This window comes from Drosophila innubila (assembly GCF_004354385.1).
Source record: "Drosophila innubila isolate TH190305 chromosome 3L unlocalized genomic scaffold, UK_Dinn_1.0 0_D_3L, whole genome shotgun sequence".
Lineage (NCBI taxonomy): Eukaryota > Metazoa > Arthropoda > Insecta > Diptera > Drosophilidae > Drosophila > Drosophila innubila.
The window spans coordinates 12307307-12447463 of NW_022995376.1; the positions used below are offsets into that span (position 1 = coordinate 12307307).

The 140157-nt window shown below is 38.6% G+C and overlaps 21 protein-coding genes across 22 annotated transcripts; 7 read left to right on the top strand and 14 right to left on the bottom strand.

The window, feature by feature from the left end:
• Positions 1-388: 388 nt before the first annotated feature.
• LOC117788342 lies at positions 389-3772 on the bottom strand. The gene is made up of 5 exons (XM_034627080.1): positions 3374-3772; positions 1135-1195; positions 995-1069; positions 665-919; positions 389-601 (listed from the first exon to the last, which is right to left on the bottom strand). Exons 1-5 carry the CDS (start codon positions 3495-3497, stop codon positions 502-504), a joined length of 615 nt encoding a protein of 204 aa, XP_034482971.1. The 5' UTR covers positions 3498-3772; the 3' UTR covers positions 389-501.
• Positions 3773-5536: 1764 nt separating this feature from the next.
• On the bottom strand, positions 5537-8806 carry LOC117788420. Its single transcript, XM_034627183.1, has 7 exons — positions 8732-8806; positions 8494-8597; positions 8353-8434; positions 7526-8287; positions 6955-7366; positions 6434-6898; positions 5537-6370 (listed from the first exon to the last, which is right to left on the bottom strand). Exons 1-7 carry the CDS (start codon positions 8804-8806, stop codon positions 5655-5657), a joined length of 2616 nt encoding a protein of 871 aa, XP_034483074.1. The 3' UTR covers positions 5537-5654.
• An 840-nt stretch (positions 8807-9646) lies between these two features.
• On the top strand, positions 9647-11644 carry LOC117786971 (putative aldehyde dehydrogenase family 7 member A1 homolog). Its single transcript, XM_034625404.1, has 2 exons — positions 9647-9732; positions 9934-11644. The coding sequence occupies exon 2, from the start codon at positions 9936-9938 to the stop codon at positions 11544-11546; it is 1611 nt and encodes a 536-aa protein (XP_034481295.1). The 5' UTR covers positions 9647-9732; positions 9934-9935; the 3' UTR covers positions 11547-11644.
• On the bottom strand, positions 11579-14424 carry LOC117786972 (rRNA N6-adenosine-methyltransferase METTL5). Its single transcript, XM_034625405.1, has 2 exons — positions 13909-14424; positions 11579-11821 (listed from the first exon to the last, which is right to left on the bottom strand). Exons 1-2 carry the CDS (start codon positions 14394-14396, stop codon positions 11668-11670), a joined length of 642 nt encoding a protein of 213 aa, XP_034481296.1. The 5' UTR covers positions 14397-14424; the 3' UTR covers positions 11579-11667.
• LOC117786973 (SOSS complex subunit C homolog) lies at positions 14408-14868 on the bottom strand. The gene is made up of 2 exons (XM_034625406.1): positions 14724-14868; positions 14408-14663 (listed from the first exon to the last, which is right to left on the bottom strand). The coding sequence occupies exons 1-2, from the start codon at positions 14832-14834 to the stop codon at positions 14427-14429; spliced, it is 348 nt and encodes a 115-aa protein (XP_034481297.1). The 5' UTR covers positions 14835-14868; the 3' UTR covers positions 14408-14426.
• A 632-nt stretch (positions 14869-15500) lies between these two features.
• LOC117787955 (protein max) lies at positions 15501-16853 on the top strand. Its single transcript, XM_034626593.1, has 5 exons — positions 15501-15707; positions 15767-15832; positions 16005-16112; positions 16284-16407; positions 16466-16853. Exons 1-5 carry the CDS (start codon positions 15663-15665, stop codon positions 16600-16602), a joined length of 480 nt encoding a protein of 159 aa, XP_034482484.1. The 5' UTR covers positions 15501-15662; the 3' UTR covers positions 16603-16853.
• Positions 16854-16972: 119 nt separating this feature from the next.
• LOC117787956 (BET1 homolog) lies at positions 16973-17661 on the bottom strand. The gene is made up of 2 exons (XM_034626595.1): positions 17496-17661; positions 16973-17428 (listed from the first exon to the last, which is right to left on the bottom strand). The coding sequence occupies exon 2, from the start codon at positions 17366-17368 to the stop codon at positions 17024-17026; it is 345 nt and encodes a 114-aa protein (XP_034482486.1). The 5' UTR covers positions 17369-17428; positions 17496-17661; the 3' UTR covers positions 16973-17023.
• Positions 17662-21187: 3526 nt separating this feature from the next.
• Positions 21188-23788, top strand: LOC117787000 (lysophospholipid acyltransferase 5). Its single transcript, XM_034625434.1, has 4 exons — positions 21188-21390; positions 21833-21921; positions 21993-23020; positions 23082-23788. Exons 2-4 carry the CDS (start codon positions 21843-21845, stop codon positions 23385-23387), a joined length of 1413 nt encoding a protein of 470 aa, XP_034481325.1. The 5' UTR covers positions 21188-21390; positions 21833-21842; the 3' UTR covers positions 23388-23788.
• Positions 23789-23917: 129 nt separating this feature from the next.
• LOC117786999 (ruvB-like helicase 2) lies at positions 23918-25617 on the bottom strand. The gene has a single exon (XM_034625433.1). It carries the CDS (start codon positions 25447-25449, stop codon positions 24001-24003), a length of 1449 nt encoding a protein of 482 aa, XP_034481324.1. The 5' UTR covers positions 25450-25617; the 3' UTR covers positions 23918-24000.
• A 352-nt stretch (positions 25618-25969) lies between these two features.
• On the bottom strand, positions 25970-33325 carry LOC117788716 (collagen alpha-1(IV) chain-like). The gene is made up of 9 exons (XM_034627557.1): positions 33264-33325; positions 32358-32490; positions 32047-32117; positions 31881-31984; positions 27941-31813; positions 27821-27886; positions 27224-27767; positions 27041-27166; positions 25970-26972 (listed from the first exon to the last, which is right to left on the bottom strand). Exons 2-9 carry the CDS (start codon positions 32427-32429, stop codon positions 26174-26176), a joined length of 5655 nt encoding a protein of 1884 aa, XP_034483448.1. The 5' UTR covers positions 32430-32490; positions 33264-33325; the 3' UTR covers positions 25970-26173.
• A 1766-nt stretch (positions 33326-35091) lies between these two features.
• LOC117788770 (transmembrane protein 19) lies at positions 35092-36732 on the top strand. 2 transcript variants are annotated; one of them, XM_034627633.1, is made up of 2 exons: positions 35092-35285; positions 35337-36732. In XM_034627633.1, exons 1-2 carry the CDS (start codon positions 35171-35173, stop codon positions 36230-36232), a joined length of 1011 nt encoding a protein of 336 aa, XP_034483524.1. In that variant the 5' UTR covers positions 35092-35170; the 3' UTR covers positions 36233-36732. The 2 variants fall into 2 exon arrangements, with proteins under 2 accessions (XP_034483524.1, XP_034483525.1); XM_034627634.1 differs by having other exon boundaries at positions 35093-35285; positions 35349-36732.
• An 86-nt stretch (positions 36733-36818) lies between these two features.
• On the bottom strand, positions 36819-37832 carry LOC117787063. Its single transcript, XM_034625510.1, has 2 exons — positions 37368-37832; positions 36819-37313 (listed from the first exon to the last, which is right to left on the bottom strand). The coding sequence occupies exons 1-2, from the start codon at positions 37830-37832 to the stop codon at positions 36819-36821; spliced, it is 960 nt and encodes a 319-aa protein (XP_034481401.1).
• Positions 37833-39042: 1210 nt separating this feature from the next.
• On the bottom strand, positions 39043-40187 carry LOC117787825. The gene is made up of 2 exons (XM_034626445.1): positions 40110-40187; positions 39043-40047 (listed from the first exon to the last, which is right to left on the bottom strand). The coding sequence occupies exons 1-2, from the start codon at positions 40138-40140 to the stop codon at positions 39125-39127; spliced, it is 954 nt and encodes a 317-aa protein (XP_034482336.1). The 5' UTR covers positions 40141-40187; the 3' UTR covers positions 39043-39124.
• Positions 40188-42316: 2129 nt separating this feature from the next.
• Positions 42317-43286, top strand: LOC117787889 (FK506-binding protein 4). Its single transcript, XM_034626514.1, has 2 exons — positions 42317-42415; positions 42479-43286. The coding sequence occupies exons 1-2, from the start codon at positions 42388-42390 to the stop codon at positions 43201-43203; spliced, it is 753 nt and encodes a 250-aa protein (XP_034482405.1). The 5' UTR covers positions 42317-42387; the 3' UTR covers positions 43204-43286.
• On the bottom strand, positions 43274-45623 carry LOC117787067. Its single transcript, XM_034625512.1, has 3 exons — positions 45593-45623; positions 43754-44070; positions 43274-43630 (listed from the first exon to the last, which is right to left on the bottom strand). The coding sequence occupies exons 1-3, from the start codon at positions 45621-45623 to the stop codon at positions 43304-43306; spliced, it is 675 nt and encodes a 224-aa protein (XP_034481403.1). The 3' UTR covers positions 43274-43303.
• LOC117786621 lies at positions 44117-44628 on the bottom strand. Its single transcript, XM_034624958.1, has one exon. It carries the CDS (start codon positions 44626-44628, stop codon positions 44209-44211), a length of 420 nt encoding a protein of 139 aa, XP_034480849.1. The 3' UTR covers positions 44117-44208.
• A 22486-nt stretch (positions 45624-68109) lies between the features above and the next one.
• Positions 68110-69444, top strand: LOC117788312 (cysteine and histidine-rich protein 1 homolog). The gene is made up of 2 exons (XM_034627042.1): positions 68110-68232; positions 68330-69444. Exon 2 carries the CDS (start codon positions 68331-68333, stop codon positions 69426-69428), a length of 1098 nt encoding a protein of 365 aa, XP_034482933.1. The 5' UTR covers positions 68110-68232; position 68330; the 3' UTR covers positions 69429-69444.
• A 12-nt stretch (positions 69445-69456) lies between these two features.
• On the bottom strand, positions 69457-70046 carry LOC117788313. Its single transcript, XM_034627043.1, has 3 exons — positions 69912-70046; positions 69730-69840; positions 69457-69648 (listed from the first exon to the last, which is right to left on the bottom strand). Exons 1-3 carry the CDS (start codon positions 69954-69956, stop codon positions 69502-69504), a joined length of 303 nt encoding a protein of 100 aa, XP_034482934.1. The 5' UTR covers positions 69957-70046; the 3' UTR covers positions 69457-69501.
• Positions 70047-71667: 1621 nt separating this feature from the next.
• Positions 71668-77538, bottom strand: LOC117787201. The gene is made up of 8 exons (XM_034625663.1): positions 77516-77538; positions 77188-77453; positions 75535-77125; positions 73100-75179; positions 72599-72742; positions 72248-72528; positions 72031-72192; positions 71668-71963 (listed from the first exon to the last, which is right to left on the bottom strand). Exons 1-8 carry the CDS (start codon positions 77536-77538, stop codon positions 71783-71785), a joined length of 4728 nt encoding a protein of 1575 aa, XP_034481554.1. The 3' UTR covers positions 71668-71782.
• Positions 77539-95944: 18406 nt separating this feature from the next.
• On the bottom strand, positions 95945-96370 carry LOC117787068 (cofilin/actin-depolymerizing factor homolog). The gene has a single exon (XM_034625513.1). It carries the CDS (start codon positions 96368-96370, stop codon positions 95945-95947), a length of 426 nt encoding a protein of 141 aa, XP_034481404.1.
• A 3674-nt stretch (positions 96371-100044) lies between these two features.
• LOC117788104 lies at positions 100045-100493 on the top strand. The gene is made up of 2 exons (XM_034626769.1): positions 100045-100138; positions 100197-100493. The coding sequence occupies exons 1-2, from the start codon at positions 100094-100096 to the stop codon at positions 100392-100394; spliced, it is 243 nt and encodes an 80-aa protein (XP_034482660.1). The 5' UTR covers positions 100045-100093; the 3' UTR covers positions 100395-100493.
• The last annotated feature ends 39664 nt before the right edge of the window (positions 100494-140157 follow it).

Below are 140157 nucleotides of genomic sequence, written 5' to 3' on the forward strand. Positions count from 1 at the left end.
TAGCTTTTTATGTACGCATCTTTTGAATTAAAAACGGAAAATTGAATTCAAACTATAATGAAAATTTTTAAGGTAAACAATTTAAATTAAAACAGTTGAAATGATTTGTATATATATATTTTTTAATAGACGTTTTATTTAAAAATACTTAAAGAATATCAGCATCTCTTTTGAAACCCAACAAATTTTCCTTGTTTGCTTAAATCATTTAACTATATAAATAGTACAATATTGTATATATAAACATTTAGTTAAAGAACGTTAAATAATTGTAATAATATTAAAATAGTATAGTCTGATTTTACAAATTGAAACTGCATCTTTCGGACTTACATAGCTTACAAACACAAGACCAAAAAAACTTGTTTAACTTTAGATAATACTGCAATATTAACCCTGCTCAGTATATTGGGACTTTAGTGAACATATATGTAATTAATTAATATTTATAATTGAAGCCTTAAGCATTCCTGATTGCCTTGGAAATAATAACTTTAACTCTTAGCAAACATCATCGTCAATGGCAGCTTCCTCGTCGTCCGGATGCGTTACGCTGACCTCAGCAATATCATCTTCCACGCTGTCCACAAAACTGGAGACCCTGCAAGCAATCAGAAAAGTATTTTTAATAGAAGGCAAATTAGTTGCATGTGGTATACTTCACTTTTCAAAATCGCATTGTGGCAACAGACCCTCGTCCTTGAAGTGACTGGCTCCTTCACTGAATCGGAGTAGTGTGCAAAGACGCAGCAATGCCAGGAGCAGGAGCAACATGCCAGCGACATAGCTGAGCCAAAGATTGTGGGGGAGTATTATCAGAGCCACGCCCATGGCGACATATATGGGCGCCGGTCGCCAACCGCCCAACAACATTGACAAACGCCAGCAGTCCAGGCAGGAGGAGTTGTGGTAATTATCGCTACAAATTAAAAATAAATAAATATACATTGCGTGAGTATTAAATTTATGGGCTTCTTCTGGCTGAGCAACTTACTCGCCACATTGGAGATGCAGAAATATGGTTATCAGCCATTTTATCTCAATGAACAGTACCAGCAGAGCTGAAAAACTGGCCAAGCATTAAAATTTTATGTTCCCCAGCAAGGAGAAAATGTGAAATGTATCACTGCTTACAGTATATAAAGTCCCGCCTGATAGCCATGCATATAAACATCCACGCCCACTCCACAGATAACTGAAATGAGAAATGACCACAAATTGGCTGTTGGCTGCTTAAGAAAGTCGATTGGATGGAATTTAAGCTGTAATGGGTTTCTCGTGTCCTTGAATCGGCGTATAAAACAATATGATTGTGTCTACTCCAATAACATTTCATTGGAATTTGCTTGAGGCAATAAAATATGCTAAATCGCAATCTGTAATATGAATGTCGTTGATGAGACAGAGTCAAATTGTACGAGGGCAGGCTGAAATTTTCCAAGAGTCCAAGAGTGTCTATCTACGTTTAGGATTTGATATTAATATGATGATTTCAAATTTTCTATGGTAGTTTTAATCTTAAAATTAAAAATAATAGATAGAAAATAATTAGAAAATACTATTTCTTTATTATAAACAAACCAATTGGAGGGTTACCATAAATATAATTTAAAATATCATTTGTAATCCATATAAAAATTAAGGTATATATATAAGTTCGATCAGTTTTAGGCACTTGGAACTTTTTGAACTGCCCACTTGATATAGAATATTCTTACCACATTTTGATTATCAGCCCAGATTCGATGTGTAAAATATGACTAAGAGAAGCACAACAAAAGGAATCTACTTAAAATTCAATCTAATTAAGTTGTTATTGTATGCGGCGCAAAAACAAATCCGATTAAATAGCTGATAAAAGCCAGATGAGAGTTGACCGAAATCGTGAACAAAGAGCAATGCCAAAGCCAAAGCCAAACCAATTACATTAAACGCTTTGACTATGTCGAAAAAGTCGATGAAATGTGCGTACAAGAGGAAACCAAATGAAAGTCATGCAAAAATTATGCGCTGCTCTCTACACAATTAGGGGGAGTTGATGAAGAAGGGGGAATTCCCGGCTGATAGATTTTTTTTTTGCGCACTGTCGCCATGTTTAGGGGACTTTCAGGATAAACGACTGGCGTCAGCAAGCTAACAACAGAAATCAGCGAAGAGCAGGGACACAACGGGCACAAAGGGTTGCACTTGGCAAGGATGTGAAAGCGCACGGAATGCATGCTGCTGCAAAAAAAGAAAAAAAAAAGAAAGCCAATGCCTCGTTAATGGCCCTGAGAGTATCTTCTTGTTTTTTTATTATTTTTTACTCTTATCCCCTCTCGCAATTTTCAGAATCACGCAGCGTCGAGGTTTATGAACTGTAAGTTTTTTGCGGCTTGCATGCATAATGCAGATCCAGACAGTAGCTAAACAACAACAATATTGTTGGGAAATTAGTTTGAACTTGACCCAAGTTTTTGCTCTCAACTGCAGACCCAAACGATGCTCATTTATCATATGTCCCAGAGCACGTTGGAGCTGGTCAGGAACTGATGCGGACTGTTGCACTATTGAAAGCTGCCATTACAAGTGCATTATACGGGGGATGAAAGTCGGAAAAAGGGGCAGGCAGGAAGTCTTTTATACAGATGATGCCCATGGGAGTGATGGCTTGATAAGCGGCAAGTGGTAAATTGAAGTTTGATAACTGCAGCTTGTGCAAAATTCGATAAATATATTACAAATTGTCTTTTAAATGGTTAAAAAAAATGTATTTAAAATTAAATATTTATTTATTTACATACATATTTATTAAATTTTCAAATAAAACATTATCTTCTTAAGCTCGGTTCTTATTTTTTTCGTTTATAATACTTGCAAAAATCAAAATATTTTTTATGTATCACATAAATGAATAGAAAAATCAAGAAATAATTAAATGTTAAAATGTTTTTATTTTGGGTACCATTTGAAACATTTAACGGCCCTCTTTTCTTTTAGTTAAGCTCTTCAGATCGCTAACAAATATCACATTTTAAAATAAATATCTCTCAAGCAAAATTTTACTAGACTATGCAAAAATGGATTATACTGAGTTAAATATATTTGATATCTTTATTTCTTTGCTTTTCTATCCTCATAAAATAATGTTATTGTTGATTAATAACTAAATAAAGTGCATTTAAATCTTCATAAATCAATTTTTTATAAACATTTGCTTAATTTTGATAAATAGTCATAAAATAGCACAGTCATGGCGCATATGATGACTGCCCTTTGATATCATTTTCCCCTTATGCTTATCATATGCTATGCGCCACCTGCGTAACTTGCAGCTCATATTCTTCCACTTGAATCATTTTCAATTTGTGTGTAAGTGTGTGTGTGTGCTTACCGAATGAAGTCAGCAGACCAAAAACTCTTATCACAGGACGTAAACACTCGCAAGGCTCGACCGGCTGGCGGCAACGTCGACGACGTCGTTGCAATTGCTCATGTTGTTGATGCGGTTGGCTCATGACTGACTCTGTTCTCCCTCTCCCTCTCTCTCTCTATTTTTATTTTTGTACGAGTATTTCAATACAATTGCAGTTGTTGAAGCGTTTCAGTAGCACAGCGTCTAAACAACAGTCAGCAGAAGATTCACAAGATTGTCCAGTGGCCACGTTAATACATCAGCTAATATAACAGCAACAGAGCTTAGCTCAGCTTAACTCCGCTCAACTCCGAAGACACTTTGTGCTATGCATTGAATATAAATCAAGTGAACTTTTACGGCAACGGCAACGTATCCAATTTCTTGGCAAGCAACTGACCGACGATTGCCAAGGATGGCGACACAAACACAGTAACAGTAACACTTACAGTAGCAGCAACAATAATAAGAAACAATAAGCAGCTCGTTGTACGTTTAAATTTCAACGTTTACTTTGTGCCAACATACGCTGCGTATGCGTAATGCGAGCGACACCTTTAGCGTTTTTTACTTATAATTCGTTCACCATTTTACAGTGGCATTTAATCACAGTGCCATTTTGTGTGGCTGTGTGTGTGTGACAACTAATGGCTGCAAATTACCGTTAACGTGCAGCAATTCAGTTGCCGCACCGCGCGCGCTTCGTACACAAAACACGTCAACAACTGAGTTTTCGAAATGTCCGCCAAGTTTGTGCAGGTGCCACTTGCCACTTGCCACTTGACTCCTAAGCCAAAAGCCGAGCCCGAAAGTCAGACTCTGAGTGCCCTAAACCACGTCCGCACGCTTCTAGCAGCGCCAACTGAATGAATGGAGCAATCGTCCTCAGTCGCCTCGCAGGCTGCCTGACTTTGTAGCCAGACAGCAGCCAGAGAGACAAACGAATGCCCTACAAATCAAACAAGAAAGTTGTACGATTTCTTTAGTCAAAAACCATATGGTAATAGTTATAAGAGAAAAAACCAAAGCGAAATAAAATATTTTTACTTTACGTGTAGAACACAAAACGAAACTTCGTAAAAAAAGAAATGGAAATTCTTTAAATAAAAAATTCCTTAACTATTGAATCTAATTTGTTATTTGAGAAAAATTTTTAATCTGTTAAGAAAATTAATATATAGAGCAAATTTTTTTCGAATTCTCTTTGTGACTGAATTAAATAAGCTTTATTTATTTTTACTTTACAAAACAACCACCTCAAATCTCAAACTACTCAATATAATTAAGTTTTCTGTCTTGTGCTTCAGATAAAATTTCCAACAAGTCATTCAAGTGAATTATGATATTGAATAATTTTATATTAAAGTTCGCTTTCTATTAGAAACTTCGTAAAAAAAAGAATGGAAATTCTTTAAACAAAAAATTGCTAACTATTGAATGTAATTTGTTATTTTTCAAAAATTTTTAAACTGTTAAGAAAATTAATATATATAGCGAATTTTTTTCGAATTCTCTTTGAGACTGAATTAAATAAACTTTATATTTTTTACATTTACAAACCAACCCTCTCAAATCTAAAACTACTCAATATAATTAAATTTTCTGTCTTGTGCTTCAGATAAAAATACCCTCAAGTCATTCAAGTGAATTATGATATTGAATATTTTAAACGATAGTAAAGTTCGCTTTCTTTTAATTGAAAAACTCTTTTTAAACGTAGGGAATGTGGCAAGTCTTTAGTGCCGACACTCAATGTCATTGAAAGTTTGCTTTTATTTGTCACGTTGTCCTGTGTGTTGTTGCTGCTGGTATGTTTTCTATGCTTCAGCTGCCTGCCCCTATCCCGATCCCTCTCTCTCGGTCACAGTCCCACTCCCTGTTCATCACTTTGTATGTTTGTTGGCGTCGTTTCAGTAATTTTCATAACTGGCACACTGTGTGGCCACTGTGAGGGGAGTTGCTCCGCGGAGCAGTCGACAATTGCGCCATCTACGCAGAGTGTGAACAAAAACATTTTCGGCAAAGTGACAATGCCACCATCTCTTGGACTTCACCCACCTCCCCTTTGGAAACATTAAACACAGGAGCAGCTGAGGAGTAAATATTTTTTTAGCCTGCTTCAGGTTTGTCTACATCTTTGTCCAAGAAGAAGCTATGGCTTCGTTTGCCTTATGCGCCATTAATGACATCTTTACTGGGGGGTGGACAACGCGGCGTATACGCAATGCTAATGATGCTACTTGCTGGCAGGAAGAGCGCCTTATTTGGAAAACTCCTTTCGCCGTTTCATTATCTTACTAATGCCAGCCACCATGGCGACCTCTGGCAGCGCCAGCTTAGCATCCTCCTGGAAGTCACAGCGACGTGTTAAATGTAACCAGGTCCTTTCCGGATTGAGGGAAAGTGGCATTTGCAGCCAGCTGACATAGTCGATCTTTAGGGAACCGGTTAGCAGCTGATCGAACGGCGTGTTTCCTATGAAGAACATGGACCTGAGCACCGATGTCTTCGCCTCCCTTATGTTCTGACCCAGCACACCCTGGAAAGGACTCGGCTCGTTGTCGCCCGTGCCCAGCTGCTCCAGCAGCCAATCCTTGTTGAATTTCATATAATTATAGAGCACTTTCAGTGCCTGTTTGCCAATGTTGGTGGTTAGCACATCACTGGCCAGCACCTCGGCTATATAATCCGCAATGCCCACATCCAATTCCATGGCATAGTTGGCCGGTGGACTGTGACTCAAGCGCTCCGACTCCGCATTGGTCAATGCCAGGTCATCGATTTTGACAGTGCTCACAGCACTCATGCCACCGGCACCACGACTGCAGCTGCCACCAAAATCGGTGTCCAGATTGATGCTCTCCTTGGCCTGCTTGAGGAACAGCTCGATCTGATCCGTGTGCTTGTCATCCTCGTCTATGGAGCAAATGGCCTCCGAGAGGGAGTAGCAAACGGCAGCCTTGTCCTGATTTTTAGCTGCCAGAAACGTACAGTTGTCAGTTATAAATTTTAGATGCACTCACTCATTCCAAGACTTACCCTGCTCCTGCAGCTCGGCAGTCTTGATGAGCTCCGTGTAGAGCGCGGCAAAGACCACTTGGAGCAGCACTGAATCCCCCAGGGGACGGGTAGAAACTGGTATTATATCCTGCAGCAGCGCTGTAATCTTATACAATCCCTCGGGCATGCAATCCCAAATCTCGGAGACACAGGTCAGAGCCAAGGACATGGCCTGATACATGCTAGCGCCATTCTCAACAGCATTGATGAGCATCTCGACCACACAGTCGAGTACAGGGTATACAAAGTGCATGATTGCCTCCAGCCAAGGAGTGCGCTTCTGATTCCACACCTGACGTTTGTCCAGGCAATCGCTCCAGCCACTCACTGCATGCTCTTCCAGGGTCTTGATCAGACAGGACTTGATATCGACGGCCTTACCCACGGCCACAATTAAATAGGTCAAGGATAGAACAATCTGATAGTTCGATTGTCCCACGGGATCTATTAAGGATTGAGGATTATTAGTGTGTAATCTTAGCAACAATGAATAATCCAACCTATGTCCGCCGCTATGGAATCGGTGACATTGAAGCACTCGCCACGGCACAGGAACGCCTCGCACTTCAGTGGAGCTCCCTCGGCGCTGGTAAATGAATGTTTCGCCACATTCTTAAAGTTCTCCGATGATGGCAAGTGTCGTAACAGATGTCGCATGATAATCCCCGTTAGATAAGCATCCCTCATTAGCAGAATCTTTAGCAAGTAGGACCAGTGAGCCTCGGGAAAAGCCAGCAATACACGTAGATCCAATGAGATGGCCGTATTCGTGGTGAGATCCGCAAATTCCGTCACCCATTGACAGGATTGCTCCTTCGGAAAGTAGCGAGGCAAAGCGAAAATAATCCAAGCACTCGGCAGTCCATGTCGCGAGCTAAACATTTCCATATTGTCCAGACCCTTGCGAAAGACCTGCAGAGTAAAAGAAAGTTATGATGGAATACGGTCAAATCTGGTCTAGAAGGTCAGCTAGGTTATTTTAAAAATTAAATTTTAAATTAGACTGTTTTTCCATGAATATTTCGTTATCTGAAGAAAAATTCTTAGTTTATAGTGCAATATTTTAGTCACCTTGGAGAGAACACCCAAGGGAGCACCACGGAGCAATAGGCAGTAGAAGAGCTCCCTACATTTGGCATGAATGTCCCGAACAATGACACTCTGGTTACTCAGCTGGAGGCCAACGTAGGCCTCTCCGCTCTCACAGACATGGGGAAGTAACTCTGCAATGCAGAGGAGCATGTTGCAGATGTCCACCAGATGAAGCTGGGCTCTGGCCACGCTGGTGACAATCTGGGTGTAACGCACAGTCAACACACTAAGCGTCTCATTCAGCATGCCGGCAAAGATCTTCTGGGCCATCTTTGGGGGCACAGAGTTCCAGAGATCGGCCTTGGTGCCACGCATATAGTGCCACCACATTTGCACCGTGTACGAGCCGCGCTCCGATTCGAAAAAGGGCTCCGTGTCCTCCCAGTGCAGGCAGTCGGCATCCTGAATGATATACAAGAGCAGCAGACGACAATGAAGATCCAAGAGGCGTTCAGCCAATGCCTCCGACATCTGGGAATACTGCTTGAAGCTTAGCTTGAGAGCTCCGCCCTTCTCGTCCCCCTTGGGCGGACAAATGGTGGTGGTGGCTGCCTGCATATAGACACTCAAGGAGTTCTTGACCAAGGCGGCAGCTCCGATGGTAGCCGTCAGCACTGAGAGATCTGCATGATCCAAAGACTCCTGAGACAGGCGATGTATGTGCTCCAGCAGCAGATCCGCGGATTTGGTTACCAAACTCACAAACTTATCCGGATCCGAGGTTTTCACCGTAACACTGCTCTATGAATATTAATCAGAAATGGAAATTGGATTGGAATTACAAGAATCTTAACGGGTTTTCTTACAAAATCTCCCTCATTGAGCTCCTTCTCCGTATGCAGTAGACCCGAGTGCTTGCGATAGGATGCAAAGTATTCGTCCTCCCACCTAAATGAAAGTCAACAGTGTCAACCAAAAGAAATTGCCATTTCGAGGGCATTGCCTACCAGCGTATCAATTTAATCGAGGCAAACGACGCATAGCGAGGAAAGTCCAGCTTACCACCCACAACTCCTGGACAAATGGGTTCCTGCAGGACGCGCTGATGCGTCTATGCATCCATTGGCAATGGATGGTAGTCGAAGTGGCAGTAAAGAGAAATAGAAAACAATGTGTTAACGAGTTTTTCCCTCAAAGTACTTTTTCTCGCATTGCGGTTGTTCTCTTTTTCGGGGTTGCTGGCACCTGATAAAACTCCAAATCGCGCTGCAGCAAAATGGGAACGCGGTCCATTAAATTGCCTTCCTCAAGCACCTCCATTTTTGTCTTCAGCTAATTCTTTCGCTTGCAACTGTAAAACTGATTAGCCTCAAATTTTATATCGAGCAAACAGCTAAAGACTTTGATGAGTTGTCAGGACGACAAGTCCAACAAAATAATTTTTGGGTAACAAATAATGGAGATTGCTCGACTACGACACTATAATAAATTTTTAGTCCACCTGCAATTTTTACAGGGTATATATTCACAAAAAAAAAACACTTAAAAGCTGCGGTCTTTGCTGCTTTCTCTGTTCCTCTCCAAGACAACTTTTTCTAGAATCTGGATCTTTATGAACATTTGTGTGAATCAATGAATATTAATACCATATATGAGAATTTTTCTATTCACTCTTAGCTCAAATTTTAATCATCGTTAATCTCATGAGAAATTTTGTCATTGATTCGCATTGAGTCTTAATTAAACAATTTTTAAAGTTGAATTTGTAATCTTGAATGTTGTAACAATATTTTTATTAAGTGTAGTCACATCATGCGGTCAAAAACATTCGTCTAACACAGACCGAAATAGTTTATCCGTTTAAATCCGCTAAATATAAATAAAAATTGTTGTGCTCCCAGCAATAAAAGCCATTTAATAAATATAATATTATATTTATTTTCTAAAGATAAGACTATGAATGCGTTGCAATTTGTCCAAAATGTTTGTCATAGAAGCAATTAGGTTTACTAACGATCATATACTACACAAAGAGCGAGAGATAGAGAGTGAGTTCTGTTGTTAATCTCCCACTTTTGTGCTCTCTTTCTCCCACTCTCGTTTAGCTAAACATGCGATAAGAAGTCGCTGCTGTTGCTGCTTCTGCTGGCTGACATTGGGTCTGGATTGAGAGTGGATTCAGTTGATAACCGAGCGGTGTGGAGAGCAGAACATCGTTGAGCAGCGGACTTAAGTGGACAACAAAAGTGAGTGGCAACTATTGAAACTGAGATCTGGAATGCACTGATAATCAAGGGGACGAGTAGCTTAAATAATTTTCCAGTACAAATCTAACGCCTATCAAATAACAACAAGTCAACGCTTATCGGGGCGATATGGTGTGCTTATCAGGCGTATCAGTAATCCATAAATCTCATTGCCTCTCCCTCGGTCTTTCTTCGACACAGCAATGATCGCACATCTAAGGCACTTGACGAGGCGTGGCGTGTTCCCAGGCCAATTGCAGCAGCTGCGCAGTGTGTCCTATCTGATTGATCAGCCCGAGTACAGCTTCCTCAAGGATCTGGGTCTGGAGCGTGACAATCCCGGCGTCTATTCGGGTCAGTGGCAGGGTCGTGGTCAAAGCATCACTAGCTATGATCCTGGCACCGGTCAAGCCATTGCCACAGTGCGTCAGGGCAATGTGCAAGAGCTGCATAACGCCGTTGGTCTGACCGTGGAGGCGTACAAGCATTGGCGACAGGTTCCCGCTCCCGTGCGTGGCGAGATTGTGCGTCAGATTGGCGATGAGCTGCGCAAGTACAAGGAGCCACTGGGCAAGCTGGTCTCCCTGGAGGTGGGCAAGATCTACAGCGAGGGTCAGGGCGAGGTGCAAGAGTTCATTGACATTTGTGACTATGCCGTCGGCTTGTCCCGCATCTATGCTGGCCAACTCATCAATTCGGAGCGTGCTCAGCACACCATTCTCGAGGCCTGGCGTCCACTTGGCCTGGTTGGCGTCATATCCGCCTACAACTTTCCCAACGCGGTGTTCGGCTGGAATGCAGCCATCGCACTGACAACCGGCAACACTGTGCTCTGGAAGGGAGCGCCCAGCACACCACTTGTCTCCGTGGCCACCACCAAGATTGTGGCCGATGTGCTGCAACGCAACAACTTGCCACCTGTGGTCAGTCTCTGCCAGGGCGGCACAGATGTCGGAGCTGCTCTCGTTGCCGACAAACGTGTCAATCTGGTGAGCTTCACGGGCAGCTGTCAAACCGGCCGCGATGTGGGCGTGGAGGTGCAGCGTCGCTTTGGCAAGGTCATCCTGGAGCTGGGCGGCAATAATGCGCTGATCATTGATGAAACGGCCAATGTGAAAATGGCCTTGGATGCGGCACTCTTTGGCTGCATTGGCACCACCGGACAGCGTTGCACCACCACCAGACGCATCATTGTGCACGAGAAACTGCACGACAACTTCGTGGAGGCCCTGACCGCCAAGTATGCGCAGCTATTGCCCCGAATTGGCCACCAACTGGAGGCGGAAACACTTGTCGGACCTGTGCACACACAACAGAATGTGGACAACTATAAGGCGACCATTGATGAGGCCAAGCTGCTGGGTGGCACTGTCGCCTTCGGTGGACGTGTGGTGCAGCGTCCCGGACACTATGTGGAGCCCACCATCATCACTGGACTGTCCCACGACGCGAGTGTCGTCCATCGCGAAACCTTTGCTCCTATCGTGTATGTGCTGAAAACACGCAGTGTGGACGAGGCCATCGCCTGGAACAATGAGGTGGAGCAGGGACTGTCGTCAGCCATCTTCACCGAGAACATGACTCAAGCCTTCAAGTGGATCGGTGCCCAGGGCTCTGACTGTGGCATTGTCAACATTAACACCACCACAAACGGTGCTGAAATCGGAGGCGCCTTTGGTGGCGAGAAGGCAACTGGAGGTGGTCGGGAATCGGGCTCGGATGCCTGGAAGCAATACTGCAAACGTGCCACCATCACATTGAATCACTCAGGCGAACTTGCCTGCGCCCAGGGCGTCGTCTTCAATGTGGAGTAAACAAACTATTGGAATACAATCAATATACATGCTTTATAAATCATTTAGTCACTTTAATTATATTATTAAAATGTTTCAAAAAATGCATCAAATTTAAATCTTAACTAATCCATCAACTAAGTTACAGTTCACTAACATCAAAGCGCCAAAAGTCCACCTCAATATCTTTAGATTTCTGCTTGTGGAATTTGTAGCTGGACTCAATATTATAGCGCAGTTCGGCAACAACGCTGCCCTGAGCGCCCCACTCCTTGCACTTCTTCAGAATGTATGCACTGCAAGGGAATATAAACAGAAAATTAGATTAGATATAGAATACAACGTGAGGAGAGAACAGAGTCGGGAGACCTACACATTTAATAATCAAAAGATTTGCGATAACAATAAATGGCAAACAAAAGTACAAACATAATATTCTGATTCCCACTAAGTCCAATACTTATACATTTCTTTAAATTATCGTATGATCTTGTTTATCGCACCGCTTTTTGATTACGTATTTTTCCCTTGATACTTTTTCAAAAACTTCAAACTATCATAGCTTTGTCAAAACTTAACCGAATTCCTTGCGGAGTGTCTATTTTATGATAATTTGGTCTATATTCTGCATAAAAATTGGAAAACTTAAGTTTTCTTCCATTACTGTCCGTTTTTTCCATACTCTTCCCTTGACACATTTCCAAAAACTTCAAAATGTCATAACTTTGTCAAATTTTTGCCGATTTTCTTCCGGATTGTCAATTTTATCATTATTTGGCCTGTATTTTCATTCTGCATCAAAATTGGAAAACCTAATTTTTCTTCATTTACTGTCCATTTTTTCCATACTCTTCCCTTGACACATTTCCAAAAACTTTAAATTGTCATAACTTTGTCAAAACTTGACCGATTTCCTTACGGATTGTCAATTTTATCATTATTTGGCCTGTATTTTCATTCTGCATCAAAATTTGAAAACTCAATTTTTCTTCCCTTACTGTCAATTTTTTCCATACTTTCGTTCACTGCCCATTTTCCCCATACTCTTCCCTTGACACATTTCCAAAAACTTTAAATTGTCATAACTTTGTCAAATTTTTGCCGATTTTCTTCCGGATTGTCAATTTTATCATTATTTGGCCTGTATTTTCATTCTGCATCAAAATTGGAAAACCTAATTTTTCTTCATTTACTGTCCATTTTTTCCATACTCTTCCATTGACACATTTCCAAAAACTTCAAAATGTCATAACTTTGTCAAAACTTGACCGATTTCCTTGCGGAATGTAGCTTTTATCATTATTTGCCTGTATTTTCATTCTGCATCAAAATCGGAAAACCTAATTTTTCTTCATTTACTGTCCAATTTTTCCATACTCTTCCCTTGACACATTTCCAAAAACTTCAAAATGTCATAACTTTGTCAAAACTTGACCGATTTCCTTGCGGAATGTAACTTTTATCATTATTTGGCCTGTATTTTCATATTTTCCATACTCTTCCCTTGACACATTTCCAAAAACTTCAAAATGTCATAACTTTGTCAAAACTTGACCGATTTTCTTCCGGATTGTCAATTTTATCATTATTTTGCCTGTATTTTCATTCTGCATCAAAATTGGAAAACCTAATTTTTCTTCCTTTACTGTCCATTTTTTCCATACTCTTCCCTTGACACATTTCCAAAAACTTTAAGTTGTCATAACTTTGTCAAATTTTTGCCGATTTTCTTCGAGATTGTCAATTTTATCATTATTTGGCCTGTATTTTCATCCTGCATCAAAATTTGAAAACTCAATTTTTTTTCCCTTACTGTCAATTTTTTCCATACTTTCGTTCACTGCCCATTTTCCCCATACTCTTCCCTTGACACATTTCCAAAAACTTCAAAATTTCATAACTTTGTCAATTTTTATCCGATTTTCTTCCGGATTGTCAAGTTTATCATTATTTAATCTCTATTTTCATTCTGCATCAAAATTGGAAAACCTAATTTTTCTTCCTTTACTGTTCATTTTTTCCATACTCTTGCCTTGACACATTTCCAAAAACTTTAAATTGTCATAAATTTGTCAAATTTTAGCCGATTTTCTCCCGGATGGTCAATTTCATCATTATTTGGCCTGTATTTTCATTCTGTATCAAAACTGGAAAACCTAATTTTTCTTCCTTTACTGTCCATTTTTTCCGTACTCTTCCATTGACACATTTCCAAAAACTTTAAACTGTCATAACTTTGTCAAAACTTAACCGATTTCCTTGCGGAATGTCAATTAAATCATTATTTGGACTCTACTTTGATTCTACATCAAAATTGGAAAACCCAATTATTTTCTGTCAATGTCCCTTGTTTCTAGTTTCTTTAGTTTTAACTGATGCTCACCGTGTAGATGTTTTGTGGAGAGAGTAGACAGCTGCCGTGGCTAGACGTGTGCCCACCTCCAAGAAACGCATATCCATACCGGCATTGTGCTTGGTACCAAAGGGAGGATTCATAACAACCGTATCGAAGACATTGTCCCATTTACTGCCCGGCAGCTGTAGTACATTCGAGCGCACACAGTCCACATTGGGTAGCTCCATATCCATGACATTCTGCCGGAACGTGTCGACAGCAGCATCGTCCAGCTCAAAGCCAACAGTGAGCTGAGCTCCGAGCAGTGTTGCACCAATGCTGAGCATGCCACAGCCACAGCCGAGATCAGCTACCAGCTTGCCCTCGATGTCGTCGTGTTGGGCTTGGATGTGGTGCGTCATGCAGGCGGCTATATGCGGTGGAGTGGGGTATTGTTCCAGTAGAATCTTTGGCTTCTCAAAGCCATCGACACACTGCAGATACTCCTCGAGTTTCTTTAGCTTTAGACGCGCCATACTGAGAGATGTGTGAACTGATTTTGTGTATTACTTGGCACTGGGCGTCGGCGTCGTCGGCAGTGGCTCAAGACGCGGCAGCACAGGTATGAAGCTATTTCCAAAATATGAATCTTGTGATATAAAGAATCCCAAAGTTGTAGAACTCGTTGGATTAAATGCAGATCGCGGCGCGGCGAGAGCGCCTCCGGCATTGGGCGTAACGCTTACGCTTAGGGGAAACTCGGCTGTCACTGTCGGCTGGCCAAGCAGCTGTGGTGCGGGCATCTGCAAAACAACAACAATTCATTCACTGACTACGGATTCTCAAGTCCTTCATATTCTCACCTGATTCGTTGTATTTCCCAGACCGATGAGCAACTGCTTTTTCGTTTGTATTTCCTCCAGTATTTTACGATTGGTCTCGGCTTGCTGGGCACTAGATGTGGGAAAAGCCATCAAAAACAGGCTAAATTTTGATATAAAAACTAAACAAAAACGAAAATCAAAGGAAGAAAACAATGCAACACGCGCTTTTGTTTTTATTTCTCTGCATTGTCGTATCTTCCAAATAAGTTCATTTGAACAAGCTCCTAAAGTGAACGACCGTTGGTTCATTGACGTCCAGTTCGTGTCATTCAATTTTAATTTTTGTTGATTTGATTTTATTTAATTTATATTTTTTGTTGATTTTCGAATTGCTAACTGTTTTATACAAAAATCATAAAGACAATTATTATAAAAAATTCCGTACCGTTGCTTATTTAGAATGGAAAACGTTGAATACATCTTGAAATTATATTGAATGTTCGCTTACGGAAACAATGTCAGCACTGCTTTAATAATGAGAGCAAGTATGTTGTTAAGATTCATCAAAGCAATTGACATTTAAATTTTAATGATTTGAAGTAATAGGGTAGGCAAGTGCTAGAAAAATAATATCAAATAGAGTTGTATTGAATCGTTCAGATTAAGTTTAATTTAACTATTCACTAAAGTGAACAAACGAACTAGTCTCTAATTATAGTTCAGTTGATTCGAATTTCAAGTCTGGCAGTCTTGAAAAACTTACCGATAGTTTAACGTCTGGCAGCCTTTCTGTTTAATAAAAGTGCGATTAACACAAGTTGGCAGCACTACCAATACCAAAACGTGCGCTGGCAGCAAAATAAATAAGACGCAAACCGTGAGACGCTTGGATGGAAAATATCTACAAACATTTGCAACGCCCACAATCAAGTTATTCTTCACATTAAATCGGAAAAGTAATTAAAAACAACTGCCGACATGAGTATGAGCGATGACGACAGGGATATCGATATAGAGAGTGACGTAAGCAAAGTCCCGATATGCATTTGACGTCACAAATAATATCGTAAATTCGCTTGCAGGATGACGCGGACTCTGATAATGGTCTTGGCTCCTCTCGGCACACAAGCACAGCAAACTTTACGCAGGTATTTGGACATCAAAAAGTATACGAATGAGATGAAGATAATAAGAGCAACAACAACAAACGCGCGCATTGCCTTTGTTTATCAACACACGCACGTTTTATTGTTGTTGTAACTGAGTCGACTCACAAACAAGTCTGTTAATTTTTGTTTGTTTTCTTTTGAATTGTTCAAGGCCGAAAAACGAGCGCATCACAATGCTTTAGAGCGACGTCGACGAGATCACATCAAGGAGAGTTTCACCAATCTGCGCGAAGCGGTGCCCACGTTAAAGGGTGAAAAGGTGAGCGAAAACGGTTTCAAAGTTTGGCAAGTGATAAGGCTACAATCGAGTGTGCTCGACTGTGAGAGACCCGTTCTAAAATGATTAATTTAAAGTTATATTGAAAGACTTTATCATTAAATCTCTCTTTATCTACTTTTACTTTACTGATAACAACTATATATATTACAGGCCAGTCGCGCTCAGATCCTTAAGAAGACCACCGAATGCATACAAACGTTACGCCGTAAGATAAGTGAGAATCAAAAGGATATCGAGGACATTAAGAAACAGAACAGTATCTTAGATGAACAGAGTAAGTTTAAATCAAATAACCCTCTCGTAATTGTTTAAACTAATTGACTTCACTGCAGTACGTCGGTTAGAAGGCAACACATCGAATGGATCGGATTTCCTAAGTGGTGACGAACTAAGCAGCGACGTTGAGGATGCTCTGGAACAGTCGGACTTCAGCAGGCGCAGTAAAAAGATGAAAACATTTCATACATAGCCCCCGATTGGCATCTATATAAGACTTACGCAGGTGTCGTAAAGGAATCAATCAAAACAAAGAGAAACGAAACGTCAATGCCATTGTGGCATTATCATAATCATTACAACCTAAGTCCAAAGCATAGCCCAATCCCCACCAAACTTTATCCTCTCGTCTACCTTAATGTGTGTGTGTGTTATTTTGTACTCTCACTATACTAAAACCAATTTGTAAGTATCTCTAAATACATTAGTTATGTATCTAAAAAATTAGACTCTTGAATTTGTGTATGAAAGTTCGAATGCAAGCTATACAAAAATTATGTATATTTTTTTCGATTTAAGAACGTCTTATGATGGACCATTTTACTAATAAAAATTTGTAGGTATTCGTATCTAAAAAATATATATTTTAATCACACACTGACACACTGCACAGACTATTTGAACTTTAGCGTCAACCAGAGAATAACAAAAACAAAGAGCACAAAGAGGAACATGTAACACATTTGTTTGGAGCCGCCGCCTTGTTTGGCCAGACGCACAACTCTCGTCATTGTGTTGCCCAGGAATCCCCCAGTCCTGTCCATGTCGTCATCAATGCCGCGCAACAGTTTGTCCTGGTATCGCACCTCATTGCCAATATCGATGGTCAGCGATTTAAGGGCGCCAATCTTCTGTTGCAGCTCCTCCGCAGCTCGTTCGTTTTCCGCCTCCAGAGCATCGTGTCCACTGGGCGGTGGTTGCTGGTTCAGCGGTTGGTAGGGATAGTTATTACGCCGCATGCTGCTGCCACTACTTCTGCTGCCTGTGTGTGCCAGTTTTGCATTAATTTCGCTGCAATTCTAGGAGAAAGCCAATTAATAAACCAACTGCAAGTGACACGTAAACCAAAGGGAAATTTGCTCATACTCGAAGGCAATGCAGCTGCTGTTTTTATTGTTCGTTTTCGTCACTTGTTCGTTTGATTCGCCCTCTGATTCATCCAATATCTAAATGACTGTCTGCTATGGATTTAATTAAATAATAAATGAAGCTTGCAATAACAATTGTTTTTAATGCAATGTTTATCAGAGTTAAATTGCTCCGCTAAGAACTAGTTCATTTGCACTGCTCTTTGGACTGCAGTACTAATGACGGAATGACACCTTTAATTTTCAGACACAGAACTAAATATAAAAAAGTTTTATTTAAAACGTCGATTTGATTCCTACTTTTGTTAACTAAATAGTGAATACCAAGAGAACTGAATAAAAAATATTATCTAGTTTACACAACAGGTATTTAAAAATCCAGTCTTATATCTCGTAACGATTATATGTGCGTCAAGTTAGCAACGGTTCGCCAGCAACGAAAAACGGAACTTGGTTCACGAGTCGGAACCAGTTATGAATTTCCTCATTTTTTAATGTTTTTCGACGTTAAAACAATAAAGTAATGATGCAGAATTGTAGATAATTGTTTTATTTATAGTCTTAAGCAATATTTTGGCAGTTTCAGCCTTGATTTGGGTGAAACAAGTAAACATAAAAGTGAAAAGTTTACATTTCCACCATTTCTTAAATATCTAAGCTCAGGGCGAACGAAAACCGCTAATGCACGATTAAAGCCCAAAGTTTCACCTTTCTAATGGGACCATATTTAGAAAAAGTTATCAGAACGTTTTGAGATATTTTGGAAAGAACGAAGCTACCTCAGAAAAAGCCCCATACAAAATGACCGCCAAAATCAATGCCTGGTTCTCAAACCTTAATATCCTTTCTCAGGAGGAACGGCCCAAAAAGCGGCATATATCAAATTAAAGCTACAAGTTTGGAGAAGCTATTTTAATTTAATTTAAAGAAAGTTATCAGACAGTTTTGAGAAAATTAATTAATTGTAAATTAACCCCAAAAAGTTCATGAGCAAGTCCTATCGAACTAGTAGCTCCAACGTGAACCGAACTACTACGCGACAGAAAGCTGATTGATATGGGTCGGATATATATGCGCTTCAAAAAATCGTTGCTAACTATTTAAAGGTCGCGGCCCCAGATGCACGGTATGTGGGAGTATAGGCATTAATTTTACTAACATTTTGCTGCAACTTTCATCAATTTCTATCAGACAGTTTTTGAGAAATTTGCATTTTAGTGAACTTGGCATTTTAGCTTAGATCAAAACAAAAAAAGATTGGCAGCTCTTGGCGCCGCTTAAAAAATCGTTGCTAACTATTTAAAGGTCGCGGGATGCACGGTATGGAGTATAGGCATTAATTTTACGAACATTTGCTGCAACTTTCATCAATTTCTATCAGACAGTTTTTGAAATTTGCATTTTAGTAAATTTGCCATTTTAGCTGAAATCAAAACAAAAAACGTGGCAGCTCTTGTACATAAATATTAAAGTGGCACCGCTTAAAATCGTTGCTAACTATTTAAAGGTGGCAGTATGTGGATATAGGCATTAATTTTGAACATTTTGCTGCAACTTTCATCAATTTCTATCAGACAGTTTTGAAATTTGCATTTTAGTGAATTTGGCATTTTAGCTGAGATTAAATACATAAAAAACGTGGCAGCTTGTACATAAATATTAAAGTGGCACCGCTTCAAAATCGTTGCTAACTATTTGTCGGCAGATGCACGCTATGTGGAGTATAGGCATTAATTTTACGAACATTTTGCTGCAACTTTCATCAATTTCTATCAGACAGTTTTGAGAAATTTGCATTTTAGTGAATTTGGCATTTTAGCTGAGATTAAATACAAAACGTGGCAGCTTTGTACATAAATATTAAAGAGTGGCACCGTCAAAATCGTTGCTAACTATTTGTCAGATGCATGTAGTATAGGCATTACTGCTTAACATTTTCTATCAGACAGTTTTGAGAAATTTGCATTTTAGTAAATTTGCCATTTTAGCTGAGATTAAATACAAAAAGATTGGCAGCTCTTGTACATAACATAAAGAGTGGCACTGCTCAAAAAATCGTTGCCACCTTAATATTTATGTACAAGAGCTGCCACGTTTTTATGTATTTAATCTCAGCTAAAATGCCAAATTCACTAAAATGCAAATTTCTCAAAACTGTCTGATAGAAATTGATGAAAGTTGCAGCAAAATGTTAGTAAAATTAAGGCCTATAATTCCACATAGCGTGCATCTGGGGCCGCGACCTTAAATAGTTAGCAACGATTTTTGAAGCGGTGCCACTTTAATATTTATGTACAAGAGCTGCCACGTTTTTTATGTATTTGATTTCAGCAAAATGGCAAATTCACTAAAATGCAAATTCTCAAAACTGTCTGATAGAAATTGATGAAAGTTGCAGCAAAATGTTAGTAAAATTAAGGCCTATACTCCCACATAGCGTGCATCTGGGGTCATGACCTTTAAATAGTTAGCAACGATTTTTGAAGCGGTGCCACTCTTTAATATTTATGTACAAGAGCTGCCACGTTTTTATGTATTTAATCTCAGCTAAAATGCCAATTCACTAAAATGCAAATTTCAAAACTGTCTGATAGAAATTGATGAAAGTTGCAGCAAAATGTTCGTAAAATTAATGCCTATACTCCCACATACCGTGCATCTGGGGCCGCGACCTTTAAATAGTTAGCAACGATTTTTTGAAGCGGCGCCAAGAGCTGCCAATCTTTTTTTGTTTTTGATCTAAGCTAAAATGCCAAGTTCACTAAAATGCAAATTTCTCAAAAACTGTCTGATAGAAATTGATGAAAGTTGCAGCAAAATGTTAGTAAAATTAATGCCTATACTCCCACATACCGTGCATCTGGGGCCGCGACCTTTAAATAGTTAGCAACGATTTTTTGAAGCGCATATATATCCGACCCATATCAATCAGCTTTCTGTCGCGTAGTAGTTCGGTTCACGTTGGAGCTACTAGTTCGATAGGACTTGCTCATGAACTTTTGGGGTTAATTTACAATTAATTAATTTTCTCAAAACTGTCTGATAACTTTCTTTAAATTAAATTAAAATAGCTTCTCCAAACTTGTAGCTTTAATTTGATATATGCCGCTTTTGGGCCGTTCCTCCTGAGAAAGGATATTAAGGTTTGAGAACCAGGCATTGATTTTGGCGGTCATTTTGTATGGGGCTTTTTCTGAGGTAGCTTCGTTCTTTCCAAAATATCTCAAAACGTTCTGATAACTTTTTCTAAATATGGTCCCATTAGAAAGGTGAAACTTTGGGCTTTAATCGTGCATTAGCGGTTTTCGGGGCCGTTCGCCCTGAGCTTAGATATTTAAGAAATGGTGGAAATGTAAACTTTTTCACTTTTTATGTTTACTTGTTTCACCCAAATCAAGGGCTGAAACTGCCAAAATATTGCTTAAGACTATAAATAAAACAATTATCTACAATTCTGCATCATTACTTTATTGTTTTAACGTCGAAAAACATTAAAAAATGAGGAAATTCATAACTGGTTCCGACTCCGTGAACCAAGTTCCGTTTTTCGTTGCTGGCGAACCGTTGCTAACTTGACGCACATCGATTATTGCTTCAATCAGATTCAACTGGCAACTTTAAATTGAACTAGATCATTCATTTAAACTAGTGTCGTACAGGGTTGACTAATATCGACAAAACAGCTGTGCAGGCATAACGTAACGGCGTGTGTTTGCTTTTATTCAATCTACTTGCCATAGCAACTTTTAATCTATAATATAAAATTATGTGAAGTGTAAGCATTCGGTTGAAATTCAGTCAATAGATTGGTTGTTTTTTTAATCAAATTTAATGCATTAGGCCTGCCAATCTACAACTTACAGAGATACTCAAATTCAACATATTCTAATTAGGTAACGCTGACATTTCATGTTGAAATTAATACCATTAACTGGCTGTACTTCTGTGCCCTACTCAATCAATACGCCTTAAATATTAAGCTTCCCGCGTACACAGTGTAATTACTCAGGTACACTCAACCTGTGATATCTCAGTCTCAGCAGTGACGAATTTCGTCATGACCTTTTGAGACCTACATGCGATTTGTGATGTGCGTTGAATCTGTGTGATGAATTTGGCCCTGACTTGCTTTCAAGTTAATTCATACTGGTCATCACAAATGCGTAGTAAACTTAAGGTTAATATTTTAGAGCAAGTGATTAATTTTATGCTTGCATCACCCTTTTTTATTTCTAATGAAGCAACATTAAATCGGAATTGATAAGCGCGCGTAAAATCAGCGAACATTGAACCATAGCCAAATTGTTGATAACATTTCTTTCTATCTCTTATCAGTGGCAACATAATGGATCTGCCTGGATATGTGGCCAACAAAATTGGGGTGCCTGTGGAAGCATTCCGGCTACTTTTGACGCTGCTCGCCGGTAAGAATATTCAAAAAAAAATCAATCAATTGATTTGAAATTTTAGATTATCACACTATCTCTTATCTTAGGTTATCCAATTGCGTCAATTTACCATAAATACATTGTCAATAGACAAAAGACACTGCATCACTTGTACTTTGCATTATGCGGCTTAAGCTTATGCTATTACAATTATGGCTCGGACACATATCATTCCCTTTTGGCCACAGGCACCACATTTGTACTGGTGACATTTTTAAGGAGCTCACCACTTTTGCTGTTGATCATCAATTTCATCTTTCACATGGGCTATTTGTTGCTGGGCTACTACTACACGGCCAGCAATGAGTATGACATCTTGTGGACCATGCCGCACTGCATCCTGACGCTGCGCATGATTGGCTTTGGCTTTGATGTTACCGATGGATTGAAGATGGAGGAAGAGCTATCCAAGGATCAGAAAGAGACGGCACTGAGACAACCGCCCAATCTACTTGAGCTGTTGGCATTCGCGTACTTTCCCAGCAGTTTCCTGGTTGGTCCTCAATTTCCCTATCGCCGATATCAGAGCTTCACCAATGGAGAATTTCGCCAGTACGATGGCTATTGGGATGCGGGTCTTAAGCGTCTGGCCACTGGTGTCCTCTATCTGGCAATCTGTCAAGTTGGTTTGTCCTATTTGCCGGATGGATATTTCCTGTCGTCTGAGTTTGCGCAGGAGTCTTTCATCAAGCGCATCTACTTCTTGGGCTTTTGGGCCAAGTTCTCACTGTACAAGTACATTTCATGCTGGCTGTTCGCAGAAGGCTCGTTAATGTGCATTGGCGTTACCTACAAAGGCAAGGATGCCCTCGGGAATCCGGACTGGTCCGGCTGTAGTAATGTTAAGCTGAAGCTACTGGAGACTGGGAATACCATGCAGCACTACGTCCAGAGCTTTAATGTGAACACAAATCAGTGGGTGGCTCATTACGTTTTCAAGCGTCTCAAGTTCCTCAACAATCGCAATATCAGCTATGGAGCTGCCTTGGGCTTTCTGGCCGTCTGGCATGGCTTCCACAGTGGCTACTACATGGCATTCCTCATGGAATACATGATTGTCAGCACGGAGAAGCAGGTAAGTTTTGATTTGAATAAATAATATGAATTATTTTAAAGCCATTTCCTTTCCTTTACAGATTGAAAGCGTTTATACCAGACACGTTTTACCAACCTACGGCGAGATGCTTAACAACTCAAAGATCTATGCAATTATCTACTTCCTTTGCTTAAAGTCATACAATATCGTCTACATGGGCTGGTGCCTCACCTCGTTTGTTTTCCTCAAGTACGAACGCTGGATTACAGTCTTTAGTGCAGTCAACTATTTTGGCTTTATATACATGCTAATCTGGGCCTGTCTGTTTAACGGATATCGTTACTTTGTGAAATCCCAGACTAGGGAGCATCGAACAGTGCCACCCGTAAAACAAGCCACAGATTAATGAACCCGCACCAAAGTTTAATTGAACAATAATGAAATAGTTTTGAATATTTGAATATCTTTTGTCTTGAATTGTCAAACAAAGCAAAACGTTACCAAAATGCATAACAACTTAATAATCCTATCTAATTATACATATAATTTAACGTACACAAATTAACTAACTTCTTTGAAATCACTTGTCGATGCGTTTATCAAAAAAGCAATGCCTAGTCAATGAAATAATTTCGTTGCTCTTTGAACACGGCGATCAGACTTATCTAATTATAAAGACAATTTTATACCATACATAAGTAAATATAATATAAATAATATATTTTGATATGCTCACGAAATGTCTAACAGAACTTCATACGTAAAGTGCAAATTTAATTAAAAAATAAAGCAATGAAATTAGAATTACTTAAAGTATCTCAATTGCCGGAAACAGATTCCAATTATGAATAAATTATAATAAAAGAAATAAAAGAAGTAATCCTTTGTGAACTGGGAGGAATCAAAGCTGGAAGATTCAAATATGAACAATTTGCATAATATTAGGTACATTGCTCTGTAATCATTTATTGGGGCTCAGTGAATGGTGATGAGAAGAATGTATAAGTGTCAGTTAAAATCTAATGCTCCATGGGCAGAGCATCGCCATCGCCGGCTTCTATGCGACGCTTGGCGCCTCCGCCGGTAGCAGCAGCGACGTCCTCGTCATGCTCGACAATCTCGCTGAACATGTAGTCATCCTGATACTCCTTGAGTATTTTGCTGGAGCGATTCTCATCCAGGAATAGAGAATAGACCTTCTTGACATCCTCGGTGTTCACTTCGGTTGCCTTGCGACGACGACAGACCAGATTAGCTGTGGTAATCAGTTGAATGGCATAGCGGAGGCTGGTGTCCGTGGCGATGCGTGTGAGAATGGTCAAGGCGTCGGGGTGCATGATGCAATCCTCCTCCTCGCAGCGTATCTTTAGGATCTCCTTGACCTCCTTATCAGTGTATGGAACAGTGCGTATTATAATCATGCGATCAAGCAGATCAATGGGTATTCCATGGGGACTGCGATAATTGGTGCCACGAATGCGTGTAATGCCTCGATTGGTGGCCATTACCACCACAGGTGCCATATCCGACTCCAGAGCGCGATTCAAATACGAGAAGCACTCAATGTCCAGCATGTGCACCTCGTCAATGAACAAGACACCGGGATTGATTTCAGCTTTGCCCTCTTCGCGCCATTCCAGCACCTTATTGTTGATCTGATCGCGAACCTCCTGCTTGATCTCACCAGTATCGCCGGAGAACAGAGCCAGAAAGCCATGGGTGCGACTGTTGATCACATCAATCTCGTGCAGGGTGACTGTATGAACCACCTCCTTGCGCTTCTGCAGCTCTCCCTCCGGGCACTGGACGAAACGTGTCTGGGCGCCAGTGGCATCATAGTCGCGAGCACGTGTAAAGCTGCGTCCCAGTTTGTTGACCTTGCCAGAAGCCTTGTCGATGGTGATGACATCGCCAGCTTGAATCTTCTCCTTCATGAAACATTCGATGATCTTGTTGCCCAAATCGTAATTGGTCTCCATTTCAGTGGTCTTCAGTGTCACCTTGCCAACCTTCTGGCCAGTGCCAGTTGCTGGACGCTCTATTTGTATTTCCACCACCTCGCCCTCAATGATCTCCGTCTCCTCCTTGATGCGCACTCCGATGCTCTTGCGCAGCGCCTGTGACAGTGCCTCAGTTTTGCTCATCTCCAGCGAGTAAATCTCTGAGCCCGACATACTGGTAAATGGTGTCTCAGTGCCCAATGCCTGGGCCATGCCGACGGCAATTGCCGTTTTGCCGGTACTCGGCTCGCCAGCAAGCAGAATGCAGCGTCCAGCTATCTTTCCCTCTCGCACCATTTGCACCACAACTCCGGCAGCGCGACGGGCGTCCTTCTGGCCCACCATGCCCTGCGAGACAGCCCGAGCCTCCAGCACATCGTCCAGCCCGAGTCCGCGAATGTGCGAATGGGCGCCAATGCGCTCAATGCGTGTGATATCGCGAACTTCGATTTTCTCTGTTTCGGCCATATTTGTTGATGATTCGAATTATTTTCACTGTTAATATGAAACTGCCCTCGTTGCTTGTTAACAACTTATTCGATTTGTTTGGAAAGATTCAACAAATTAAATGAATATTACTATTTTCTGTTTGTTGCTCAGCAACGAATAACAAAAGCCGGTTCGATTAGTTTCACATGTGTTTTAGAGATTTATCGAAATCGATTAGACAATCTGGCAGCCTTGAATCCCAGAAAAAATAACGATAGTTTCAGCATTCAATAAAAGTGCGGTATATAAATAATTCAATCCATGTCCAAAATGAATTGGTTAACTTTAAATTAATCTTGTGTAATTTATTAAATACCCATTGCCAAATTTATTCTATTATTAAAATAACACATTTTGTATTTAAATTGTGCGCCCTGACCATATTTAGCTCCGAGAGGTCAACAGATTGTGGAGGTCGGTCGATAGACTGAAGTTGATAACATATTTTCATTAAAATAGCCGTTATAATTCATTTCCATATTTTATCAAACAAAAGTACTTGTGACAAAAGTTTCACGACAATGTGTGTTCTTTATTCCGTATTAAATATTAATTACAAATTCAGTTTGTGCACGAGTAGTAAAATGGCAGTAAAACTCTTAAATTAGCAAAAACTTAAATGCTTAATGAAAGTGCGGAAAATACAAGTATAGGTTAGTAGTAAACTGTTTATGTTCTGATCTATATTCTGTTGGGAATGCCACTAGCACTTGCCATTTGATGGCGCCTTGGGGCGGCAGATTTTACTGCGTCCATTGGCGCCATAGACAATGTTGCAGGAGAAGGTAAAGTAGCCGCATGTCGACGACTTTGTGTAGTATGTGGACTGGAAGTTTTTGTTCTCCTGTGGTGGGTTCTTTGAATTGTCCATGCTACCAGTCACGGACTTGGTGACTGTCACATAGCTATCTGGTGCACGAGGCTTGGGCGCGTCAGCTTTAGATGATTTGGTATCATCATCCTCGGCACTGATGTGTACTTTCTTGTCTTCAGTGTTGTGCAGCTCCAATGCTTTCGTGTGGAACTTCTTTTCCACATTTACTGTGCCGCGGAAACCGCTGGGCACAGTTTCGGTGGTACCGGTGCGCACCGGATAGGTATTGACGCGACCGTTCTGGTTCTGAACCACTTTGTATTGGTCTGCGATGGGATTGACCACTACCGCCTGCTGTTTTTGAGTGGTTGATGACTGTGTATAAGTCTGTGCTGGTGCTACTGCACTTGTCTCTTGTACTTTGATTTGACTAGCTGATGCAGGACTGTCTTCTAGTTTGACGGGCTTCTCATTGTAGTACTCATCTTCGTCGTATTCATCATAGGGTTCCTCATCCTCCTCCACTTCTCCGTCTTCTTCTCTTGGGGTTTCAGGCTGATTGAGCTTATCGCTGTCGGCCTTGTTCTCCTTGCTAGTCGATGTGGATTTTAGCTGAAGTTCCGGTATTTTATCTGATTCCGAAGCGAGAGATGGACCGCTATAGACGGTGTCAACGCGATCGGTAACTCTGCAAAAGCAAGAAATGTCTGTTAGCTTCATCTGCGTAAAAAGACCTATGAACTGACTGATACTAACGCATTTCCAGTGCTGCCAAATTGACTGATTGTGTTAAATAGCTCTCTGTTCTGTTCTCGATATGTGGCCACCTGCTCCTTCGTACCAGACGCAGATTGTGCAGCGCCGTGATAGGATACACCAAAGCTGTGGATAAACATAAATTCATTACACTTTGATTTTTATAAAGTCGGCTCTACTAACCTGGATGTGCCGTGTATTTGCGACTGACTCTGGCCAGAGTGGCTGCCCGATTGGGCCGAGGCTTGTCCACCTCCTGACGTAGCTGCAGAATTGTTATCCTGACCAGGTCGGAAGCCGATCTGAGCTTGAGATGATGTCTGACCGGGCCCGCTAGATTGTGCATCGGCTAAGCCACCCTTATCATTTGCTTGGACTTCGCTCTGGCTTTGGTGTATGATACCACCACTTTGTGATGAGGCCTTGGTACCGCCGTCCTTTCCGTTAAGTTGGACTTGAGCTTGAGATTGGGAAGGACCACCAGAGCCTTGAGACTGACTCATGGCACCATCAGCGTTGCCTGTTACTTGTGCACTTGCTGCACGATCCGCATCAGAGGTCATCGCGCTTGCACTGAAAGAACTGCCCGTACTATAGGTGCCAGAGACTTGCGTCTTTGCTGTACCTCCATTCTTCTTGCCTTGGGCACTAGCCGATGCTTGGCCGTCACCAATGGCAGACTCAGCCTGCGAGAAAGCATCATCAACTCCACCAGTGCTAGGGACGCCTGTTATAAAAATATATAAGAACTCTGTATTTTCGGGATCAGTGGTTACTTACCAATACCTCCACCAGGAAGAAGAGCTGTTCCTCCAACAGTGCCAGTACCAGTACCGACTGGGACACCTGTAAAAAGCACAAGCTATAATAATGTCCAGATTTTCCTGATCTATTGCTTACCAACAACACTGCCAGTATTAAGGCCGATTCCAGGGCCAGTTGTATAGCGACCAGGTGCAGCAAGTTGACTACCGCCGATAACAGGCTGTCCTCCGCTAATTCCAGTTTGAGTGTAATGCTGTCCCGGTTGACTTCCATAGCCAGGCTGTCCTCCAATTCCTGTTTGAGCTCCATAGCCCGGCTGACCCACAGAACTTCCGGGTTGGCCTCCGATAATTCCAGGCTGTCCACCAACTCCTGGTTGAGATCCGTACCCAGGCTGACCTGCACCAGCTCCTGGCTGGCCTCCGCCAATTCCAGGCTGTCCGCCAACACCTGGCTGAGTTCCATAGCCTGGCTGTCCACCTATTCCGGGTTGACTTCCGTAGCCAGGCTGACCTGCAGCAGTTCCAGGTTGACCTCCGCCAATTCCAGGCTGTCCGCCAACACCTGGCTGAGTTCCATAGCCTGGCTGTCCACCTATTCCGGGTTGACTTCCGTAGCCAGGCTGACCTGCAGCAGTTCCAGGTTGACCTCCGCCAATTCCAGGCTGTCCGCCAACACCTGGCTGAGTTCCATAGCCTGGCCGTCCACCTATTCCAGTTTGACTTCCGTAGCCAGGCTGACCTGCAGCAGTTCCAGGTTGACCTCCGCCAATTCCAGGCTGTCCACCAACACCTGGCTGAGTTCCATAGCCAGGCTGTCCACCTATTCCGGGTTGAGTTCCGTACGCAGCACCTGGCTGGCCTCCGCCAACACCAGGTTGTCCACCAACACCAGGCTGAGTTCCATAGCCAGGCTGTCCACCTATTCCGGGTTGAGTTCCGTACGCAGCTCCTGGCTGGCCTCCGCCAACACCAGGTTGTCCACCAACACCTGGCTGAGTTCCATAGCCTGGCTGTCCACCTATTCCGGGTTGACTTCCGTAGCCAGGCTGACCTGCAGCAGTTCCAGGTTGACCTCCGCCAATTCCAGGCTGTCCGCCAACACCTGGCTGAGTTCCATAGCCTGGCCGTCCACCTATTCCAGTTTGACTTCCGTAGCCAGGCTGACCTGCAGCAGTTCCAGGTTGACCTCCGCCAATTCCAGGCTGTCCACCAACACCTGGCTGAGTTCCATAGCCAGGCTGTCCACCTATTCCGGGTTGAGTTCCGTACGCAGCACCTGGCTGGCCTCCGCCAACACCAGGTTGTCCACCAACACCAGGCTGAGTTCCATAGCCAGGCTGTCCACCTATTCCGGTTTGACTTCCGTAGCCAGGCTGACCTGCACCTGCTCCTGGCTGGACTCCGCCAATTCCAGGCTGTCCGCCAACACCTGGCTGAGATCCATAGCTAGGCCGTCCACCTATTCCGGTTTGACTTCCGTAGCCAGGCTGACCAGCAGCAGTTCCAGGTTGACCTCCGCCAACACCAGGTTGTCCATCAACACCAGGCTGAGTTCCATAGCCAGGCTGTCCACCTATTCCGGGTTGAGTTCCGTACGCAGCTCCTGGCTGGCCTCCGCCAACACCAGGTTGTCCACCAACACCAGGCTGAGTTCCATATCCAGGCTGTCCACCTATTCCGGTTTGACTTCCGTAGCCAGGCTGACCTGCACCTGCTCCTGGCTGGACTCCGCCAATTCCAGGCTGTCCGCCAACACCTGGCTGAGATCCATAGCCAGGCTGTCCACCTATTCCGGTTTGACTTCCGTAGCCAGGCTGACCAGCAGAAGTTCCAGGTTGACCTCCACCAACACTAGGTTGTCCACCAACACCTGGCTGAGTTCCATAGCCAGGCTGTCCACCTATTCCGGGTTGAGTTCCGTACGCAGCTCCTGGCTGGCCTCCGCCAACACCAGGTTGTCCACCAACACCAGGCTGAGTTCCATATCTAGGCTGTCCACCTATTCCGGTTTGACTTCCGTAGCCAGGCTGACCTGCACCTGCTCCTGGCTGGACTCCGCCAATTCCAGGCTGTCCACCAACACCAGGCTGAGTTCCATATCCAGGCTGTCCACCTATTCCGGTTTGACTTCCGTAGCCAGGCTGGCCTGCACCTGCTCCTGGCTGAACTCCACCAATTCCAGGTTGTCCGCCAACACCTGGCTGAGTTCCATAGACAGGTTGTCCTCCTGTTCCGGCTTGAGTTCCATAGACAGGCTGACCAGCACCAGTTCCAGGTTGAATTCCATAGCCAGGTTGTCCGCCTCTTCCGGTTTGAGTTCCGTACGAAGGCTGACCTGCACCTATTCCAGGTTGACCTCCGCCAATTCCAGGTTGTCCGCCAAAACCTGGCTGAGCTCCATAGCCAGGCTGTCCACCTATTCCGGTTTGACTTCCGTAACCAGGCTGACCTGCACCTGCTCCTGGCTGGCCTCCACCAATTCCAGGTTGTCCGACAACACCTGGCTGAGCTCCATAGCCAGGCTGTCCACCTATTCCGGTGTGAGTTCCGTAGCCAGGCTGACCTGCACCAGATCCAGGTTGACCTCCGCCAACTCCAGGTTGCGATATATAGCCAGGCTGTCCACCTGTTCCGGTTTGAGTTCCATAGCCAGGCAAACCTGCACCTGCTCCAGGTTGGCCTCCGCCAATTCCAGGTTGTCCGCCAACACCTGGCTGAGTTCCATAGCCAGGCTGTCCACCTGTTCCGGTTTGAGTTCCATAGCCAGGCAAACCTGCACCTGCTCCAGGTTGACCTCCGCCAATTCCAGGCTGTCCGCCACCAGGCTGAGTTCCATATCCAGGTTGAGTGGTGTATCCAGACTGACCAGGCTGAGTTCCGTATCCAAGTTGGCTGCCGCCAACGCCATAGCCTGGCGGATTTCCTCCAAATCCGGGCTGTCCTGTAATTCCTTGATGAGTTCCGTAGCTGGGCTGAGTTCCATACCCTTGTTGCGTACCATAGCCAGGTTGAGCCACACCAGATCCAGGTTGACCCACGACAGATCCAGGTTGACCTACGCCAGATCCAGGTTGAGATCCATAGCCGGGCTGACTACCGGGTGCTCCAATTCCAGACTGTCCTCCTACTCCCGACTGAGTTCCGTAACCTGGCTGACTACCTCCGCTTCCTGGTTGACCACCCTGAGCTCCATAACCAGGCTGTCCTCCAACTCCTTGTTGAGTACCGTAGCCAGGCTGACCAACGAGAGAACCAGTCTGAGTTCCATAACCGGGTTGACTGCCGGTAACACCAACTCCCGACTGAGTTCCTGGCTGACCACCTCCACTTCCTGGTTGTCCACCCTGAGTTCCATAACCAGGCTGTCCAACAACTCCTTGTTGGGTGCCGTAGCCGGGCTGACTGCCGGTTCCTTCAGCTCCAGGCTGTCCTCCTACCCCTGGCTGACCACCTGCACTTCCTGGTTGTGTATGAATTCCTTCTTGAGTTCCATGGCTAGGCTGTCCTCCGCGTCCTGTTCCAGACGGCCCACCAACTCCTGGTTGGCTTCCATAGCCAGGCTGGCCTCCTGGTTGTCCCCCAATCCCTCCTTGAGTTCCATATCCAGGCTGCCCTCCAACTCGTTGTTGAGTTCCGGGTTGGCCTTCAGATCCGTGTCCGGGCTGGGTACCACTAGTTCCTGGATGACCACCAATCTGTCCGTCGGAAACTTGTTGAGTTCCGTACCCTGGCTGACCGCCGATAAATCCTCCACTTGGTTGAGTTCCAGCACCTGGCTGACGATTATTAAATCCGGGTTGACCACCGACACCGGGTTGCCCGCCAATTCCTCCTTGACTTCCATATCCGGGCTGACTACCTCCGCCTTGTTGTGTTGCAGGAAGGCTTATTATAGCATCGGGTCTACCGATGAGGCCGGGCTGACCACCTAGCCCGGCACCAGCACAGTCTCTGCAATCTCCTGACGAAAATTGACTCTGTGCTTGACCCATGCCATGAGTACCAGCTGAATAAGTAATACAAAAATTTAGCCACTAAGTCTGAGTTGTATTTATTTAAATTTCAAGACTTACAAACGTGAGATCGTGAGCCATTTTCATTTGCCTCCGCCTCTGCCTTGCCATCCTGTTCGGGTTTGCCGAAATTTAAGTACTGAGACTGTGTTTGTCCTCGGTTACTGCAAGTGTGTCATAATGTTAAAGGTTCCTTGGTTCTGTATGAATCGATAAGTCTACTTACAAGCTTCTTTTAGTTCTCTCTAAATCAGTCAGGGGAGTCAGCTCAGCATCATCGTCAACAGATGATTGATCCTGCAGTTGATAGATACGAGTTAAGTTCAATGCTAATGTCAGCTACATCTTAATCAATCACGTTTTATTTCGAAAACTGACCTTGGCCACAAGTCTAACCAATAAATGTTTCTTATCGCAACTTATTAGGGCTGAGTTCATTACATTGAACTACTCTACATTCCCGAATATGTAACAGCCACAAACACACGCACACTTAAACAGAATTCATCAAGTTTCATTAACAATTTGGACACTTACTATTGCCGCTCCATTTGTGTATGCTATGAGAAGCACCACGCCAATCAGTAAGCCCCATCGAAAGGGCAACATTTCAGTAAATCTAATTTAAATCCAATGGAAACGCGTGCTCGAAGTGGACAGTACCAGTAAACTGTGAAATGAAATTGAATTGTATTATCAACAACACATTTTCTTGTATATATTATATATTTATTTTATTAGTTCTCGATTTCTCCTTCAAGTGCTCGTTGTCTCTCTACTCTTCTCAGTGTCTGTCACAAGGGGTTATCACCAAAGGCACTTTATTGAAATGAGCACACAGATGCCAAAAAAAAAAAAAAACTAATAAACTATGCTCGATCTTGGCTTCGATTTTAGCTTGAGACATGACGTAATTCCATGTGTTGGCTATTTTAAAATATGTTCTTTATTTAAACATACATATAATAATTGTATTTCTACAGTTCATATGTGTTTTTTACATATGGAATATTATTGAAGTGTTGTCAACTATTTTTAATTAAACTTTTTCTCAAATTGGTTCATCAAGATTTATAAATTTTTTTAAGGACTATTGTCCTGTCATGTATCTTTAATAAAAATTTAAGTGTATGATAGTTAGAATAATGTAGATTCACAGATTGTTTCACACTTTCACTTTTCCTTATCACATAACCTCGAAATCGATACGAATTCGAACACAGTCTTTTTATGTTTTATAAAACACTTTTAAAAATATCACTATAAATTCCATTTTAGTTTCTGATAAATATCTCTTTTGGCACTAATAGTACTCTTCTAAACTCAGCCACTTGATCTTCATTTATCAGAAGATATATAAAGTGTGAATATCACTTTGATATGAATATATCCTTTATTATAATTATGTAATCATTCCACAATCTGTTTCACTTTGCAACATACTTCTTCGCCTTGCGTATAGGATCCAAATAATAGTTCCGATCTGCTGCCGAACGCGACAACTGTCGGATTGCGAATAACGTAAAGTATTCAAAAGATGGAAACGTAAAGTTCTCAAACCGAAGCTCAATTCATTGAAAGCAAGCAATTTCAATACATTTGCATGTGGCAGCATGAATATTTATGTAGGATTCACACTCAGACACTGACACACTCGTCTTTCGCCTGGCTCTGACTCTATCTAATCGCATATAAAATAATACATATGAATACTTACAGAGACGAAGCACTTAGAGCTGTACTCAGCTATGGCGCGTCGCCCAGTGCCATTCATTTGATTCTATCTCATATGTCTATGTCTATGTCTATGCCTATTCCATTACATATCAACACTTTGATCGTGTCAATCGATCACTTGGCTTGGGGCGCTTCATTGAATGGCAGTGTGTTACAACATCGTGGCAGATGGGGGAGACTTTTGACCCATTTTAGGGAAATGTGCGGCCATTTATTAGCATATAAAGATACGCAATTGTGTATCTCTTAGATACTTACACTTCATCCACTTCGTCTTCCTCATACTCCTGCATTTTCAAGTGTGTTCCCGCGTCCGGCTCATTTAATATGCATGTGGTTTTGTTCCCAGCATGTTGCAATTGTTCGTCCAATGACTTGTGTTGTTGCCACTTAGATTGAGAGCTTCGTATGTTTTGTTTTGGATCCCTTAATCGAATTTTAACGGAAGTAATTCGCGTTTGATAACCTCTGTACCTCCTTGTCAGAATCGTCATATCTATTTATAGTATAATCATTTTTGTCTAAGCTTTAAAAGTACAATGTTAAGCACGGGTTTGTCTTATCTTTCGCCCAAAATGTTAGAATATTTTGTTGTCTTATTATTCTAATCGAGCGTTCAATACAAAACTAAAGGCTGGAGATTGTTTCAAGGCTACAAATGTTTTCAATTAAAACGCACTACGAGAGATCCAACACCAACCTAGTTTGATATGATCAGCAAGAAGCAAAGTTTTCATTAATAACAAATTGCCTAGGCCTATTGAAATAAATTTGCATGCACCCGAAAATCTATTTAGAGCATCTATGAATGAAAATTGAATATTTCTTTTCAGCTTAGAATGTTGACTGAAAATCGACAGTAATTTAGTGTTATTATGACCATGATTTTAATGAGGGCAACTAACTTGATCATCAGCTTTTCATCATTAAATATCTTTTAAATTATTATAAATTTTTATTTATGTATATTAATATTTGTCAATTTTGAAGTATATTAAATATTTAAAATATTAAATTTTATTTGTTTTTTTTAATACCAATGCATCGTGCTTTAACTATTAGGAAATATTCTAATGTTAATGCTTTAATATCATACCACCAATTTTCTAAGCAATTAAGGACTTTAAATTGGCTTTAATATTATTTTGTAAATACTTAAATAATGTACAGGCTATAATATGAAAACATGTTAAAGCATATTAATAATTATTTCTATTAAAGAAAAAAAGCTTCTTGCTATTTCCATTTGAGTTTCGGGCTTGGGTTTTTTCTTGGTAATATAATTTTCAAATCTCAAAAAAGAGTGAAACCAATATTATTTTTAAATATAAATTTTTAGAGACACTCTGACAATGAAATAGATTTTTATTAAAGAAATTGATTTTCAAAATAAATGTTGGATTTAATTGCGCTCAAATTTAAATTTGTGTCTGTATTTGCTTGGATCACCCTGTGCTGAGTCAATAAAATACCAAATTGAAATGCTGTGTTCTAGTATTTTTACGCTCTTCACCTAACCAAAGTTGGTCACACTTCTGACAAACTTGTCACTTTTTTGTTTACATTTTTGAACAGAAATTCATTTTTATTTGGAAAATAAATAAAAATAAGCAATGGCTAGCGGCGACTGGATGCCCTTGTTGTTCTGTGGCCTCTCGATTCCCATCTCACTCTTCATGTGGCTGGGCAATGTGGCATTCTCGAAATTCTGGAGCAGCGACTATGAAGGTAAAAATTCATTGGTTCACTTTCACCGATAATCTCATAAGTGAATTTGAGTTACATTTATAGAACCTGCTGTCATTCCTCCCACCCGTTGGCTGTTCTCGACGCTGGCGCCGCTGACGCTGATGACGGTGGCATTGAGTCGCCGGTCCGTCAGCAAATCTGGAGCCGCCTTGGGCGTACTTGTGGCCTTCACGTTGTCCATAGCAAGTCATCCGTTCTTTGGCAGTCTGGTGGTGTTCTTCTTCAGTTCATCGCGTGCAACCAAGTTCCGAGCGCAATTGAAGCGCAAGTTCGAGCACGACTTCAAGGAGGGTGAAGGACAGCGCAATTGGGTGCAGGTGCTCTGCAATGGTGGCATGGCGACACAGCTGGCGCTGCTCTACCTGATCGACTGTGGCAGCGGGGAGCGGGCCATTGACTTTGCCAAGGAGTATCGTTCCAGCTGGCTGGGAATTGCGGTAATGAGCTCGTTTGCCTGCTGCAATGGAGACACCTGGAGCAGTGAATTGGGCAGTGTGCTTTCCAAAAGCGATCCCATCTCCATCATCAGCTGGCGACGAGTGCCACGTGGCACGAATGGCGGTATCTCACTGGTTGGCACTGTTGTCAGCCTGTTGGGAGGATTGCTGGTTGGCTTTGGTTACTTTGTAACCGTGCGTTATACTGTGGATGCCAAAATGCTGCTGGTCAGTCCGCCACAGTGGCCCATCATATTGTTTGGTGGCTTAGCCGGACTCTTTGGCTCTCTGCTGGACTCGGTGCTGGGCGGACTGCTGCAGTTCTCGGGCATCAATGCACAGGGAAAGATAGTCGATGCACCTGGCAAGGGAATACGTCATGTTAGTGGACTGCGCATCCTGGACAACCACAGCGTTAACCTCATCTCCAGCATTGTCATGGGTGTCACCATGCCACTGTTGGCTCTCAAGTTTTGGCCAGTGCGCTAAGAGCGTCACAGCCATCCAGTTATCAACCGATCAACCGATTGTAAAGCTCTCCTAAATCCTTTTGGTTATACACGTACATAAGAGCACATATTTTTGTAATGCTTTCCAGCTCTAAGCGAACAGATGGACTTTTATGTATCCAATGCAACCGATAGACTCGCAACACAACGATTTAGATAATTGCACCGATTATACTAATTACTCATACTAGATTAAGTGACGTCACATTCTAAGCAATTATATTTTGTGTAACTAACTTTTTACACTTCTTTACTACTTAGAATCAAATAAGTTGAGCTGATGTCCATATCTGTCTCTATCTCCACTAATTCCTTATATTTGTGGCAATTTTAAAAAACGAATACGAGTAACTTTCCTATTTCATGTTATACTTCATGTTATACTTCCTATTTCATGTTATACTTCAAGTACATACATGCGCTCGAAAATGTAGGATAAATATTTTGAATAAATGTTTCATTTTAGCAAGTTTCTATTAATTTGAATGCTTAGATCTTTCGAGACAATTAAGATCTTTAGAGACTATTAAGAGATTGTTGTATATAAATATTTTAACACATTTTTATTAATCCTTCTGTATTTTAGTTCTTTTCAACTTTTGCAGTTCAATGTTACGCAATAAGTTATTGGAAAATGCACGTAAGGCTTCGCTTGAGGGCGTGGTTACGCCCCCGGCTGGCTTTGCGAAGCCAATGGAGAACTTAATCATAAGATCTCCAATGGGAGAATTGACGAATTGCGAACCTGTTGAGATCGTCTTGAATATGATGCGACGCTTGTGCTGATAGATTTGTGGATCGTGAGGCAGACTGTTGCTGGAATTGGAACTGGGATTGGATTTGGGGTTGTTATTGGGTCGTTGCTTGTGGCTGGAGGAGACTGGAGAAGCAGTGCTCGTTGTTAGCTCGGTGTGATTTATTGAGCTGGGTGTTGAGGCTACAACTTTTGATTGTGCAGTGATTTTGGAGCGAGTGGTTCTGGGAATTGTTGTTGTTGTTGTAGTGTTGCGTCTGCGCTGAGGACGATTACGTGTGGGATTCGTGCTGGAACTGCTGGGTGGCTTCGTAGTCGTGATATCCGTTGGCTTGACGCTGCTGCTGCTCAGATGCGGCACCTGATAGCCTCCACCAGGCAGCTGCTCCTCCACAGCTGCTGCATCTGGTTTCTCTGCATCCACATAGCCCTGTTCCAGCTCTGGCGCCGTCTCATCCACATAATCCTCATCTGTTTCGGCTTCGTTGTTGTTGGTGAAAAGTGGTTTATGGGGCAGTAGCTGGTCGCGTGGACGCTTCGACTTGTCCTCCTCATAGATGGGCACATCTGGTCCAGTTGCCGCCAGCACTTGTTCCATTTGCTTTTGCAGTATTTCATAGAGCGGTGCATTCTGTTCGTCATCGATCAGTTCAACGGGATCATTTGGCACAAATTGATTATTCACGTAGGCGCTGCGTCCATCCAAATCTTCATCCGCATCCAAGGCATCCAGATCCTGTTTCTGAGCGCGTGCTTCGACAATTAAATCTTCAGACGGTGCTTGGTGGTTTACCAAATCACTGGGCAATCCTTCAATGCTGAGCATGGCTGGAGAAGATGCTAATCCTGAATTGTTGCTTCCTCTTTTTTAATAAGCTTAACTCACCTCCACATAGCAGCAGGAGCAGCCCAAAGCTTCTAATCTTTCCAGCTCCGTTTGTCATTGCAGTCGTTGGGCTTCTGGTTGCAGTTGCCACATTAGTGGCATCTTTTATACAACCTGTTGCATCCACTCTTGCCACATCCCACACTCAATCAACAGTGTTTACTGCTTCAGTTTTTAATGATTTGTGCCCTATTGAAATGTTGATCCGATCTCTTGTTGTCCATCAAGCCATAGAACTTGAGTATATAGAACTTGTTTGTCAGTTCAATGAACTGCATTTCTATATGCAGATCATGTTCTTAAATTCTGTTAGATGACCAAACCCTATGCAGTCTCAAGACGTAAACTTCAAGGGACTTATTGAACCGCCCACATTTGATCTGCAGACGTCAGATACGAGATTTGGTAAGAATATTTCTCTTTGTTGTAACACGTTTAAGTATTTCTTAACAACATTTTGATTAAAGAGAATAAAATATAATGGTATTTTTTTATTTTATATATTTTTAATCTGTTGACTCAATTCAAATATTTAATTGCAAATGTCGAATGCTTATTTATAACGCTCTTATTGCTGTTTGCTTGATTTACCTAAAAAACTGTATACTATCTAACAAAATGACAAATGCTGTCCCTTTCAATTGCTTATATGTAAGTTGTCAAAAAATGTCTAGAAAATGATTAACTAGTTTTTTCTATTTACAAATCCTAATAAATACCGCAAAACCATTACTTTCTTGATGTACTCGTATAATGTATATATTCACTAGCTGTTAAAACTGTACAATTTTGTACAATTAGTTGTAAAATTCTCGAGAGCTGAGATGAGAAAGTTAATTTTTGCAAGTAGTATGCTAAGTTTTCACCAGCTTCAGGAAATACACTTATAAAATGGCTATAAATTTTAATTTTTTCATAAAACTACAAGTTTTGATCTAAAAAATGCGTTGATATAAAAAATGCTGATAAATGAGGAAATCATCTTGATTGTATGGCTAATTATTTTTGAATTATAGTTTTCTTTAAACTTATTTTATTTAAAAAACCAAGTATATTTGGACTTAAGAAATCGTCCTTTTTATCAGTGTATCATTGTAACCATTCATAATAGGCTATTTTATTGCGATTTTAAAATATACACGAATGCTACTTCAATTTTAAATGATTTTATTTTTATTTTTGCTTTTTTTTTTTTAATAAATAATTACAGATAAAACTTAAGTATAAGTTATTTAAGATACCACATATTTGAGTTTGTCCTTATCGGATTTCGGTGCTTCAGTGACCTTAACGGATTCCAAATTAGATTGGGAGAGTGTTGGCTTGGCAGCAGACAGAGGCTGAGCTGCTGCTGTCTTAACGGGAATTGGGGGCAGGGCAATGGTCTCAACGGGAACTGTCACGGGGACTGGACCTGTGGCTGTAACTGGAACTATGATCTCTGCGGGTTTCTCCTGAAGAGGTAGAGCAATGGGCTTGACCTGTTCAATCTTGTTCTTCTTGTCCTTCTTGTCCTTCTTGTCGTTGTCCTGTTGCTCCTCGCTGCTTTCATTGCTGTCCTTATCCTTATCGCTCTCAGCCACTGGCTTAACAATTGTAGATGCATCCCGGAAATAGGGCGAACATCTGAACTTCTTGTCGGTATAAGCGGTTTCCTTGGGATATGTCTGCTGGCACTGCTCATAGGGTAGCTCTGTCCACAGTCCGTGAGTGCGACACTTGGCCACATTTAGCTTACATTTGTTGTAGAAGACAGCCACCTCGTTGGGTGTCTGACCACAGATGGGTTCATAGCCATCCGTGCAGTCATCATCGCACAGGTAACCCTCGCTCAAGGCATGCGTTGGGCTGTTGATCATGCCCGAATTGCTGACCTGCTGGCATCCAGTTTTGCCCGACTCACAGCTGAACCAGGCAATCGGTATGGCCAGGTAAGGTGGACTCTTGCGCTTACCATCGGCACCCGTTAGGGGGGAATAGGTGCGCTTAACATAATAGCCATGTTCTTCGGTTGAGACCTGTGAGTTGGCACCGTGATCCGTGGAACTGGACCACTTTGTCTTCGTCTTGGATCTGTGTGAGTCGTGGTCGTTGCCCTTGTGCTTGCGACGCTTTGCCTCAATTGTGGCAGGTTCCAGAAGCAGCAAAGTTGCCACTGCAACAGTTAACGGAAAATTACTGGACCCGATCTACCTGATAATAAATGCGCTGACTTACCTAAGATGCAGGCAACCTGGTATGGTCTCATCTTTGTATTCTTTTCTCTCTCTCTATTGGAGCGATCTTAACAGCTGCTCGTATGGAGTACAACTGATCGCATCTTCTGGTAAGAGCTGGCTTAAGTATCGGATCATTTCGCTGCGCTTTACTGGGAGGGGGAATTCTTTTTCCTTTACCGGTTTTCTTGGTAATCTTAAAAAGCTGCTTTTTTCTTCTCTGTTTTTATGCTTTTGTTTGTCTCTGTTTGTCCGCAAGGAAAGTATGCAAAGTTGCTTTATTTTGTTGGTGAAATTTTTTATGCAAACTCATGTGCTCTTCATTTATCAGCGACGTGCTCGTATACCCTTTTACACGTTGCTTCGTTTCGATGATACTCATCTAGAATGTTGGTCTCCAACTGGTTGGCTGTTTAGCACCTTGCCCACCTTACCTGCTCCCTGCCCACCCGGTCGCTCCGAAGCGCAGCTTGCGTCGAAAGCCGGTTCCGAATTGGGTCAATCTGAAAGGTTTACTGATCTCGTTTTATGGGCACGTACAATTCTTGTAGCCTTAGGAGCTGATCGTGCCCACAAGTATCTTTTGTCGAGCAGCTGTGCACAGTTATTTCAAATCATCATCATCCAATCAATCTGCTTGTTATCACTATTTAGAAGTTGTTATTCTTCTACTGACTTGTTGCTCTGTTCTCGATTATCTGGTAACCCACTCCTCTTTTTTGTTATAGAACGTAATTGCTGCTCTAATTACAGGTTTTTTGTGGATAAATTTGAACTGTAAAATCTGTAATTTGTTTTTTGGTTACAGATCTGACCCAGTAAAGTACCATAAAATAACTTTCTAAGTGCACTCCTAAAGGAAAATAATTTTTATACCTTTTATTTTCTTGAATTTTGAATAAAATTTAAATTTAAAGATTTCAATAAATTATTTTTAATCGTTTTTAATATAAAGAAATCTCTTAGTTTTTTAGTATAAAAAAAATGTATTTTTTATGAAAGAAATGCATATTCAGATTTTCATTATTTGACTTTTAATTATATTTAGATTTTTTAATTACTCTAAGGACTTATAACAAATATTTGTTTCAGTGTAATAATTTTAATTTTTAATGATAGTTCAGATATCAAACATCCAAAAGATAAATGGTTGGAAAGTTAACAAGGCAAAGCTTAAGTTTTAATTTATGCTGTTAATCTTTTTTATTGTCTTCTTCCATTTATAAAAGGATATAAATAATGCATTGATTAAGTTTCAAATTAATTAAATCGTTAGCCTTAAATCATAACTGATGATTGGACCAAATAAACAATTGTCGATAATCATATGCTTCTAACAAGATTGTACAGATCAATTGCTTTCTCTAGACTCTATACCATATGAAAATGATTCATTCAGGCTTGTGATCACCTACTGCTTCCATTGTTATCAGTTGCGTTTGATTTTCAAATTAAGCCACATTATGGAAAAGTTTTTAAATTTCCAAAATGCATTAGAAAGTTTCAACTGATGACTCGAAAAAAAAAAAACAATAAAAAAACCAAAACGAATTCGATATATAACGATGGTGTGGGATCTAAATGGGCGTTAATTATTACATAATTAAGTGTGCAGAGAGCATTGACTGATTGCCAAAAGAAATTTAATCAGTCAATTAAGTGCGTCATGTTTTTTTCAGCCTAAAGAAAAATCCCTTTTGTGTATGTAAATCTTGTGGAACCTAAATATATTTGCATATAACCCCGACGACGACAATAACAAGGTGGGGAGAGGAGTTTGCTCTCGTAACGCCCGCAACTGGCAAATGACTGTTAATGTGTTAGCCAAACAGACGAGAGACGAAAGATGGCCAAGAGTTTTGGGCATAAATAAACAAATTTATGAAAGAAGTGACCAGAAACCGAATTTTAAATAAATGATTTCGGTTTCTTTTGTTGTGTAGAAGAAAACGAGATAAACAAAAGATGTAAAAAGAAAGAGCTGAGCTCGGAGAGCTCGTTGCAGTAAAAGCGGTTACTTCGACATGGCTCTGGTTCAGTCTCAGAGACTGGAGAGACTGAAGACCGGAGATTGGAGACTGCTCAGCGCCTGCCTGTCTTCATGTTTACTTTCATTTTGGTCAAAATCGTCGACGCATGGCTATAAAAAGCGAAAGCAAAGCGCTGGATTCGCTCATAAAGACCGCAAAACTGCAAAAGTCAACTGTTCCCAGTTCCCAGTTCCCAGCTTCAATTTCCCCACTGTGAATCGCAAGGATTGACCGAGTTAAGCAGCAAATATGATTAAACACATGTACATGACATTAGGTGAGTCTCCAAGTAAAAACTTAAAGTCCAGCATTAAACTAATTTTTAATATTTTATCTGTAGCTGCTTTGGTCATTTTGGCCATTGCTGTGAGCGCCGCTCCCGCCAAAGTGGAATACGACGTGGTTAATTACGGTGATTTCGGAGCCGCGAGGAAAAGCGCTGCAGTGGAAAACTCTAGTGCAGCCAGCGATGAGGATGACGTTGATGATGAGGATGAAGTGGAGCAAAAACAAAACGATTCCGCTGCTGACGATGATGAGGAGGAGAATGACGATGACGACGACGACGACGATGTGTCGTTTATCAGAAGACGCCGCGAGGCTGCTGTGGAACCAGCCAAAGAACCCACTGAAGTTGACACTGCATCCGAGACAGCTGCTCCTGTTGAGCAGAGCGCTGAGGGCATCACCACAGCTCCCACCACGAGCACTGTGTCAACCACACGTAAACCAGTGCTAGTCCTCATACGTGATGCACTCAAAAAGGTCACCACGGGGCTGCCCACGGAGCAGGTGGCCAATAATGCTCTGCAATATTTCCAGCTCTTTGAGCACTTTATTCAGCAGACCATCGAACAGGTCATTGATGCTGCCGATGATGATGAGGAGGAGACGCCAGCAACTACTGCAGAGGAGGACAAGAAGCCCACAGAAACAGCAGAAGCTCAACCCGAGAAGCATACTGAGGATGCTGCAGCTTCTCCTGCAGCTTCAGTTCCAGTTCCTGTCGAAAATGAAAACGAATCCAAGCCAATAGAGCCCGAAGCTGCCAGCAATGCGGTTTAAACCATTTACAACCTCAACTGTCTATTTTAATTATTTATTGTTAGTTTTAAAATTTGAAAATACATAAATATTTATCAATGAAACTTCTCTTTTGTTTTTACTAATTCGTTTTCTTTCGGTTCTGGTCCTTAGAGCGCTCTGCGGTATTGGGTTCCTTGAGAGCTTGGATTTTACTGCGGATCGGACTGCGGTGTCGATTGGTTGTACGCCTCTTGGATGGTTCATTGATTTCCAGCAAACGATTGAAATGCGAATTGGGTATCTTGGTGGAATCTTTTCTTTTGTTTGCTGAGTTTAATCTCTGCTGATGCTCCAGTGTCATTTCTTGATCACCAATGGTTAAACTGAGCGGAATTTTTCCAGCTGTATTTATATAGATGGGTATGGTGATGTATATAGGTGAGCCCGGAACAGAATCAGGCTTTGTCTCCTACAGAGAGAGAGAAAAAGGGAAGAAAATTAGATATAAGCATAGAGAGATTTTAGGAATTTCAGACTTTGGTTAAAACTGATATGAATAATAATAATTCGTATCAAAAAATTTAGCTACCTGCGGTTTAGTTGGTTCAGTCAGCTGCTTGAGGAAGTATAAAGGATTTGCATCATCTGTCAGGTTGTTAAATTCATCATCTGACAGCAGAGGCAGGCGGTCATTTTGGAAACTATAATCTGGTTCCTCCTTAGTACCAGATGTGGAGTGGGAATCGGGCTGGGATGTGGAGGAGGTGCTGATGGGTTTCATAGTGGTGACGGGACGTGTTGCATCCAATAAGATTTTTAGCTTATGCGCTTCTTCGATATCATTGGGATTGGTATTATTCTGGACCAACTCTTGTGATGCACAGAGCATGCTGCCGAGTAGCACAACTGAAAGGTGAAAGGTTCGATTGGTGTTGATAAGAACGCAGCCAAATTAAATGTATTGTCAAATTTTATTTGAATAAAAATTACAATCTAAACTATAAAAGTAACTTAAGCTAATGCCCAGCCCTAGTAAGAAGCCCTTTAGAGAGCAGTCCTTTTGCCATTGAGCACGAGATCGGTTAGGCCCAGCTCCTGGAATTGTTCCAAGCGTTCTACTTGGTTGCACAGGCGCTTCTTGAACTGAACCTCCCGGCTGAGCATCTTGAGATCATCCACGGTGCACAGTTTGTTGCAGTTGCCAATATTCTTGGCTATGAGCTGTGCCGTCAACATGATCTTGGCCCGGGATAGACGTAGATAGGAGAAGTCCGCGTCGGATTTTCGCAGCTCCTGGCGATATAGGAATAGCTGATAATGGAAAGTAACGTTCTGCGTTGACTTAAGCATTTTCTTTGAGTGCTTCCTTAGTTTCTCCTGATGATATTTGGCCTTTGTCTGTTTGTTCAGCAGCTTCTCTCGTTTCTTCTCAGATTTGTCCTTCTGATTCTGGCAAGTTTTCATTTTGAGATCTTTACGCTTTGACGGTTAGTGCGGGTGTGATGCCAGGACCTCTGTTCCGCATCCTTATAAAGCGAGCAGGTAACATCAGTTTAGCGGTTTAACGGGACACCTTCAGGTAGTTTATCCCATTAGCGAATGTTCCCCAGGCACGTGTGCATCATAAATATAGTTTCCAGTCTTTTCATTAGGCTTTCTTGCTCGTTTGCAACGGCTGTCTGGGTATTTCCACGGTTTATTTATGGCTTTATGACTGGAACATTGGGTACCGCAATCCGTAACTGTTAGCCTACTTAAAACTGCCGGCTGTTTTTAGTTTTAAGCCTCAATTAAGGCTACCAACCTAGCGCCGTGATCTTAAAGGTGGCTCAAATCTTGTCAACGTCGCGTCGTTGGGTTTTGTGGCGATTTGCGTTTTGGATTTTCGGGAAAATACCCTGGGACACATTTCAGGGAATTTGTGGATAGTTCTGGCAAACTTATTCTATGTTTTTTTGCTGGCCTTGTCCCCCTTTTTCCACAGTTTTCCAAATATTCTGGGAATGCTCAGTTTCCAAATGGTATATGTATGAACTTATATTTATGTCGTAGACAATTTCTTAAGATTGTTGAAATTATTTTTTCCACTTTTCACTTATTAGCTTAAGGTGTGCAATTATTCATTATCTCTTTTCATTTATTTTAGTAAAAATATAAGCGCTACAAATAATTTTTTTCTTATTCTTGCAAGATAAAATTTAAATTAATTTCGATTCAATTTCACATAAGTTTAAATCTTAAATATTAAGAATCATAGTCTAAAATATGGCTTTGATGGCAAATTATTTTTACGTTGTAAAATCTGATCTCAGCACTTTCTATCTCAACAAATTAAAATAAAATATTAACCTTATTTTTTCATTATTTTTCACTTTGTTTTAAGTATGATAAGTTCTTAATTTATATGGACTAACTTTATAGAACGCACCTCCGCAAAGAAAAGTAAAAGACCGCTTCATGTTCGTTTGAAAAATAATACTAAATCAGATTTTGGCCAAACATATCGGTTTTATAGCGAAAAAGATTTGCGGCTAAAAAAATTTCACTATGTGGGAACATTTTAGAGAGAACACTCTCTGCAGTTCATTTGCATATTAATTTTTGAATTCGAAAACTTAAGACCTCTTAGACCGTTTTTTTTCTGGCTATGTAAATTTGACTTTAAAAGTTTAAATAGCGTCGTCATTGATTATTGTTTTTTTTTTTTGTTTGGGAAGAGAAGCGCATAAATAATGATGATGATGGGCCAATTCTTTTTTGTTCATTTCAAGCATTTGATTTGCTCATTTTGCATGCAATTTATGAATTCGAAATCATTTCTCGATCTTGGCCATTCAATGTGGATGTGCTTCAATGCACAGCTGGAAAATTTGTCCAATGCCTTTGTCAATAGGAATTAGCCAAGAGCCACAGCCACAGCCACAGTTATCGATGAGTTTTATCTAAAGTTGAGTTTATTTATTTTGCATTCGCTGTCAGCCAGAGCAGAGGTCACGACACGACAGTATAGAACAAGACGGGATATGAAAGGACAGGATAGGACAAGACAGGACAGGAAAGGACAAGAGACAAGACTCAGGCCAGGGCATTTCCATTTGACTTGGCTCTGACTGACTTGCATAACATTTTCAGTCGTCGTCGACTTTTGTGGTTTGCGTTTGTCATTAGACAACGTCTAGACCAAATTTTGGAAGCCAGTTTCAGTCATCGATAGCTCCTGCAGACGCATGTCCTTGCTCTGTCCCGAAGAAGCTGGCAACACAATTTGGCCATTGGGAAATATATTGAAATTGGCAACGTTTTCAAATGTGACTGACTGAATGCCAAAAGCATTGACTTTTCTCTCTCTCCTTCTTACCCTACCTCTATCTTCGTTGTTGACTTACTTTTGTGTTAAGCAGGATGAACATTTCCCCATCATATTTATATGAAAGTTTGCTCGAATACTTGATGCTTTTTGAGCAAAATGTCCTATTAAGTTGAAGTACTGGTAAAATAAATTTAATAATCGTATTTTACACTGATATTCAGGGTTCTTATTTTATTTTTAATGCACACAAATTAAATAAAAATTTACTTTTTACATATATAGTAAATTTTGATTAGCACGTTTTTTATTTTTCACAATTATATATATACAATTTTAATACGCTTATCAATATAAACAGAAATGGATATTATGATGTTCTAGGAATGTCTTTATCAAATTAAGATCTTAGTTAAATATTACATAACGTACTCCCAAAGTTGGCGAAATATTTAAATAAAATTTAACACATGTTCAAGCCAATCTCATCATATAGAAATAGGATACTAAAATGTGTATACAAATGAAACCGTTTTTAACCAAACCACAACAATTTATTCGACATAGTTGAAAGAGTATTTAAGCTATCGAAAGGACCATTATTTTTTCTCGATTTTTTTTATTGCATTCACGATGACGTTGACGACGACATCGGGGCTATAATTTTTCGACATTGTGTTCGCAATTTGTTAGCCATGAGGCCAATAAATTTCGCCAAATATGCGCCATAAAAACGAAGAAGAAGCTGAAAAAAAAGAGAGAGATACGATCCAAAAACCTATGCACTTTATAATGAAATAAATTGACTTTCATGAAGGCGGCATCAATATGGTAGCAAAAGCAAATAAATCGCAACATTGTGCGCAAATTAAAAAGGTTTGCAGCGGTTTACAGCGAATTTCGAGGGTTCGGGACATCAAATGGGGCAAAAATGGCCAAAAATGGGGCAAACGCTTTGGTTCGTCGCTCAATTTGCAATAATGCCGTACAGCCAGTTTCATTTCAATTGCAACAATTTCGGACAGCTACAAAAAGAATGAAACACACAAGTATAAAATGTATAAAGGGATACGTACATTTTATATATAGAATCGTATAAGTTTGGGGGCTATTCGTATACGTACGAATACATGGCTAAACTCCACTTTGAGTTCGATGGTGCGCAATTTTTGTGTTTGTTTTTTTTGGTTTTCTTTGGTTATTTTGTCTGTTTTTGAGCTGTAAAATGCATTTCACATTTTATTGTGCACTCAATCAAAAATCCATTTCCGTTTGTCGTTTGTGCGAACTGCGGACTACGGCACAACGGACCCGGCACGGTTCACGTGTATATCCGAAAAAATATGCCTGCACGTGTGAGTGCCTGGACTGGATGAGGAAATAGCGACTGGTGGCTGAACTGGAATTGGCATCCAAAGTTTGATAATTGAGTTGAGGCTGCTCGCGCGTCGAAGTCGCGTCATCATCGACGGCTTTTACCAATATTGCAATAACAGAGCACTGGATCCATATAAATCGCTTCTATTCGCATACGAATTCGAATACGAATATATGCGATTCCCATTCCATGCTGGCACGTGCCAATCCAATCCCATCCAAATGACAGCAGCAACAACAACAGCACATCCCCCTGTTGAGTGTTTGAAGTTTGTGAGTTTGATGAAACATGGCCCACGGGTTCATCTCGGATTCTTTGAGTCAATACGTGGCTAAAAGCATTGTACTGACGGACAGAACAGATATAACGATCAAAATTCAACGCCAGTTGCTATGAGGTAATTTTAAAATTATTGCTTCGAAATTATACATTTTTGGTTAGCTTTTCATTTACTATATATCATTTGAAAAACGAAATTTTAAAGTTTTTTAATGAAAGATTTAAAATTTCAATCTATTTCGGTATCACATAAAATAATTCAATTACTCTTGTTGCTTCTATCTTTATATATAAAACTCTTTGTCCTGACTGACTGAGCATTGTTTCTAATAGAGAAGGAACTTAACTTTATGTGTTAGTATGCAATTTTATAGCTAGAAATATGGCCTATTTCAATTTGTTTGCGTCCGAATAAATTGTCCAACTTAAAGATCTCATTAATTTAACTACACGCATCCTCTTGATTCGTTTTGTTTTGTTTCTTTTCCTTTGTGTGTTGTTTTTCGAGGTTCCATTTTGGCAGTTTGTTTTTTCTCTCGTTGCTGACATGACATGAACTGTAGTTTATTTATTATTTTCTCAGAGCATTTTTTTTGCTCAATCTTTTTGTTTCTTTTTTTCGCTGTTATCCTCTTTTAATTTTATTTATATCACTGACACATGCAAACAAATGCGAGTCTGCGTGTGACTATGATGGGTCGAATATACATATGTACATATATATTTATGTGTATATGTCTGCGTGTCAGCATGTTAACATATATCTGGTGTAGTTTATTGTCAATTGTTTGTAGCATTTATTTCACAATTGCCATTTCTTTTACTCTCTCTCTCTCTCTCTCTCTCTCTCTCTCTCTTTATCTTCATCTTTTTGGTCGTTTTTGTTTCATTATTTATTTGATTAGTTTTTATTGCCCGCAATTTTTACGCATATCACAATACTAGAGTTTTTCACTTTGAAACTGTTTGCATTGCAGTTGCATTTTTCACTTTGTGACAATAGAAGTGCCCCCAAATATTAATAATATTTATTACAAAACTCACAATCGAATGAATGACAAAGAAATTATTTAAAATATGCACATACATGTGTACATTTTACACATACAAATATATTCACATTGATACAAATTTAGTTATATGTCAATTTAAGAATGTGCAATATTAAAGGCTGTCATTAAACTTAATTGATTTTAACTTTATAGTCTATTAATTTATTTAAGCCTTTAAGTTATTAATTCAAATGACGTGCTGTATTTGACATAATTTGAATTAATAAAATTTTTTAAATACTTCGACTGTTTGACAAGTTTGTCAATATTGCTGTATGACATAATTTAATTTCTTAAATCTTTACGGAATCTCCAGTTCCAATTGTATTTAAGTCTTCGAAAACTAGTTTATATCGAATACGATATTGATAATAAATGTTTTAAGTAATCTTTCAAAATATTGTATTATGAAATTTAGATGGTTTTGAAAATCAACTCATTCGGAGTTTACATCCTCCTATTGTAAAGCAATTCACGCACAGCTTCTCCGCCCACAACACTTTGCTAAAGACTTTGCGTTTATTTGGCCATAAATTTTACGTACCATGGTCTATTAACTTAACTTCCCCACCGTTCCTTTCCCCGTTCCTTTTTCCGTTGCATGAGTCATGCAGTTGGAAGCGTGTTTGGCTCTCTTAATTTGCACCACGATTATCTGTGAATCTCAAAGCGCACAAATCAAAATGCTCGACACACTCATACATTCCATATAAAGTAGCTGGAGCTGAGCTCGTGCTTCCGGCAGCGAGTAGCGAGCTTCATTTGGGCGCTTATCTATCAGATGTGGAAATTGAATTTAGCCACAGCACACATGGCTCACTTGGTTCAGATGGGTGAGACAACTGAGAGATGAGAGAGACGAGTCTATAGATAATTGCATGATAACAGGCTAATTTTCAATTAGCGCCATTTTGATAAGCGCACATAAATTAAGCATTCTTTTTGCCTCAGACACTCGGGCAACAAATTGCAAATGGCCTTTTGTTTTGTTGCGAATCAGAAAAGCTTCCGGTATTGTCATTGTGTTTCCGGCTTGATACTCAGTTCAGTTCAGTTCGGTTTGCTCTAAACGTGACTAGTTTATTGATTTGATCGAACTACGCCATACATAAATTAATAATAATACAAGCACTGACCAAGTAACAATTTGCTATGCTCTGCAAAATGCTTTTAAGCAGCCCTCGAATCGCAAAAACCCAACCAACTAAAAGTCAAACACTTGAGCTGACTCGCCTCCTCCTGGCCGAATACGTGTTGGCCATTTTGACGTCAACGTCGACGTCGACGTCGAACCTCCTGCGCCATATAAAATTCCAATCATACTTGACCAAAAGCAAAACACTGGAGAATTCCTATATCCCCCCTCCCTATCACCATTCTCCCAACAACAAGAAAAAAGTTAAGTGAAGTGCGACGCTTAAGTCAGAGGCATTGAATGGGTGGCTGGTTAGTTTGGGAGGCGGGTTCCAATTTTGGGCTTGGAGTCTCTTCTGCTCCTGGCAGCAGTCAGCAAAATTTTCTGCTACACTTTTCCCAATAACTTGTCGTTGCTTAACGTTACATTTTCTTCATACACTTGTCAAAAAGAGTTGATAAATTTGTTTATTTACTATGCTTGTTTAGTTTGTAGTGATCTGACAAAAAGATATTGATTTAATTATATAATATAAACGATATAAACTATACATAAAAGCTTATAAATTAAACAGATCTGTAATTCGGGAATAATTTCTGAAGTTATAATCATTATTAACTTATGTATACAAAAACTGTGAGGTGTTTTTTTATAAAAGAAAAATAAATTTTTGTAAATTTTATAAATAATAATATATCATTCAAAAATTCCTCTTAGCTTATAAAGAGTTTTACATTAAAATAGCATGCATTTTTTAATAAATTACTTATTTTAAATTTATAATAATGCTCAAAGTAGATAATTATGCTTAGAATTTCGTTTTTAGTTATACTAAAAAGAGTATTCAGTTATGAGCAATTTCTTTTCAAATATTTCTTGTACATCTCTTTGGTTCTTTTGCGAAGTTTAGACCAAAAACTTGACTGCCAAATGGCGCCGCATCGTTGCATTTATTTGTGTGCTGGGGCTTATTTCCAGTGCACAATTTTCGACAGATTTTGAAAATAGTTGCCGCTGCATAGGTAAAATGCAGCTCAGGGCTTAGCCATGGTCTCAATGCCTTCGACTCCAGTTTTGTGCGCTATTCTTGCGGTTAGTCTTTGAGTTAAAAGGGGAGCAGTTAAAGGAAAGGACCTGGAGTTTGGTGAAAATTCTTTTCACTTTTCAAACGTTAACCTTAAACACTTTGTGAAGGGCGCTGCAGGTTGTGCTGGCTGTCACAGCTTAATCGATTTGGAAAAAGTTTCATGTCGTTTGCTACCTCTTCATGCTACTTTATTTTTACGCCCCATTTGTTTGGAAGCGCTCTCAGAAAATTGCAAAGGAAAATCCGATGTCGTTGTCGTTATATGTTGGTATCGTTCCTTTCGATGTGTTGGTGCTGGTGTTGTTGGGTGCCTCTGCAGAAATGATAAACTTTCGACACATTTTTCATTTATTTTCAACACCTTTGATTGATATATTGAACACTTGGCGCACAACTTAAGCAACAGTCTTTGGCTCAAATGGCTCCTCCCTCATTGCCTGTGTTACCTGTACTCGGCTCTGCCAGGGTGTTTATTCGACGGAAGCTCGCATCAGCTGGCAGGCATTGTGAGAGCATTTCCCCCGGATGTCAAGCATCAGCCACGAGCCAAGGTGGTGCCGGACTTGGCCATGCGGGCTTAAGATGAGGCCCCTCCATGTCAAATGCTGTGACAAAGGTGAAAGCTCTGCTACTCGTACTTTCCTTGCTGTGAATTGAAGTGGCTTATATTTTAAATTGAAGTGTGTCCTGCATTTCCTTATTGGGTGAACTGCCGTCAACCCTCACCTTGACAGCTGATAGTAACAGAAGACCAGAAGGCCATCCAAGACATTACATTTTTACACGTTCAAAATTGGTATACACTTTGTTTAAATGGTTGAGAGAAGTGTCAATGGATCGATCTTATTTATATAATAAACCTTATTTGGTACAAATTGTTGAGAGTTTTATAATACAATAACTATGAGGACAAAATGATATGTCTATTAGATTAAAATAGGATGACTAACAGTTTAAATGAAAAATCCAATTTCTAGGCTTCTCTACTTGTTGTAAATTTTACTATATCTAAATTATTGTAACATGTAAAAAATTTTTCTAGCGAGACATTTTAATTATTAATGAATAGATGCACAGACTGACATAATTAATTGCCTCTTAATGCTGAAAATACCATTATTTATGATTGCAAAAAGTCTGTTTCAGTTCATCTTTGTTAAAGTTCCATGAACTGATTATCTTGACACCAAATCTTCCATTATTAAGCACTTAATACGATGTTTTTAACACAACAAGAAAATCTTATAGCAAAGATAGCCTCATAGCAAAATAGAAACTTGACAGAAACTTGGTCATCTAACAAGCTATAAATAAACAAATATCATTAAACTTGGGCAACTGGCTGGTCCTGGACTTGGCCCTGAACGTAGTCCTGGTCTTGTTTCTGCATCTGGTAGCTGCTTCAATATTCCCTGACAAATATAAAATGTTTGCCATTGGAGGCAATTGCCCAACTAGTAACAACAGCGTACAACAACAAACAACCAAGAGCAACAAGAACTATAGCAATTGCTACCGGTAACAGGCAAAAAGGAAATAAGACAGTCAACTAAACAAAACCAAAAGATGTGCCAAACTATAGCCAAAGTGGCAACGGAGGACGAAGTCGATGCGACGTGGAAACTTTTCATAAACATTATTAACAATTATTGTTGTTAGCAGAAGTTGTCTGAATAGCTGGATGGTGTTGCTTGTCGCGTGCAGCCAACAAAGTTCTTTTGGGCCCACACACACACACACACACACACACACCTCTCCACACATTCAGACAGACACACAGACAGGAGGAGGGCGAAGTTATAAGCACGGCCAAAGTTGATAAGAATGAGCCATAGACGTCGTAAGGCAGCCACTTTTAGCAGCCAGCGAGTTCTTAACACGGCAGCTTTGTGCATTTTTTATAAACTAACGACGACGACGAAGACGACGAACAGCCCTGAGTTTGTTCTTCTTCTTCATCTGCTAGCTACCTTGCCTTGAATTTTTAAAGGGTGTATAATATAAGGTGAAATGCATGTTGTACATTAATATAACTTGTCGAGAAGTGGTTGAAACAAAGTCTTTTAAGATGATTCTGTTGTCGTGAAATTAGAGCAGTATGTCTCAAGTATTTTTTTAAGGCTTTGGAACGGCTAGGCCCGTTAAAATCTAACGAAATTATGGAATAAAATGCTGGTCCTGTGAAATAGACACAGAGAACTGTTTATATTTGAGCACAAATAATTTCTAGTATAAAATACAAATGATTAGCGCAAAAGTCAATAAAGAATTTTGTATTAATAAAAAAATTATTAATTAAAAATAATGTCCCTATTTCGAATTCTATCTTATCAGTTCTATTTATAAAAGTTAATATCGAATTAAATATTAATCAATTGTCAACATTTTAGGTTTTTTAGGAAATTAATATATTAACATTAAACTAAGTACAGGTGTACAATAGTCAGTAATAAAGGTATCTTAGTTTTGACTGTTCAACAGACTCTAACAAATTATAAAAAAAAAAAAACGGCAGAGACAGACAGTTATTGTTGTTGTTGTTGCTGGTTGTTGCTTCTGCTGACTTCAAGATAGTCTTAGGGAATCTGCCGCCGTTCTAAAGTTCATAAACTTGCGACGAAAAACGCCCACAGGTTGGCCACTTTCAACGTCGCAACGCAGCGACTGCGGCTGCGGCTTTCGTAGCCATTGCTCATACGCCATGTTGGACGCACAAGAATGAGGAAGCGGAGGATAGATAGATACGAGTAGATTGAGCAAAACTTGGCGAGTGCAATTTTTTTTTGTGTCCCAACTGCGACTCAGAAGACTGGTCGACTGGCGAGGCGAAGTTGAAAGCATTACAGGAAAGTTTAATTGAGAAAGTTAAGGAATTTCAATTAACTGTGGATATTTGTTATTTTTATTTCGGCAACGCTAGTGACGACGCGTCGTCCTTGCTTCCGCTCCTTTCCGCACTGGTCCATGCTAGACTTAGCTGGACTGCCATGGGATGGGTTGGTCTACCAAACTCTCGTACTTTGCCCAAGAATTTCGTGTGTTGAGTCTTGAGGCAAGTATTTTTTTTATTTCTTTCCGTCTTTATATCTTATCAACTTGCAGCCACAGTATATTAGCTGAGCGTGCTTAACTTATTTAACACTAAAGTGTGGCGCTAAAAAAGAGCAACAAGATTTGTGCCAAGGTTGGTATTTATTACTAAAAATATGGTTCACATTTTATAACTCTATTGTATATTTTTTAGACCAGCTTTGTTATTTGCAATGGCTATTAAAACAAGATCAATTTATTGAAATTACCTTCTAATGGAGTACCCTTTCAAAAGTTGCCAAAAATGTGGTCATGTTGTGCACTTAGCCATGTGCCAGCTCATTCTCTTGGCCAATATTTTGTAACTGGTTTTGAGCCTTTGTTAAGCGCATTAATTTTGCTTAATTGAAACTACAAGATTGCAAAGTCGTAACAATTGGTTGAGCAATCTCTGCTCTTAAGGCCGCTTTGGCTAAGATTTGTGGCAGCCGCCATTCAATCATCAATCAATCAATCAATCAATTGCAAATCAGGTGGCTGCTGTGGTAAGGACACCTGGGCCGGGCTCTGTGTCAGGCTCTACTGTGCTTAACTGTTTGACTGGTTGGCCTTGTGTGTTGACAAGTCATGTAAGTCGTATGTTGTTTAATTATTGTGCGCGTGTCTGTTGGCTTACCAATATAGCGTTAACCGCTAACGAGTTAAGTGCTTTTGTATGCCCGCTGAGCTCCGACCGCAGCCGCAGCAGCACCGAATCGAAGCGAGAGGAGAAAAGGACCAAATGAGGAGACTGCAGGGCGACATATCCTTGATGAGTTGTTGACCAAAGTCATTACATAAATGGCGGAGAACGTGGAATGGTGAATGATTCTCTTGACCTGAATCAGACTTGAGTGGTCTTTAAGTTGTGTGTGCGTTTATTATTACATTGTAAAGTGATCGGTAATGGAAACAGAATTAAGTTATTAAGAGCTTAAAGCACAACTACATCTACTTATTAATAATATTTTACTAATCGATATCTATTGATGTTTAGAATTTTTAAAAATGTATTCTTTTTTATAATAATCTATTAAACAGTCATGTAAAAACGCTGTCTCACAGAAAAATATCAAAAATATATCTAAAAAAAATATTTAAGTATATCAATTGTATAAAGAAAGTTTATTAATCTAGCCTCTTTCATATTTATGATTGGCTTACTAGCATTGCATACTTGTGGTAAATGTAAAGCAATGAAAATTCGCATTATTATTAAACATTCATTTGGTGAAACTGAAATCATTAATTAGATACAATTTTCACACACACACAATGTTCTCAATTGCGATACCATCTAGTGGGCAACCAGCAATGAGTTTGATTTAAATACCACAAAACTGACGCAAACAAATGTATTAAAATGTTACCGAAATATATGTAGTTGGTATTTGAATATATATTTGATGCGATTTATAATTATTTACGATCTGCCGAAACAGTGAAAGTTCAAATTGTGTATATAGTGGAATGCAACAGTCGAAAAATTCTGGCAAATTAATGAAAATAACTATTAGATAAATACTATTTGAATTCATTAGCTAATGCAATTAGTGATGCACACAATTTTCATACAGGTTCTTAATTAGATTAACTTGGCCCGAGGATAGGCGCGAAAAATTGTAAAATGGATGTGGGCGAAGCAGACAAACAAACGAATTGAAATAATGCAAATATGCATAAAACAAAAACGACATGAGAAAATCGTCGACATACCGAGAATTTAATTAAATTTAAAAGGCAGCTGCGTTACATGAGGCGTATGCTCAATAAACCACAGGAAGAGAGATGCAGAGAGTTTGTTTGTGAGTTCATTCCTTTATTTATATTGCATATAATTCAATAAACAGTGTAACGTGTGACGTGCCACAGAACTAATGAACTCAAAGCGAGCGACACACACACGCACACACACTCTCGCATACACACAGCACAAGGAAAAGGATATGCTGAACAAGTTTGCAGTCCCGCAGGCGGATCAACGGCGGGTTGACTGACGGTCGCCTGATTGGGAGGCTGATGCATTTGTCACGTTTGTTTGCTCCGGTCTCGTTTTGATTTGTTTGCCTTGTATTGCATTTCGAATAATTTGCTTAATGAGATTATCAAGACAAACAATACAACAGAGATGTGAACTTTCTTGAATAAAGTCGCACTAAAAAACATGTTTTGTGGTATGTTCTACAAAATAAGAGATAATTAGACAATTTATTTAAAATACACTATTTTTATGAATCTACTCGTACTATTATGTGAAAAATACTGACGAGCATTATGCAGATTGTTATTGTTGAAGACTTATTATTTAATAAAGTTGTTGTACAGGCCTGTTTCGAAAAATCTTGCCGATACAATATTTAGAATGTGTACTTGATAAATATTAAATTAATAATAAATATATTTTAATATAATTATAATTGAAGCATTTTAAAATTTAAAGTTAATCAGTGTTAAATAAAGTGAGTTTAGCAAGAATAAGGTTTGAAATTCAAATTTTTAATAAATTAAATGAGAATTCGGGTATTCAATAACTTTTAATTTAATTTAATTTAGTTTATTAAAATATGTATGTTTTTCTTTCAGCAATTCTGCCCACTTACATACATTCTATGCTTGTACACAACTCTTAAAGCTTTCTAATAGTTGCTTACTGTCAACTCGACTGTATTTAGCCGCAAATCCCAAGCATGGGGCAGCTCAGAAACGTACTAGTCAATGTAGCCAAAGACAGCAAATGAGACAGTGCGAATGAGATAGACAGTGAGCGAGAGAGAGAGAGAGAGAGAGAGGGAAAGAGAAAACATAGTGCTAACATGCAATCACGTTGACAGACTCTTTTAAGTAGAAAATGTGCAGTTAAAGAAGAGAAAATAATCCCCATACAGGCAGTGCAAGTTTAAAGTAGCACACACATGCACCTGATGACGATACATACATGCATACATACACAGACACACACATAGACACGCATTACTTGATCCGTGCTACTTAAGAAAAACTAAGTGAAGCATAAAAGTAGCAACTAATTTTCAAGCTGATGTAACAGCAGCGACGGCAAAGACGACGACAAAGATACTGACAAGGACAATAGCTAAAGAGAATAGCAGAAGGATAGTGTACAAAGCGGCAACTATTAACAGCTGTCTCTTTGGATATACGTATACGAGTATATATATATATATGTGTGTGTGTGTGTGTGTTTGTGTGTTCATCTCTATTTCTCTCCGCTGCTTTGTCTCTGCCCAGCTGCGCTTAATTTGAGCGCATTGCTCGACAACGCGTACTGCAAAGAAATAACAAAGCGCATTGCATACTTTTCATACCGCGTTCTCATGAAATGACTATAGAGGGCATATTGTTGCAAAAGTTAGTTAAGAGCGGTCCCTTTTACAGTATACAAACTTTTTTATAACAAACCATTTTTTTGTTATTCTGAAATTATTTAAGATTTTTTTTATCTTTGAACCAAGTACATTTGTTTAAATAAAAATATAAAAATACTTCTGAAGGATAAATGCTAAGAATATTTGATTTATTTATGATTTAATAGCACAATTTATAACAGGAATTCAATTTATTAGATTAACTTGTTTCACAACTGAGCTGTTTTTGACAGAAATATATCAAAAATCGACGTCTTTCATTCAAAATATCAGCTCGTAGTTAGAGCTCTCCAAATAGGTTGCTACACCTAAATACGGGGTATTCTTTAGTCAACCTGCTTGAACGCCAGATTACTTTTTTGACTTTTTTTGGATGAGCTCAACGTCAAAGTCAAAAGACGAATTGCTAAAGCAAAAGCTCTTTGCAATTGTGAAGGCGAAGTGGCTGTGGGCTGTGGTGGGCGTGGCTGGCAAATGGGATACGAAAAAATTTGCCCAAAACAATTTAAAATTACCTCACGTACGTGCGAAATTGCAAACGTATTGTGGGCGTGGCCGTCGATGCAACCCTCCACCCCTCCACCCCTCACACCCTTAAGCCACCGCCTTTCCGTCATTCCATGCTCTCTAGCTCTCAGCAATAAATGGCAGCTTATAAGTCAAGTGAAAAGCAAAGCAAACAGAAACTAAAGCGAAAGCCAGAGCTGAAAGACTACAACAACAACAGCAACAACAACAGCAACAACAACAACAACAACAAACAGTAGCTGACTCAAACTTGAGCTTCGACTTTGGCATTCCCGAAAAAAAAGGAAATAGTAACAGATTGCAAAATGTTTCATTCTCTGAGAATGGGCGTGGCATATGAGCGGGCGTGTATAGCTTTGGCATGCTGTGGCATTTTAAGTACAATTTTATAGAGCATACCTAGCGGTTGATTCAGCCAGACGATAGCAGAGAGATGGAGTGAGAGGGAGCAGATGATGGCAGAGATGCGCTTCGATGCTCACTGATGACGACGAATGAAGTGTTGTTCATTGTTGTTGTATGAATGTGCAACGAGGCGAATTGGATATTACGCACAGGCGACAGAATATTAAAACCGATCCATATAGAGTCATCCATATACAATATGCTGTTAAATAATATTTTTTAAAGTGATTTTTCGATATATTACACATTTACAAAAATTTATAGGTTACTCTTGTCATATTTTTGAATAACTTTAATTATATCTCGCAGTTTCTCTGTCGTATCGCTTTGATTTGTAACATAATATATCAAGCTAATCCCTTTTTTACTACATTAACATTATTTTCCATTACTCTGTTCTACATTGTTGCTAATTTTTATAAAGATTCTTCCATATTATTTAACTTTAAGCATCAATAATTAATTTAAGCTAAGCTATTTAAGCTATTTTTTGTTAAAAAATATTTTATTATTAAGTATAATATTTAAAGTGATTTTTAATTTAATAGAGCAGTCGAAGAGCGTAGAACTCTATAAGTTATATTGTGTGTTATTCATACCATATCCAGAATTTATTGTAAAATGTGAAATTTTGTCGCCTGTACCGCATGCTGTACATCCAAAATCTGGCTGAGTTTGTCTGCCAGTTGCTTGGTGTGCGTTGTAAGTATTTGTGTTGCTTCCTTGGTGCAGGAAATGCATTATCCACTTAAAAGTCGGGGCAAAAAGTGGTTCGCATGGTGCGTTGGGTTAGCAGCTACTTAACGCATTAGATACAGAGCTTGAATGCAGACAATTGTAGACAGTTGAAGTGGCTAGAGCTGAATGGGATGGGATTGACCAACCCTCATATACTTCATTAAACTTGAGCTAATTTTCAACACCTTTTGGTCTCATAAAAAGCGATTGGCACGCACATTAGATAGCTGCAGATAGAGATACATTGCATGCCAACTATATATACAATGGAGCATATCTATACACACACACACACACACACACACCCATTGAGAAGAACACTTCAACTCTAATGAGGCAACTTTAAGTGTGCTAAAGTTTTACCTGGGGGTTGGCCAAATCGCTTGTCTGTATCGTGTGTGATTTGAGCCATAAAGATAAAACACACGCTGAATGCAGACAAAACGCCCACAGAGACACAAGTTGGTATGGCATAGTTAGGGGTTTGATATGATTTCGAATTCGAGAATTGGCATTGGGATGGGGTAGATTGTGGGTTTCACATTGCCAGCGCAATCACTTTGGCAGTCACGTGCAGCTGCTTAGCATCCACCTCCATCTTCACTTACACCAAACAACAGCCCGCGTCATTTGCCCCCATTATCAATAGACGTCGCTGTGAGATATCGAACGGCTTCGGTTTTTGGACTCCAATCTCAGTGATTGACATGCGGGTTGCAGGCATTCGAGCTACTGAAGCATTGGACGCTTTAACTGACAGATAAACCTCTGCGATTTACTTTAATATGTGGAAAGTTTGAATACCATAATTAAAGTTGGACAACAGACATTTTTATTTATTTTTATGTATATCTACTTATGTTGAGCGTACTTATGATAAATATATAAGAAGTTCAATCTTATGTCTGAAACTTGACATCAATAACCATTATATTACTAAAACCAGCCAATATTCAGTCAAAAATATTCCTATTATTATGATACGAGTATAAACACTTGAACTCAGCAGTTTGCCAGTCATTGAGTTCGTCTGTTTGTCGCTCAGTGCGGGATAAGAAAAATAAATATATTTGCCTGCAGAAATATTGTATTTCAATTGACAATTGAACAGTGCAACGGGCGAAATGAAAAACGTAATCAAATCATATGAAAATGCCAAATCGAAGACGAAATCGAAATCGACAACGACAAAGCATCGACGACGGCAACGGCGACGTCGGCGTCAATGTTGACGTCGATTTGCAGTTTGAGAAAGCTATAAAGAAAGTCTTTGCATACTTTTAGGGATGGCGGATTTGCGCAACTAATGCGCCTGTTGTTGTTTGTGGCTTGTCAATGGTTATTGATTGTCTGGTGTCATGTGTGCAAGAAGGCATGGTGAAGGGGCAGGGCGGGACAACGTCTAAGCCGCCATGTAAAGCAAGGCGGAAGCTTTTAAGGCATTTTATTCTCGCCCCACACTTAAGTGCACACATTTGAAATGTGAGCGGCGTGTGTTCGTCCCCACATTTACATTACAACAAAAAGGTTTTTCTTTCAGTTTTTTTTTTTTTTTGTCGAGTTCTGAAATCTGCGCATGAAAAGCAAACGCATTTGCAAATATTCAAACATGAAAACGGCTTGGCAAATCCTCAAGAGCTAAGCAGCGTATCACAAACGGCTCAGGCGCCCAAGCCATGAGGCTGAAGCGGAGAAATAGCGATTGAAAGAGAGAGAGAGAGAAGGAGAGAAAGAGAGAGGGAGCGGATGACAGCTAGTTGACAGTTGGACATGCGGGAGCGTGAAAACTTTAACAAAACTTTGTCATAACTTGCTGAATTAAATTTGTTGAAGTCAAGCATTGAGTGTGCTACGATGGTAGCTTTATCTTTTTTGTCCTACCGATGACTTCCCACCACCTCTTCCCCATGCTTCCCACTCCTCACAATCTCAATGTTTCACTAACTTTGGCAAATGGGCATTGCATAGTTTTGTGCGTCGATTGCGATATGACAGCGCAGTTGGTTGCACTTTTTGGGGGCGTACTGTGTGCCTCTTGATGGTGTTGCCTTACCCAAAACTGTTGAAACTTTCACTCGCACTGCTTTTGTCGGTCGGGAGAAAGTTTAAAAACAATATTGCATACTTTCGGGCTGACATTGCAAAAGCTAAAAGTGTAGAATACAACAATAACGTCCTGTAAGCTCAAAATAATAACCATATATGCTTCTAAAAAGTTATGCTTGAAATGCATACAGAAAACTTATCGAGCAGAAGACAAAATATTATAATTTATCATGTAATTATCCTTAATTTTTATTATCATACTCAATGTTCCTTAATGATTAACTTTTAGGATACTTTCACTAGAAACTTGACTTTATTTTTAAAGAATTTTACATTCTAACAGTCTTGATTAATTAACTTCAAAAATATATGCTTGATTCCATATTTGCATTTAATTTGAAGAAGCGCTGTATTTATTTTGTATGGAAATCTATAAATCATTGTGTTTACTTCTATTGAACTTTTCTTGAACTAATTTTTGACTTTATTTCTATTATAATCAGTACTTTGGAATCTTTTCTTTAAAGCACTTATCGTTGCTCTTGTTCTACAAAGATTGTGCTTGCTTTTCACACCTTTATGAAGCGTCTAGTTATTGCTTTAGAAAGTCAACCCAAGTCTCGACCTCCAACTTTTACCTCATCAAGTAAGTTAGTTAAGGTCCTTTTGCTGCCACTTCATATGCATAGAAGTACAAGCTCTGATGCTGTTTGAAACTGAAAGACTTTAGGACTTTGGAGCACTGGAGTTTCTTTGAGGAACTCAACAGTGTTCGTGTTGATTTGCAGTCGTGGCCCAAACCTAACGTTGCCCAACATTCAGAGCTCAACTTCTAACGTCCAACACCCAATTCCAATGCCATTGGCAGTGACAGTCACTGCGCGGTTCGTTTGTTCTACAGACGTTTTGCATGAATATGCATGAGCAGTTACAAGCCATCAAAACATGACACACACTAGCAACTGACGAAACACACAAAAAAAAAAAAAAATAGAAGAAGATACTTGTAGAATATGGGATGGGAAAAGCTGTAGCAGACTAGCTTTAAAACTAAAAGATGCGCAACGTTCACTGGGCGTTGTCATATGAAATTTAACCGCGTGACTAACGAGTATATCGTTAGAAGCATCCAGACCACTCCATGCCACAACACAACAAACAACGCAAGCATCTGAACACCACAGCAAGCTAAACCGATGGCAATGGCAGCCAACATGGCGTATACTTGACAGACGATGTCCAACGTCCGTCGTCATCGTCGTCGTCGTTGCTGTTGTTTGACGTGTTGAGTTTAATTGGAACACTCGACGACGTCGGTTAATAGCAACGTTGCTTTTGATGTTACCATTTCCGTGGGTCGTCATTCTCTGGATTCGCCGCGTTCGTGATGTTGCATTAATTCATGCAGTTCCAAAACCCTAACACAACAGCAATACACAACACAACTCACTTACACACACTTTCATTTGGATCTATTTTTTTTTGTTTACAGAAATGGCTGTGCTGACTTTTTAAAATCATGGTTTTTTATTTTGCGCGGATTTCCCCTTTAAACAACGCCTCTGTGCAACATCATTAAAGTTGTTTGAGAGCGGCAACAGAGCGTTGCACTTTGTTTAAATCAAAAGTTCATTGCCGTCGATTCGTTGGTCAAGCATTTTAAGTACACTTGTTTATTTTTCAAAAATAAATGTTATCTTTAGCAAATATCATACAAATGTTCATATGATCGGAACTATTCTGAATTTCTCTTTTGAATAAGTTCCACACAAGTATTTGTTTAAAAAGGTTGCCTTTTGATTAAAACTTCTATAAAATATATACAAAATTTCTCTATCAATAAAATTCAAAGTTTTTTTTAAATTTATTTATCTACTTTTAGTAAGTTTGATTCGATATGTGGCAAATAGGTTTTTGTTATGTAGGCATTTAAAATGCATTAAACTATACAACAAGAAATAATAACAACAAAAGAACACATGAAATAACAGAAAACTTAAATACTTGTCATAGTAAATACTTTGTTCCCATTGTTGATGCTGTTGTTGTTGTTGTTGTTGTTGTCATTGTTGCTCCTTGTTGTTGTCAGGAAGCGCTCGGAAGTGCTAGCAAATGCGACTCTCTCTTTGCCTGCGTGAGTGCGTGTGTTTGTGGTTCTGGTTGTTGTTGCTTTTGCTGTGCATTATGTTGCATTTGCAATGCAAATACTTTTGTGCTTTTTGTTGCTTTCGTTGCCGACAACAGCAGCAGCAGCAACAACAACTACAACAACGACAACAATGATGACGACGAGCAAAAGGCTTATGTTGTTCCTTCTGTTGCTGAGCCTTTTATATCTTTATTGCGGCTGCCATAGTGTGTATCTGTGTGTATGTGAGAGCAACTTGCATTTGCTTTTTGCTGTTTATATTTCTAATAAAAATTGTACATTATTTTGTTTCAATGCAGAACTTCAGACACATTGCCCCATAAAAGACAAAAAAAAAAAAAACTAGTAAAGTAGACAGGCATCAAAGGAAAGTGATTTTCACTTCACGCTAGTGATAAAAAAATATTAAATATGTATTGGTAATTTGTCCTAATGATTGACTGATACAAAGCAAAAGTAGCATATTTAATCGTGCATATTTATAGAGAAAAGACTTTATGTATAAAGCCTTTTTATTTTATATCAGAGAATCTTTACTCTCAGAACCTTTCAAGATGATCATATAGTTCAATAGAATAATATAACAGTAAGAAAATGTAATTAAACTTCTGCAGTTAAAAGTAGCTGATGAAGTGAAGCAACGCAGTGTCATCCATTTGTTGCTAGAAGGCGTCGTTTTGTGGTTCGAGTTTATTTTTATGACAAAGCCTCAAATAATAAACACACAACGCAGCGCAGTGCAAGGAACAACAGCTGTAAAATAGTTGCTGATGTCGAAGCAAGTTGTGCTTCTTGTTATTGTTGTGGTTGCTTCTGTTGCCGCTGCATTCCATTAACATTACAAATGTATTCATTGTTCACAACAACAACAAAAACAATAACAACAGCAATAGACTAACAACAGTGCTGCTATTTTACGCCGCATTATGCGAAAATGTGGCAAGTGATAGAAAGGATAATGCCTGCTGTATGCCAGCAAAAGCCCACGCAACAAGAACAACAACAACTGCAACAACAACAACAATAAGGACAACTGCGATAAGAACAACAATAAGAACAACGCCCAACTGCATGCAAAACTATTTTTCTTTTTCTTCATGCGCAAGTGGCTTTATTATTTGTTTTTGCACATAACGCTAATATGTGTGTATGTGTGTGTGTGTGTGTGTGTGTAAGTGTTGTTGTAAGTTGACGTTGACAGTTTGTCTGGCTTCTGCAGCAGCAGCATCACAAGTAACAATAACAACAATTTTAACAATGAAGCAAGGCGTAAAGTCGACGCTTTAACACTCTTACGAATATTAAATTTTAACCATTTTTAGTATTATCTGATGCATACGTTAGTGGGTTTTCAGAAATTGGGTATTTTACAGCTGATTTCTAGGTGATCTCCTTATGATAACAACCGTTCGAAATGTCGGTGCTTCGTAAATGTAAAAGATATAATTTTTGAGAACTTATCTTCCAAGTCACAAAAATTTATATAAATAAAAATATATATGAATATTAGGTGTTTTCTAATACTTAATAATAAGTTCAAAATTAATTTAAAATTATAAATTAAATTGCGATTTAAGTGAAGGCTTTTGTTGTTGCTATCGGAAATACCATTAATTTAATAATATTAAATTGCATAAATCAATATAAAAATGCGTTTTCTTTCATAAAACAAGTGTTTTTCTATTTTTTTTATTTTTGTAAAGTAGCAAATAGCTTGACAAATTGACGAGACTTCCGCTTTGGAAGAGTATTAATGGCAACAACGTTGGCACAATCACAGCATGTCAAATTGTTTTCCTATTATTGCTGCCATTGTTGTCGCTGCCGTCATGTGTGTTTCTGTTGTTGTTGGTATTGTTATTGTTGTTGAGCTTATCGTTATTTAAATTAGCATTACAAGGCACTCACACATCCATAGTTGCTATCCACACACACACACACTGTATAGTTTGCCATATTGTGTTCGATCGGGCATTGAAATAGTTTTTGTTTATTTTTCGAGGCAATGTTAAACTGTATTTGTATGTGTTTGTCGCAGAATTTATTAAATTTTTAATTAAATCCAAAATGTTGTACAGGCGATTGACAGCTCCGTGAACGCAAATGACTCTTTGTTGCGTCTACATGGCGTATGCGTAATTTTTTTTAAAGGATATTTTAGTTTATTCCATTTTGTAATATTTGTTTTTATTTTGTTGTCTGAACTACACACAAAACATCACACATTCTGTGAGCAAATATTAAATATTCAATTGTCTCAAATACCACGACATGCAACCGAGATAAAGAGAAATGACAGAAAAAACACAATAGCAAAGTGGAATATTTAGATTTCAAGAAAATCCACTTTTAAAAGGCTTACCGAGTTTCTTAATTCATTTTTTGAAAACATTGGGGGTTTACTGGGGTTGTAATTATTAACAATACTACTACAATAATCACACAGAATTTAATAATATTGATAGTAGAATGAAACTTACATACGACTTATGGTGTGTAGAAGTTAATGTACTCTCGAAGTGAGCAATCAAAGAGTATCTCAACATTTTGTTAAGACTAAGTTTTGCACTTGTTTTATTTGTAAATAATTAACTACTTTGCTAATCAAAGTGCATATTCAATAACTAGCAACTAGCAACTACCTAAGAGAAACAGAGAATAAAAAATGAGTATATATAAAATCTAAAAGCTGCAAGACAAAAACATTTGGAATGGGGAATCTTAAACCTTGAAGTGCTGTTGAATTTGAGAATAGATTTTAACTGAGCCAATGCAAGAGATTTTTAACTGAATAAATAACTTTTATTCCGATTCAGAGTGTCATTTTTTTATTTTTATATCGTTTAAGAAAAGCTTATTACCATTTGTATGCTTTGGGACGTGTGTGCGCTTCTGAGAAAAGCTAAACGTTTATAAATTTCACAACGCAAAAAAGAGAAATTGCCAAAAGCTGAAAATTGTGTCTAAACTACGAATTTGGAATTACGGTACTACATTTTTTTTTTTGTTTTGGCAAAAGAAAACGATACGCTTGAATAGGGGACCAAAAATCCACTTTGATGTTATGCAATCGTGCGTAGCTGAAGCGAATGGATGACATGGATCCTAGCCACACATATTCACACATACATATAGTATAGACATATACAAATATTTGTAAATTTTTCATGTTATGGCCATGGCTTTTACCTGACTCAGACAGACCTGTGCAGACAGGTGTGCAAAATAACTGGCAAATATTTCACAGCTGTCGCCTTTTTTTGTGCTTGTAATTTTGCACTTATTTGTTTGCTTTTTGGCAAATAACAAGTGTATCGTTGCGTGTGTATATATAATTTTTGACATTCCATTAATTTATCAAGTATAAGTCTCAATCGAGATTTGTTCTATTATATGTAGACTTTGGACTTTTCCATTTCCAAGTTAAGTAGCCTAACATTTGGTGGCATGATCGGCGTGTCTTATCAATGGCCTTCTCAGCCCTCGATTATGTCACACAAAAATTCGGTCAACTAGTCACATTTCAAATTCAAATTCAAATATATATTTACTTGGAGCGCAGCTTATCATTGCGTCTGTTTTCCTATGTTTTGTCGGGGTTATCAGGGCTCGTTTGTCGCAAGCAAACTCAGTTTCAACACATGATGTGAGTTTCTTATGTATTGAGAACATAATATGCAAATGCGAGCACGTGTGCAAGTAAATAAGAAATAAAGTTCATAATGAAATAATTGATAATGAATTGAACAATCTAAAATGTGATGTCTTTAATGAATTTTGAACTGAATACACGTATTAAAATCACTGTTGCTCACCAATCAAGTTATGAGGTGTGGCTAGGGGTTACAACCGGACCTAATACATTGATTTCGAACTTTGGTTTACAATAATTATAGCTATAGCCTTATCACGGTTTACTTAACAATACTGATAACGATTACATGTTCAATAAAAATATACTGTATTCATGTGAAATTTACAAATTCTAAATTTGACACAATATAAGTTCAAAAGTATTGCAAGTTCTGATTGTTTGGTTGATCAATCGAATCCATTTGATAAACAAAACATATTCAGATCATTCTATTTAAAGCTCTTATGTCGGACAGGGAAACAAAGTTGCAGAAGGTATATTATATTTTCTTTTGGAAATATCTCGATAAATCATGTGCTATAGTATAGTTTTTTAAGTTATAATGTCTCTATAATATATATATAATAATAATATAATATTATGTTGTTGCTTTACCTCATTTAGTATTTATAATTTAACCTTATTATTACAAAAGTTTTGTACATGTCAGTAATTCATTTGAATGTTTAAAGTCTATATAAATATATTTTTTATAACAAAGTGCACAATGATTTTTTGATCTGTGCTAACTTTGCTTTAGACAACGAAACTGTTGGAAATTAGAAACTAAACGGCTTCACTCACACTGTGTGATCTCATTTTACATAAGAATAAAATTTATAAAATTTATTTACGCCAAGATCCAGAGACGCCTGCAGGTAACTATCCAAGGAGCAAGTAACTTCAATTGAATCCCCACATCACAAAACAAAACTTACTATACACACAACAGCACAAATTAATCATTGCAATCAGCATGTTCAACAAACTAAATGACGGCCAACAAGCCCACAAAAGGCAGCGACTCGATGCAGATTCAGATGCAGATGCAGAGTCCAGTGATTCAGCAGAGACGCAGCCGCCAAGTGATGTCTCTGAGGTGCAAAAAGCAGGCGGTTCAGGCGATGGGGCACGTGCAATATCCGTGTCTGAGCCAGAGCTGAGCGAGCGCTTGCGATTGGTTATGTTGTGCAATGTATGCCTGGAGCTACCAAATCCTGATGAGAACTATCAGTGCAGTCTGGGACACATTCTGTGCGAGGACTGTGTGACACGTCTGCTTGCGGAGGCGGCTCTGAAGAGCAGCGAGGCACAATGTCCACATTGTCGCACTCCTATCAGCTGGAAGGAGTTAACTAAGAATCTGGCTGTGGGACAAACACTTTGCGAGCTGCCCAAAACCTGTGCCGACTGTGAACAGCAAATGGAGTACAAATCTATGGCAAATCATTTGAAAATGGAGTGTAGCAAACGTTTGGTTCAGTGCCAGTATAGATGTCTCGGCTGCTTCTGGGAAGGCTGTCAGGAGTCGAGAATCGAACACGAGTCAAGCTGCAAGAATCTGAAAATGTCCAGTGATCAAATCCTAACTGAACTGCAACTAATCGATGAAGAAGATCAATTGACTGGCCTATCAATTCGCCGGTGCTATCGGGAGTTGAGCGCTCAGCGGATTTTCTATCAGGATTTGGAGCTGCACTGGCCACAGGCACCATCACAACAAAACAACGAGTGGACACTCCAGTCTCCCACAATTTTCGTGTTTGAGAACACATGGCGGTTGCGTGTTAAGCTGGTTACGAACACGGAAACAAATCATTGCCTAAGCTACTGCCTGAAATTGCTGTCCTCTCCTCAGGAGACAATGAAGGTGAAATTCTTTGCTACTTTGCCGGCAACATCTGTGCGATTCAAGCACCTATCAGATGTGGAGCAGCAGTTGAATCAGGATCAATTTACTCACGCTGGTCAATGTGGCGATTTCAAGCAGCTACCAATGAGCTGCTCCACAGCCATTTATCGTCTGTTGGCTATGCCAAGTATTAAGTTGCGCCTCTGGATGATGCTGCACTAAATTGAATAATTGAAAAGAGAATTGTTTTGCAAGTTCTTAAGCATTTATTAGGATTCCATCGCTCTGCTCGCTCTTATTTTGGAGCATCAGCCTTCGCTTTATTCATTTCTGCTTTGAATTTGTCTGCAGCTTCAGTGAATTTTTTAAGTGCCTCATCACCAAGTTTCTGGCCTTCTGCGGATGCTTTACTAAGGAGCTCATCAGCATTTTTCTTCAGTTCCTGTTGAAAAAACAATAGACAAACCAAAAATTATTAGAAAATATATTTCGCGAAGCTCTCTGATAAGGTGACACTACTTACCGCCATATTTTCCGGACTGAGTACTTTTGCAAAACCATCGGCAATAGGCTGGAACACACCAAAATCGAATTTGGCGGGTTCTTCACGAACGACACGGGCGCCATTGCAAACCTATAAGGATATCAACCAGAGGAAACCATAAATATACGTATATGGAATTTCAATTGGCCATTGGCACTTACAGCAACAATTGCGACAAGGAGGAATACAACAGCGATCTTGGCCATTTTGAATTAAATATTTAGTTTAGCTCTACACAGTTGAACACAGAGTTGAGTACTGACCAAACTGCGCTTAATCAACTCAAAACGAAGCCTCGTTTTGCGTCGTTTTGCTATTATTTGTTTTTGGATTTGTATTTGAAATTGAAATCGACTTAGGCGGTGCCACGAACATCTGTCTAATCACTCGTCGTTATGTATGTACATATACTTATTTCAAGCTTATCAGCCGTATATGACCATGTGTCCGACGCGTCGACAGTCGCACACAAACAAACAAACACACACACACACACACACAAAGATTGGCAGAGAACTGAACTGTTATAGTGCTACAACAAATAAATTAAAATGTATATAATTTATGTTGGATTTTTTCTTTTTTTCTTATAATATGGAACATGTTTGTTGGAATCCACATTTGTAATGAATTTATGTTAGGTACTTTATACGCATATCGTACGCTAAGTTATTTGGTTATAGATGATTAAGCAGTTCATTTGAGAAGCTTACAAAAATATGTTGAGAGAATATATAGTATATATTCGTCAAATCTCTCTTTATTTATTATATATAGTCTATATAGTCTACGTGTAGTTTAATATATTTAATATACAATTTATTTATAGTGTTTTTATTTGCCAAGTCACCACTTGGGTTCAACCTCCGGGGCAGGGTTGTTGTGTGCTCAAAAATTAACTAATACTTTTGAGATAAGCTCTAAAAATTGATTCACATAAAAATCTACATAGTGACAATCTGAGTTGACAGAAGTATTTAAATAAATACTGATAAGATACTTCTTTTGAATTTTGTTTGCCCACAAAAATTTTGTTTTTCCAGATCTGTACTCAAACAATATTATTTTATTTATACACATGTAACATAAAACAAATGCTTTAATTCGTCCCGCTGTGCTTAAGTTTATGCATTTAATTTTTCTTGCTTTTCAACGCTTAGTTTCAAGTGCAATCCATTAATGCAATTTGCTTGGCTGAAATTAAGCGACGGATGCTCACTTATTGGATTAGCTGAGCTGTAAAAATTCGGCCCAAAAAGTTTATTTCCACTTGAGAGCAAAAATCAACGAAATTTACAGCGATTCTAATAGAAAAACAGACAGACGATGACTTTATGCCTCGATAGTAATTGACAAGACACAAACAAATAAAATTAAGTGTCGGCAGAATTAAAATCCAAAATTCTGAAAACTTAAAACCACTGCTAGGTCAAAAATTGATTAAATAGACGGACAGACAAGCCAGACCAAGTGTTAGTACAACAACAGTTCAACATCCTAGGGAAACAAAGAACTGCTAATAAGTTTTCACTTGCCGCAATGGAAAATATTTAATTGCAATTTTGCGCCATAAACTTCTCCCGACCAGAGGGAAAACTGTCTGTCTTTAGAGTCGGGCTAAATAAAATTGCTCTTTGTTTACTAGTAAAAAGTATCTAAAAATTTGGGTGTAGTTTTTTGTCAATTATATTTTCATCAATAAACAATAAACATTGTTTAATTATTTATTTTATTGATATTGGTTAAATGAGTAAAAATGTCTTCTACCCGGCTCAAATTTGATGCTCTAAGCGCACTTCATAAATCTACTTTGGAATTGAATAAAATTAAAGATGTCCCATTTATGGTAATTTCTATTTGTTATAGTGTTGCGATCTCTATAAATTTGTGCTCAGAATGTAAAAGACGCACTACAACTTTGTTTAATTATTCTCGCTTTTATTTTTTTTATCGATTGTAACTATTTAACATATAGCAGCTTTAATGTTACGAATAATAGCAGATATAATGTAATATATGATTATATGAGAAACTATGGAACCGAGTTTACTATATACTCTGGAACAGGTGGATGGCATTGGGGTAACGGTGGTCCCAGGGTTGGATAAGTACGCAGTCGCAATAGCTCCAAAATTGTTTGCAGTTCCAAGACATGAGCATAATGTTTGCGCACATTGTCTAATAGCTGGCGATGGGTTTTTATCTGTTCCATGCTATTGAAATATTTAAAGTGTATTTTTGTTAATTTTGCTTATACTATAGATAGTGTCTTAAGTTTACCGTTCGCGTTGCTCACGATCGCGTCGTTGCTCCAATATTACATCGCGTTGTGAATTCTGAAAGGCTACATCAATTTTCAGTCGTTCGATTTTGGCATCTATCAAATGGTTACGGCGTTTTATTTCCAGAGTTTTTTCCTTAACCAAATCGATTTTGATATTTCTAAAAAAAAAAACATTTTAATTATTTGATTAATGCTTTAAAACTGTGTACTTACACGCGTTCGATTTGCCTTCGAAAGATAGACATTTTTTGCTCCATAATACGTTCAATGGAGCCGGCCACCATATATTTCTGACGTTCCGCTTTGACCTTGTCCCAGTTGCGTAATATATTGAGAAACTCAATAGTCACCTTGCATTTCTCAATGGCATCCAGCATGTACTTAAGATATGCAATATTTGCCTTATAGAGCTTGTGTTCCCATTCCTTGAAGATCACCTGACGCCTGAAGACAGCAACGCGTTGCATGGCTTTGATTTTCTTCAATCCGGCATCCTGTATATGTCGATATATTAAATAGTTAATTATTTCATAAATTTGAGATTGCAACTATCTGGATATTCACCTTAATCATGCGATTAACATCGTTGATGTCGTCCACATGCATTAACACACAGTTCTCCATCGACTTTGGAGTGCCCTTAATGTTCACCTCCACCTGGCCCAGCGTCAAGGTCAACTGCAAAGTCATATTTCTCATTGCCTCCAGCTGTGGACATTTTTTAAATTATTATTAAGTATTAAATTTTTAAATTATAAATATGTATTGAATATTGCAGAGATTTTTAAAACCCTATTATAATCCTTTCTATGCATATCTTAAGCCCTAAAATAGATTTATCGAGAGAAATTTAACGTGATCGATAGTGACAGCTCTTATCGAATTTATCCTTTTAGATTCAATCATGTTATTTATGTTTAAAAACAATTAATTAGTTAAGAAATCATCAATGATAGCATTATTTAAGTGTAATATTGCTATAATTAAAAAAAAAATAAGTATGTATAAAAAAGAGATTTCTTAAATTCAAGGTCAGGCTTTTGTTTCGTTAGTTAACTAACTTACATATAGTTGAATAGTGTCCTCAATTTTCTTTTGAGTTATTGCCTTGGAATCCTTCAAGCTGGCTATGTCGTTGGTGAGGCTGTTCATATAAGTCTGACTGTCAATCAACTGATAGCCAATGCCTTTAAGTCTCAATTCGCTTTCAATCTTCTGGCGACGCAACTTGACAAAGGCATCCCAGGACTTGGCATCCACCTGTGGTGGACAATGCTTGCTTGCATCATTATCGGCGACATAGGCCAGGAAATCGTTGATCTCCTTGGGCATTGGGAAGGGAGTTCGATTGGTTTGCTTTAGACCAAGCTTATAGGCAACTTCACTGCATATCAGAGAAGTACTGAATAGCTTATTGGACAATTTGGGGCGTTTCTTGAATAGCTTTGTCATCTCATGTGAAGCATGTGGCACAGTGTTCAGATAGTTACCACGGAACTGACGCTCCAAGGCCCGATCTCGAGCCTGTTGGGCCTCCAAACGGCTACGCACATCCGTCATAGTTGCTTCCCAAAACTCCAACAAGTAGCTATAGTTTTTAATATAATCATTTAGTTTGTTGTAATCGCTACGGTAGCCGTTGATTTGCTCACGAAGCTTATCGCGTACATGATTGATCGTTTTAAGGTTGAGCATTCTCACCAAATTCTGTGAAAGTGCAAAATCGTACTTGAGTTTAAGTAGCATCAGTTCCGCAACCCGTTGATTGAGTTTAAGAATATGCTTGGTCTTCAATTGGAGGGTTTTTCCCTCATTCTCGTGCAGAATACGCAAATACTTTCGTCGATCTTCCTCCAGAAGTTGCACGGCCTCCTCGTAGGCTCGATATATTTTCTGGTCCTCCAATGAGTACTCGTGTGGCTGTTTTTTGAATACAAACTCGGGAATGGGCACATCCTTCTTAATTTCCTCCTCCCATAGTTTCTCGATGACGCCATCCATCATCACGATCAGGGCACGTGCCCAGAACTCTGGAGTCCAGAGCAAGAGACGACCTCGTTTGCCACCCGTGTCGATTGTTTTGCGTCTGCGTCGATTAATTGCCTTGACTTCCGAGTCATCCACCTCCATGATGCTCTTGATCACCTCATCCTTGGCCAGGGAGGGTGCAGTTAATTCCGGGGGCTGGAAAGTTTCCATGTGAAGTAGCCGTAGCATTATATTCATATTATCATAGATCTTGGATAGAACTACATTTGTATTAAGCACATTGTCGATTGTCTCCCGTTTCAATTGCTGTGCCTCGTGAAAGTGCTTGTTAAACTCCTGCTTTAATGGATCTGCCAAATAATAGCTAAACTTGCAGTTGTCATTAAATATCTGATTGGAGGTGACGGTGAATTTGTTTTGCAATTGAAATTGTGGTGCCATTATATGATCATAAACACTCGGTCCTTCCACCACATACAATTTCAGATCGCGAGTCGCTTTCTTGACGCCTGCTTCTTCCATTAGTTCCGGATAAGTTGGCTCCTCTTCTATCTCATCTGCAGACATTACTGAAAATCGCATGTGATCCTCCAGATCGTAGAAACGATATTTATCGAAGATCATCATATTCGGCTTGCGCACCAAGGAGAAGCTCTCAAAGTTCGCCTCGGCACATATTGATCTCACTTTGTAATTAATATTGATAGCATCACGTGTCACAAATGTCATTATCCAATCACGGATGCGCGACTGATCCTTGATTGCCAGCATCAGTGACTCACGTTCCAAGGTGCACAGTTTGTGTGCCTCCTCCGTCAATGCCTCCAGCCATTTGTAGTGGTAACAGAACTTCTTGAAGATCCCCTTTGACTTGCCTGTCACGGAGATATCGTAATCAATCAGAGCGGTTACCTTGGCGGAAAAGTCCTGAATCATATGCCGAATCTTATCGCGCTTCAACAAATCCGCTGGAGTGAATTCATCCTTAACCTCCATCTTAACGGAATGCGGCACAAATAGAGCTGATACCATCTTCGTTTGCTGTACAATATATTTCTCCGGCACCGGTAATTCTTCATTCTCCCGGACATTATCAGCTAACGAGGGCAAACGAGCTACCCACAAAACATTCTCAGCGCTCAATACAATCAGGTATCTGTAAAAGATATGTTATGATTGTATATTTGAGCATTAATTAATGTAGGTATAATGAAAACTTAAAAAAGGCGATGCCTATTATTCTAGACCAAATTGGATGTCCAAATTCTACCGACATCACTTAATGAAATATAGCATATTGAATTATTTCTGTATTTATTATTTTATCGTGATTTTTTGGAATTCGTATATTTTAGATTTAAGAGAATGGTAGCTAAGTTTTTTGCCCTAAAAAGACAAATTAATTAGGCTAATTCGGCTCAGATTCTGTTTTGATTTTTATAGGTATGGATTTTGATCATGCAAAATTTATCAAAAATAATATCATTACTAAAATAATCGTTAATACGTACTTGGAATTGTAGCACTCCCTGGCGCGTAGTAGACATTGGGGTGTAAAGAGAAGCGTTACAAAGCGGGACATCATGAATGGTTTCTTGGATCGCTTGTGCTGTCTGAAGTGGACCATGATGCCATCGACGCCCCAAGTGAGCAAATGTTTGGTCAAGCCAAGTCCAGTGATGTGTCCATAATGAGCCGACTTAATGGACGCGATCCACTGTAGCTCGCTGCTCTCATTGAGCACAAACTGATCAAATATGGTACTGTCCTTAACCACGCCAATAATCTCAATGTTCACCCAGCGACCCATTGGTGGCTGGACAAAAAATGACACATAGGAATTGGGTAGGCTCAATTCACGTCTATGCAGTCGTCTGTCCTTGGTCCAGTTAAAGATCCACATTTCCTCAGCATGACCAGGTGGGTTGAGTCTCTTATCGCGAGAAATCATGACCAGAAGTCGAGGTCCCTCGACTAATAGAAAGCTCTGAACGAAGACTTCCTTCAGCAGATGATCATCCTTAATGGAAAAGTAGTGTGACATTTTAATGGGTCGGTATTCAATATTCACTATGTTGAATCCCTTCGCCTGATCCTGGAAAACGAGCCAGTTGTCGTGAAAATCCATGGCAAAAACAGCTGCCGTCTCGCATTGCAACTGATACATGATATTTGCAACCGTTGGCTTCTCGAAATTAATTAACACAATGTTTCCATCGATAGTGCCCACAATTACATAGGTATTACTACGATGTGCGCATATGGCACAGGTCATGGGAATGCGGACTTCGGAGAGGGTTTTTCCATTTGGCAGATCTAGCATTGCGATGCCGTCATTATACAAGACCAAGACGCATTCTTCCTTGAAGCATGTGAAGGTTCGAAATGCCAAAACGGCTTTGCCACTGGCCACAATCTGCTCCAACTTCCCCTCATTCTCCTCAAGAACTACTTGGGCAATGTCCCCAAATTCTCTTGATGCATACAGCTCTCCATTATGATTGCTAATAAAGAGTTCCACATTGTGTAGCCCCTCATCAATGGTCCATTCCACGGTAAAGTTTCCGGCCTTTTTTTTAATATAAATTGCCGAAGAGCTATTTGCGATGAGGAATCCCATCTTGTATGCTGTCAGAGCATGGGCACGTGTTATCATTTCACTGTCATTTTCATTCACATAGGTGGGCGACCATCGCGAAGTGACCGCAAAGCAAGCGATATCAATCTGTGAGAATTGGCCGTAATCGTTGACCACATAGAGTCCATTATCATCGCCAAAACACATGAAATGGCTGGCCGATTTGAAATAGTTCTTTCCCATTTGCACCTCAGAGACCTTGTGCAGATATGCATCCTTTTCAACAAAGCACATTTCATAGCACAGGATACGCATATCTTTCTTATCATATTGAACAATTGCCGGTGAGTTGCCATTGCTCAAGGCCAGTGAAAAATTTTTGGTTATTATAAATGTCGGGTGCTCCAGAATTTTAGTATTTGTGCGAAAATTAAACACACAAATCGGATAGTTTGGATAGCCTCCAACTGCAATCAGTAAATCAAGCTCAGAGAATTTCAAGAGAGTGTAGGTGAGTTGAGACTCTGTAAGTTAAGGACACAAATCAATGCGATTACTCATTTCTCTTTTGGCTTCAGGTACTTACTGGGCAGTGATGCAAATTTGGTCAGTTCTGGATACTTGTAAATATAAATATTTGGACTTAGAACGGTTTCATCAAAGGCAAACAGCGGAAAACGATTGTGACCCGTAAAATTGTTAATGTATAGACCAGTCGCCACGGTTTCGGCCCTGAAGTAGCTCACAGCGCCCGTCGGCATCTGCATAAATTTGAGCAGATTTCCCTGTCGCAGTCCGAGCACATTTGGTCCAACATTCTGAATGCTGCTGCTCTCATAGATGTTGCACCAGCTAAAATATATGTAAAATAATTGTTTATTAAAAAACACATTATATTTATATGCCGATCATACCAAATCGTTGAGCTAATATTCATTTTGTTGACTGTATTCCTGTATAATTCAGTTTAAAGTTTGATTTCTTTCCTTTGCTTTTACTTTGACTCGATTCGTTTGGTTTAGATTCGATTGTCTATCAACAAACTCAAGGGTTGCCATGGTGAAACATATATATGTTATAAGGTATTTTTGTTTGCCAGGGTAACCAACATTACCTTGAAAGCTATGCTTAAACAAGTTTTGAAATTGTTTCGTGGGTTAGCTTAGGAAATTTGAAAAATCATAAATGCAAAACGAGTAATATATTTTTGGTGTAATCCAGTGATCAATCTACGATGATACGATTAATGCTGTTTGACATTAAAAATGATGAGAGCTTAATAAATAAAATGGTGTAATTCTTTAGCGTATGTGTCTGATTAAAATAGAAACTCTTAAGTGGAGTTTGGCATTAAAGTGCAAATATTCAGATGAAATGAAATTTCGTGAGGTTTGCGCCATTTACTTGTACTTTCAAAGACTGGCCACATCATTGGCATAACTAAACAGCGGTCCGAGTAGGACTCATACCATGCTCCGGATTTTTTGTATATACGTACATACAGATTCGCTTTTGGCACCTGCAGCCCAGCACTTTGCTGCCTACTTTGGGGCGCCACTCAATTATTAATGTGCCCCTGCAGTGCAGGCAAGTGGGAGTGGGTGTTGATGGGGATAGGGATAGGGTTAGGGTTAGGTTGAGCTGGAGGACTGCAGAGTCTCCGTCACATTTGCACATGTGGCGAACTTTTTTGCCAGCTCCAGAAAACAGTTTCTCCAAACTGTCGACATGGAATATCTTTAATGTTAATGACGAAGTGCAGCAAAAGTTTGGAGCGCTTAAGGCGGCTTTGTGGCAAGACGTCGCGTCGTGTCGTTGGCGGGAATGGAATCGGGATTGTAACTTTACCGTTGTGTTGCAGTTCTCAAATCTCTGGCGACAAGTTTCTGCTGCATACAACTTTTAACTCACACACATGTACATACGAGTATATGTATATATATATATATATATATGCAGCACTCATTAAAAACGCATTAACAATGCACTGTAAATCATTGTTGTACAATATGTTGCACATACAGCTGCCGCTGCAGCTGGCATCGCCTTCGAGCCATGTCAGCTGGCAACATTGTACATTGTACATAGCATGAGTATAAACGATAAACTGGAGACTCCCAGGTACCTGGCTACGAATATGCCACACAATCATTAACATAAAAACGATGCCAATTCTGTTATGCTTTTAATAAAAGAGAGAGCAAATTTAAGTAGTTGATTTTATGTTAATGACAAAAATATATATATAGTCAACATAAATATTATCTGCGCGTATATGTCCATTAAACGTTTTAAAAAATATAAATAAAAATCTACATATATATTTCACTCTCGTGTATAAATAAATCGTGATTAACATCAAATTGATATTTGCTAGTTGGCCAAGTAAAATTGTCAAGATATTGTGAAAAATCCAAACGTATCACACATTTTCTTTTACACATCATTTTTCAAAATATTATATTCTTTAGCATGTTATTAAAAGCGCTGGGATGGTAAAGGTATCATAAATATTTTATAAAGCGCAGACAATGGCAACAACAGTAACAACAACTACAGCAACAACAAATAGAAGAAGGTGCAGGTAGCTTGCGACCTTTTCTTGGACTGTTGGCATCATAAAAAAGGCAACTTTGTGCCAAAGATTGCGCTGCTGAAAATTCCTTCCTTCCGTGTTGTCAGCGAGCAACAATAACAACAACAACAACAACAACAACAACGACAAGAAACCTCAACTAAGCCACACAATTGGCTGCCAAATGGCTAAGCGGCTGCCTGTCAACCCAACAAGTTTGGGTCGTCCTTTTTTGTGCTTCTTGTGTCCATGTCCTCGTAGGAGGCGTCATGCAAAATGTATGTTAATATTTTGTAGCATACCCTCAGGGGCTGCCAGGAACTTGCACGTGTGTGAGGCCTCAAAATTTCTTTATTCATTAGCATTTTGCATGTGCGGGTTTCTTGAAAGGATATACAACATTAATATTATTAGCTTTGCAAACGTTATTATTCTTGGGCATTTAATCTAATTTGTCTGTTGGATAATGTTTAACAAATTTCAAATAATTTTCAACAAATTGGCTTTACATAAACGAAAACATATTAATAAATTGATTTCGACTGTATTTCCGCTGTTGGCTAATCAAAAGTTTATTTATACGCGTATAGACAATGTATTTGCATTTACTTAACATATTTCATTTTATTTATATATTTACTTGTGCAAATTACACGATTTATTGCAATTTATGGCCAATATTTAAATGCAAAGTGTCGCTAATGTAAACAGTAAAAACGACTCTAATTGCATTTGTTACAGATAACCATTAAATTAATTTATGAACCTGCTGTCTGATTTTAGATAAATATTAAAATAATTTAAATTTTTTCAAATTTGAATAATATGTAAAGGCCACCATCTGGTTCAAATAATATCTATTTACTCAGCCTCTTGCAGCTCGCACTACGCATATAATCTATCAATCTTATTAATTTTATTTTATCAAGAAATAATATTAACCATCTAGCTTTTTTGCTTGATTTTTTCATCAGCTTATATATATAAATTTGCAATTTCCTGCGATTTGTCATCTTGAGTTGTTTATGAGCATTTGGGTCCCTGTATCCGTTCCAGGACTCGTGCCCGTTATCGAATTTGTGCTCGGACTGACAGCTGATTATAATGTTGTGTCATGCATAGTTTGGTGCTGTCCTGCTCTTCTATTCTTGCTGTTGTTATCGTGCAAGCAACTCGTTAAATTTCCATCAGTGTGCGTGGTGCGCCATATTGGCCCAAAATGTCATACAGAGCGAAACTTAAGCAATGAACTCTGATGTCCTCACGTATTTGTGTAATATCGATTTGACTTACAAAAGCCACGCACTCACATATATGTATGTATTGGTGTATTGTGTGTGTGTGTGTGTGTGTGTGTGCATGTCGCTTAGCTGTCACACATGTACGTAATTGATATTTTATGAATGAAATGTAAACACTTTTTTATGTGTCGAAAGACAGACCCGGCGAAGCGAGGCAAAACTTTGATGTGATGTACCATGTGCACCCTATACTTTTTATGTGTTCAGTTCATTAGTTAAGATAGGTATTTTGATAGCATGAATCAAAAACAAAAAGAGATATAATCGGATACTTACAGTTTAAAAAGATAAGCATGAACAATTTTAGAGACTTCAATTTAGGGTGAGTATATTTAACAAGTATTTTAATATTATTCTCCTAACTAACTACAATTATATCAAAGTAACTAAAAACAATTGAGGTAAAAATATGTATAAAGAATGTTTTCAAAAAGGTACTTAGAAATATGTTATGAAAATTATTTTATGGTATTTATTTTTGTGGCCAAGTGTAGATCATTGTGCGATTCGTTCTGATTTGCTGAATAAAACCGAAAACAGTTTCGGTCAGCGTCCTTTGCAGAGGTCGGCAATGAACCATCATAAAAGAGCAACAAAGTGTCGAGCGGAAGCTGCCACATAAAATTATTCCCCGAGTACTTTTATACAAAATATACGGCATTAAATGGAGAGCGACCAGCGTTTTGTGTCGAGTCATAAATATAAAAATTTAGCCATAATATTTTCTTCATCACAAACACTTACATATATCAGTCCATCTATTTATGCATTCGTGCATACATCTATTTTTTGCACATTGTTTTTATTTAATTTGCATTTTAAGAAGGAAACGCTGCTAAATAAAAAAGAAAAATTGATTATAATTACGAAAATATTTTATTGATGATATTCTAATCTGGTTTATGTGAATGTGTCTGTTTCCTCAATTGGCTGCCTGACTTGTTATCATTCAAAATGTTGATTTTAATTATTTGAATTGTATTCAGGAATATGCAGAATATGCTTTGCAGTATTGCTCCTTTTATTTTTGATTTAATATTGCAAAACTTGCTTTCTTTTCATTTACTTTCGGAACATTGTTCTTGTTGGAATGTATATTGCAAATTACAGAGTTTTCGCTTGATTTTTTCATTTTTTTTATAGAAAACTTAATGAAGTGCTATTGCGACTGATAGGAAAGTTTTGTTCTGGCAACGGTGCGTATGATTGACGTGCTGTTATGGCTGATCGCTTGTATATTTATTGGCGTACATTCCATTCAATTGTGTGCTTTTTATTGCCACTTAAATTTATTGTAATTTTTTATATTTTTTATTACACAATTTTCTTTTTTAAATCAACGAGATAAGTGTAGAATGTAACAAAGTGCTTCAGTTTCTGTGTGATAGATATGAACTCAAGTATCAACTCAAGTGTGCCTTGTCTTTGCCTTGTGCGATATCTTGTGGCAGCTGTGTCAATGTGTTTAGCTGCTGGGCGTGGCATGTGTCAATGCCAGGAACAGACATTTGGACTCCGAAACTTGTGCCTAAACCAAAACTGTGCTTGGCATATGCAAGTCGCACTACAAAATGATATATGGTCTGACATAACAACCTAGAAATTTGAGCACTAAGTCATTCAGTTGTGTGTGCATTTAGGCTCTATAAATCACTCGATGAGTGTTCGCAGAGCGTATTTCTTATTAGCTGAAATAAAATGGTGTAATCTTTAGAGTTGGTATTGATAAATAACTCAGCAAATCTATTTATTTATATTTGTATGTTGCATACTTATAAATAAGGACGCCAGTCACAAGAAGTGCAATAATATTTATAATTGATAAACAATAAACTGTCTAATAATTTGTGATAATATTAATACGATTCTTCCCCTTTAAGCACTGACTTTGATAGGTGTTGTTATTTCATGGCTATTAAGCTTATAACTCTTGTGACTTATTGGTATATATGCTGCTTATAAGTTTTACTCTTTCACTTTAGTGCAAAGCTAATGAGATTCCATTTCAACATGGCGTATGCATAATATTTGTCAGAATCACGTAGCACACTCACACACAGACAGATATGCAGACACACACACACACACACACACACTCACATACATAGATCAAGTTGGGAATGCCTTCACACATATTTGCATGCTATATATGCGACAACACACACTACACACAGCCTACAAAATACGCAAATTCCATGCTCAATTTCAGATTTGTGCTGGCGGAATACCTGAGCCGAGCCACGCCCACTTCCTCAACACATTCATGCCCCACATGGTTTACGTGCCGCAATGATAACGTGTATTTTGTAGGCATATACATTTGTGAGTTGGTTGCCTGGAGTCTTCTGCCCATTTCAGTTGCCTCCACACAAATTGGCAGTAGAATTTCTGAAGTGAACAGTGCGTTAAATGATACGAAGAAGTAAGGTACGCAGAGCAAATGAAAGCGTCCCTAAATTATGCTGATAACAACAACGTGCAGCTGTTGACAACTTTGCAGCTTATCAAATATTTTTGTCAGCAGTCAATAATGAATATTCCGGGCACACGAGTGATTTTCGGTAACATTTTGTAGCATATTTCAAAGTGCTATTCAAAATGTCGATAAAGTGTGATGCGATATAATATGGTAGGGATAAATGAGTTGATAAAACAGTTGGAAAATGACTTAACAGTTGCTCACACAAACAGAAAATATGGTAATACGATGGATTTCTTTCTTAGGCAAACTGGAATATTCTTTATGTGTTATGTGGATGTTATACTTGTATGCCAATTAAAATAAAACATGAAATAATCTTTTTTGATTACGATCAACTTTTTACAAATAAAATCTTAGATTTCAAGCTTTTCAATATAGATAAAGATAATTTCATTTGTTGAGTCTTTAGTCATTAACATTACAATTTTCAATAAATTTTTGAATTGTTTACTGTTTACTACATGAATAAATATTCGAATTTCGAATCATCCACTCTCTCCCTTTCTTTCTCATTCTCTTTTAAATTTGCAATGTTCCCCTGTCTGTCTCACATTTCTTTCACGCCTATAAAAATCGCATACGTTTGCAGCCTGTCGTGTTGCGTCTGGCACGGAAATGAACTTAATTTATGGCGCTAAAAAGGATTTGACTTTGTGGCCTTTTTCCCTTCCCACACACACTCACAAATGCATCTACAATAGAATTGTTTCACATCGTTTGTTTTGTTTCGTTGGGTTTGGTCCTGTTTGGTTTTGTTTCGGGCTCTTTTTAAAAGCCAAACGCGAGCTACAATTCCCGCAATCATGGCTATAATGATTTGTGTGCTTAACGCGGCGCCGGCGTCACAGCCATAGTCTCTGTCGCCGTCACTGTTATTGTTGTTGTTGTACGCTCTAAATTATAAACTATCCGCAGAGCACGAAACTTTGCTACAAACATTCCATGGGATCGTTTTTCATTCATGTGAAACACGAATAGACATATTTGGTAGTGTGTGTGTGTGTGCGACTTAGTCTGCAACTTTTACAGAATTTGTGGCTAAAAGTTATAATCATATCCAGTGGCAAGTTGCCGCTGCGTGTTTCGCAGGACTCAGGTCTTGCAGCAGAACTCTGCTTACAGCCAAGCATTTGTAATTACAATTTCCTTCAAGATTAATTAGCATGTCAGTTTTCTGGCAAATGGCTTCTAATTATGTTTACAGCCTCGCATTTTCCATTGGCATTGGCCTTGCGTTTTGCCAGATGTCAAGCCAAAAAAATATGCAATGTATTGAATGGTGCTTAAAGCAATGTCAAACGTCAAATTAAGAACTCTAATACATCGCAGAGCATGAAGAAGTTTAACAGAAGTTGCGTAAATTTAATTGTAGAGTGAATTAAGAGGCCAAACCAGGACCAAAATGACATTCCGCTTGAAAATCGGTTCAGTTTTGCCAAAGTTATGAAAGCTTGAAGTTGGTCGAATCTTGGACTTATCAACTTTACAAGTCAAAATTTTTGTTCAATTTTCCATGATTTTTTACAAAAATATCAAAGGTCTCAGAATCAAGTTTTAAGTGTTCTTTTATACTAATTACTATATAAGAAGTCGATTAAAAGTGAAAACATAAGATTTAAAATTTTTAATTTTCGATATTTCAAAGGGGGTACCCTTACCATCAAAATTGAATTCTAGCAAAAAATAACTTTTTTCAAGAAATTAATAATATTTAAATGCAGAATGAATTAAGGGGCCAAACCATGATCAAAATGGCATTCCGCTTGAAAATCGGTTCAGTTTTGCCAAAGTTATGAAAGCTTGAAGTTGGTCGAGCCTTGGACTTATCAACTTTACAAGTCAACATTTTTGTTCAATTCGCCTTGATTTTGTCTCAGAAACGTCTCAGAATCTAATTCAAAGTGTTGTTTTATACTTATAACGATATAAGAAAATTTTATTAAAATCGAAACATAAATCCAAAGGAAAGAAATTAGTTTTACGAATTTCATTAACTTTTGTTATTATTATACTATATTTACTTTCAAGCAACTCCTTTTTAAATTATTCTTTACTCAATGAACATGGAAATATTTTTTTATATATTTTGTTATTATTTTTCAAATGTTTTGATTTATTATCCACTCGCTGAAGCCCCAGATCAATACGTTAGGATTGTCTGTCTGCAGGAATCTCGAATCGTGCCTGTCGAAATATTCTTCTGAGTGCGTTTTTTTTTGCCGGACTCAAGCTATCAACGCGCTGACAGACTTTCATTAACTTGTCAGTGGGGTTTTTTCGAAAAATGTCAAGCGAAGACAACGACAACGGCCACAAATCGCAATTCTGTTGATATCAGACGCAAAACAAAAGGTAAACCTCCAAAAATCTGTTATTTTTCGTATGGTATTTCGTTTTTGTTCATATTCGTGGAGTAGCTGTCTGCATCTGATAAATGCGGCAGGTAGACAGGCATTTAGAATAGATGTTAGTCGTTAGACGTGGGTTCAATTTACGGTCTTTGAGATGTCTGCGAGTCGCTGAACCGCAACTAGCAATGCATATGTCTGAAATTTACTTAAGTGACTACTCGGAGGGGACTCAGATACCGCCTGGAAATGCTGCAGTTATCATAACAATTATGCTGCAGAGACAATGGCACCAAATGCGCCGGAGGAACCACTTCAAACAATGACATAAAACAATGGAACAGCAATGGCTGCAATGGCACAGAGCCCTTCAGCATTGTAGCTTGCAAATTAAATAATTCCCAGTTACATTTCCGTTTCGCCTGTGCGTCGACAATATTATTTCGCATTTGTTGGCTCTCGGCTCCTTCTCCGAGTAACTAGTTACCATTAACCATCTAGCAGTTCCCCAGTTACCAACTTGCCGAGCTGCTTCCGAGTGCTAATTGTGCGGCCGTTGCTGCTAAAGTTGGCGCTGACGTTGGCGTCGACGCTGCCGCTGACGTTGGCGTTGGCGTTGCGCCTTTGTTAAAACGCGACAGCATCCAGGACAATCTCTGGAGTTATGTGACTGCAATAACACTAAATTGGCTAGATATCTCGCGGTTTTGCCGCTGTGCTGCCTCTCAGCGCTTCTTCAGTTAACCCATTCTGGCCACCTTGGTACTAAAAAGAATTTCTTTTATTAATAAAGCTTGAATTAGTGACTAAACAGTGGTTTATATAATGGCTTAAAACAATTTAAGTATTTGAACATATTATGTTTTATTTTAGTAGATATATTTAAATAACACCCATTTAATCGAACTTTATTTTTTTTTAAATTTAAATTAAATTGAATCTAATTTATTTTATAAAGAAAGATTAATTGTTAAATAAAACTGGACATGTTTAAAAACAAATGTTTACATTATATTTTATAAGAATAGCTACTATAGTTTTTATGGCTTGCATTTCATTATTAAAATTTCTATTATTATTCTTATTTTCAAATTAAATAGATGCTCACTATTTTAATTTGACTGACATGCATTAAAACGATAAATAAATTAAGCTAAGTTATGAAATTTATTATATACCTTTTTTGAATTGAATATTCGTACTTGATGCACTTATTCTCCACAGCTATCTTCTACTTTCACTTATTTCTGATCAGCTCTTTGTCATACGGCATAAATACATTTTTCGCCCCATGCTCACTCAGTGGGTTAATTGACAAATGCAACTTGACGCTATCGTCCAGTGCATTTAGCTCTTAATTGCAGCAAAGTTTTGGGGCGATGCATTTGCATATAATTATGTAGCGAGTTTTATGCCCATTTGCGCTATCTGCAACTGTTCATTCCCGCATCTCCGCATCCCCTCCTTCCATAACTATAGTTAGTACTAAGTTGTGTGTGTGTGTGTGTGTCTGGCACATCGCCTAACCATATGCAATGCAATTGCACAAAACTGTCCATCAACGCTGTCATTTACTGGCCTGCACAAGCCCAAACTGTCCTGTCCTGTCCTGTCCTGTCGTCCCCATCCTGTGGCTGACGGATGGTGACTGCTGATGCATTTCTTAAATGCTTGCAGGCTGTAAAATTTATTTAAACGCGCTGCTGTCATACGCATGACAGACAGAAAGTCAGCCATACGCAATGCGTCATCGTCATATCCATCCTCTGTTTTCAATTCTGATCCTGATTCCAGCTCTGAGTTTCACATTGGGGTGTCTCCTTACTAGGCCTACCAATGCAATTTGCAATTAGGGGTGAGAAGGAGAGACATGCAGAATACTTTTGTTTGCAGCCATGTTGCAAATTAATGCAATTTGTGTACTGCCATTGACAGGTTTGGCCAGCAGTTGCACAGTTTCAGTTGACTCTCTTTCTCCATTTGGGCTAATGGTTTTGTTAAAATGAATGGACTGGTTAGGATACTTGAAAATTGGAAGATGAATGTTGAAGAAAGCAGCTCAAGAAATTCCATGTTATGAGTACTATCTTTAGTTTTATTGAGCCTATAAGATGACAGAATGATTTGTGATTTATTAGCTTTCAATTTAATTCCTCTACAGAGATAAGAATAGTCTTCTTGCCCTTTAAATTGCAAAGCACAAATGAAGCTAGCAAAAATTTAGCTAGCATTAAATGTAGTGTATATAGTTTTATTAACAACGCTTTAACCTCATTTCCCTTCTGAGTTTTCACATTACACATACGACAGGTGGTCCCAGCTTTTGTGTACTTAGCCAAGCTCTGATGTTGCTGTTCTTGTTGTTGTTTTAACTGTTTATTTAGGGCGTAGAACGATGAAAACTGGTATGACAAATAGCCTGTGGCTTAAATACAACGCTGACAAAATGTCATTGTCTGGATTCATGTTGTTTCAAGTTTCTTTCTCCGTCTTCGTCCCTATGTGTTTATTTATTTGTTGTTTTTTATCATGTTGCATGCAGTTTTTACAGATGTTGTATGCCTGGTTTCTGTTTTTGTTTTTCTTAACAACTTGCTGATGTTGTGGTTGGGTTTGGGTTCGTTCTTTCTACTTCTTCTTTCACTTTTGCGTACATTTGCGGCTTGCAGCGTTTGCTATTCGTCCTGTTGGTGTGTGTGTGTGTGTGCTGGTTGCAAGGACAAGAACTGCAGCACATTCGTTTGAGTGCCATTAAGAAGCGCCCAAGGCTGTTGATTGGTAAAGAAAAATGTAACATGTGGTTTACCTAAACTTTTACTGTGCCAAAACTACGAAGAGGAATGGATGAAGGGGAGAGCAACTAGGACGACAGGCAGCTGTCTCAATGGATGGCTGGTTAAAAGCCTGACACCTTTATATCAACTTGAAGACAAATGGCCTTTAAAATGGCACAACATATCCATCTGGAATTGTGGCCATAGCTGTGGCTATTGTGCGGTGCAGAGTGGCTGTGGTGCGGTTAAGTGGTTGGCACTGGTGTTTTGATATGTTGCAGCTGTGCCAATTGCTGATATTTTGCAGCAGAGTTTGCTTAAAAATGACAGAATCAGAGTCAACAGAATCAGCTACGAGCTATAATAAAATTAAAATTAGATGGAGATATTCAACGTTTTTTTGAACAGACTTCTAACTATTAAAATGGTTAGAATTTTTTTCTGAATATCAACTTGTCAATAAATTATAAAATAAATTTATTTTTTCAATTATTATTTGATTACTTTCTAATAATTTAAAATAATTCAATAAGTGTTGAATCAAATTATAATTTACTTTCCAAACGTACTCGGGTATATTTGCTTTGGTTAGTTGGTTCGCTTAAATACGCATAATGAATTCATTTTCATTTTTGGTTAAATTATTGTATATTTAACCAGCACTTAACCTTCTGCTAATATAAATTATAACTCTGCGTGTGCTTATGTGTGTTTGCAGAGCAAATATTAATATATGTGATGTACATACATACTTATATACCAGTATGTATGTAATTACAAACATATATACGTATGCATGTGTAGGTTGATTTTGCGCATAATTATGCAGAGTTCACTTGGGTTTTGTTTGGCCAACGCAACACTTTGAATTCGTGCAAATGCTTTCAAAGAGCTAACCATGGGCGGGTTATGAGGATAAACTAAGGGGATTAACTCTAAATAATGTGCAGATCAGAATTGAGACACTAAATGAGAAATACTTTATTTTGATTAACTATTTCACTTATTTGGATTTTGTGGGGAAGCCTTAGATTGGATTTAATCCCTTCTGAAAAAAAGGGAAATGCCAACACCCCTGACTTTTCTGCCCCTTGGCGTATACTTACCGCTCTAACGTGGAAATAGTTGCCAAAGCGACCGCACGAGTTTTCTTAATGAGCTCAAACGTCACACACATACAGAAATGCACACATGCTACTGTGAACTTTGGCCTTTATTTGCCGAGCGTTATGTTCAGCCACACATTTTATTATTTCTTGTTTAAAATGTGTAAAAAATTTGCTTAGTTTAGCGTGCTGAAATTTCATTCCAGCCAGCAAATGCAAATGAAGCTATGCGAAGCATGCAAATCCGGCATAATAAAAGGTAACACAAAGTCTGCGTTCCTTCTTAAAGCTGCATGACACGCCCACTAAAGGCGGTTGAAGACATTACAATTAAGCTTCGTAGGCTGCTACGCAGTTGAAGCATAATTATTTTTTACGGTAAGCTGAAAAAAAAACGTAGAAAAAGTGTGAAAATAGCGATAGCCAAATTATGAAAAGCGTGTTAAGCGATAGAGTTGCTATAGCAGAAGTTGGTCGTCTATCCCTCTCTCATTCTCTTTCTCTTTTCATCTCTGAGTCTCTTTTTGTTACACCTATTGTTGTTGTATTTTGGCAGCTGGGCGTTGGCAGCTGCTTCCACTCATTAGGCGCTTTATTAAGCGAGATAATTAGCCGAAGCACGTAACTTGCAGTTAATTGATATTATTTGAACTCAACGCTCGTTATGTTAAGTCTCTCTCCATCTTTCTCTCTCTCTCTCTCTCTCTCTCTCTCTCCCTATTCCATTCTCTTTCACTGGCTCTTTTAGTCTGTTGCGTGAAGTGTTGCAGTCACTTAACCTTTGAACTTTTTGCAATTGTGCACAATTAAGTTGAAAATTGTGTTATAATGTTAAGTAATTGTTTATGGCCCGTTTAAGCTGCCCAACATTTTTGGCTGCCGAAGCACTTAAAGGTCATAAAAGGCAACCATGAACAAAGTCTGAGCATGAAAGATTGAGACAAAGAGTTGGCAGCTTTAAGAGCTGTTTAAGACGAATATCCTTAAGATGGCTGGCTTTAAGTTTTTCGCGCTTCGTTGCGTGCTTTTTGTGTGGTCCGAGTCTATTTATTTGCCGGTTAGCTCATTTAAATCTATGAGCTGCTCATTAGCTGCCTTGCAGTTCATTAATTTGATTTGAAGTCGTACACACAGACATTTACAAAGAAAATAAACAAAGGCTCAACTCACACCTCTGCGATTTAACGACTTTAATTAAGGCAAAAGTCGTGGCCAGACATTGACGTCGACTGCGACGTCGACAGCTACGCACTGACCTCATTTTTTATAGTCAACTATAAATAACAGAAATTATGTGCACGCCAAACTGGACGGCACTGTAAAAGACGGGCTGGCAGTTACGACAGTGCGATTTCGGATTGTGACTCGGACTCGGACTCGGACTGGAACTGGGACTGGGTACGCCATGTCCTGTCGCAGTTTTGGGCGTGTTTTTCAGTGCCAGTTAAATGCGCTGCCATGAATTTTAATTCGACGACACTTTGGCTAAGGGACACGCAACACGACAGTCGCAATCGAAATATACCAAAAAGTGGAGAGCAAAAAAAATTAAAGGCAAATATATAATACTCGTAAAAGAGAGAAAGGCTCGAATCTACATTCGCACATCGCGCATCGGTTTAACTATGGCACAACAAGCATATTATAATGGTCAAAATAAATATAAAATGTTAGTTCAATAATAAATTTTAAATAATTGATATAAATTTTTATTAATTATTTTTGTTTATTTTTAAGTGTATTTGTTATTATTATTTGGTTCCTACTTGTTCCCTGTCCGTTTTTTCCCTTGAAGCGTTCTTAAAAACTTTAAACTGTCATAGCTTTGTCAATTCTTAACCGATTTCCTTACGGAATGTCAATTTTTTAATTATTTGATTCTGTATAGAAATTGGAAAATTTAATTCTTTTCTACCATTGTTCGTTTTTCTTGTCCGTTTACTTGTTTACTCCATAAAACATATTAATAGCTCAACAAAGTGCTTAGCAAATTTTAAAACTTTTAAATCAATTTGAAAAATGTTACCTTCGAGTTTAAGTTGATGATTTATAGAAAATATCCCACTGTTAATTGTCAGAAAAATATGATTTCGCGAAGGAGAGAAATCTGGTCAAGTTGGCGACGCTCTGACGCCGACCGACCGACCGAACGGTCACCAGAAACGGTATTAATTTAGCGGAAGTAATGCGAGAAATTGCTGAAGTCCCCTGCTTTGTAACTATCAGTAATGTTGTTGCTTGCCAAGGCTAATTGGGAGTTGGCCTATACGCGCATGGTCTATACCATATTAGCAGTTTTATATATATTGGCCAAAGGGTTCATTTCCAAATGTTGTTCCTTATTTGTGTATTTATTTTTATCTATTTTCTTGCTTGGGTAATTTTAATGCAGAAGACATTTTGTTTTATATATATTTATATTCATTAGGCGCTTCTTTAATTAAATAAACAACCCATTGTGTTGTTTTAATGGGCTCATAAGCTTTTATCGCTCAATGCTTGGCCTTATGCAGCCTGGATGTTTCCCTGCAGCAAGTGGGCGGGTGTGGGCGTGGTCAGTTTTGTTAATTGCCTTTTTGGGCACATTGAATTCCATATCTATTAACGATTATCAAACCTTGCCACATGACTGTGTTATGTTAATGTCATTATAACGTGAGCTACACAAATATATGTCGCATATTATTTATAGCCAATATACACAATATATGTAAATAATGTGGCTCTTAACTTTAAATCATTTCGATATTATAATCATTAGTAATCTAAAAAACAATTCACTTAATATTCTTGATATTGTATCATAATCCAAAATATTTATATACCTTTTGGGTATCTCATAGTCGGGGATTGCTAAATTTCATCAAAAATGACGTCTCTGCGGTTCCCCGAAATCCAAATTTAAGTCTAAAATTGTTTGCCACCTGGTTTGGAATGAATTGAATTTCCACCACATTTGTCCCTGCTCATACAATCAGAAGACCCACCGCAACACCCCGCAAGCTTTCAACAAGAATTCGACACATATTTAAACACTCATTCACACGTCCTGCCAACTTATTTAACAACTCAACTCACATCTTCAGAAGGCAGTAGTTGGAACAGTTGTACTATATAGACCTTGTAAAATGTACATTACTTGGCGACGACGACGACTGTTGCTCAGCTTGAATGCAATTTAAGTACGTACTTCAAAAGCAAATGTTTTATAGAGCACCCATCACATAGATACACACACACACATACCCTATCACACACACACAAGTACAATATCTAACTAGAGAGCACTTTGCGTCCAAAAAGACATTTTGCACGGGGAGCTGTCGAAATAGGAGCCGACTACCTCGTCCTCAACCTCGTGCTCATCCACATCCACATCCTCATCCTCATTTTCATTCTCTTCTCACACAGCACTCTTCACAGCACTCAGCGTTGCCACAGTTTAGTGTTTCTCTTTTAGTTTTTGGGGCTACATGTTGTTTTAGTGGTATTGTATTTTATTATTTAAAAGTCTAAAATCTATGAAGTGCGGTGCAAATATTTGAAATTGTTAGGGAAACATTTGCAAATGACTCACTGACAACTGCATTTGACAAGAATATTTAATTTAACTGCCAAGCAACAAGACAAAATTCAGCACACATGACTTGAAACTTCAAGTACCAAAGGCTATAAGTACTTTATGATGCATCTTGAGTTTGGTTCAAGTTGGCAGCACTTGAAATATCTTAAATGACCATTTGAAAATCAATAACTCAAAAACTATTTTAAGCTCAGATTAATTGTAAGAAGCATTAGAAAACTATAATTGTAAGTGTTGGCAGAAATTTAATGAAGTTATTTTCTTAAGTGAAGAGTAATAAAATGAATTTATGTAAATAAGTTATATGACTTTCGTACTTTTTTCTGTAGCCCCACAGTGTTAAATTGTAAATTTGCTGTTTAATTCCGGCGATTTGGCGAATCGAGTAGTTTTGGTTGATAAATATATACAACTAAGTGATCCATATATTTGCATAAGTGTAAGAATTCGTCGTTGTATAAACAATTCTCTTTTTCGGCATCTTGCTTACCATTCAGCAAATCGTCAATGGCATTTAGTGTGTGCTGATGCTTCCGTTTCCGGTTTCGAGTTTACTCTTTTGTGGGCTTGATGCAAAGTTGAAACTTGTTTGGTGCATTTCTTTTCAACAACTTCTTCTTCTACGTGCACAGCTTGTGGCCAATGTGATGTGACGTCAGCAAGGAATGACTTTGCGAGAGTGTGAGTCAAATGCAGGAGCCCACACAAAGCCTGCCCAAGCTCAATTTATGTTTAATATTTAAAATGCTCTATTTACCGTAAATATTTTCATGGTAATTTACGCAAATTTACATAAATAAACGTAGAGAAATGCCTCCTTGACGCACACACACTGTTTTGGTTCGTGGTAACCTCATTTGAAAAATGTCAAACGCAGTCCGGCCATTAAATTCTGGTTGGGAGTAACGTTCAACAAACCAGGACATGGGACACTATAGAACAGGACATAGAACACAGGACACTCACGCGCTCCATCGTTTGTTTGGCCTAATAGCTTTTCTATAATTTATCATGGAATATTTATGGCACGCGCTTTTGTATCTAGGAATTATGCATTTATTATTCAAAATGCTTTTTATGCCACCAAACAAACGGCTTTCCCCTCGAATCGGACAGTCGAGACACCTCTCTGTAAACGCTGTCAGCGTTTAGTTTAGTTTTTGAAAAATTGTCATATTTACAATGTGGGAACAGACCATCGTTCCTCTTTATCCCTTTTGTCGTGCCTCGACCAAGTTAATTGGCAAATTTAAATTGAATAAATATTTAATGATAGTGCAATGGACTTTGCTCCACGGCTTCAGTTAGCAGCTGCGGTTGTCCATGTGTAGCCTCCATATGTCATTATTACCAGTAGATTGGTGTTTTTATCGATGTTGTTGCTATTGTTATTGCTTGAATTGTTTATGCCGTTGTTGTTGTGGCAGCAAAATAAGCCGTTAAATGTTATGTCCGCGATTTACTCGTCTGTGGCTCACGCGTAATTGGCAACTGAAATTGCTGCAACTAAAACTCTATGCCTGATTTGATGTCCATCGGATATGGGTTAACTATATTAAATTGATCATGTTCAGTCACAGGGTTATCAAACGAGTTATAACATTATTCATTCAAGTAAAGCGCAGTTAGTTAGTTAGTAACTAACTTTATTAAACAGTTGTATTTGTGAATATGCATTTAACAATCAGTTGCCGTCATTTTGGTTCCTATTAAGAATATACTGTTCTGATCAACATCAGTAACCAACTAGAAATCAATAAGATCTTAGAGATAATTATTTTTTTACTTAATTTACTTAAATTGACTTAATATCATTTTACTGCAACAATTTCAATTTAAATCAAAATCCGTGTCAATTGCTTCAATCTTTTGCTGGAATTTACAAATTGTGGCCCATTGCTCGATTTCCCGTATCCATTTCAATTGCATGGCTTTTAACTTTCGCTCCGCACTAAACATTTCCCACCTAAGTAACCTCAACAAGCAACTGTACTTTAACTTTCCCTACGACAAACTTTAGCGCTTCTCTCACCCAATCCACCATCCTGTCCACAATCCCAAAACTCATCGTCGGTAGCTCTGTGGTAGTCCAATGCCATAAATGTCAATAGACCAAAAACCATTATGCATAATATTCCAAACAGCAGTCGCGCCACATGAAACTCCATAGAGCCGGGCAGCTGCTTGGGATCCAGCTCCATCTGCATCTTCCTGCAACTGCAACATGATCCCCTTCCACTTTTGACTTAGTCTCCGTCTTCTGCGCTGACTCTGCCGCATGCTAAACAATATTTCTCCATTACGAAACAATGGACCGGGTGCATAGTCTTACTCCTCGGTCTACCTTCCCCCGGATATTCTATTCCTTATACCCTTAATGCTCTTACTATACTCCTGCTTTCTTCTTCGAAGGCAAGTAGCACCTTTTACTTGTGGCGTTCGTTGTCAGTGAAAACTTTTGCTTTTTCTACTTGGCTTTTTATGTTTGCGCGTTGCAGTGCAGCATCCCAGTGCCATGCCCACCACTCACCATGCCGCCCAGATGTATCTGCAGTTGTCGCCGCAACTTTCCGTTGCCTACTTTTGTGCTGTGGCAAGTTTGCGCTCGCTTATTGTCCAGCGCAGAAAACTTTGCCTGTTTGTTGCTAAATTGAATGCGACTTGCTGCGCAGTGTCCTTGTCATCGCGCTTTCTACACAGTGTAGTCCTTGGAGGTGTAAATTGTAAAACAAATAAACGGACGCGATCGTTCTCTATTTATATTTGTGCTAACCAAAGGGATGTCAACACGTAGATATTCCTGTCGAGGTCAAGTAACAAATGGCAATTGAAGCAATTGAAATGCAATTTCATTTATAAAAAACAAACATTCAGGTGTATTTTATTTTTAAATGCCATTTTATTGGCACCTTTAAACTGACAGCTAGCATACCGAATTTAATATTTATACTGCATAATTTTCCTAAATTAGTACATCAAATTGATCAATTTTAAATATTTTATTCGAATTCTATAGATATAACAAAAAAATGTACAAAAAGTACAAATAGCCCCATACAAAGTCCACCTAACTACACTAACCTAAAATGTTTCCAATCCAAAAAACTAAACTTGATTAACCCCAATCGTCAAACATAGCGTTACATATCTTAAAAATCTATTGCGTTTAGCTATTTAGTGAAAATATCCCTCCATTTCATCGCGTGATAGCTCAATTGATTCGCCAACCGTTTTGTAGTAATGAATTCCCTTTAGCTGATTCATAAACGGATGCAGAAAGCTCAAGTAGAGAATTTTGCCTTTGGGCTTTGCATTGCTGGGACACCAGGAAAGGAGCACTAACTTTTCTCTCTTCATTTGCTGTTTGGTAACTTCACAGACTCGGGTGTATTCCAGATCAAAGAGCCCATAACGACATTCACTTGCTCCATTGCGCATTAGGTCCTCCATGAACTGTTTATAATCATTATCACGGGGTCCTATAGTTTCCACATCGATTACAGCATCGGGAGTAATTCGAAATATAATGTATCGGTATTTTTTGCCTTTGCGTATCGCCTCGTAAATCTCTAAACATTTTGTGCTGCACCTAACGCTCATTATGCGGTTTGTCTTATCAAAATAGAAATATGAAAATAAATAGAAAACGAAAATAATTTTGCCTTTTCTGTGCGCTGAACTTAAACTATTTCTGAAAAGCCTATCAAATATAACTATTCCCCTGAAAGCTTACTAAGTTCTGTGCTTGAAATACAAACCTAATTGTAAAGCAAAGTCAACAACAACATGCCGAATAAAGACTATGAATAACTTGGATAGATTCCGCTGCTCCTACATTTCTTATATACACACATATCTATCATATCGACTTACAAAAAGTTTGCACACTTTACGTTGCCGTTTTCTTTTCCGTTCTTACTTTTTTCCACAAAGTTCATTTGATTGCTAAGTTTGTTGGACCGAGAGTGAAATAAAAAATGTTGAATGATAGTTGAACTTTTCAGTGAGCACAAACAAAAAATATAGATAATTGTAGATATCTTAAGCTGTGTTAAATGTTGCATAACAATTTTAATTACTTTGAGCCATGTCAAAATTTTCCAACAGTGACGCAAAATGTTGCTAGAGTGTGAAAGCAGTTGCATATATCTAAAGGAAAATTATAAAAAATTAAAAAAAAAGTCAACGAATAACCCATATTTATTCAGCTGCATAATAATCAATATTTTTAAGCAAACAGATCTTTAAACTTAACTGCTTTTAACCAACATCAAGCAACATTTCTCTCCATTAGAGCGCTACGATTAATCACTTTACGCTTTAAAACGTTAATCATTGCAGGGAGCGTTTAGCTTTTGAGCTTTGCAACGCTTTTAATTCAATTAAGCTGCGCTTTTGTCTGGCCGTCTGGCAGTGTGACAGTCTATGCAATAGGCAATTACCAGTAATCGAATTTTGCCACGCTAAATCCGTTTGAAACAATAAATTGTTCGCTTTGCAGCCGTGGGGGTTGAATGCTGATAAGAAGGAATGTAGTTTAAAAGGGATGGGTTAGGAAAGAGGGGGAAGAGGAAAAGCCACAAAACGTCAGCGGGCTCTAGTCAATTTTCAGCAAGTACCGAAAAATGCAAATGCAAATTGAGAGTGTCGTTGTCTGATCCCTTCACTCTGCTTTGGCGGGTCGTCGTTGTTGGCACATTAAACTTAGCCTCGGCTTAAGCTCTTAAGCTCAACTTTCACTTAACCGCAGCAACGCGTTAAAAGCATTCCCTATTAATGTCTAATTAAATGCAGTGCCCCCTCAGCCAGACAAACGACCCTTTATATTTGGAAAAACTCCAAATAAAATGACAAGGCAGCTTCATTTGCATTTTAGAGCTGGACATCCTGAGCTGTATGTCCTGAAATGACAATCGGATGTATTTCATTCAAGTGAGCCGAGTGGGCGACTCGTTTCCTGCTAGCACCTGCTTTTCTTCTATAGCTTCTTTTTGTCATTCCCCTCATACATTTTTGAACGTTCGGAAAAACAATACGTGAGTTGGCAACTTCATTGCTCAGCTGTTGCATTTGTTAAATAAAATATCAGATGTCATTAATGGCGTTCCTTGTGCTCAGATCCTGGTCCAGTGTAGCCTGAAGGAGTTGCCTTCATTTGTCACTCGACTGCATTTGACAATTAAAAATTGCAATCAGCTGAAAACCAGACAGCTGCCAGCCTCAAGTAAAACATCATATTAAGTATCCGTTAATGCAGTTGTTGGACTTTTTTTTTCTTTTTTTTTTTTGCAAATGAACTTGATTTCTTAAGCAAATTAATCGCTGCACAGTTTCAGAACAGAAGCAACTATGAAAATCAGTTGTAAAACTTTCTGAAAGCAATCATTTTAAGCGACATTTTTAAAAGCTTGTGCTTTAATTTGCCAGTCCTTGTCATACTGAGTACTGCAGCACATGTAAATACACGCACACATAAATACGAGTACACAACGCTCCTGCTCGGCCCGCAATGAGCTGTTAACGGGGCGTATGCGCGTTAACATATTTGATTTGTATATTTCAAGGGGCGATGTCGCATTTGTGGCGGCGTTTGGCCCCCACCCAATGTTATTTGATGGGTTTATTATTGGGCAAATAAATTAAAATTGTTTACCTTTCAGCGAATTCATATATCCACATTCAACTGACAGAGATAGCAAGTCGTTCTCTCTTATATCTGTATATCTGTCTCGCTTTAATTGCGGTTTCGTGAACGCGCGTATGTTGTGGCTACTTTATTTGCGCAAATTAATGGATAAATGTTGGCACACGCACAGACTTACTTAAATGAACTATGTACACATATATATATATAAAACATATACATATAAGTGCCATCTGTAGATAGGACTACAACAATAGCGAGGAGAAAGGCTAGACAGAACGTACGACGGGCAATTTTATGGCACATGCGAAAATAAACAACATTTTTATAATACCCATGTATTATTCAAAATATACATAGGTATAAATATTTTGCATATTCTTATGCAAACTTAAAAACAATTACATTGCAAAATATTTGTTATCAGCCAATTTGCCTGAAAGCAAGTCAAATGTCAAGGCGGATCTGAGAGATTGGTTGAGACATTTTATAAAAACCAACAAAGGTTTTTATACTTAACGTTGCTTTGTAGCACATCATTCCTATGACAGCTATGATAATAGTTCGATCCGGCTGGCTATTTTGACGTCAGCTTTCAGAGGCATTATCAAAAATTTAATAAAAAAATATAAAATTGTTATAGATTATTAAATAATTAATGATTATTAATAAATTAATTAAATAATAATGCAATTAAAATATATAGGATTATAATTAAAATAATTAGTTTTCATAGTAGGTATAAGTATGACATGTTATAAAATTTATATCGTAATTATTTATTTTATATAAAAAAAAAACATTTTTTTTTTAAATAATTATGCATGTGATGAAGAGTTAACCTTTCTTTATATTAAGACTTTATTTTAAATTTACTTGTTTAATTTCTTTAAAATCTTCTTATTTAAAATCTTTGCTTAATAGTAATTAAGCTATGAATGGGAACCCATTAGCTGATGCAATGCAATAACCTAACTAACAATTTAAGTGTCACAATTGTGACTATACGAATTAAATGATTTGAAGCACAACAAAGCAATATAGATACTCCCCGAAAGTAGTCAACACCTGCTGTCTGAAACTTTCACACAATGTCAGTCTGTCGAGTAGTAAAAGATATAAACTTACGGGAACTAAGTGAAATCCATGCACCATTTACATACAAGTATGGGTGGGTAAATGGAAAATGCATGCAACGACACGATATGTTCAAGTGCAGCACTTATTTGTCATCAGGCGTGGTTCAGGAGGGGGTCATACATAGCTGGATATATGCGTTGATTGTGCGATTCAAACATTTTGGCATTTTCTGGCCCATTTTCAGTTTTCAGTTTTCCCAGATGCAGAGGTCTGTCATTGATCCAGAGTAGCGACAATGTGTTAAATCCGCTGTAAAAGCGGTTAACCGAGTAAACTGCAAATGCAAAATGTGGTTCGCATTGGTTGGGTTTGCTATGGGCTTGGTTTGGGTACAGTTTTGTTTAGTTTGGTTAAGGCTTGACTTGTTTGGCAACTCGGCATGTGCTGATGGGTCATTTTGACCGCATGCTGTATATAGTAGTAATGAGTTCAATATACAAGGCAGGCGCAGCTCAAATTGTTAAATAATCTAGTAAATATAACATCTACAACAAAATTCAATCATTTGAATCATTACAAAAAGTATTCAAAGTATTTTAATGGCTGACGACGATTTATTCTCGTATGTTCCAGAAGTTGAGGAGGTTTGAGCTGTTTGTTTTTCTACTTTTTAATTTTGTTAATACATTTATATTGTCTCAGACCTATGGCGATGATGAAACCCAAGAGGCTATGAAATTTCTCAAAGAAAATGATTTGCCAATGTCGGATCTGCTTTATGCTCTGAAATATGTTCGTATTTCAAATCGAGCTGTGGACTTGGATGATAAATTTCATGAAATTCGACAACGTCTAAAAAAGTTGCGTGAAGAGGATATTCCCGTAGTAACTCCACCATAATTGTAATATTTTGGACATAGAAACTGTAAACTTAACATGGTATTTTTTTAAATGAGTTCTGTTGTTTTTTGAAGAGCAAGAAATACAAAAGAATGATCAGACATCGATTTCCATTATCTTTATTTGCATAATATATCACAATTATTCAAGTTTTCGCATATTTAAAATTTTTTTTAAATTTTTTTAACAATTAAGATGTTGATTTTTTTTAAAGAAACTGCGTTGTATTTTGTTATATATTCGTATTTTGTTTTTTTGAATATGTCACGCGTCAAATAGATAAAATTTGAGGGTAGATAAAAAGAGCAACAACGATAAGTACTTGGGAAATGGAAATGGGAGATTGTTTAAATGGAATATGGATGTAGAGTATAGTAGGTTAAGAATGCGAAAGGGGTTGAGGGGTGCTGGCAACATAGAATTGCATGTACAGCGAGGAGACAAAACAGCACAAAAGCAAACAAAATTATGTTTAAGGTTATATGCTATGCATAAGTAAATAAGCAGACAGTGCAGACGGATCAGACAGACAGATACGAAGTCAGGCTGGCAGCCAGGCAAGCGGAAACGGAAGTTCAAGTAGCAAAAGAAAGTGTCTAACTGGCTGTGTGCATGTGTGTTACTCCGGTTGTATGCATGTGTGGGTGTGTCTGTGTGTGTGTGACTTATGCAAGAGCCACAGGCACTTCCGACAATTGGCAAAACACAACAGAAAGACAACTAACCCAAAAAAACAGGAGCGGATTTCACTTTAAATATGCCATAAAGGCACATTTTAATAAGTTCATTGAATTTTGCTATAATTATTATCAAATTCTCTTGGTTAAATATCTTTAAAGTTCCACGAATTAAAAGAAATTTTATTTTCGAAGCAATATTTTGAATGTGAAAAAAAAAAATTTATATTTCTTGTAAAGGTACGTTTGTTTCGAGTTTAATTTAAAATTTAAAAAGAAAGATCATGACATGGCATTTTTATTTACTGAAACGCGAATACAGCAGATTTTTCTGTGAATTTGCATGTGAGTTTGTAATAAAGTAGAGTTAATAGAAAGCTATTTTGACTGGTTACCTTGAACATATAATACCAATCCGACCCTGATCACATCTAGTCAGTATAGTCAGATGGGCAGGCAAGTGGAGTAGGCGGAGAAGGCGGAGAGGAGGGTGGCAGAAAGTTGGAAGGTGGAGAGGTGGAGAGTAGGGCAACCACAGGCTACGCTGCCTTGCACACGCGCTGAGCGAGATAAAACATTTGTATGCGCTGATAAGAACGCATCCACTTACTTTTGGTCGCACATGACCTGAATTTTGTACAGTGCACAAGCTCACCCACACACACATACACCAGCACATACATCAAAACAAAATGGAATGAAAAAGAAAAGAAAAGACAGCACAGCTCTTTATACCCTGTTCTCAGTCCCTTAAAGAACTCAACACGTGCTCTCACACTGATAATTAGTATGAGTTCCGAGATTCATTTAAATTAAAGCATTAAAAATGCTCTTATAACTCGTCTTTTTTCGATATCAACTTTATTTCTCTGTGGGTCTTTTAATTGTTGAATTTGACGTATTCCTACAGACAGATGGACAGACGGACAAACCTAATTTGAATCCTTATGTCTGTAACATACTTTTCACAAAACCTGTATACCTTTTTTGGTCATATTCACTGGACTTAGGGTATAAAAATTGGGCTTGACGCTTGAGCTTGCACACGGACCAGGCAAATGAAGAAATTTGAAATTGATGCCGGCGACGGCAATCAGAAGAAGACGCCCAGTCGATGAGGGATATCTTTAAAAACAGTTTGAGTATGAGAACTGAAAAAAAGATATTACTATTATCCATTTAAATACTGTGATTATGTCAGTTTTCTTATCTAAGATTCTTTAAATTTGTAAATTATACATGCATATTAAATTTATTTTATTATTTGTAATCAATTCTTCATGAATATTAAAAATTGCAATTAGTTAAGTGTATTTTTACATAATAGATTTACAAATTTAACCATTTTCTGAGATTTCAAAGGGCATTTCATAGTGTATATTATGAAGTCAACAGAACACAAACTGTCTGTGGGTTAAAAAAAAGTTTCTATTTTTTTAGTCTAAAGTTCCAGTTCAGTTACACACAAAATTTGAACGGAAATACGAAAATGAAAGATTCGTATCTCTAAAGTTAGAGCGAGATTGATGTGTGCACAGCAGCAACAGCAGTTGGCCTGCAGCAGTCCCCATCTCCCTCCCCCTTTCCCCTCAACTCACCTAACCTTCAATAACCCTCTTTAGCCCCTACTCCTTGACTGACTTCCATGGGGAGAATGAGCGCCAAAAAAAATATCGAACCGCCCGCAGCACTCAAATGTGATTCTCGTTCTCTGTCTGTTATCTGCCTCTCGCTCTCATAGTGCCCCTCTCTTTCTGTCATTCCGAAAGTGTCTGTCTACGAGTGAGTGCACCCCTTGTACGAAAATAGGATTTGCTTGCAAATTTTTGTTAAAGGCAGGAGAAGAATGGTGTGACCATGTGCGGGTGCGGATGCGGATGCTTTGCGCTCGTTTTGTTTGTTTGACACTTGCGTGGTTAGTGATTGTCCATATTATGTGACACACTGTGTGACAGACGAGCAGATATACCAGCTCTGACAGCTCGTCTGAATGGAATGGGTCTACAGTATGACACTTTGAGAAAGAGTAGCTCAATTTCGTGCTGCATCAGCGCTGAGTTGGCAACTTCTGGCCAACAGACAGCTTGCGACTTTAAGTACATTTGGAGTTGTCAAAAATGTTGCCCTGATTGCCTACAGCCAGATGCCGTTTCCAGCCACAAGATTGGCAGCTGTGTCTGTTAGTTGAAAGTGAATTGAAGTGATATCTGCGATGCTTGAGCACCTAAAAGTCATAATATATTTACTAAAATAGGAACTCAATAATGTCAATAAATTACCAAATATATAAAAAATATTTGTAACTTATACTTAAGCAACTCTAAGATCCGAATTTCTAGAATTCGCTCGCAAATGGTTTGACTTTTATTTAAATTCAACATTTGTATGGCATCACTTGACATCTCAAAATTGTTTTACTAGTTTCGAATTGAAGCAAGTTTAGATTTAAGATACTTTTTAGCTTCTCAGAAATTCCATTAACACGCTTTTTCCATATACTGAAAAGTTGTTCCTTTGCTTGAATTTTGAATAGTAAATAAAGCAGCAAAAGAGTTAGAAACACAACCCAAGTGCATAAATTGTAATACCAAATCTATAGATGGCTTGAACTAAGCCAACTAGTGTCTGACTGGCCGATGGGATGGGGTGACTCATTCCGAAGCAGACAACGGAAATTGTTGAGATTTATGGCGGCTGGTAAAAAGAGGGCAGCTCTATATTTATTAGGAAAATAAGTTGGCCCATAGGCAAGTGGGCTGTTGGTGATGCATGCCTGCAAGCCAGGCCAAAATAAGTTTACAAATTTCTGGCTTGCCAGAAGACCCAAAAAAGGATATTACATATCCTGTTCCTAGTCGTGTAAATGCCATTATAGATTGAATATTTGCAGCGTTCTACCATCCCCATCCCCATTCCACATTCCATTTGATTTACGTTGTTTCAGGACTTCCGTCGTTTCGTTGTCCTTTGTCCTTTGCTTTTATTTTTCTGTTTTTGTTTTTGTTTTTCTACTTGTGTTCAAGTCCTATGCTTGGTTTTCAAGTGCAAAACGCGACAGCATTGGCCTTGCTCCTGACTTCAACTCTGACTCTGAGTTATGTATTGTGCTGCAGAATATGTGAGGCTATTAGAGGCTTACTAAACTCTATCTTTCCAAACATCCGCCTCTGCTACGTGCAAGCTGCGCTTTTTCACACACTCCGACAGTGGAATCGTCCTGATTATTGCCATTATGGCATGAAAATGAAAGCCGTTCAAAATGTATAGCTGCTACTCAGAGCTCTCGCTTTCTTCATGCTCCCCTCTTCTTCGTTATGTCTCAAGTGACTATTCACAGCCTTTAGATTTATTGAATGTGCGCGTTGCTTTCGCTGCTGTCTGTGGCTGAAGCTGAAACTGAAGTTGAGTCTGGGACTGAGACTGGAACTGGAAATGAGGCTCCTCTGAGTTGGTCTGTCTGCTCTTTGGCATTGGGTATTGAGTGTTTATTTATTTTCAAGCATCATAAAAAATACAGCATCAGGCAGCATCCCCAGGACCAAGGACTGGGAACTGTGAACTGAGAAGATATACACAGTCCAACACACATTCAATAACATTTTCGCCTCATGGCAAAAGCAGCTGCAATTTTTACGCCATTTTATGTTGTGCCGAGCTGAAACCAAGTGTAATTTGTGGTTCGGGAACTTTGTCTATTGCCCTTGTACTCCATTAGTGTTATTGTCGTTATTGTTGTTCTTGTTGCTGTTTAATGAAGCATTCTCTGTGAAGTAGCTGTTGCAATTTTTATTTCGTTTGCCGGTCAATGAACATTGGAAATGTGTTAAGTGCCGTCGCTTGTCTTTAATTGTCTACAACTTTGCTGAATGGCTTTTAATGAAGTGTTAAACGTTCACGACCAAACTTGGTACTAACCTTTGACCCCTTTGCCATAGTTTTAAGTGCTTGACAAACACTTTTATGACGAGCACTCGTACATATATTTTATAATTTTATTATGATTAACTAGTTTCGAACAGATCACTTTAATAACCAAATAGTACTTTCTACTTTTTATATTATCTCGTCGTGTCGCAAGTCAAGTCTTGTTTTTGGCCAAAAATTGGCTACGGCAGCAAGTCAATCAGTGGGCTACAAACTGCAGTTGCTTTAGGTCGTCCACCCTCATCATCTACTTAATCTGTGTCATTGTGCTACATGACGTATACGCAATATGTGTTCTCTGTGATGTTGCCAACGAAGCTCGAGGGCATTTCCTCTTTTGCCGCCGCCATTACTGTCGTCGTTTGGCACTCGCCTCAAAAACTATGCTTCATAAAGTCGACCATCGTTAGCTTTTTTCTATGTAGTTATACGAACATATGGAATATATATAAATATAAATATGAAGCGGTAGACGCAGCGCACTTTTTACTTTATGCATGCACCGACTACATTTTATATTACACATATATTTTTCATAAACTGCAAATTTAGGTCACAGCCACGGGGTATACTAGTTAGTAAGTGGAAATGAGGCAAGGGCTCGGCCTGAGCCTGGGACTTGCATGACAGCGGCTGCTAATGCTGCTGCTGCAATAGCTTCGGATTCCCAGCGGTCAACGTACGGTGTTGACGTTGGCGACGTCAAAGCGTCGTCAAAATGAATATGCGCATAGTTGCTGCGGAAATATTAAACATACGCCGTGTATGCCGCACCGCGAGTGGCGAACATAGCGTGATGTTGCTCAAGTCAGCGTAACGAGCGGACCAGTTAATATTCTGTACATTCTGGAAATCAAAATCGCTTCAAAACTACTCGTACTAAGAATTTATATTTTAATTCATATGACAAACACTATAAATTTGGTAAAATTCAAAGCAGAGCAAAGAAATTTCCAATCTGATTCCTTAATCATTTACGTTTTGCTTTTTATTATTTATTTACAATATGATTTCGTAGACATTTCGCGATTCCCAAAGTTTACAAGCACAACAGTCAAATTGAAATAAAACACCTGCAAGAAGATACTTTATCGATAGCGAATTTGGTACGTAAACGATTTTTGGAACACAATCAAACATGAGCCACACACATAGAGGGAAAAATGTTTTTATGGCCTAGGGTGTCCTGTTTCCATTGCTCCACAGTGCCCGGCCCCAAAGTATGATTGCGTGCCTAAGCGCCATCTTACGGCTGATAGCTTCATTATAGTGCTGTTGTTGCTTATTACCCGTTAGCTTGTTGTTGTTGCTCTTGTTCTTTTTCTTAACGTTGCAACGTTGTTGCTGTTGCTGTGGTTGTTAGTGTTGCCGGTGTTCTTGGCATGTTGCAAGTGCTGATTACAGAATGGCGTCAAAGTGGACGCCTGCAACATGCGCTGCTTTTCATGCCCCGTTTGTTGCAGTCAACGGTATTTTTCTAATTTTACTTAAAGTTCTCCATGTTTTTCAGTGGGAACCTCAAGCATAGTTTGCTTAATTTTTAAATTGCCAACTGGGCTTCTCCCGGCCTCGATCCATGAGGCAATGAGTTTGTTGTTAGCGCTTCGAGTGAAAGTTTCTATTAAGGTGCAAGTGTTATGTGAAGGCGCTTAAGATGTTGAAGTTATGATTGGCGCAACGAGACCCTGTTCTAAGCAGTTGCTGCTATTTGGCTAAGTGCGGAAACCTAAAGTGTTTCTCCATTTAACTTCACATGAACAATGCGAATAATGTGCCAACTGTGTGTTGCTTACATTTTAATAGGCTTCTTCCGTTGATTGTGGTCAAATTAATCTTGAATTGAATCAGCATAATCAATTCTTGCTTACAGTTTTTTTATTTCAAAGTCCAACGTAAATAATTGACAAATAAATAAATTTTTAAATTGAAATACTTTTTTTTTTAAATTGATCATTTATTTTTTTATCAGCTTAAGGTTCTTTCTACATAAATTTGAAAAAGGATTCCATTTCTCTTTTATCAGATGACTTTAAAACTATTTGCTTAGTTGTTAAAATATCTTAAAATTACAAAAAAAGGATAACTTTCACAACCTCTATTTATAGTCAGTAAGCACGCAAATTTAAGTTTATTCCTTTTTTACTTGCACTACAATAAAGTCACGGAAGATGGCAACAGCCGTTGTTCACATGGTGTATACTTCATTTTTTAATACGTGTCACTAACCAACAGTTTCCAATATTGCAATATTGAAATGTCAAATGTTGTCGTGTTGTTTATGCATTAGATTTGACTTCAGGGGTGTGTTTGTGTGTGAAAATAATTCAATTGAAAGCAAACAAGATTTCCAACTGAAGGCGAACCCCTAAAAAAAGGGAGACAGTCAGTCAGACAGATAGTCAGACAGGCAGACAGACAGGTGCAGCAGGTGTGATTGAAGGCTCTGTGAAGGAGAAGAAAAGTAAAGAAATGCAAAATAATTTGAAATATTTGAAATTTCATAACGCATAGCTCAGCAAATGATCCAAAGTGTTCGATATCCTTTGTTGCCCCTTGACTTTGCATATCAAGTGCGGTCAAGCATTTCTCCAACAATATCTGTGAGCTGAGCTGTTGGTTCGATGCGTAAGCAAAAACATTTTCATTCAAGTGAAATTCAATTGTTATCGAGGCAGCAGACATAACACAGATAACTCTGGACATTTGCATGGCAAGGCCAAGGGCTGAAGTTATAAACAGTTTGGGGGTAGCTTATCATAAGCAATAAATGCTAATGGATGAGCTTTGCTTTGGGGGGTTTCATCGCACAGTCCTTAGGGAGAGCATCCATTAGTTGCATTGGCGGCAATCCCATTCCCCAAACTGAAAAGCAGCGATGTCAACAATAATCCAACATGCCACAACCCCTCGCAGCTGCAACACATCATTCCTTCCTCTGTGGCTGTGGTTGGTTGTCCAACAAAAGGTGACAAAAGATATCGCAATTTTATGAGTAATCCCGACACTCTTTTCATGCCATGCCAAAGCAGCTGGAAGGATGAGAGCTGCTGACAAGGACATGCACTGATTACGTAGCGTTACCGACTACCGACTACCGACCAACTGCCAACTGTCGACTATCCCAGCACTGGTAATAAAATTCTCACTTCTGGATAGATTTTTGCATTGTCGTTAGAGTAGATAATGTGTGTGGTGTATGGTGTGTGGGAGTCTGGACCGGCTGTACCTTCTGCTCCCAACCCGAATCCTGCGGCGACTTCAGCCTCTTTCATTGTTTGTCAGCGTCTGTCTGGCTTCGGATGCTGCGGATGTTGTTGTGAGTCATATTAAAAAGTAACGAGGAAAATATTATGAACCCAGACAAAGGCATTTCCGGCACAGAGACGAACCCGGGCAACAGCCAGAACCGAAACCCTGGGCCACCAATATTGGATTCACACGTTCTGCCCTGGAAAATGGGGGTAGTGTGAGGGGAGTGTGTGTTTGTGTGCCTGTTGTAGTTGTTGTTGTTGTTATTTCTGTTGTTGACTGCCCTCTTTCATTTGCCAGGCAGCAGCAACATGATGTGCCTTCATATTATATTGTATTTTTAGACCAGACAAGTCTGCATTGCTGCATGTACCATGTTCTTCATCTCCGTCTGTATAGAGGAAGCACCCAGTCCGTCCTGGCGTGAGATGCTCCTGTACCATGTACTGTTATGCCATTATTAATAACCATAACTCAAATCTATTGCCGCTTTACTGCTCATTGAATCCTGTTTATGCTCATGGTTTCGTCAGTTTTCTTGCTGCTGCTTTGAGTTTGAGTTGAAAAGTTTTGATTTGACCGCGAGCCTTTAGATAAACATTGGTTAGACATGGATCCAAATGGAGCAGGGAATGTGCTCAACAGCTTTAAGAAACAAATTTAGTTTTTTTTGTGGTTTTGCTTGAAATTGTTTGCTTTAAAGATAAGTTAAGAAATGACATTGTAAACAAATTAAAGGAAAAATTTCTTTATCTTTTTATATTGATCACAACTATTCACTAGTCTTAAAATTCATACCACCTGCTGACCAATTGAACTTGCTGGTGGTAACTATTTATTTAAAGTGCCTTTTATGGCTGTGCTGCTGAAACTCTTCCCAAATTTCTGATAAAAACTTGTAGCAAGAGCTGCTTGAAGGCCAATTTGAGTTGCTTTTGCTCAGTTAGTCAACTGGCTTATCATTCAAAGCTTCAGTTTTGATATGCCGCCAACGGGAACTGCCCTTTGCGATAAGTTTTAATTGTGCTCATATCTCAAGACCCCTTCATGTCCCCCTTTTCCGATTGCTGGTAAGGAGCAAACTTTCTGCCTGGCCATTTGTGTGTGGCGCAAACTTTTTTGGTGCATACACACTCATACACACACACACACACACAGTCACAAATTGCTCAACAATCCATGTTGCCATTTTACAACACTTGAAATTTCTTTGGACATTTGCTTTTGGCTTAGACCCGGCTTGATGTTGACTTTTACTTTAGCAAATGGCATCTAAAGGGGACAAAAGGGATAGGGGTTCGGTTCGTATAATTTCAATGTGCACTGTTGTAAATAGCATAAGAAGAAGAACAAGAAGAAGAACAAGAAGAAGCAGAAGCACACAAAACTGAAGAAGAAGAAGACGATGGCGTTGAGAACGATGAGTATTTTCTTAATTTTCTTGCGCTTCCTGCACAGCAAAGTTTTTGCAGGCAAAGTGCGAGAGAGTTTTCTAGCTTTTCTAGCTGCAGCAGCTTTTCCGTTTGTCACGACAGACAAGACACCAACATTAAAGTATTATGCAAGCGTATTAATGCACTCAACGGAACAGTGACATAGCAAACGAAGAACAAGAACAAGAACAAGAAGATGATGATGGGAAGATAAAATCGGAAGAAGGAAGAGACACTCAAAGTGACCAGCTCGCAATGTTGATAAGCTGCAAGTCAAGACGGACTCGAGCTCGAGCTCAAGTTGCAAATCGGACTCTCAGTCGTCGGCACTCACAGCGTGTGTCACACGGCCAAAGAAAAACAACTTGGAAAATGGCGTAAAGTTTTTCTACAGCAGGAAATAGAAACAGAGACTGTCACCAGCCATTGCATTGGCATTTAAATTTTGAAATTTTCTTCTACATTAGTTTGTGTAAGCCTTTACTTGTTAGCTGCTTTTAATTAAATTAAGCAAACCCAATCGCAATCTTAATTTTAATTCTCTAGAGAACCAAACACATGCCTGTCTGCTTTGTTGTCCCGTCAGCTGTCAAACTGAATTCTAGCACATTATGCTCAATGACATAGAACAGACCCTCGGACTACCAATATATACTCGCATTTACCAGTAACAGCACAAGTACCATGGCCACAATACTCCGATTCCCGAGTGTATTTCCATTTGACACCATAACTGATGATGCCCAGCCAAATGGTCGACGTATTGGCATTGGGGACAGGGATGGAAGTCTTGGAAGTTGGCCTCTCTGCATTAAACGTTCGCACATTAACATGATGTATGATCCAGGACCAGGAGTTAACCCCACCCCAACCATTAGCTACAGAAATGGCCACTTAATGGCAGTTGAGCTGCCATTTGAAGATGCGACTGTTCTCCCCTTAAAGCACACCTTCAAGTCTTGCACAGCACACGCAAATTTCAATCAGTCGACGCCCCTTCGCCATCACCTGGCGTGTAATCAAGTCATGCCCAAACAATTGCAGCCACGCCTCCCCTTCTTCACAACAAACACGCAGTACACACACACTCACACACACACACAATGCAAACACATTGAGCAAACACTTTAGCACACGATATTCATACACAATTTATACAAGCCCACAAAGTTCTTTAAGTTGTTTCCACCGTATCGAAAGCTATCAAATAACTGAAAAACACATTAAAAAAAAAACATGTATATTTAAGAGTTAGTAATTATTTATCTAAATTATTAATATGCCTATATTAACATTTTTAAAATTTGTAATTCGCACTCATAAAAATATACTACAGTTTTATCTGTTCAACTAAACTTTGCAACAACTAAATATTATTTTTTTTTATTCAATATAATAATGCACTAAACACTATATTCAAATTCATGCAGAATATAGTAAATACAATCAAACTTCATCTCATAATCCCATTTTACGAAACTTTTAAGTTCTATTATTTTTTATTAATTTTTATATTGTATTAAAAAAAATAAATTTATCTAAGGTAATTTCTTTATATGACAAACTAAAAATTTAAAAACTATGTACATATTTTTAAAAGTTACATTTTGGCCACATACTTATTTCAGATTATACCAAATGTATTTCACATATATAACAAATGCCATATGATTTTTGATTTTTGCTGCAATTTAGTGGAAACACGTTATTGCGCGGCTTTCAAGAACATTCCTATCTTCATGCCTGGCTTTTATTCCAAATAATGTAAGCGTAAAACCAAATGCACTAAGAGCATTTCAAGTACGCCAATGGGTGGAGTCAATGGGTGGTGTGGGGATTCCCCATTTCGGAGTGACGGTTATGGTTATGTGAGGCAATGGGCAAAAGGAAAGAGAAGCATCATTCGCTCTCCCATACTGAAGGAACTTGAGACTGCCTTTCAATCACTTTAGTTTGCTTTGGTGGGTAAGGAGGCCACAGACCCAAAACACTTGAGAGGTCCAAAGGTTATGTGTGTGTGTGTGTGTGTGTGTGTGTGCGTGTGTTGGGGGTGTTAGAGGGGAGTGCGGTTGTGTGCTCCAGTTCGCGAGTTGTTTGAGTGAGTGTGTCATTTATTGTGTATTTATTTGACAAGCGCATGCAGTGCAGACACATGAGACAGAGACACGTGTGCCGTGCCGAAGAGCAGGGGAATCACTGAGGACAGACCTCAGTCTGGCATGATGATTTCACCATGTTTTAATGTTAAATGATGCAACATTTACTTTCGCATATTTTTACAATTTTTCTTGGCAAACCTTTGTAGCTGATTTTGCTCTAGTCTTTCTTGTTGTGGTCCCTTATCAGCTGGTGTAGTTCTTCTGGTTTTCACCATTAGTTAATGTCGTCAAGGCGTCTGCAGGAATCCCCTCACAGCTATCTCTCCCGTTTGTTTTACTTTAAGTTTGATTTATGTCTCTGGTCGCTGACTCAGCTGTGTTGAGACTTGATTCACAGCTGCAAAAGAAATTTAATGCCCACAAAAACTTGTTTTGTCCCTGTTTTACTTCTTTTTTTATTTTCATGTCACTTGTTGGGAAATTAGTTTCACAAAGTTTTTCCTTTTTTTTGTGTGACGCACATGTGATTTTGATTAAAAAGTACAATATAAATTAAAATAGAAAGGTGATTTATTTGGGACAAAACAAGGCACAACAAGGGAATAATCTTCTCTCGTCCACTCAATATAAGTATTTTTTAAGCCTGAAAAAAACTGACCGACTAGAGCAATACGAATACAATGTTTCATTCATTCATCAATCAGCGTGCGGCATGCATGAAAAATGTCAGCGTGAAAAGCCAAATGGAAGTGGTATTGCTGAAAGTGAAGGGCTTCAAAATACCCTGTAGAAAACATTATTGTTGAAGTTCAAGAAGACTTCTTTAACATTTTATTTACTTTTGCACTTATATAGTGAAACTCGATTCCCCTTTATTCTAACCAATATTCCCCACTTTGTGTTATTCGAATTCTTGTCAAGAGGCATGCCAACCAAGCCCGCTTCAATAAATTGTGAACAACCTTTTTATTTTGCGCTATTGAAGATTGGCAAGTCACTCTTCAGTGGATGCTGTGAGTGTGGCTGCCATACAGCAATCAATATTGATTGCATAATGAATGACAATCAGTGCTGTGTTTGACACTTTCCATTTCAACCCACACACTCACATGCTGCGGATCTCTCAGAGGATGGGAAACACCTACAAATTACTTTAAGCCACAAAAAATGCACTCTAATTCGAACTCGTATTTAGATCCGAAACAATTTCTGAAGGTTCAATTGCCAAAGCAATGCAAAAGATTCCAGCGATGATTCAATTGACATTCTGAATGGAGCAGGCAGCGGATGTTGATCCATGGCAACGACATTCCGACTCAATGTCCTTATTCCCATTCTCATTCTCATTCTCGTTGGTGTTCATGTGCATGTCCTTTTGCCGGTTGATGGCCTAGACTTGTGGCAGTTCCAACTGCATCTGTCCAGTCAGCCGCACAATGACCACCACTTGGCTGTTGGCGCTGTTACAGTTGCTACTCGCCTGGTCCTTCAGCGTATCCTCTTCTACTGCAGCTCCTTCTCCACTCTTCTCCACTTCTGTTGACCTAGACTCTTGTTTACTGTTGTTGCAGCACCTTTTTTTCTATTTTGTTAACTTTTCGACATCGGCCACGTTTATTTCGCTGGCTTTTGGCCGTGCTTTCGTGACGTTCAAATTCTTTGTTTCGTTTTGTTACATTTGCTTTTATTTTCTCAGAAAATACCTGCTACTATTTCGTTTAATACTCTATCTAAAATGGAGTCAATTTGACTTACTGATCTGAATACCAAGTAAAACTTTTTGTATTGATATGATATTTATTATAATTATCATTACTTACATTAATTTTGCCTGCATTTTTGACTTCTACTCATTCTAGAGTATTCAAAATTCGAGCAAACTTAAAGACTTTTCAGTTCCTATAGTGTGCATCCCTCAATCGGCACTGGAAGTCTCTCAGTCGATGTGTTTGTGTTATTCTCTAAATTGAACATATTTCCGTTCGAAATGTTGTTCACGATTTCTTCCTTTTTTGGATTCTGTGCTACTGTGAACGCTACGAGTACTCTTCCTATATCAACGGGGTATTCATTTCCTGTTTGCAACGGTTTCAGAATGACGTCGAGACTTTCGAGAGGGGCAAAACTGAAGCAGCAATCGTATATATTGAATTGCTAACTTTAATAGTGTAACATTTGTTAACCTGACAACTGAAGAGTCTCCTACAAACCTTGTTATCTAAACACAAAAACAAAAGCTGGTAAAATATTCATTGAAATATTTAAATAATGTATACAAAAATATTTCCTTTGTGCATTATTCAAATAAATTAATTGAACATAAATCGTTTGTGCTCTTAACTTTCTATTAAGCCATTTTTTCACAACTTTTTTCGGTCCCATTGAAATTAATTTGCATCAATATTTAAAGGCTGCTGTCAAATTATTTATAATTAATTAAATTTAGATTTTTTTGAGTTGGTTAAATTAAAACAATTAAAAACAATGCTTTCTTTTCTGCAGGTTGCAGTAAAACTTTGGATGTTCATAAATGTCGACAGTAGATTGTAATGGAAGTTGAATTTTAAATCCTTACATTAGTTTTAATTCACATAATTCTGAACGGATTCGCTTCAAAAAAAAACAAACAAGAGTGGTTAATTTTTGAGTAATTAATTAAAACTATTAAGGAACTAAAATTTTTATAATACTGAATTTCAACTTAAGAAGTTGCGCACATATTGCAGTTCTTTATGGTATTTTACATCCACAGCACATTAAACTCGTTGACTCTAAAAAAAAGTTGCCATTTCTGCATTATATGCTGTGGGTTATATAAACTTCATTCTGCCAGGGTCAGCGTTTTACTTTTTTTCACAGCTCATTTTTATCATTGTTGCTGTTCTACTCGTATGTCTGTGTGTGTGTGTGTGTGTGTGGATGGGTTTGTGCTACGCGTTACATAAAATAAATATTTTAACAAGTGTTATTTTAATTGCGTGCACTGCTGCGTGAGCACCATTTTGTGTGTGTGTGTGTGTTTGAGTGTCTGTTGTTGTTATTTAACTTTGTTTATTGTAGTTGTAGATGTTTATTTATATTGGAATTCCGTGCATGTTTCGCATTTGCATGTAAGAATGCCCAAAACTCCTCTTGTGACGCGTGTGGGCGCATAACTTTTGGCGGACATTGTCATTTCGATTCGAATTCGAGAATCTGTATCTGGGAATGGCACAGCTTATTGCATATTCATGGATACAGATTTTTACTGACTTTAGTCATTTTATCTGATTAACGCCTCTAGAATAAATCCCAGACGCGTCTTTCAATTGGAGCAGAGCCCCAATTTAATTTTCCCAACGAGCTCAGTCGATGGAAAAACTTTTCACTTTGTCACCTTTTTTTTAGCGAGTGGAAAGAGCGTCTGTCGGAGGAGCTGAAGTTGGAGGACTGAGTCTGGTGGCTGCATAAATCAATTCAATTTGTAATAAATTTCAAACTTTTCATTTTATATTAATTTTTATGCCATCGTCTTTGTCGCTTTGCGTTCTCTCTCTTCCCGGCAAAAGAAATCAATTTTATTATAATAAAATAAGTGAAAGAAAAGTTGTGACTGCTCCTCGGTTAGTTTATCGTTTGCGGCCCAAGCATATTTTTGTACCACTTTTGCTACCTCGAGACCATCCAATCCTCCTTTCTCTCTGTCTCACTCTTTCGCTTGTGACGCATACGCCCTGTGGTCCGAGTGTCGTCTCATTTTTGCCCCTTTCCCCTGCTGCTGCCACTGACTGCAGCTTAACAAATTGACTTTCTCCGGCCGCAACGCGCCTTAGTTTTTTGTTGCATACTTACGTGTCGCCGGGTGCAGATCCGTCGAGGCTGGAGCTATGACCGAGGACTCGTTTCTTTTCATTCTTTCTTTTTATTATGATTATCATTTGAGTTATTGCTGCAGGCAGCCGTAGTACTCGTATCAGGGACAGCACCACCTTTTCTATACTCCAGCTCTCAGAGCCTCAAGTTCTTTATGGTCTGTCTGGTCGCGTTGTCGTCACTTTGTCTGCGGCATCGTCGCCAGTCGCCGCCAGCTCGGCACATAATTTCCAAAGGCAGCTATTATTTGGGCGTTTCTGACAAATTAATATGCATTGATTGCCGAACGGCAAACTCTGTACAAAATTGGAAATGAGTAAGGAGTCGCTAATATATTCAACTCAGCCTATAAGCAAACATGAACTGCGTTTTGGGTTACTGAAAAGTGCATCTCGAAAAAAGAAAATATCTATAATTGAACTCTAAACCTTAGTTTGAATACTAACGATTAATTATTGTCTTGAAATCGTTCTACATAGGCTTACAACATAAAATTCCAAAAAAAAATCATTTAATTTTTCCGATTTTCATAAAAAGGTAAGTGCATTATCCATTTTTTTTATTTAGATAGTCATTTTCCAATATCTTTCTGTTATAAATATAAATTGGCGTCTTTTAATTCTGCTATTTTTTCTATTCTTATAATATGTAATACCTTTTTCTCAGTGTACTTTGTTCATTTACAAATGATGTGTGATTTAGCTTCACGCTTCCCACTTTTTTGCTCTCCTCTATTTATATCTCCCTTTATATCCTTCCTTTGTTAACCTACTCTCCTGAGCTCCCTGTTGACCCGCCCATTTATCGGACTGCCGCCTTCAATGCAATACAATCAATTTGAACAAAAAAATTTTGTCATTTGTTAAATTGAAAATTTCTGGCTGTAGGTTATCATGTGCCATTTGCCAGATTCTGTTCGACTTGTACTTGGTCTTCTTTGAATACTGCGAAATTCCATTACACATTTCAGATGCAATTTGTGCAAAGGCCTATAGTCCTTTTTGTCGAATATCCTTATGATGGCACAGGCATGTAATGGAATTTTGTTGATAGATTCGCCGCTGGCAAACTGCAAACTTGCATTGAGTTAAGGTATTGTTGATTTTTAATTGTCCCGACCCTCGTTGTGGTGCAGGCAGGCAAATGAAATAATTTATAACCCACTTGCCACAGAGCAGACGACCGCAAAGCTGCAGCTGCAGCTGCATCTGTTCTTGGACTCGTATTCGCAGACTCGTATTCAGACTCATACTCTGGCTTTGGCTCGGACTCAGTTTCAGTCTCAGACTCAGACTCTGGGACCTGGGAACACAACAGAGAGTTCATTTCGCATGCATTTGCAAATAAAATATTATTTAACCAAAAGCTCTTTGTCTGCTGCTCTTCTTCTACTTTGCTACTGTGTTTGTTGTTGTTGTTGTTCCTGCCGTTGTCGGCTAAAGACACCCACCCCACAAATTTGTGCACTTGAGGCCCGGGAACAAACAAAGCGGTTTTGTAATGTCAAAATAGCTAGGATCAACAATAATGTTTCGTGTTAATTCTTAAAGAGCCTTTTAGCACAGTAAAAACGCAACCGGAACAAGTACATATAAATCTTTAATGGTATGGATACAAAAACCATTCAAGTTTCTAAAATAAGTTGACTTATAAATAGGAAAAAAATAGATGCAGTTGCATTTTGAGCGTAAATTGTATACAACACCTTTATCTTAATTAAAATATTTAGCTTTTAATTTCTTTATTTACATTTTCAAATAACAAGTTATGAATATAACTTTTCTGGTAAGCTCTTGATTTTATCTTAAGAAAAAAAACAGATTTTATATTATGTTGGCTGATTACCAAAGATTATTATGCTGTAGTTTAAACAGCTTTTATTGTAAAGACCACTTTATAATTTGTCTGCATTGCTCTTTGTCTCTCACTCTTTTTTTATTTGTTTTAATATCTCTGTTTTGTAAGTGCCTTTAGTTAATGGTTTTTAATTCTTTTTATTAGCCGCTTACACTTGAAACAGTTGAACATTTCGACAATGTTTTCGCCACTCAAAAATCAACTCCATGTGGCTGTTGTCGTTGCAACACGTGGCGTATGCGCAATGTAATTGCGAATACGTCGCGACTAAGCGAGGAACAGACAATTGCTTTATGGCACCACATATACAGTTACTTACAGTCACACACACAAACACATACACACGTTTTATTGAAGTGTTTAACTCTTGGCTGGACATTAAGAGCGTCTGGTGCTTGATGCTGTTGTTGCTTCTTCTGGCTGTGGGCAATCAAAGCGTTGCTCTTTTACAGCTGGCAATGCAGTCGCCCAGTAGTACCTGACAGCAGCTGGTGATAGCTGAGCACTTGGTCGCAACTTGGGCTCATCATCAACGCCAAGTAATGGCTATCTTTGCAACGGTTGTGGCTTTTGTTGTTATTGTCGCATCTCGTCGTCACTTTGTCCTTATCATGGTCTTTTGGTTGCTTCTGGTTGCTGCTGCTGCTGCAAGTTGTGGCATTTATGGTGCACTTTCATCGTCATTGGCTTGAGTGTTCTTCCTCCCACTCACGCTGTCACATTGCGGCAGGACAATTAATTAAATGTTGCGCGAAGTGCAGACGGCGATGATGAAGCAGATGACAGCAGGTCTGGCTTCTCCAGCTTTTTTGCTGAGCTCTTGGGAGCTCGATAGTCATCTAGAACTGTATTAATTTTATTTTATTATTATTATTATTTAATTTTCAACTGAAGTGGTTCACTTTTTAAACCAGACAAAAGAATACTTTATTATAAATTACGCTAACAATATTAAGAAAAATCAAGCAAAGTTTTTCTAATACAATATACAAAATGCGGAAAGTCTGTTAATTTGTTATTTTTATCTGAGCTGCATCTTTTCAAAATAATCCATTTAACTGTAGTCAACTCTTTGATAGAATAGAATATTTGCCACAATCAAAAATCAAAAGTTCATTATGTTAAATTTGCTTTACACTTCCAGTACTAGTAAGTAAAAAATCAATCAAAATTAATCGTTTTTACTGGAAGCAATCAACATCCGTTGCATTAATTTGATGTTGCGGCCCTGCTAACCATATTAAAATCTTTATCAAATCGAAATTAAAAACCAGTTTGAATTGCTTCCTTGTGTCATCCCCCGCATTGGGCAGACGCACACAGAGAGAAAACGAGAGACCCATTTGCCTTTTGGCCTGGCCATAAAACTTTAAATAAATATGCAGCGTGTGCTGCCATTTGCCGTTTCCAATGCCGATACCGATGCCGATGCCGTCTGTAGTCTGTAGTCCGTAGTCTTCCTCTGCTGTCTGCTCCGTAACCGATAACATCATTATTGATGAAGCCGTGGGTTGCCGGAGTCTGAGCCTGGGCCGGCGGGGGTTGTGCCAGGACAAAAGTCACTGTCGGCAACTGGCAACTGGCAACGGCAAAAAGGCAGCAAAGCGTGCGGCACACGAACAGATTGCAGGAATGTGCCTCTGCAGCCTCAGCTGCCACAGCCACACGGCAACGGCTCTCACTTCCGACTGTAGGATTGGGAATAGACAGAGAAGAGAAGGGAGTCTGAGACACTGGCATTGGCTCTTGGGGATGCAGGGGGTGCATGGAGACAACGGAAGGGCTCGAGAGCTCGTTTAGAGATTGGAAATCGTAGACATTGTCGACGTCGACGTCGCAGTCGTTGCCGTAATAACTGTAATTGATTTTTGATTTGTGATTTAATTTAACACAGTTAAATGAATTGAAGTGAAGAGGCAACGCCGTAGATGCGATTCAACTATAGCGAAAGGAAGATAAAGAGAGAGGTTTAGCTTGGGTATTTACTCTTCGCGTTTTCGAACATTTGTTAGATAAAAAGAAAGATTAAGATATTCAATCGCTTAGCATCTTTTACATTGTTGTCCAGTTAAGTGTCAGGCGCACTTTTAAAAGGGAAACCTGAAGGAACTTGATGGAAAGGTATCTGCAAAGATAGTTTGGAAGTGTTTTTCTATATATAGTATTCAAAATATAGAATCCAATCTTGTTGGAGGTTAAGTTATACTTTGTTAAATATATATACCTTAATCCATTTTGATAAAGTACTCCCTCTATTACAGAGCAGAGCTGGATTAACCCTTCAATTCTTTTTAAATATTTCTACACTCAATTTAATTTTCTTTGCTTTTGATAAACAGCATTCAGTGTACTTCGTAGACAAACCTTTTTATTGTTCACTGTTGCTATTCAGTTCAGCCCCCTTCCAGAGTTTCAATTTGCTTTGTCATTCCGATGGAAATTAATTCCCATTTATGTAGCTACTCTTTTTTGGTGGTTGCAAATTTCATTAGGCATCACAGGGACCCACCACGAGATTCCCCAGTAGCCCGGCAGTTCTCCAAAATATTCTCAATTCAACTTCATTTGCAAGCAAACAGCCAACAACTGAAACTCCACAAAACATCAACAAGAGCAACTCTTGACTTGATTTTATGAGTTTTGGGGCAACTAGAAATTGCTGCAATAACACTAAAGCATCCCCAAGCTCAGAGCAGGGATGAATCCAACAGCCACAGCCACATCGAGATCCTCATCTACATCCCTCTAATGTTGGTAGTCACAGTCGCAGCTGTGTAACCTTCTGGCCAATTATATTGAAAACTTTCAGCTCTATGGAATGTTAGAGTCCTCTTACACATCAACTTCTCCTGCCTCTCGTGTCTCGTGTATTTCTGACTAATTCTACACTTTAATTGATGCTCGTTTTGTTTTATGTGACTGTGTGTTTCTCGTAGCGCAATAGAGCTAGAATATCTGTCCCTGGACCCATTTATGCCTCAACTGCATTGTCATTTGCATATCTTGTTCCACGAGCGAAATTGGGAGAGAGAGAGAGAGATCCTTTGTTGTTGGACTACTGACGCAATTTATGAGCCACTGGGCTGTGGTTTACTTTTCCACACCATCAAATCGCAGCCACCTAACCAATGACTGGCATAATTCACACGCGAATGACTTTGAAATCAGCTTAATACACACACACACACACACGAAAACACACACACACACACACATACTTACACATATGTATGAGATGCGTTATATGGCACATCTTAGCAATCTTATCGGGTTTAACACAGCTCATGTAGCTCGGAAATCGCTCGAATATTGAAATTGGCAATTTTGATATTCATTAAATGCGTCATCTCCCTCCCTGGACCTCCCCCACTCCCCCTCGCCGGCTCTGTGCTTGGGAGCGTGCTTATCCAGGCATCAGCTTTCGCAGAGCGCCAATCAAATTCCATAAGCATCAGCGTCGCTAAGCAGCGAAATCAATAGGGCCAGGACTAAGTCTAAAGCTTGAGGTCTTTTTATCCTCAACCTAGGGTTGGGCGTCATGTATCTCATTTCCGATAACCGCAAAAAATAAAATACAAAATTCGCACGCTTTTTATACAAATTTAATTTGTTATGGGCTATGCTTAAATGTTGCGATTCATTATGAAAGACATCGCTTGACTTAAAGCTTTAAGGCCTTGCCCTGCATATATGTTTTAGGGAGAGTACGAGGAGATCGAGGAGAATGTGTTGTGTAAATTTCATCAAAATAAATACAATTTATAGCGTAATAAGCCAATTTATGCGCCATGTTCACATTTCTAGCCAAGAAACGCACAATTTACATAAATTTACGGGTCCTGTCATGGGAATTGGTCGGGGCACATGTTATTTAACATGAGCTGAGTATATATAGGGCCAATGTTGAATGTATAAATGGCAAATAAATAATATTTGATTGCCCCCATCCAGTACATAATTCAGCTCCTCCCACACTGATTTATTATTCAACTTGCTGCTGGGATTTATTAAAAGAAGTTCTGCAAATAATTTTTTTACTGTCCTTATTTTTATTCCTCAACTATTATTGGAAGTATTTCCTTGACAACATTTAGAAGAGATGTCCCAGTTTGATAATCAAAATAAAATTTAAGTTAAGCTTAAGAAAAGAATGATACATTTTACTTCGCCACAATTATATAGACATTTAATTGAATTTTACAAAATATTTGAACTGTCCAAACTACGAGTGTATTGTGATCGTATAAGTTACAACTGCAATCAATTTGAGAAGAGTAATAAATGAAGAGTAATAGATGTACATACCGATCCACTTTTTCTAGTTAAAAACAATTGCTAAAAATTGCAGATAGCAATGGTTAAAGGAGTAGGAAAACAATTAAAGCGAACGATAACAAACTTGTACTGAAAAAATGCAGCAAGAGAAAACCAAAGAAAACAACTTTGATAAATTTGTATGCGAAAAAGAAAGAAAGAAAATGACACCAAAGAGTGAATTTAATGAAAACGAAAGAACAAAAAAAGAAAATGCCGCACAGGGCGTATGAGCAACGTTTTTAATTGTTGAACATATGTTTTAGGAATTGTTGTTGCAGTTTAACAGACTAACAACGAATGGAAAAAAACGAAAGATAGAAAAAAGCGTAAGAACTTGTGAAAGTACTAAAAGAACGATTTTTCCAGCACGCACCACATTTTGTGGTTCATAGTACTGATATTTTATATAACTAGTTTCAGTTTGAAGAAGTTCTAATTCGGTCCTTTGGATGAGAAACCTTGTTTAAAGTTTAATTAATTCCAATATTTATCTAGAAGATATTCAAGACGATTACTTATAAATAACCAACATTTATTATAATGTACCAGGCATATATTTTATATTATTCCTATCCTAAAAATCTCACAACTTTGTTTTATCTTCTGTTTTCAGCATTTTAATTGTTGCCTGTAAGTGTTGGTTTCTTTTCATTAGCCATGTCTTTTCTGCTATCGTATCCTGTCTACTGCTCTTGGCATTGAACTGTCAGTTTCCGCAGCAAGAGCTCATAATGGAATGCACGAGTCTGGAAATTTTACTGCTGTCCCAAGTGATGTATATTGTGCGATGAGTACTAGGCTCAAAGCGGCACTAGGCTCAAAGTGAAAAATAAAGCAAAATGGTGTATACAAAAGACAAACAACACAATGGCACAGAGTGGGGTCTGTGGCTGGTCAAAGGGGGAGGTGGGAAGGGGAGGGGAGGCATAAAGTAGAACTGTATTTAATTAACCGACATTGCAATTACAAATTCTGTGCAACGCGGCGCACTGAACCAGGGCCATGTCCACGGCCAGTGCTCCTTTCCCCCATGACCAAGGGGAGCAGCAGTAAGAAGAAGAATTCAGCAGCTGTTCGGCATACTAAAAAGAAGAACACAAGACCCAAGCGACACGACGAACTGCAGCAGCGACAGCAAAACAATTTCATTTTGTTCACAAGCGGTCGAAGGACGACGAGCTTTGCAGGGACGGGGAACAAACATAAACGTGGCCAGAGATGGAGCTGCTGAGAGCTGGATGCTGCTGAGGCTGCAGCTGGGCAGCGGTCGAGGCTGACTTCTCTCTGGCGAATGTACACAATGCAGCAAATTCAAGGAGTGCAAACAAAAGCCCAAAAGCGCAGTGGGAACTGCAGAGCAGCCTTTTGCCTTTTGTTTATAGCTTCGACAATTTACACCTTAAAGAAGTAAGGCATTCTTTCTCTTTTCTCAGCCGTGCTATGTTGCCTTCTCTCTGGCAAAAAAAAAAATTAACGCCAGCCAAGTTATCGTTCTTATTCAGTCCCAGTGGCAGCTCCTTATCAGTTCTGTCTACAGGCGGCAGACAGTCGCCTCTCTCTTTACCCCATTTATAAGAATGGTAGAAAAAGTTTTGAATAACTCAAAGTCTTAATGAATTATGGCCTCGCCGTTCACTTTCTGCCCGACTGCTCTGCCGTCCACATTTGCTAGTTGCTAAAGTTGAATTGAGTTGGCTGTATTCATTCAGTCTACACGTTGAAGCTGATTTGTGTGGGCGTTAATAGTGATTATGGCGATTATCAAATGGCTTTAATGCTCATTCCAACATTAATTTACTTCATATTACACATAATCGATTATATCAAATATTTTGCTCTTAAGTTAGTTACTGTTTTTATTTAACTAACCTCTCAGAAGCAGTTCATAGCAGAAAAGCTTTCTTTACAAAAATTATATTTACAAATAAAGTATACAAATATAGAATTAGTTGCAATATTTTCAACGATCAGTTAGTCGGATCCAAGACTCTTCATACCCTTAGTTCAATTCATTCATTCCATTATCAACTTTAGTTTATTACATTTACTGCATTACATTAGAATTTTTTTTAGCATGTATATTTTATATCAGCTTACTCATCATTTTTACTCGTTGCATTCTAAAAGTTCTTTGCTTGACTTTACTCCGATTCCCACAATTTTTATTTAAGTTTACAATACTCCATTCATATTAAATATGATTACTATTGTCCCTATATCAAAGTACTTGCAGACAAACAGAAAAAAATTAGTTTCATACTTGTATTCATAAACGTAACTCTGTTTTACTAACAAAGAGTTGAAGAAAAAAAAAACAGAATCATGTATGTAAATAATGAGAGCAGCTCCCAACGGGAGCTGCAGGAAACAACAATCTGCTATAAATAAAATTCCAACGCATAAAATCTAAACAACTGAAATGAATGTTGCTAGGCAGCAAGAAAACAACGGCAACAAAAACAAACAAATTATTTCATGTCACACAATGATGAAAGTTTTGTAATGTTTGATGTTACATGTTCCCCTTCCCCTTCCTCTCTCTCTCTCTCTCTCTCTCTCTCTCTCTCTCTGACTCATTCTCTATCATTTTGCAACGTACCACGAACAGTGCAGAAAATTAAGCAATTTAATTTAATAGATACAAAGCAGCAGCAACGAGTGGAAATGGCAATGGGAATGCTTTGGGTATGGGATGAGGGTTGAGGGGTTTTAGGAATGGAATTGTGCATTGTGCGAAATACTCGCATAAACTGGGTGAAACTTCCTTGTACTGCAATACGTAGTGCTTGTAGTTTGCCTTCTGCCCAGCTGTAGAACAATAATTCAACACATATTTAAATACATATCTCTCTCTCTCTCTCTCTCTTTCTCTTTCTCTTGGCCACCACCCGCCTGTTGGCTATAGAGAGTGCAGAGTCAAATGGTAAGAGCCTGTAGCTACAACTGCTTGCTCGGCTTGTCCTGCAAATGAAAATTTAGTGTGCATGTTCCTGCTGCCAGAAGCAGAGCCTCAGCTCCAGTTCCAGTGCCCTCCTGCTTCTCATCCTGCCGCCCACAAAATGAAATATGTTGGTGGCAGTTGTCGGTTGTCGTTGTGTAAAAGTTGTTGCTGGGAAACTGCGTTGCATCGAAAGCTAAATCAAAATTTCTATGAGCCGCAACTAGCAGCAACTAAAGCAGTTGAAGATGAATCCTACATATAGTATTGTATATGTACGATATCTGAGCCTGCTAAGCAACTAATTTCAGCTTAACCCACTTTTCCAAAGCAATTACCGTGCCTGACTCTCAGTAGCCCCACTGATTTATGGCAACACAACGACTCCAACGACGAGTATAACAACGACAACAAATGCAGCCTGGCAACGGTTGGCCAAAACGGATTGCGAATTGTGTTTTTATTGCCACTGAAATGACTGCTCAAAATCGCCATTTAATGTAAGTGAAGATAAATTATTACAGCTACAGCAACATCTCAGCATCGGGACCAGGGGTAGAAGCTATAAGGGAAGCGACACGCTGTCAACAAACCGGAGATCAGGCAACATCCGTTCCATAAGCGGATGTCCGGTTTGTTCGCACGTTCACGCTGTGCTGGCATTGAGAAAAACAGCTCCACGTTGCTCTAGCCTGGCCCGGACTCTGGCTTCTGCCTTCGACTTGTTCCAATGAAAAGGGCCAATAGCACAACGGCCTAATAGGCGGCTTTTAAGGCATAAGTAATGAGTCATGAGCTGAGTCTAGGCCTAGAGTCGATGTTGTTTCTTGTTGAATACCAAAGGCATTCATTTCGTAAATAATGTTGTGATCGACTCGAGTCTACCCTGTGTTATAATACTCAAATTAATAATGAAATGTCGATGGTTTTAGAGAATTGCCAAGTACTAAAAATGCAATATTGATAGAGGTATTTGAGAAGAATTTCATATTTTAAGAAAATAAATTTTTAAATTTATTCGAATTAACATGGACTTGCTTGATTTAAAATATTAAATTTCTTATCAATTTCTTTCTCTTTTATATTTATTATTCTATTTACTGGAAGTATTAACATAATTAGTGAAAAACAACTTGATTACCATTTCAATTCTACATCTCAAGTTTACTAATTTTTTTCTTCACCAATTTGAAATCCTTTTAAATACATTTTTAACTTATATAATATTTTTAAGTATTTCTCTTAAATTTTCAGTCTTTACTCTTATTACTAATTCCAATTCGTTTGTACAAAAATTGCTGTAGTGTGTCTTGGCTCATATAAAGTGTTTGGCATCATTCAACGATATTTCCACTTCTGGTAGTTTAATTTTGAGCGACAATTGCAATGCAGGTTGATGGCAAATGGCAAACAAGTGAGTTGAATTTGATTCCAATTCTATAAGGATACACAAACACAGACACTGATCGACATGAAGACAGACAGAGAGACGCCATGTTGAATTATTGCGCAAATTTAGCATTTCAATAGAAAATCGAATATTTCAAGTGGCTGGTAATGACATTTTCTCAAGTAGCAATTCCCCAACATTCCATCAGAGGCAACCCGAACCACACGACGAAGTCTGTCACTCATTCACTGATTCAATGAGCGCATTTTTGAGGTAACCACGCGGGTTGTTTGGCTGCTGGAGGGTGTGTAGTGGTAATTGAAGCTGGCATGTGATTTATTAACTCAATTATGGCACAGAAATCCCACCCCAACATTTATTCCCGCCCTCGCAATTTTCCCGTATTTCACTGGATGCCTGTTAATGCAAAGAAAAATTGATGCAAATTTACGCTACGCATCGCAAATTCCTCTTAAATTCCGCGCATAATTCGATTTACATATCAAAAAATTGTATTAATCGAAATATATTCAATAAAAATAAAATGAAAGGGCGGCAAGAAGATACGGCTTGTGGTAAATAAGTGATTTCTGTGGGGTTCACACAATTTATTTTAAAGTCCTTTGAAGTTGAAGTCGATAAATTAAAACATTTATAAGAATTAATGGAAAAACAAGTAGTTTTAAAATGTATTTTTTAGCATATACATTTCTCTTACGATTCCTTAAATTTCTTCTTTTTAACTTGTGCTTTTCTTCGACTATTGCTAAGCCCTCAAATAAGGCATAGATTTCGAACACTGAGCCATCGACAGCCATTTAAAGACATTATCTTGGCTTAATAATACATTGCTTATAATTTATGAGCTCAGTTCCATTGGCTATTGCTGCTCGAATTTCCCTTGACTGGTTTGTTGTGTCGCAGTTCGAGTCCATTAGACAATTACGCAATAGGCTTTTAGCCAAGACTTTCTCTCTTGGCCATCTTTTCAGTTTGCTAATTATTTCTTAATGTGGCCCGTCAGTATAAGCATTTCCGTTTCCGTTGTCCATGAAAATGTCAACGAAATGCGATGTCTTCATCAATCTGAATCAGTTCGGGAATACAAAAGCGAGTAGATGGAAAAGTTCTTTAAGTGGCGTTTACAATTACGACAAGCTCTCTATTAGTGTGTATTACAATAGCCATAACTAAGCACATTTGAATTTACAACAAGGGCTGCAGCTAGAATTAGTACAACTACAACTTACTTACTAAGTACATCTACTAAATGCAACAAGAAATACATACATATATACATATATGCTTCATACTCGTACTCGTACTCGTAGTCGGACCAAACAGTTGCCTCTTGGTGTCTGCAGTTGGGCAAACAAATTACAAATAATTACATGGAAAGGCCATGGCACAGTTGAAACTATGCAACCTGCAACCAAACCAGTCAGTAGGTGCATGTTGCATGCCCCTCCACTTGCCCCCAAGCCAACTCCACTAGCTGCAGGTGTAAACTGGCTCACTTTGTTGCATGTGTCGCCTGTTGTTGTCATATATGTGTGGTTATGTGTGTGTGTGTGTGGTATTAGTATCCTCCTGCTTCTACTGTGCTGATGAGGATTGTTGTCGTTGTCGTGGTTGACTAACCTAACTGACCCAGCTCCCTGCAGGTTGGGGGCGTGACCCTCTCATCACGCCGCTCATCAGAAATGCAATTATAAGGGCTTTGCGGACCGAGCCAAAATGATCTTTGCCGAAATGAATTGGGGGACTTTGAGTACTGCTTCTTATATATTTAACTAAATGGGTGTCGTGTCTTAAATGCCAATCTGCCAAATGATCGCTTAAATATTTGTATAATGCTTGACAAGTAATTCTTCATGAGTTCAAAGCATTTTAAAGATTTTTGAAATAATTTAATGCTTCAACAAAAGTTGAAGCTGTACCATCTCAAATTAATTTATTAACTTTGGTTTTTTATTTTATATTTATTACTTTATTTGAGAAAATAACAATTGTTTTTTTTTTGAGAAAAATCAAAGCTTTCAAATTTTTTTTTATATATTTTCATAAATATAGTTCATTTAATAAAGTAGACTGGACAATATTTGGAAATCTAAAACAAATTGATACATTTTTATTCCATGCTTAAGGTACAAAATCAGTATATATATTTGATTGTTGCTTTATATCCGGTTGCTTTCAATACAGCAATTTTTAATCTCACGCATATATGTCTTGAATTTTCTAGCTCCTTTGTGAGTTTAATGTCCTGTTCAAGCCATGTGCCACATTTGCATTGTCTGCATATATGTACAGTGTACATATGTCTATGTATGTGTGTTAGTATCACTGTGGGTATCTCTGTGTCACGACGATGACAACGTTGTCGTCTCGTGGCCATTGTCTGCGACTATTGCGACTATTGTGAGTCCTTTTGTTTTTGTGCAACGCGAACTGTCGTCTAATAAAAGCGCCTCATAATGTGGGTCATTGTACCGCCATATGGTGCTGCATTTGTCACTACGTACAACAGTTACAGCAACAGCAACAGCAACAACAACAGCAACAGCAACAACAACAATACAACGAGTTGCTTGGGCTGCTAATTGCAAACAGTCGCCTGGAACAATCACAATCGTTCTGAGGTCCTTTTCTGCATCCTTACATGTCAGCAACTGTAGAACAAAGCCAGCAATATGTCGTTCATTATTCCATGGATCGATAGATTTGCAGAATTAATGTTGATTAAATATGCTGATGCAATATTAATTGTAATAATGTAGTGCATATAAAGTCTAAGCTATTAAGAACCGATCTACTCAATCATTTCGATATTTTTATCAAAGCAACAAAATAAGTGCATACTTTTAGGCTGGGAGTAATATTCAACAATCTTCAGCTATTCAGTTCTTAAAAGTATGCTATATATGCTTGAATTGTTTAAGCGCTTATGACTTATCCGCTAGATGGCGCTCTTAAAATTTGATACTTTTTTATAAGTTGTAAATTGAAACTGAATTTTTATGCAATTTAGTATGACTTTCCATTTCCATAAGCATGAAAGTTGGAAACCTTTTTTATTTTTGCTCTGAGTCTAAGAGATATTAATTTGTTTAAAAAAACGCTAAAAATGGTTAGATTGTAATGTGAATTGACTATAAATATACTCGTACTTATGTGCATATGTGATGCTATCGGAAATAAAGTGGAAAGAGGGATTTTTTATATGTGAATGAAAAAGACATTTACGTTTAATCTTTAACTAAATAAATTGTAAACAAATCGCATGTCTCTTTTCCCTCTTGATTTCGCTTAATGTTTTTATTGCATTGCTTTTCTTTGTATGTATTTGCTTCGACTTGAAACTAATTAAGCTCCTGCCAAAAACACAAATAAAATCACAGTTCAACTTGGTAAGCAATGTTACCTAAGGCAACTGCAACAACATTTGTCGTGGCTGCTTTTGAGATATTTGGAGGCGATAAATGCTGGCAAACGAATTTGTAACTCAGTCGTATGCAAATTTCGCATGACTTTTGTGACTTTCCTTGTGTTGCATTCCCCATTCTCTATACCGTATTCTCAGTTATTCAGTCTCTGGTCTCTATTTGCAATTTGCCAATCAGCCTGTTGCCAACCAGCCACAGCCTTATGCCTTGAAATCTGCACCTTTGAGCGCATTTAAGACAAATTTCCAATTTGTAATAAAACAACTGCGGGGCAGCTTTGGTTGCTTTAGAAAGTACGAGTATGAAAGAAGGTATTTATATGTAACATAGAATACTTGAAAAAGAAAACAACGCCTGGTCAATCAAGTTTAAGTTTTCAATACTCGTAAAGTGCAGCAAATGTGGCAAAAAGAAAGGCCCGCATGTGGCTAACAACAGGCTAGAAGGCAGGAAGACAAAGTGATAGATTCGCTAACTCATTGAATCAGGTTACCAGCCCAAGCGACAGACAAACAGAGAGTCGGACAAAGAGACGGACCCACAATTCGAGCAGCTGGCAATAAATGTTCTTCTCCTGCAGCGTCGTCTTGGCTCACAGCCTTTCACTCTTCCGCTTGCTTCAGTTGGATACGACTTTAAGCCTGGCCAGGCACGGACTGGGATTTGGTCTTAAGCACTGGCATCTTTGGCATCGATTTGCTGTTTGTTGTCGTTTCACTGCTATAATTTTATGGCAACAACGCGACGCTGATTTCCATGGCCTGAGGTTATGACTTTAACCAAGTCAACGAAGCGATTGCTCTATGTTTTGGGCTTGTCAGTTCCTGGCCAATGAAGACATATTATAGTCACAAAGCAGAGGCTTTTACGGCTGCCCTATGGCTCTGAATTCTTGGCATTAGAAGGGATCGTGTGAGAACAAATTTTAAAAGTTATTAGATCAAATAAACCTTTACAATTTTATCAAAATAATTAATTTGAAATAAATAATTGTATTCTTTTATAAATTTGCATTCAATATGATTTAAAGCAAAAAACATATAATATAAAAAAAAAGGAATATTCAGTATTCTTATTTTTATCCGCAAATATAATGGTTATTGTTAAAGTTTTAACGTATGATTATTTCTGTTTAAAAAATCTAAATTATCATTATCATTTTTTACACTACTTGACTCGTTTTCTTCATATTTAAATTCAGATAGAATACTTGGCGAAACATAATTTTCTATTGTTTTTTAACAAATAAGTATATCAGCAATTATACTTTTGAATCTACGTACTTTTCCACACACGCACACACACACACTCGAACACATATCAGAAAAGTTTTCTCAACATGCTTATAATTTGCCATGTGACTCGCACTAAAGAATAAGTTTATGCCACGCCTTCTTTTCCCCGTTCTCATTCCATGCTCATTATGGTGCGGGGGAGTGCAATTTTCAACTCTCTCATGCAGAGTTTCTCGTTAATACATGTGTGTGTGTGTGTGTGTGTGTGTGTGTGTGTGAGTGAGTGTGTACATGTGTGTCAGCTTTGCGCTCGCGGACAATGGCAAAAGTTTCTGTTGCGGCTCGATAAAGTATCTGTTAGATACAATTTACAATATTTTTCGCTACCGCCTGGCACACAAGAGTGAAAGTTTTTCGCCTGGTTAAAAAGTATGGCTTTAATGATAATGACTTTAGCTGAGCAAAAAGTAGCGCAAAGTTTAGAATACGCCAACGCAACGCTTTTGGGGATTTTCAAAATGCCAAAAAGCACAAGTTTCCAACACTCACACACGCATCCCATGGATACTTGCACCATACAAACACACACACACACACATATTCACGCACACTTGCACTCACAAAAAGATACGCAACGAGTTGTGCAGAAAGTTTTCTACGTGTTGGTTTGGCAATTTGAAATTGATAAGAAATTCTCAATGTAAGAGTACAAAATGTGGACAGAAACTGGAGCAGAATTGTTGAAAAATACATATGAGTCAAATAACCGATTCAGTTGCATACTTAGCAAGAGTTTTCAAGGCATTGTGCATTTGTGTTACATTTTAGGTTATTCTCCATAGAATATGATAAACAGTTTGTAAATTCTGGGAATGGCTTTTAGGGGAATACATATTTCATAATAGTATTATGTATAGAGCAATAAAAATGTATTTAAAAGGATAAAAGTATGAATATTATTAATATTATAATAATTTGTTATCAATAAATTATAACATATTTAATATATAAAAAAAATATATTAAAATTATGTATTAGTTCTTTATCATTTATATTGGTATTTTCTCACTATTAGTTTAAGTAGATAATTATTTCTATCTAAATAATACAGAAAAGATACAAAACATAAAATGATCACTATTTGGACCCTTCAAAAGTGTACGTGGAGTTTGGTAATCAAGAGGTTTAAGCTGACTCTAAAATAATTTGCAAAAAGTTAAGGTTGTAATGAGTAAACGAGTAGATTAAAAAACTTGACAAACCCTTCTAAGCAACACGATCTTGGCTTGCAACGATTTAATTTTATCGCAGCCACAGTAACTAAAACAACAACGACAACAATGTCAGCGATTTATTGCATCAGTCGCGACAACGACAACGACAACGACAACAACAGCAACAATTGCAACAACTACAGCAAGCACTCGCCAAACGTTGTAATCGGCAAGCAGATACAATAAAAACAATAAAAACAAGCAACCTCAGCAGCCCAGAAGGCTACCAGCAAAACGAGTCAAGCTCCAAAAGCTTCGTAGTCTTCACTCTTCACTCTCCAGTCTTCACTCTTCCGTCTTCAGAGTTCATCCTCTGGTTTTCAGTATTCGGTATTCTGGCATTTCGGAAGCCTCATCAACGCGCTAATCTTGTTGTTGCTGATGTGTTTGTTGTTGTTGTTGTTGTTACTGTTGTTGTCAAGTTGGCCAACGTGGTTGTCGTTGTCGGCAACGTCCTCATCATCAACATCTTCGTCTCGGACTTGGACGCTCTCAGGCTGTTAAGAGTTCAACTCGTGATGTTAGTGGTTCAAGCCAAGGCAGCGATTTCCTCATTGGTCTACAATTCTCTAGGCTGTTTTTGTTGTTACTGTTGTTGTTGTTGCTGTTACTGGCGACATTCTGTCATGACGATCACGAACTATTCGTAACACATTTGTTGCAATTTTCGTCGCTATTTGTTAAGGTTCAGGCGAGGTTGTTCCAGACGAAATCTCAGCAAGTTCCATCTGCGACTTGAAGCTGTAGTCGTCGTCGGAAATTAGCAGTGTGTAAAATATACACTAGTTGATCATAAAGTTAGCCGAGTATAAAGAGGGAAGACATTTGTAAGTCGAGTTGCTCTTTGGCTTGTTAGCTTGCAATGCAGATCATAAAGAACTCACCAACAAGAGCTTCTGACAAGGCTCAGACATGTGGCAAAGGAATATACAGTCAGGTAGTAACCCTTATTATAAAGCAAATAACTTTTCAAGCTCTTCCTGTACTTTCTCAGTTACTAATTTAATTATTCTTCTTTCATTTATATATTATATAGGGCTTTGTATTTGCTTATTCTCAGAAATTTTAATTGGGACACTATTTACAGAAAATCTTCTCATATTCAGCCTGAATCTGTCTCTATAATTCTCTTGTACAAATACTGCTTTAACCGCACTTTAGCCATTAGGTAAATCAATCGCTTCAATTGAAAATCAATCAATTATCAATTGCTTAGCATTCTGAATTAATTCAGCTGCACAATGTTATCTCCATTCACCCCATTTGCCGCCTACGTCTATTCAAATAATAGTCCACTAATTGTTTAATTGAAACCCTATACAACAACAGCAATACGATAGCAGCCCGACAGACACACACAGAGAATTGAGCTTCTCCACCTGATTCTCATTCTCTTTCTCCTGCTTCTCCTTCTGCTCCAACTTCTGTTCCTGCTCCATTTTGTGGCTGGCCATCAGCAATTTGTGCAAATTGCACGCACGTAGCTCTGACTGGGCTCAGACCAGTCGATAAACATATCAACACCTGTTATAAGGTATGTAGCCAACCCGTTGCAAATATTGAAAATCACAGGCATCATTGTGTCTGTCTCCCTCCCAATCCCTACCACTGTTCCTGTCCCTGTCTCTCTCTCGGGACTGTCTACAAGCTAAATAAATTTTATTTGCTCGATTTTCGCCGCAGCGCGTTCGCATTTTTATACAAATTTGCGCAACAATGGTGAAGCAAACGAGGCATCCAACGGCTGAATGATGGTGACGTGTATTCTAGTCAATCAATGGACACCAGGACATGGCAGGTGCATCAGCTCTGTCTTTCCGTCTGTCTGTCTGTCTGTCCGTCTGTCTGTCCGTCTGTCTGTCCGTCTGTCTCTGCTAGTTAATCTCACATGTTGGCCGTTTGTCGCGTGTGTAAAAATATTTTTGCCTGTTACTGTGCAATATTGTCAATTTCACACGCCAGTTGGTCTGTTGCCTGTTAGTCCTGAGCTTGTTGTCCTGTCAGGATGAGTTTTGTACTCGTATTTTGTTGCTAACCATTCGCGGCACGTTCAATTGATTGAATTGAAGTCGCATCGCATCGCATCGCTTCAATGTGATTATTATTGTTGCTGTTGCTTTTGCTGTTGCCTAGGCTTGTTAGCAACATTCTCCTCGACCAACAGCTGTCTATTCACCTGTCCAGTCTGTCTGTCCCTTTGCACGTTCATGCAACAATTATTCAATTTGATTTGGCAGCCTTTTGTTTTGTCTAATCCCGCCACCCTTCCCTCCCTTCCCTTTCCATCCACCCCTCTCATCCTCTCAATGTCACCACATTGTTGTTGTTACACTTGAATGGCTGCCAAATGTGTCGCCCATGGGCGGGCGTCAGAGTTTACACCTGTTCCGAAGTGTGTCTCCACAACGGAAGCGGGCCGAGCGTGGCCCCAAACCGGAAGTGGATTTAATGCGGCTGCAATTTGCAAACCCGTTTAGCCAGCGCATTAACACCACTTACGTGGCACCTCCCCTTCTATAGTCACACAATCGTGCTGAGTATATGGATTATATTTTATTGATGTTACACCTGCAGTTGAGGGGTCTCTGTTTGAATTGTGCGTATACTTAATTTAATGCTCCTCAAATTGATTAATCTAATTATGATGCTGCCGGGATGTATGATCATGAGTTAAGCAGAGGCTTCTACTGTGTACTTGGTCTTTGTTTATTACGGGTCCTACTTAATGTTTTGTATAATCAACCAAAATGCATCTGATATAATTAAGGTCTTGATGCACTGAGGAGGATACAATTACTTTACTATCTACATCAAAATCGAATTTTAGCGAAAAATAATTTTTTTTAAGAAATTAACAAAATTTAAATGCAGAATAATTAAAGAGGCTGAACCATGATCAAAATGACATTCCGCTTGTCAATCGGTTCATTTTTAACAAAGTTATGAAAGCTTGAAGTTGGTCGAACCCTTGACTTAGCAACTTTACAAGTCAAAATTTTACTTCAGTTTGCCATGATTTTTTACAGAAAAATGAAACGTCTCAGAATCAAGTTTTAAGTGTTCTTTTATACTAATTATGATATAAGGAGTTGATTAAAAGTGAAAACTTTAGATTTAAAATTTTCATTTTTTAAAATTTCAAAGGGGGTACCCTTAGCATCAAAATCGGATTTTAGCAAAAAATAATTTTTTTTTAAAAGTTAATAAAGTTTAAATGCAGAATGAATAAAGATGCCAAACCATGATCAAAATGACATTCCGCTTGAAAATCGGTTTAGTTTCGACAAAGTTATGACGGATTGAAGTTGGTCAGACATTGGATCTAGTAACTTTACAAGTCAAAATTTTTGTTCAATTTCCCTTGATTTTTGACAAGAAAATGAAACGTCTCAGAATTAAGTTTTAAGTGTTGTTTTATACTAATTATGATATAAGGAGTTGATTAAAAGTGAAAACTTGAGATTTAAAATTTTCAATTTTCAAAATTTCAAAGGGGGTACCCTTAGCATCAAAATCGGATTTTAGCAAAAAATAATTTTTTTTTAAAAGTTAATAAAGTTTAAATGCAGAATGAATAAAGATGCCAAACCATGATCAAAGTGACATTCCGCTTGAAAATCGGTTTAGTTTCGACAAAGTTATGACGGATTGAAGTTGGTCAGACATTGGATCTAGTAACTTTACAAGTCAAAATTTTTGTTCAATTTCCATGATTTTGACAAGAAAATGAAACGTCTCAGAATCAAGTTTTAAGTGTTGTTTTATACTAATTATGATATAAGGAGTTGATTAAAAGTGAAAACTTGAGATTTAAAATTTTCAATTTTAAAAATTTCAAAGGGGGTACCCTTAGCATCAAAATCGGATTTTAGCAAAAAATAATTTTTTTTTAAAAGTTAATAAAGTTTAAATGCAGAATTAATAAAGATGCCAAACCATGATCAAAATGACATTCCGCTTGAAAATCGGTTTAGTTTCGACAAAGTTATGACGGATTGAAGTTGGTCAGACATTGGATCTAGTAACTTTACAAGTCAAAATTTTTGTTCAATTTCCCATGATTTTTGACAAGAAAATGAAACGTCTCAGAATCAAGTTTTAAGTGTTGTTTTATACTAATTATGATATAAGGAGTTGATTAAAAGTGAAAACTTGAGATTTAAAATTTTCAATTTTAAAATTTCAAAGGGTACCCTTAGCATCAAAATCGGATTTTAGCAAAAATAATTTTTTTTAAAAGTTAATAAAGTTTAAATGCAGAATGAATAAAGATGCCAAACCATGATCAAAATGACATTCCGCTTGAAAATCGGTTTAGTTTCGACAAAGTTATGACGGATTGAAGTTGGTCAGACATTGATCTAGTAACTTTACAAGTCAAAATTTTTGTTCAATTTCCCATGATTTTTGACAAGAAAATGAAACGTCTCAGAATCAAGTTTTAAGTGTTGTTTTATACTAATTATGATATAAGGAGTTGATTAAAAGTGAAAACTTTAGATTTAAAATTTTCATTTTTTAAAATTTCAAAGGGGGTACCCTTACCATCAAAATCGAATTTGAGCGAAAAATAATTTTTTTTTTAAAATTAACAAAATTTAAATGCAGAATAAATAAAGAGGCTGAACCATGAATAAAATGACATTCCGCTTGTCAATCGGTTCATTTTTAACAAAGTTATGAAAGCTTGAAGTTGGTCGAACCCTTGACTTAGCAACTTTACAAGTCAAAATTTTACTTCAGTTTGCCATGATTTTTTACAGAAAAATGAAACGTCTCAGAATCAAGTTTTAAGTGTTCTTTTATACTAATTATGATATAAGGAGTTGATTAAAAGTGAAAACTTTAGATTTAAAATTTTCATTTTTTAAAATTTCAAAGGGGGTACCCTTACCATCAAAATCGAATTTGAGCGAAAAATAATTTTTTTTTAAAAATTAACAAAATTTAAATGCAGAATAAATAAAGAGGATGAACCATGATTAAAATGACATTCCGTTTGTCAATCGGTTCATTTTTGACAAAGTTATGAAAGCTTGAAGTTGGTCGAACCTTTGACTTAGCAACTTTACAAGTCAAAATTTTTCTTCAGTTTGCCATGATTTTTTACAGAAAAATGAAACGTCACCAAATCAAATTAAAAGTGTGGTTTTATACTAATTTCGACATAAGGAGTCGATTTAAAGTAAACACATGAGGTGAAAATAATTAAATTAAATGATAAGAATGAAAACAAGATAACTACTTAACCCCCATTCGGAACGATAAAAAACACATTGAATTTTAAGTTGTTGCCAAGTTGCTTCCCACACTCGACTCCGCCATTGGCCATGCTTATGTTATTCAGGCCACTTGATTCCACTCGTTTTACGCCACTTGCTCATTATGCTAATCATCAAAGCAAACCCAACATAATTGAACTTAAACGGAAACTCATAAAATGCACTTCAGAAAGCTCCTCCTCGCTGCCCTCTGTGTCTATATTAAAGCACTCGCCGCTCTGCAGCGCTGCCAAGTAAACAGTTAACATGCAAAGCTCATTGAAGCTGCCACTGCAACATGCAACGCTTGGAAGCTGCCAAACAGCCCACGCAAATTCAGTCGATTAGTCAACGCCTGCAAAGGGGAGGAAGCGAGGGAGCGAGGCAGCGAATGGATGATAGATGGGGAAAAAGTGGAGGCCTAAACTCGACTCAAGTGTCAATTAAATTAATATCAATTAAAAACGGCAGCAACTTGTTGCTTGTTGTCTGTTCTGTGTTGTCTGTTCTCTGTTTGCTGTTTGCTGTTTGCTGTTGCTTGTTGCTTACACTGCATTCAACTCTTGCAACTCTAGTTGCAAATTATGCACACGCCATCAAGTGGCTGTCTAATGAATGCTGCCTCTCTTCCAACTCCTCTGTCCGCCTTAAAAGTGCAGATTTTTCCACTTTAATGAGCGGCTCGAGTCGCGTCTAATGAAGGGTTGCCCTCCTCACAAGCTCAGTTAAAATTTAATCAGCAATTTCCTGTCACTGCGTAACATTTTTTACTTACTCGTACTTCAACTTCCAATGGCACTAAATGAAAGTTTCACTTAAATATACTTCTTATTCCTACTTTTTTTAACATTAATGAATTCTGTGATTTACATTTAGTTTCATAATGGTTTTCAAGTTTTCAAGTTCTTTTAAACATATAATATTTGTTTTCAATGTTGAATCTGTTAAATTTTAGCTTAATGCAATTTTTAATCTTAGCATTTGCTCAGCCAGTGTCATTGGTGCTCAAGTTTAGCCAGCTTCAAAATTGATTCTCGTGCAGTTTGTCAGCGTCAGGCAGGATTAATAGAGCGGGAAGCTGGAGACTGGCACCTATCCCGTGGGTGAAGTGTCACAAAATTTGCACGCGACTTGGCGGAAAGCCACACGGCAACAGATACAGCTACAGATACAACAGATACCATACAGCTGTGGATACTGAACAGAAACAGGGGCAAGTCAGTGAGGCAGGCAACGCGCCTTGCCTCGCACACATGTCAGCTTGTATTGGATGTCGGTGGTTGCTGCCAAGACTGTCGTTAGGAAGGAAACAACATCCACTGACTGCTACCAGCTACCAGCTACCAGTTCTCAGTTAACAGCAGTTCTAGCTGTTCCAGCACTACAGTTGCCATCTCTCAACTCCTTGGCTCCTCAGCTAAATCTTACGCACGCACACGCATCGACAGACAAGTCAAGGAAATGTGCAAAGTTGTGCAGTGGCAAATTTATAGCGACAAATGTTGACTTGAGATACGACGAAGTCATCCTCCTGTCTCCTCCTCTTCGCCTCATTCTCCACTCTCCATGCATCATCCTCTAGCTGAGACCCAAGGCGCAGTCAGTTGAAAGCTGATGTTGCCTGCTCAAATTGAATGTCAATCGATTTTAGTTTTTAATTTAAAAAGTGCGCCACGTTGTCGTCGTCGTCGCAGCTCGTCTCAAAGCTGTTTCTGGTAATTTAGCCGGGCGTGTGCTCTTCGAACATCAGAATTGAGCTATGTGCTTGATTGCAGGCTCTCCTATTCCTTTCTGTAACCCACGATGCCTCAACTTCAATCTCATTCTCATAAAGAGGATCTGTGTGTGTGTGTGTGTGTGCGTGTGTGCGTGTGGGCGTGGCAATCAACCAAAGGTTTAATGGTTCAGCTAACGGCAAATGAAGCCACATGCCACAGCAGCCAGAGTAGCGACATGGGAACAATTCATGTCAAGGGTTTTTCCAATCAGAAGACAACAGTTAAATAGATTTATATTGAGAACTGTAATAGATAAAGATATATTGTGGATATTCGTCTACATTTTTTCTTTGAAATGTAATTAAAAGAATGAGGAGTTACAATTTTATCATCAAAAGTAATGAAGAAAAGATCGCGTATGAGATTCTAGGACTTTCCTAGCATATTCTCCAAATATTTGCTTGGAGAATCATTAACTGATGCAAAATCTGTGAAAGAGGTACAAGAAATCGTATTCGTATTCGTATTAAATAAGCGTAAGTAAAATTAATCAAGGGTATTCCTAATTTTAATAAATTCAGATGTCAAAAATAACTTAGATATAGTTTAAAATATTTAAGTTTTAGAATATATAATTTCCCTGAGCCTCCTAAACTTAAAATAACTTTGCCAAAAAATACTTAGTAATTTATACTTACCAGTTCCTTCTCTCATGGCCCATTGTATAAAGAGTTTCATCTATAGTTTTTGGTTTTTTTTTTTATTCAATCATGTTCAGGATCATTAAAGAGAATTTAGAATAGAGAAGTTCTAATAGTTTGAGGTAGTGTCTTTAATATTCTATTTATTTTGTTTATTTTTTCGATTTATCAGGGTATGCATTTCTAAATTTGTACTTTAAGCAATCTGAACTGATTGATGTAGTTAGTTCTCATATTGATCTGACTAACTAACTTAACAACAATTGAGAGCATCGAAACAAATTTGACAAGCTGCCAGAGCCAAGAGCCAGAAGCGAGTGCGATTTTGGCTGTAATCATAACGGCAACTCGAACTTATTGCCAAATGCCTCGCCAACTGTCCGTCCTCAGAC

Coding starts and splice junctions, on each gene's coding strand:
- LOC117786999 (XM_034625433.1), bottom strand. CDS start 25,449: ATGGCCGAAACAGAGAAAATCGAAGTTCGCGATATCACACGCATTGAG.
- LOC117786973 (XM_034625406.1), bottom strand. CDS start 14,834: ATGGCTTTTCCCACATCTAGTGCCCAGCAAGCCGAGACCAATCGTAAA. Junction 14,664..14,723: donor TGGGAAATACAACGAATCAG/GTGAGAATATGA, acceptor GTTGTTTTGCAG/ATGCCCGCACCACAGCTGCT.
- LOC117788716 (XM_034627557.1), bottom strand. CDS start 32,429: ATGTTGCCCTTTCGATGGGGCTTACTGATTGGCGTGGTGCTTCTCATA. Junction 32,118..32,357: donor ACACAAATGGAGCGGCAATA/GTAAGTGTCCAA, acceptor TATCAACTGCAG/GATCAATCATCTGTTGACGA. Junction 31,814..31,880: donor TGGCTCACGATCTCACGTTT/GTAAGTCTTGAA, acceptor TTACTTATTCAG/CTGGTACTCATGGCATGGGT.
- LOC117788312 (XM_034627042.1), top strand. CDS start 68,331: ATGTTCAACAAACTAAATGACGGCCAACAAGCCCACAAAAGGCAGCGA.
- LOC117787067 (XM_034625512.1), bottom strand. CDS start 45,623: ATGAAGCGGTCTTTTACTTTTCTTTGCGGAG. Junction 44,071..45,592: donor TTTTACTTTTCTTTGCGGAG/GTGCGTTCTATA, acceptor TTCACCTTTCAG/TTGTGCTACTCGGCAGCATG. Junction 43,631..43,753: donor CTGAACCAACTAAACCGCAG/GTAGCTAAATTT, acceptor TCTCTGTAGGAG/ACAAAGCCTGATTCTGTTCC.
- LOC117786971 (XM_034625404.1), top strand. CDS start 9,936: ATGATCGCACATCTAAGGCACTTGACGAGGCGTGGCGTGTTCCCAGGC.
- LOC117787889 (XM_034626514.1), top strand. CDS start 42,388: ATGATTAAACACATGTACATGACATTAG. Junction 42,416..42,478: donor ACACATGTACATGACATTAG/GTGAGTCTCCAA, acceptor TTTTATCTGTAG/CTGCTTTGGTCATTTTGGCC.
- LOC117788104 (XM_034626769.1), top strand. CDS start 100,094: ATGGCTGACGACGATTTATTCTCGTATGTTCCAGAAGTTGAGGAG. Junction 100,139..100,196: donor ATGTTCCAGAAGTTGAGGAG/GTTTGAGCTGTT, acceptor ATATTGTCTCAG/ACCTATGGCGATGATGAAAC.
- LOC117786972 (XM_034625405.1), bottom strand. CDS start 14,396: ATGGCGCGTCTAAAGCTAAAGAAACTCGAGGAGTATCTGCAGTGTGTC. Junction 11,822..13,908: donor CTCCACAAAACATCTACACG/GTGAGCATCAGT, acceptor ATTCCCTTGCAG/TGCATACATTCTGAAGAAGT.
- LOC117788770 (XM_034627633.1), top strand. CDS start 35,171: ATGGCTAGCGGCGACTGGATGCCCTTGTTGTTCTGTGGCCTCTCGATT. Junction 35,286..35,336: donor CTGGAGCAGCGACTATGAAG/GTAAAAATTCAT, acceptor AGTGAATTTGAG/TTACATTTATAGAACCTGCT.
- LOC117787956 (XM_034626595.1), bottom strand. CDS start 17,368: ATGCGGCGTAATAACTATCCCTACCAACCGCTGAACCAGCAACCACCG.
- LOC117787068 (XM_034625513.1), bottom strand. CDS start 96,370: ATGAGCGTTAGGTGCAGCACAAAATGTTTAGAGATTTACGAGGCGATA.
- LOC117788342 (XM_034627080.1), bottom strand. CDS start 3,497: ATGAGCCAACCGCATCAACAACATGAGCAATTGCAACGACGTCGTCGA. Junction 1,070..1,134: donor CAGGCGGGACTTTATATACT/GTAAGCAGTGAT, acceptor ATGCTTGGCCAG/TTTTTCAGCTCTGCTGGTAC. Junction 602..664: donor CCACAATGCGATTTTGAAAA/GTGAAGTATACC, acceptor GATTGCTTGCAG/GGTCTCCAGTTTTGTGGACA.
- LOC117788313 (XM_034627043.1), bottom strand. CDS start 69,956: ATGGCCAAGATCGCTGTTGTATTCCTCCTTGTCGCAATTGTTGCT. Junction 69,841..69,911: donor TCCTTGTCGCAATTGTTGCT/GTAAGTGCCAAT, acceptor ATATCCTTATAG/GTTTGCAATGGCGCCCGTGT. Junction 69,649..69,729: donor TCAGTCCGGAAAATATGGCG/GTAAGTAGTGTC, acceptor TTTTTTCAACAG/GAACTGAAGAAAAATGCTGA.
- LOC117787955 (XM_034626593.1), top strand. CDS start 15,663: ATGAGTATGAGCGATGACGACAGGGATATCGATATAGAGAGTGAC. Junction 15,708..15,766: donor ATATCGATATAGAGAGTGAC/GTAAGCAAAGTC, acceptor ATTCGCTTGCAG/GATGACGCGGACTCTGATAA. Junction 15,833..16,004: donor GCACAGCAAACTTTACGCAG/GTATTTGGACAT, acceptor GAATTGTTCAAG/GCCGAAAAACGAGCGCATCA.
- LOC117787063 (XM_034625510.1), bottom strand. CDS start 37,832: ATGCTCAGCATTGAAGGATTGCCCAGTGATTTGGTAAACCACCAAGCA. Junction 37,314..37,367: donor TGCCTGGTGGAGGCTATCAG/GTGCCGCATCTG, acceptor ACGACTACGAAG/CCACCCAGCAGTTCCAGCAC.
- LOC117787000 (XM_034625434.1), top strand. CDS start 21,843: ATGGATCTGCCTGGATATGTGGCCAACAAAATTGGGGTGCCTGTGGAA. Junction 21,922..21,992: donor ACTTTTGACGCTGCTCGCCG/GTAAGAATATTC, acceptor CTCTTATCTTAG/GTTATCCAATTGCGTCAATT. Junction 23,021..23,081: donor TTGTCAGCACGGAGAAGCAG/GTAAGTTTTGAT, acceptor TTTCCTTTACAG/ATTGAAAGCGTTTATACCAG.
- LOC117787825 (XM_034626445.1), bottom strand. CDS start 40,140: ATGAGACCATACCAGGTTGCCTGCATCTTAG. Junction 40,048..40,109: donor CCAGGTTGCCTGCATCTTAG/GTAAGTCAGCGC, acceptor TAACTGTTGCAG/TGGCAACTTTGCTGCTTCTG.
- LOC117787201 (XM_034625663.1), bottom strand. CDS start 77,538: ATGAATATTAGCTCAACGATTTG. Junction 72,193..72,247: donor CGAAGGCAAATCGAACGCGT/GTAAGTACACAG, acceptor TTTTTTTTTTAG/AAATATCAAAATCGATTTGG. Junction 71,964..72,030: donor GATCGTGAGCAACGCGAACG/GTAAACTTAAGA, acceptor ATATTTCAATAG/CATGGAACAGATAAAAACCC.
- LOC117788420 (XM_034627183.1), bottom strand. CDS start 8,806: ATGGAGGTGCTTGAGGAAGGCAATTTAATGGACCGCGTTCCCATTTTG. Junction 8,435..8,493: donor TCGATTAAATTGATACGCTG/GTAGGCAATGCC, acceptor ACTTTCATTTAG/GTGGGAGGACGAATACTTTG. Junction 7,367..7,525: donor CCTTGGGTGTTCTCTCCAAG/GTGACTAAAATA, acceptor TTTACTCTGCAG/GTCTTTCGCAAGGGTCTGGA.
- LOC117786621 (XM_034624958.1), bottom strand. CDS start 44,628: ATGAAAACTTGCCAGAATCAGAAGGACAAATCTGAGAAGAAACGAGAG.